The following is a 114,943-nucleotide window of genomic DNA, read 5'->3' as shown; positions in this document are numbered from 1 at the left end:
CCATGTTGGGTGGAAAGGGATATGTGGCTGTATTGGAAGAGTTGTTTTGCTAGCTGCACTCTTAATCTCAACCATCAAAAAATAGGAAGTTATTTTGGATAGTGTTTACACCATATTTGTGCAGGCTTATGGGTCGGGCTAAGGTCAGAATATGGGCTTGACAGACGTGTTGGAGGTTGGGTTATAGTCTGATTACACAGGCTAGACAGTGTGAGGTTATTTGGGCCGAGTTTAGTTGTAGTATGTGGGCCTTCAATTAAGTGGTTTATCTGGCCCAAATTAAGTGCAAAATCATGGAGATAAGATCAGTTATTAGTTTGTTCCTACAAACATGGGTTTGTTCCTATTTACAAGGTGATTGGTTGCTTAATTGCCTATTATCATGGAGAGCCACCTTCTGCACGAATTAAACTATATGAAGAGGTTTTCTGGAGACATGGAACTTCCAGAAGAGGCGGTTGAAGAAGATGGAGCATAATGTAATGAATTTTGGGTCACTGTAGTCATGACAGTTATTGCCATTTTTCTAGTTGATATAGGCGAAGTTCTAACTTACATGGAGGTATTGATGCAGTGTAAAAGCAAGAAGAGAAGAGGATAAACGACACACATCAACACAAACACAAATCTCAGCCCATCGACATAAACTCTCAAGTATTCAAACTTTCAAGCTCTCAAACGCTCAAACTCTCAAGCATTCTTGTTAATATTCCTGTTCTCAAGCTTTGTTCTTACCCACTCTTGTTTTCCAACCTCAATGTACATCTTTGTTCATCAATGAAGTGTTACATTTTGACATTTTCATTCATTTCTGATTTATCTAGTGAAGCGCGCTTCAGTGGATCTAGAGTTCCTTGGAGTTTTCATGTTGAAACCATGATTTAAACCCTTTCTCCTTATAATCGTTTGATTCAAAAGTTAGATCATCAGTGCAATCACAATAAAGTCTGTTTTTACACTTTGAGACTGACTGCAAGTCTCTGACACACCTACAACTGTCTGATGCCGTCTCCATAAAGGGCAGGGGCGATCTTTTTGGCATCTGCACCCAAATAGAGCCAACAAATAGATTATCAAATTTGTATATATTGGGGATAAAAGATTTTAGTTAGAATCATTAGTTTGTTTATCAAAGAAATACTTCGTTTAAGAATCAGGATTGTTTTCACTTTAGGATTTGAATTCCATGATCAATTACTGATTTACCATTGTTTCTATGTTTATGTACTTTTTTATGCATGATATCATAAATGAAGAATCATTATCAAAGTCTTTTTTGCAAATAATTTGGCATGGTAACATCAATCTATAAAGAGAACCAAAGGATGGTTGGTCACTCATTTACCTAACTATTTCTCTTAATTTGAAAGAGATATATTGTGAGTATTATATATATCGGGAGGTTATTCCACACGAAAAGCAAATAGTCGATTTCATTCTGTCTTTTGTTATATCTTTTTCATTACTCAGTAGAAAAGTTGATAAGCCAATTTTTTTTTAACCAACATATTAACTAGTCGATTATGATAAATTGGTTCCGACTTTTACATATTTTTTCTGATGCAATACCTTGATGTGACATGAACATCAAAAGGATTCAAGTTCTCATTTAAAAAGTTATGAACTTATAGGTTGTGCTTGGTAAAGCATTTTTACAAACATTTATTCTTATAACTAGCATAAACGGTTTTGTCCAACCAAACGAGTGTATCTGGACACATTAATCTGAGACAATTTTACCAGCATATTATGCTAGTTTTAAAATGCTACCAATTTGAACAATTTTACTAGCATTTTCATTTCTATTCCTTTTATGTCCTTAATATTTCATTGTCATTCCCCTTTTATCCCTCATCCCATTAATTAATTAATTATCTTTATTTAATAATCTTATTTTATAAATTAATTAATAATATTTATTTTATAAATTAATTAATTACCTATATTTTATAAATTAATTAATAATATTTATTTTTAATAAATTAATAATATTTATTTATAAATTATCTTGTATTTTAATTTTATTTTAATTAATTATCTTTATTTTATAAATTAATTTTTATTTATAAATACATTTATATGTCTCTGTTACAACTAAAATACATAATACCCCTGCACGTAATTTGTCACAATATGCTACACAGCATAAATGTTATCAGTCAAAGTCTAACCAAACACTATCAAGCATTTTCGCAACATATCCGCTTTTAAAATTGTCCAACATTTCTGCTACCAATATTTCTGTTACCACTATTTCTGTTAGCATATCTGCTAGTTTCCAAATGCTTTACCAAACTAAGTCATAGTTTTATGGGAAAATTGGAGTAAGGGACAAAAAGGAGGAGAAATGTTCCAATAAGAACACTGAATAAAAATATTAAAAATAAAAATAAACCCCTATTTGTTTAAAGCTCTCAATTCTCTAAAACATTTTGTGGATTTTTCGGATAGAGAATAACAGTTTCTTGTCCTCCTGCACAAATCGTCCGTATTCTTCTTCCATTGCCTCATTTTATATGTTGAGATTTTTTTTTTTGTTTTCTTTTATCTATTTGTATGTGTTTTTGATATATACATATATGTGAAAAAATTATACGTAGAAACATGTAAATTTATATGTGGAAACATGTTTGCAAATCATGCGAAAAATCCGATTTGCAAATTATTTTATGTTTCAAACCCTAAATCGCAAATTGAGGATAATTTAATCAATAAAAATCTTTTTAAATTTTTTGTTCTTTGGTGAAATATGATTTAAAACCTATGAACTTATGGTACGCAAACAAATTGGATAGACCTATTGTAAAAAAATTTAAAATTCGGAGAATTAATGCCAGTTTTCCTATTTTTTATTTTTTTTATAACGTTTTGTTTTACATCGATGGGATGAGAGATTAACAACAACGTTAATATAGGGACATGACCTTTTACATTAGATTGTGTTTATTGACATAGATTGTGTTCTTCCCGGAAAAAGTACTATATTAATTATATGGTATTTTGCATGAAACAAACTAAAAATAACCACATGGAGTACTCTGTTTATTTAAGCAATTATATTTGGATATCTTTTTGTTTCTTGTCCTGAAATTTATGTTAGGTGTTCAAGAAAACTATATACCCATAACTCAATCTTTATTTAGTAATATATTTCTGAATTAATATTTTATAGCAAACATAATTATGCATACACTTTTTTAGACTCACTTTGTATTGATTCTTTTATGAACAATTATTTGATTGAAATTGTAAATATTTTTTTTATTCGTGCATCGCACGGGTCCAAACACTAGTTGTAAAAAAATTTAAAATTCGGAGAATTAATGCCAATTTTCCTATTTTTTATTGTTTTAATGTCTTAAAATTACTTGACTCTCCATATACACAATGTCTCTTGTCTTGCGAGTTTGTCTTTGACGCGGTGTGAAAGTATACGGATCGATTGGATAGTTTACGACTATGCCAACATAACTTGAAATTTACTAAGGAAGCTTGGAATTCACCAAACAAATCGAGAGAAACTTGAAAAATATTAGTAATTCATCAGTTAGCCAGCTGTTGTTGAAATGACTACAACCCCATAAATATTAAAAATAAGGAAACTTAATAAAATTTTAAAAATACTAATTTGACTCAAATTCATATGGAAAATGATGTGTCCATAATATTGATATCAATAATGAGCCATAATCTAGGTGGCAGTCAACTCAACATGTCATTTAGATTAAAATGATTTAATGAAAAATGACCCACATACTTTCCCCCTCATTTTTCCGGCCTCTCTTTTAGGGTTTCTTTTTTTTTTTTTTTTTTTTACTTTTACTTTTTAATCTCTCTTTCTTCTATCACTTTTCCCTCTTTTCTCTCTCTCCTTTTTTCTCTCTCTCTCCTCTCTCTCTCTTTTCTCTCAGCTGCAACATCCATGAGTAAAAATGGAGTAGCAATTCGTTTTAAGTCACTCCTGATTGGAAATAGGTGAACTTTTATAACAATAAGCATGAAAACAACGTAAATCTTACATTTAAGATATGGAATCAGACGAAGGAAGCACTAGTGACTTATGACATTGACAGTGTAATAAGCAACTGGTGAGCTAAATAAGTAAGCAATGACAAGTTTAATCGCTAGTTGACTTATTATATTAACATGGTAACTAGTTACATTCAATGTGTAATGAGCTATTGCCAAGCTTAGTTAGTAAGCAATGTCAAGTTTAATCCCTAGTGACTTATTACACTGTCAATGTAATTAATTATAATGTCAATGTAATGAGCCGTTGGTGATTTTAATCAGGTCTTGCTAAAAGAAGTTTGTTGCAGAATCTACTCTGCCATACTAAAACATATGTGGAACAACAAAAGAAAAACAAAAGATATACATCATCAGTAGCTCCCCCCGACCAAAGATGACAATTTTGTCATCTGGCCACCTTTTCGGCCACGACCACCTCCAAAATAACCCCTAATTAACAAGGAGTGGAACCCAACCGATCTCAGCCTCCAATGACCACTCAATCAACCAGAATCATGTCATGAAGTTTTGGGTATAGTCGAAAAAATTAGCTTGATCCGTCCGTTTCTGAAGACGATTCGTCACACTGGTGGTACCAAACGAGTCACTGGACAAAGGGCTACCATTTCCAGCCAAGCTCCGACCAAAATGATCGTCGGAGGAAGAAACCCTATTTTGACGCGTGGTGGAGCATCTCATGGAGGAGAGAGAGAGAGGAGAGAGAGGACCTGTTGTGGATGAGTGAAGAGAGAGAGAGAATATTTGTGAGATAAAAGAGAGGGATAACAAATATTTTTGAAAATTTTGATTTTGAAATTTTTTTGAAATTGCCATGTTGGAGTTATCATGTCACCTAGTTATAGACATATTATGGATGCATAAATTATGGAATGTAGTGCTTCCACATTCCTATTAACTACTAAAACTCCGAATAATAAGGAAAACAAATAATAATGTCTCTGCTAATTACTAAAGAAACTACAAAAACTTGTCGTACGTACATCAGTCTTTGTCAAATGGTCTGTATAATTTGAATATCTTATTAATTAAAATTGGATTTTAATTTGAATGTAAAACAATATAATGATCTGTATATCAACATACATTTTTTTTAACCGAAAACGACATCATATAGGTGTGTCTTTTGAATATTTGATATGAGCCTAAATTTAGACTGTCAAGCTCGAGTGCACAAAAATTTCTACCTGACGATGAGGTAAGTTTGGCCAAAACCCAGCGCGTGGTCACAAAATTATTGCTTCTAGTGATAATCGAATTCAAAACCTCCTGAGTCCATGTGGTTCGACCATAGAAATATTAGTATATGCACATACCTATAATAGGCATATATAACAATTATTTTTATACCTATTTTGCCAGGATTTTCCATTGATTTTTTGGTATGTATAATAATATAAAAGGAATAAAATACATATATTAATTTTTTTAGCATATATATATACACACACACATAACCTCCAAATCTCCAATTCAGCTATATATATAATACACTAGCCACAATAGTAATCATCAGCAAAGATGAAGGCAAAGTCGTCTTGTTCGAGCAACCTTGTTTCTTTTGTCCTTGTTCTTGTTTTCTCAGGTACCTATATATCCAATAATTATCTATCTACACTTGAAAGTTCAAATTAATTAAGTTTTTTTTTGAATTAAATTAATTTTGGTGATGCATGCAATAAATAAATATGCAGTTTCGTTGGCGAAGGTTCCAGAAGATTCGACGGCAGATGTGTTGACATGTGTAGTACTGTACAGGAATTTGGAGCATTGTCATGATTGGTGGTGTCAAAATCAGTGCAGGATGGTGAGCGATGATGCTCCAGGTCTCATCTCCCAGTGTCGTTTTACTCATGTTGACGACCTTTGCCATTGTGAATGGAAATCTCAGACTTGTCCCAAGAAACAAATTTATCCCTAGCTAGATTATATATCCAGTTATGAATTCCTTGTGGCTCTTATAAATAAGTTGCAATATCTTTCTCAAAATAAATAAATAAATAAGTTGCAATATTAATAAAAAAGTTTGATGGGATTTCCGGGCTCTGCTGTATTATTTTTTTCAGCATATCCCACTATAATACTAACCAACGGTTAGATATAATTCTATTGTATATAATGGCTGATAATTTAAGAGTTAAAAAAAATAAGTTTCATTTTCTCCCTCCTATTCCCACATCCAAATCCAAACAAACAGATCACTTTCCTTTATTTTCTCTCTCCTATTTCTTTTCCCTTTCCTTCTCTCTCAAGTGACAGAGACGCTTTCCTCTATCACTTTCTTTCAAGTCTTTCTCCGACGAACAAATCCAGACGAAGAGATCTTCTTTTGGGCTTGGTAATAACTTCCTATACGGATTGCGAATGCAACTCTGCTTTTTGTATTGAGAATTATGTTTCTTGGGTGCTCAAAAATGGAGATTTTCAAACATGGAGCAATTGGAGTAATTGAGTAATTAGAGAATTCTGCTTTTGTTTTTTTGGTTTCTAGGTTTGATTTGGTTTCTGAGTTTGATTTGGTTTCTCCTAGTTTTACAAACATGGAGTAGGATTGATTTTATCTGGAATTCATTTTGTTGGGGACTCATCATCTAGATCGTAAACATGGTGTCATTTCAATGAGGGAGATCTCTTCATCTTCATCGGAGTGAGAGAGGAAAGCGTACGTGTGTGTGAATATGAGAGAAAGAAACTGATTATTTTTTAGTTGTTAAAATATCAACTATTAGATACATTAGGATTAGATCTGACCATTGATTGACATTACAGTGTGATGCTGTAAAAAATATTACAGCAGACCCCGGGAACCCAATTTGATGCCAGTCATGAATGAATATATTTCTATATCCAACACCAATTCAATTCTCCATTTGTTTTAGGAAAATCAAATTTTTGAAATTTTTTTTAGTTTTTCGATAGCATGAGAACGGCCAAAACAAACAACCTAGCATTCCCCCTTTTAAAAAGTATGGACAATTAACAATAAAGACACAATTTGAAAGAATTGTTGATCAGGACAACAAAAAAATTATTAATAAGAAAACAATTCATTAAATTACTTAGATAATCCTTTTCATTTAATAAATTTGTTGATGTCTTTTGTTTCTCACATTTTCTCCATACACACATGACATCATCATTTTAGAATTTTTATTTTGTTTTATTAAACTAATACAGATAAATTTAATATATACTAACCATAACAAAACCACAATTGATAATATAGATAAATTTAGTATAGAGTTGTGTCTATGCGATTTACAACTCCAATGCGTAAATTTTGAGTCTTGATTTGACCTAAAAAATATTTGATTCTCCAAAAATGTATTAGACAAAATTCTTTGAGTTTTAGAGTCTTCTTTATAATGTCTTAAAAAATCATCTCAATCGGAGCTTAAACGAGTGAGTTATGACTGTACGAACACTTTGACATCAGAAACAGAACTCCGAAGTACAAACTCGAAGAGTAAATCATTTGGTCAGTGCTATTGTTTGCTTAAACGTATGAAGGCTTATTCTTTTTCTTCAACTTGTAGGACGATTGTGACTCTAGTCTCTGATTGTTGTGCAATTGTTGAAAATATGTTTGAGACATTTTAGGTCTCTATTTGGAGGTCTGACCTTCTAACATATTTCAGAACCACCTTCTGTCTTAGAGTTGATATAGGCATTTGGCCTATGTTGACTGAAACCATGTACATTCTCATCTCTAAAGGAAATGGATTGACATCCACTCCCATTGTCGGTTCGGGAATGATGAAATCTCCTCTATCAATCATAGCGTGGATTTCATATATGAAAGCAACAAAATCATTGGTAAAATGATTCCTAGAGTTGTGGTACTTATAGTAGGCCTTTTTCTAAATTTCTTCTGGAGTAGAAATTCTACGCCCATGAGGTAACTTGATCATCTTGTCTGTCAAGAGGCAATAAAAAATCTTCTATGTTTTGGATATATTATAGGTGTAGAATTTGTCTTATTAGGAACCTGCAGCTTCTAACTACTTTGGAAGATCTAATTAACTTGACAATGTATTTACAGATGTAGGATTTCTTGCTCAAAATCTCATCAGCCAAAGCCACTTCCTTATTGAGTTCCTCTTCGACATTAGCCACAATGTAATTGGAGTCTCTATAGTAGGTTATTTTGGATGAGTTTTTGATAAGACTGAGAGAGGAGAAAAGAAATAATAGATAGGAATTCTGGACAATATTAATTGAGTCCTTATTGAATTCAAATTGGCTATATTAATAGCCTTACAAGCAACAGAAATTGAAACACGTCTCCACTAACTGCTAGAGACTAGGTATTTACATAAGACTAGGAAAGTATGCCAAAAGAATAGGAAACTGCAACAACTGAAACAAGACTTGTTCTACATGAACTTATTAGTGCTGATCCACTTATCCTTCATGGAGTGACACGTGCAGTGGAACACGTGCATGGGCATGGGATACGTAACAATCCCCCCACTCAAACAGTCCTTGTCCTCAAGGACGAAAGTTCGGGTAGGTCCTGGAAAATCGCCATTCATTCTCCCAGGTGGCATCCTCAGCGGTCGTCCCTACCCACTTAACCAAAATTTCAGACCGAGGATGATATTTGCCTTTATGAACTTCTCTTCGGGCCAGGATAGACTCTGGTTGTGGAAGGATTGTAGAGTCATTCGAAACAGGAGGTGGTTGGGATGAGATAGGCTTGTGTTATGCCACACTTCCTACTTTCTCAATCACCTTAAATGGACCAAAGAATCGTGGGGAAAGCTTCAAAGAACTCCTAAATGCTACCGAGTTTTGACGGTAAGGTTGCAGCTTCAAGTATACGTAATCCCCAACTTCAAAAGAGACATCCCTACGATGTTGATTTGCATGACACTTCATTCTTTCCTGTGCGAGTTGGAGGTTGTGGCGTAACTCTCGTAAGATGGCATCCCGGTCTTGTAGATATTCATCAACAGCTTGAACTCGAGCTGTGCCAGGAACGTAGGCCAGCAAAGTTGGAGGCGGCATTTCATAGACAGCTTCAGATAGAGTCATTTTGGTTGAGGAATGAGTAGAGGTGTTGTAACTGAACTCAGCCCATGGTATCCACTCTAACCATTTTCGAGGCCTCTGTCCCGCAAATCATCGCAGATATTGCTCTAGGGTGCGATTCACTACCTCTGACTGGCCGTCGGTTTGAGGGTGGTAGCTTGAGCTCATGCATAACTTAGTCCCTTCCATACGAACAGTGTCTGCCAGAAAGAACTGAGGAAGACCTTGTCTCAGTCACTAACGATTGAGGTGGGAACTCCATGCATGCAAACCACATTAGAGAAAATAGCCTTGGCAACTGTTATGGCAGTAAATGGATGCTTCAATGGAACAAAATGGTCATATTTTGTTAGTCGATCCACGACCACCATGATGACTGAGTAACCATTAGCAACGGGAAGCCCTTCGATAAAATCCATCGATATATCCGTCCACATCTGAGTTGGAATTGGAAGTGGTTGTAATAATCCGGCGGGTTTCATGTAGTCTGTCTTGTACTATTGACAAATCTCACAATTTTGCAAAAATTCTTTCACGTGTTGGCGCATATTGGGCCAAGTAAAGCTTTGGGTGATTCGATGAAGAGTCTTGTGGAATCCAAAGTGCCCTCCTACGGGGGATGAGTGACTATCTGCCAATATTAATGGAATCATGACAGATGTAGGACTCAAGAACACTCTCCCACTATGGAACCAGACCCCATCCTTTAGAGTCAGCTTGTGATAGATCGGTTTGCTCACCAAGTTGGCATAAAACGGATCTAGTTGTACTCCCTTTCGAAGATCTAACCACCAATTTACGTGAGGGACTGAAATAGAAAGGAATTGTAGCTCCCCTTGGCGGGACAGGGAATTTGCAGCTTGATTTTCAGACCCTTTTTTGTATTCGATTGTGTAGTCATACCCAAGGAGTTTGGGTATCCAACGAGTCTGAGCTGGTGTAGTAATGCGCTGTTCCAGCAAGTACTTCAAGCTTTTGTGATCTGTACGGACCGTGAAAGGTTTACCGAGTAGGTATGGTCGCCACTTCTTAACCGCCTTGACAACTGCCAACATCTCTTTTTCATACGTGGATAGAGCGAGTGCATACCCTTTGAAAGCTTCACTGAAATATGCCACGGGCTGGTTGTGCTGGGTGAGGATCGCGCCAATGCCGACTCCGCTTGCTTCACACTCGATTGTGAACCGCTGAGAAAAATCTGGTAAACAAAGGGTTGGTGGGGTAGTCAGAGGCTCTTTTAACTGGCTGAAAGCTGCCGCAGCTTCTCCACTCCAACAGAACTTTTCTTTGGTCAGTAGCTTGGTTAGTGGGGCTGCCATACTCCCGAAATTTCATATGAATTTTCGGTAATATCCTGCTAACTCGAGGAATCCACGTACTCCTTTGGCAGTGGTGGGTGTGGGCTATGCGACTACGACTACGACCTCCACCTTGTCCGGATAAACTGACACCCCTGCTGCGGTGATGATATGGCCCAAGTACTTGACCTGTTGAACTCCAAACTGACATTTTGAGTCTTTGGCAAATAGTTGGTTAGTGGCTAGGATGTCAAAAACAATCTGTAAGTGCGTGAGGTGGTCCTCCCATGATTTAGAGTATACCAGGATGTCATCGTAAAATACCAGGATACACTTCCTTAGGTAAGGTCGAAAGATGTCATTCATGAGACTTTGGAAGGTGGCGGGAGCGTTGGTGAGTCCGAAGGGCATGACGACAAACTCATAGTGTCCCCCGTGTGTCCGGAAAGCTGTCTTTGATATGTCCTCTTCCTGTACACGAATTTGATGATACCCCGATCGCAAATCCAGTTTGGAATAGAACTGTGCCCCATGAAGCTCATCCAATAATTCTTCAATCATTGGTATGGGATACTTATCTTTGACTGTGATATTGTTCAAGGCCCGATAGTCGACGCAAAATCACCAAGTCCCATCTGTCTTTTTCACAAGTAAGACAGGTGATGAGAATGGGCTGTTGCTGGGCCTTATCAATCCTGATTGTAGGAGCTCCTTCACCATTCGTTCTATTTCTGACTTTTGATAATAGGGATATTGATAGGGTCGTACACTCACAGGTCTTGTGTTGGCTTGCAATGGAATCCGATGGTCATGTGGATGCCTTGGTGGAAGACTGGTTGGGGATTCAAATACCCGAGTGTACCTGCCTAAAAGGCTTTTGATTTCCGCAGGCTGAGGATCTGGTGGGGGCTTGGGTTCAGTTGAAATAATCTGGAAAAAGATGAAAAACAATATACAGAAAACAAGGAATAATAGCTTCACTTAGTTATTTCATTCACTGTAACGATGGCCTTATAAGTAGTAGTATACAAAGCTATCAAGTCCTTATGTTTAGGACTTTAGTATATCTATACAAGGAAAGAAATAATTATATTGACTAATTACAGAGATTCTAATCACAGCTAATTTACCTCAATCAATCACCACTAATTGAGATAATCAAATCATACTCAAAATCCAACACCCCTCCTCAAGTTGGTGCATAGATGTCACTCATGCCCAACTTGTTGAGACAACTATTGAACGCTTGTTTAGATACTGCCTTGGTGAGAATATCCGCAAGTTGGTCTTGAGATCGAACATGACATACTTCAATGATCTTCGCCTCTAGCTTTTCTTTGATAAAGTGCCTATCAATCTCAACATGTTTAGTTCTATCATGTTGAACTGGATTATGAGTAATAGCACACGCAGCCTTGTTATCACAATATAACTTCATAGGTCTGTTATGTTCAATATGTAAATCTTGCATTAGATTTCGAATCCATAACAGTTCACAAACTCCTTTAGCCATTCCTCTGTATTCGGCTTCAGCACTAGACCGAGCTACCACTTCCTGTTTTTTACTTCGCCAAGTAACTAGATTTCCACCAACGAATGTGAAATAGACAGATGTAGATCGTCTATCATCAATTGACCCCGCCCAATCAGCATCAGTAAAGCCTTCAATATTCACATTAAAGGCTTCAATATTCAAATCAGCTCCTTTTGTAAACATAATTCCCTTACCAGGAGATGATTTCAAGTAACGCAAAATACGGATGACGGCATTCATATGTTCTTCGCTAGGAGAGTGCATAAATTGACTAACAACACTTAGCACATAGGCTAAGTCCGGCCTAGTATGTGCCAAATACATTAATCTCCCAACTAATCTTTGATAGCGAGCTTTGTTTGCAGGTATTTGCTTCGGATCCATCCCTAGCTTCAAATTTTCTTCCATAGGAGTACTAACTGGGCGACAAGCTGACATGCCAGTTTCATTCAGCAAATCTAGTGCATATTTTCGTTGGGATAGGAAAATACCTTTCTTTGATCTCGACACTTCAATTCCCAAGAAATACTTTAGTGAGCCAAGGTCTTTCATTTCAAATTCACGCGCCAAATGATCCTGCAATGCCTTCCTTTCTTTTGTATCATTTCCGGTTACTATTATATCATCAACATACACAATAAGAGCAGTGATCCTACCTTTATTATGCTTTAAGAACAAAGTATGATCTGAGTTGCTTTGTTTGTATCCGAATGCCTTCATAGAACTAGTGAATCTTCCAAACCAGGCTCGAGGAGACTGCCTCAACCCATACAACGACTTCTTCAATCTACAAACCCGTTTGTCACCTTCAATTTTCATGCTGCAACCCGGGGGTAAATCCATATACACTTCTTCCTGTAATTCCCCATGCAAAAATGCATTCTTCACATCAAACTGATGCAAAGGCCAATCAAGATTGGCAGCTAATGATAGTAGGACTCGGACAGTATTAATTTTGGCTACTGGCGCGAATGTCTCCATATAATCCACTCCGTAAGTTTGCGTATACCCTTTAGCAACTAGTCTGGCTTTGAATCGTTCAATGGTCCCGTCCGATTTATATTTAATAGTGAAGACCCATCTACATCCCACTGGTTTCTTCCCTTCAGGTAAATCTACGATTTCCCAAGTTGATATCTTTTACAGAGATTTCATCTCTTCATTCATTGCTGCCTTCCATCTGGAGTCTCCTAAAGCTTCCTGCACACTATTAGGAATAGATGTAGCAGATAATTGATTCACAAAAGATTCACTTTCCTTTGACAGATTATGGTAAGACACAAAATGACTCATGGGGTATTTGGTTTTGGAGTTAAGCGAGGGTTCATAGGTTGGTGCAGGTATACCTCGGGTGACTCGGTTGGGTAGCACTCTTAATTGAGATTGTGAATTTACCTGGGACTCAGATTGAGCCAATTGCTTTGCTTGAAGTTCAGTTTGTGGCAATTGTTCTATTGCTTGGTCTTCTTGTTGATGTAGTTGATCATTCTCATCCGGGGTACCTGTGTGCACGTCCTGATTGTCCATTTGTTCTTGTCTAGCTTCATTTGATTCACATTGACTTTCTACTTCATGACCAGTCACGCTTCTCTGGTTATCTCCATCATTAATATATGTCAATTCTCCTAAGGAATTAGTTCCAGATCTAGCTTCATTCTCCAGTTCATTTCGGTTCCCCTCCTGAAGTGGAGATTCGGATGCAGTATAATACATAGTATTTTCATGAAAGGTTACATCAAGAGTAGTGTATAGCCGTTGAGATAGGGGGTGATAGCAACGATAGCCCTTTTGATGAGAAGCATATCCCACAAAGACACACCGGAGAGCCCGTGGTTCCAACTTATTACGAACAGGTTTAGGAAGATGCACAAAAGCTACACAACTGAATACTCTTGGGGGCAAGTTGGATACACTAGGTGCACTTACAATTGAATGAAGAACATGAATTGGTGTCTGGAAGTGTAAGGAACTAGATGGTACCCGATTAATAAGATAAGCCGCCACATTAACCGCTTCGCCCCAGTAATTTGTAGGCATGCACCCTCCAAATAGAGAAGCCCGTACTATCTCAAGGAGATGACGGTTCTTACGCTCAGCAACCCCGTTTTGTTGAGGCGAGTAGGGGCAAGTAGTCTGATGCACAATACCATGCAAATTCAAATAATTTTTTAAGTCATGATTAACAAATTCCCCGCCATTATCCGTACGAAGAACCTGGATATGAGTTTGATATTGAGTAACTATCATCTTGTGAAATTTTTGAAATAAAGAACTAACCTCATTCTTTGATTTCATCAAACAAATCCAAGTCATACGAGTATGATCATCAATAAACGACACAAACCAACGAGCACCATTCAAAGATGAAGTTTTTGCTGGGCCCCATACATCCGAGTGAACAATCATAAACGGTGCTGCACTTTTATTCATACTAATAGGAAATGAAACTCGATGACTTTTAGCCAGTTCACAAATATCACACTTGAAACTAGTATCTGACACCTTTGAAAATAATTTTGGAAATAATTTCTTTAAATATCCAAAGGAAACATGACCTAACCGTCGATGCCACAACCAAATGTCAGAATTTTGATTGTGGTTAGAACTATCAGTCAACAAAACTTGAGCCAACTTATTAGTACTTCCTTGTGACAAATCAAGATAGTAAAGCTTCCCCCTTCTAGTACCACAGCCAATTGTCTTCTGAGTCCAGATGTCCTTGAAAACACAAAGGTTAGGCCAAAAAATCACAATACAATTAAGAGTGTGAGTTATTTGGGCAACGGACAGTAGGTTATAATTGAGAGAGGGTACGACCAAGACAGATTCCAGGTTGAGATTATTTGTGAGTTTGACATTGCCTTCTCCAATGACATTAGATGGAGTACCATCCGCAGTAGACACAATAGGTTGACAAGATGGGTTCAAAGACTGAATATTTTTACTGTCAAAGGTCATATGATCTGTAGCTCCTGAATCAATTATCCATACAGTATTACTAATAGGTGCAGAAATATTAAGAACCTTACCAAGATTATCTGAAGTAGCAATTAGAGATGTCGATTCCTCCTGAGGATTGATGACAGGTTCTGCCACAGCAACAGATGCGTGATGACCTGGTTTAGAACTTCGTTTGTTTGGTGCCTTAGCTGGATCCCACCATTCTGGATACCCGATAAGTTCATAGCATCGAGTTTTGGTATGTCCATTCTGACCACAATGTGTACAGAGACGTTCTGAGCGCGCAGCTCCTACGTCATAGCTTCGATTCTGTGATCCAGATGACTTACCATTATCAGTACTTCGATTTGGGGGCCCAGATTTCGAATTGTTCTTCCATTGGTGTGACTTGGATCGATAAGCAACCATAGCAGATGAATCAGTTTGGTCCAGTTCTCCATTGGACGTAATCCTACGAATAGCATCACGGCGTACATATGCATATGTAGCTTCAAAATCTAAGACTGGATCCTTTCTAAGTATTTCACCTCGAATTTGTTCAAATTCTGCATCAAGACCATGCAGAAAAATATGTACCCGCAATCGTTCAACAGATTTTCGATATGCAGTTACATCATCTAGATCTTTCATAACAATCTTATCACGGTGATCTAGCTCTTGGAAAATTTCAACAAGATCACCATAATAAGTTGAGAGAGGGCGACCCATCTGCTTAGCTGAGAAGGCTCGTTGATTCAATGAAAAAATTTGAGACTCATCCGATCCATCGTAGAAAGTCTTTGCAAGAGCAGTCCATATTTCACGTGCAGTGCGTAATCGAAGATAACGCTTCATGATTTCAGGGGACATTGATGTTAGTAACCATCCTTTGACTTTTTGATCTTCGGCATACCACTTTGTATAAGAAGCATCAATTTCTTTTGGCTGGGTTGTATCTCCTATAATGTATTCCAATCGTTCACGTGCTGCAATCTGCATCTCCAGAATTTGGGACCATACATCATAGTTAGTTTCAGTAAGGGTAATACCTACTTTAAAACCAGGATTTTCTGAGTGAACATGGAGGATTGGTGTAGATGGTTCGGGTGTGGAGGAAGAGAAGGTTTCAGGTTGAGCATTAGCCATGAGGATTTGGGTGATGTAAAGATACGGCCGGCTTCGATACCAAGATGAAAAACAATATACAGAAAACAAGGAATAATAGCTTCACTTAGTTATTTCATTCACTGTAATGATGGCCTTATAAGTAGTAGTATACAAAGCTATCAAGTCCTTATGTTTAGGACTTTAGTATATCTATACAAGGAAAGAAATAATTATATTGACTAATTACAGAGATTCTAATCACAGCTAATTTACCTCAATCAATCACCACTAATTGAGATAATCAAATCATACTCAAAATCCAACAGAAAACAAATCTCATTCCCAACATACTAGAACTTTCTTGGTCATTTAGAACCTCTATGTTGGAAGCTTCGGCAGCCCTTCTCAACCCATGGAGGGTGTGACTAGTTTCACCTATACGGAAGGTCATAGTGAGATGCTTGTAGTTCTTCTCGATTTGTCCAAGAGTCTCCAACCATTGTACTCTCAAGACCACTTGACACGCTGCCTCGGGCATAACATAATAATCAGCAATGATGGGAACTCCTTGGATAGTAATTGTGAGCCCCTGACATTGTCCTGCACACTCAATTCTTTCTCTATTAGCAACCACCACTTGAAGTGTCTTGTTCCGCATGACATACAACCCAAACTTGGAGACCGTGGCCTGGTCGATGAAGTTGTGGGTGCTACCTCCATCGATCAACACCATCAGATTCTTATTCTTCAGCTTACCCAGAACTTGGAGGGTTTGTGGATGCTCTACTCCGGCAATAGCGTGGAAAGAAATCTCTGGTAGCGCCTCTAAAAACTCCGCTTCTTGCTGGGGCTCTCTGGTTTTCTCCTCGTTCGCATTGAGCGCATCCTCGATCATGAACAACTGTGGTTGTTCCCAACAATGACCCAGAGAACATTTCTCATCACAGTAATAGCATAGTCCCTTCTCCCGGCGTTCGCGTGCCTCCTGGCTGGTGATTCGACGAACCGGTGTGGATGGTGGGCTAGAGCCAAAACTGGAGCGGTGGTTAGGAGGAGGACCCAAGTTCCAGCCGAGGGATTGGTGGTTCCTTTCAGCCCCGTTGTTGCTGGCAAAATACGATTTTGGAGAGCTGGTCTCCTTTGAAGTAGGTTGCGTTCTTCGATCAGTGTAGCCACCCCAAGTGCATCTGCCAAGGTACGGGGTTGTTTGATCTTGACATCCAAGCGAATGTCGTCTCTCAATCCAGCAATAAAACACCCAATAAAAAAGTTTCTGGTAGGCCATCAATTCGATGAGAGAGACGTTCGAAGGCCTCTTGATAGGCTGCAACAGTCGTCGTCTGCTTTAGGTGGGTCAAGGCTTCTGCGGGATCCTCGTAGTTAGTTGGGCCAAATCTATGCAAAATGGCTTTGGTTAATTCATCCCAGGTAAGAGGACCACGAAATTTCGTCAGCCATTGTTGCCATTGAAGAGCAATACCTTCCAAATGGAAGGAGGCTAACTTAACTTGTTGATCTATAGCGACATTCTAGATTTGGAAGTACTGTTCCGCCTTGTAGATCCAGCCATTTTGGTCATCTTCATTGAACTTCAGAAAATACAACTTGAGTTGCGATTTATGTGGTTGATCCGAGCCAGCGGAAGTCTGAGAAGTGTGTGGGTGATGGGACGATCCTTCCTGAGCAAAAGGGTTGACTTCAGGTTGAGCAGTGTTGGAACTTCGACTAGTGCGTAGTGCTTGTAACTCTGTCAGGACAGCTTGTAGGGCCGTGTGAACTTGATCAACACTTGTCTCGTGACGAGCTAATGCTTCACTAACCTCACTACGGAATTCTGCATTTGATTTCCCACGGGTGTCCATGATTTGGACCGGATCCGATACCAATTTGATAAGACTGAGAGAGGAGAAAAGAAATAAGAGATAGGAATTCTGGACAATAGTAATTCAGTCCTTATTGAATTCAAACTGGCTATATTAATAGCCTTACAAGCAACATAAATTGAAACACGTCTCCACTAACTGCTAGAGACTAGGTATTTACATAAGACTAGGAAAGTACGCCAAAAGAATAGGAAACTGCAACAACTGAAATAAGACTTGTTCTACATGAACTTATTAGTGCTGATCCACTTATCCTTCATGGAGTGACACGTGCATGGGCATGGGATACGTAATAGTTTTTCATGTATTGCTCCTCTTTAAGGACTCTTTCGGAGTAGACAATCCTGGTGATTAGATGGGAGAAATCAGGAAGTCTAAATCATCAAACTTCTTTCTGAATTGAATGAGTATGCCCTGTACTGCTAGTGCTACCACTTCTCTTGTTGGTATTTCAGTATTGCATCTAAGTATGACTTCTCCAAACCTGTTGAGGAAAGGCTCAATTGGCTCTCCTGAAAATTGAGGAGTAATCATGGACAAATCTACTACTATGACTTCTGGTTCAACCTTGTAGAATTGTTTGCGGAAAAACTTCCTCCATCTCTATCCATGTGTCAATAGAATTAGTAGGTAACTTAATGTACCTAGAGAAGTTATGGCCTAGTTTGGCAAACAATATTGACAGTAATAGATATGCTAGTATAAGAAATGTTGGATAATAAATGATAGTAGATATGATGTCTGAATGGTTGGTAGTGTTTGATGCAACTTTTGCTGATAATATATATGTTGTGTAATATTTTGTGACAAATTACATAAGTATTATACATTATAGTTATATCACATAAAAAAAAGTCAAATAAATAAAATACAATTAATAAAGTAAACATAAATAATTATAAATATTTTAGGATATCCTTCCACCACATATTTGACAAAATAACTTTTTAATGTCGTTATTTTGTATAAAAAATTAACATTTATTTGTTTATCTCTACATTGTCAGATCGAGCACCACCCCTTCCACAAATATTCACCAAAACTTTGGTTGCTTCCATCTGTGTTCTTGACTTCTCTAGTAAGATGCGCCTTCTCACACTTTCAAATACAACGTCGGATAAGGAAGAGTAATAATTCTTTGAGTTCATCTCCCTCTGATTAACTCCTTCGGCTCCACTGTCCTTGCTGAGGGCTGTGACCAAGACGGCAAGGCAAGATATCCTTGATCCATGTCGGGATAGTCGTTGATGAGAGAGTAGCTTGTCCGATCGGGTCGGGAAGACAGAGGTGAAAGAGGAAGACGAAAAAATGGGGGTATTACGGTCACTTCAATATTTAGGTAAGGACAATATGGGGCTATATTGAAAAATACTAGTAAAATGGTCCATCAAGGTAGCATTCCAAAATGACAATAAAATGTTAGGGAAATTGTCTTCGAATTGCAGCTGAAAAATTGTTGTTTGGTTGTCTGTTAGCATATATGCTACAACCAATCATGTATCGCTTGCCAAACTAACCCTATATATCAGTGAGAAAGTTCTCAAATAGCTTGAATTTGTAGTAATCTTCCGATGCTACTTTTCTGCACTGAATGGTGAAATGGGCTTTGTGATCCACAGTTGACTGAGCATCATTTCCTGAGAAAAGCTAAAAGTCTATAAGTCTGAACTCTCTCAAGAGTGCAATATGGTCTATTCTCTCTGTGAAAGGTCTGCGGTACATAGGTCTCCCCAAACCCCAAATCCTCATATGATCACCCAAAACTCATGTAGTAAGGAGTTCATTTTCCCCCTCCTTCAATACCTGTTTATGGAAATAAATCGATCAATCTTGATCGTAATATTGTTCATAAGTATCTAGTAAAGATTCCAATTACGTATTAGTGTTGATTTCTGAAATGTTGTATAAAAAGGATTAAAGGTTTATCATACAATTAATCAAGTCAGACACAAATTAGAGCTCTACATTTTTTTCGACTAAGTAAAAGAATAATATATGAAATAATTAGTTTTATTTGATTATTGTAAAAACTATCTTCAAATCTTTTTTTTATTATTATTATTTAAAGAAGCAATCAAATAAAGAAAAATAGAAGTCAGGAAAGGGAAGGTGTGGTATCTGCAACAATGAAAAGAATATTCCAAGGAAGACTCATATACTCGTACTACGTTTTTTTAATATTCGGCTAAACTTGAGCATCTCAAAAGCATATCTTATGATTCTTATCTCAAAAGTATCCTGAGTCGTCCCGGGTGTAAGTAAACTAGTCGACTAAGGGATGTACTCCAGTTGGCAGGTTATCTCGTTCAGGACGGATAAGAGTTTCGCAATTTGTTTAAAATTGTAAACTATACGATTTGAATCTAATAGTTTGAGAGGTGTGTCATATCACACTGTATTTTTATTTTTAAAACTTGTATGACTTTTTCTCCACTATTATATGTGAATTGTAAACTCTAGAGAATTGTAAAACCCTCAAATCCACTCAGGACCTTAAAGGCCTTGCGTTCTAGTCTCACAGGAGCTTGCGGTTGGGAATTTTTGTTTGGGGGTTGGGGTCATGAGTATAATTGCCCCTTGTGGGTATTATGTGCATAAAAGATACGATTGTTTGATTAGACAAAAAAAAAATCATAATAATTTATTTAGAATGTATTATGAATGCAGAGAATCTTGATTCAAATAATTAATAAAGATATGAACTTTTCGGTCATATCTTAATATATATACATAAATATTGTAAGCATATTTTAATATCTTATAAGAGCCAAAGTAGGTGCTAATGCTAGTTATATCATTTAACATTTCAGAAAACAATGGAGAAGTGACTCTGTAGCAACAGCATGTGACGTTGCTTGTGGATACATACAGCTTATGAACGTTAGCTGTCTAACAAGAGAGATGCAGAAACAGTAGAGGACAAATAATTAAGCATCATTTGTTTAATGTGAAGCTTTGGGTTTGACTATTATTAGTCTATTGATAAATATTTAAAAATGTCAAATTAGGGTTTTTTTTTGCTTAATTAATTAGTTCAAATCATTACATTATTTTAGTTGGCTGCAAGAAATCTTAGAAGCCCACGAGCACGCCTATATGGGATCAAATTCGGCCATTTCAGGCCCAACTTAGTATCGCCTGCTGATGTTCTTTTTTTTTTCTTTGTTTTTTTTTTAAAAAATTTCGTCTCTCACGGTGGGGTTTTGTCCGACAAAAATGTTAGGGATCTCAATCATCCTTGTAATCAATCATGTCCCTTGATTGATGATGCACATTAGGTTTTGTGGACTCTTATACTTATATTAATTAATGGTCAAAATTGATTACTGGAGATCCCTATCACCTCTGTTTGTCCGATCTGTTTGCGAAGACCGGAGAGTATAACCCAACTTGCCTTTGATTTCATTTCGTGCTTCGTCTTCTTCGTCCAAACTCCAGCCGTATCCATTATATACCTGCTCAGCAGCTGTTGTTTTTATGGTAACATAGTCCTACTTCTTTCATGTTTGGGTGTATATCTGTGTCTACGCTTCCATTTTATGCTTGATGTTCAATTTGGTGTTTATTCAAGGAAAGGAAAGGATAGAAACTCCCTCTAACGTATCTATTTCCGTTTAATTGAATCAATAAATCTATGGGCCATGCAGTAGTTGTACAGGGAGCAAAAAATGAAGAAAGTTTTCAGATTCTGCATCATGTCCTTAAAAAACAGTAAGGCAGAAAATCAGTTGTTTATGAGTTGTTTTGCACAAAGGATACATTGACAGTACAACAACATACTCTACCTCGTAACGGCATTTGTCTGTGAATTTCTATTACATTGGTATGATGTTCCTAATTTTATTGATTCTGGAACTTGCTTTGTGCTAGACATCAATCCAATACAAAGAAGGTAGCAGTCATACGGATTCTGTACTAGGCCTTACTCGGAACAAGGAGTAGAGGTCTGTTAAATGCTTGCTATTTAGTTTTTCCTTCCATACTTGACCATTTAAAGTGGATTTGATGTTTTGCTGGAACATTTTCTGAAGTCATATTTTAGGAATATCCGATCATTGGCGCGGGAGTCAACCCAGACTACTGCCCGACGACCCCGCGAGTCAGCGCCCCCAGACGCATGTTTGCCTGGCGTCGTTCTGTGCGGCCAATTGCGAGTTCGGACCTCTGCAACCCGAACCTCAAGTCTCTGCTGAAGGCAACGGTGGTGTCGTCACAAACACTAAATGCAAACTTTAAATCATAATTTCTTTCAAACCATAAATTCAAATTAAGCATGATATATATATATGTCGTTGGAAAGCTTATTCAAAGATCTTTCTACAAATATTAGGATTGGCACCTAATTTGATTGGTGGAAATATTTATACGTGTTCAAAGTTTCGGGTGGATGCAAATAAGGTTTGAAGTTTTTCTTTTCTAAACAACATGTTTAAGCACGAAATTAATTTGCAGGGTATACTCTATATTCATCAAAGTATTCACACCTCAAATTTTCTGATAACATTTGATATTTATTTTGCAATTTATAAACATGCAAAATATAAGTTCGAATTTCTTAACAAAAATAAGAAAATAAAACATATTCATGCTTTCTAATTATATCAAACGCAGGCTACTCCGGTACAAGTGAATAATAAATTAAACCTGACCCGGTGGGTTCATTTGGTAGAGCGGAAGAATTGATTTTCAATGCTAACGGAAAAGCTGCGAAAAAAAACTGAGGTTAAAGCAGTGTAATATTGTGAGGTTTTTGGTGAATTAAAAGTTGAGGCTAGCGGAAATGTTGTTGAATTAAAATATTAGATTTTATGATTTTTATATTAAATTTTGTTATTAAATTTAATATGATAAATATAATTTTTTATTAAAATTGATTTTAAGTATAAAAATCTCTTAAAAGTTAATAATCATATATTTTATTATAAAAATATTAATTAATAAAAGTGGGTCCCATATTTTAAAATATTAATAAATTTTGTAGAAATATTAACGATTTATTAATAAGATATTATACAAATAGGGCCAACAATATATTTATTTTACTTAACTTTAAAAAATAAAGATATTATTAACATCACGTATTATTAATTTATGTATAAATGTAAATATTTATTTTACTTTACTCAAAAAAATAAAGTATTGTTTTCTTACAAACAGGGGCCACGTTAACTTTAGAAAACAATATTTAAGTACAAACAATGGGGCCAGTGAGGGCTCCACTTTAATTTTTTTAAAAAAATTAAATGCAAGAGTTTCCTCTCCGGAGCTTCTGGAGACGAAGGGGAACCACTGTAATCTCAACAGCGGTTCTGCCTTTGACGCCATGCCGTTTGGACGCCAATGGACCGCACAACGGTTTCGCCTTGTCCAACGCTGCACCAAACATGCGACAATTGTAGAGAGGTGTGGATGACGAAGGCGGCAAGTGGACACACGTGCGCAACCATTCAATTATGTAGTATTGTCTAAGGTCGTGAATCTAGTACAAGACTAGATCCTACGGTTTCACAGCACAAGTACCACGAGTGATCAAGAGTAACTCTCAAAATCTCACTATGTGTTTTAAGTTGTATTGCAAAAGGCATGTATTTGTGGTTTTTTTTACACGCTAACAAATATGAAATGTTCGCCAACATATTCTTTATAACTAGGTAGTCATGACATGTACCTACGCGTCAACCATGGATTATAGGAACTTTGCATGGTAATAATGAACGGAAGAATTAGAAAGAGTTCTAATTCATTTGCATGGATTGGAAGAGTTTCAACTGAACATCGAAAGTTATTTCGATTAGCATATTATTCAATAATGTTCCATTGCTAGCTTTTATGGAGAACCTAATTAGGTTACACACAATAATAGTGCGTATGTGTCTTACGAAAGGAATGGTTTATTATAAGATAATAGAGATGATTCAATTATTTGATAATCCATCAACGTGAATAAATGATTGTTGAGATTATTGTTTTGTGTATTATAATTAAAAAGTTAATTATAAAATGAATTAATTATTTTGTACAAAATTATATAATACTAATAGTATTGTTTTCCTGATTAAAGTGTAGTTGCATAAAATAAGGAAATCTAAAACTAATATTATTTAGTTTGGAATTTCATCTGTTGTACGTAGTAGGATTTGAATTTGATTTGATTTGATTTGATCAATGGTTGTGATTAATTCTAGTCACATATAATCTTTAGGATTACATGTATATGGGATACTCAAAACTCAAAATCCTAGAAGTTTAGGAATCCAAATACAAAAGGAAGAAGAACACAAAAACAGAATTGACCTAAATGACGAATTAGTTGGTCAAACTACCTTCCTTGGATGACTGTTCAGTTGTCTACGGAACTTTGCTATTGAGTGGTGCCCGGTGTTCAGAGCTCTCTCAAAAAACTAACAATTGAAAGTGCAGAGTTCAAAATTAATTTACCTCATATTTAAGGTCTCTTTTTATATGAATTGGAGAGTTTTAATTATAATAAGAGTAGATCTCTCTTTTTCTCTGATTTAAAATGATTTTTCTAAAGGTAACTCCCCTCCAGATTCTTTTTCCAATAAGAGTCGAACTCCTTCAAAACTTTTATCCTTTTAGGATTCGAATACTTAGAATACCTAAGTTGACGGAGGTGCATTCTCAGGTCGGTACCGAAAGCCGATAGGGACACATACATATACAGTGGGTGTGAAAACCAAAGGTTAGGTACAAATAACATCTAGTACTATTTAGTGGAAACTACAGGAGATGGCCATATTATACGCCAGTTTTAATTCTTCAAGTAAGTTTTTGGACTCATTAGGCTATGCATAACAGAACTCATTGGCATTAGCGAGAGGAGTACGTATTCTAAATACAACTAAAGTTCAATTTTGATTACAACGCTCTACATCTTTCTTCCCTACCCCGCCAAACATTCCACTAGCTCTTGTGACATGTAGCTATCAATCAAAGCAAATTTGTAGACTAGTGTTGAGGTTTAATTGGACTTTGTCTTATTGCACCACGTCAGTTTGTTGATAAGACTTGATTCCGCAATCCACCTATCTATAAAAACACAAACACAAAGAACAAGCACTGTCCTCTCGTACCTTGCCACGTTCACTTGTCTCAAGATAAACCATGGGGAGAAGGGTTTGAATTTTGACAAAAAGAGAGTGATTTCTTCAAGTAGAGGAATTTCTATGACGCTTTACAACATGGTAATTTGTCTTAGAAGATTTTCAATGCAATATTTTTAGTATTTGTTACTACAACTACCTTTTTTTGGAAGAATTTTATTAACCACCTAAAGAACTACAACGTGCCCTCCTAACAAGGGGAATAACATCCGACGAACACCCATTTAGTCATATAGACCTCCTACTAACATGCGTAGCCATTCTTGTAAGAGAATGAGTCACAGTATTGCCAATCCGGAGGACATATGTTGACATTGAAAACCCCAAGCCTTCCCACAAGAGTTTTAGAGTCACTACAAACCACTTATTAAATGCTTCTATTCATTCCTTATTAACAGTCTTTGATTTTATTGTCTATATCTTACACTTGGAAATTTTAAGAAACTCATTATTATTTTGATAAATTTCTCTAAAATTAGTCTAAATAAACCGTACATGAAAAACAATTTGATTGATAATAAGTAAGAACTAGTGATATATATATATATAGTGATTCAAATGAGAATAATAACATAGAAACTTTGACAGGTATCTTAAAATTTATTTCCTAACTTGATGATCGTTCATTAAATCATGCCTTCTTTAAGATGCAATATGCAGTAACTCAAAATGCAACGATTTGTTCTAATCAACTTCAACTGCACTGCAAACTGATATGGTGATTAGGCATTTATTTTCTGATTTTGAATGGCGCTAACAAAATCATTCAAAGCCTTGACAGATGATCCCTTTGATTCTCCATCATCTCTCACTGCTGCTCTTATTTGTTCTCTAATCTCCCAAGCTTTCTTTTTCATATTCTGTCCTAATATCCCATTCTTATCCATTACCAAATCTATCACTCTCTTCACTTCACTCCCTTCAACAACACCTTCAACTCCTCTTGTTAACTCCACACTCACTCCCATCTCCTCCACCAACATTTTTGAATTATATGTTTGTTCTGCTGCCAAAGGCCACCCGATCATCGGCACGCCTTGGCTCAAGCTCTCCAGCACCGAATTCCACCCGCAATGGCTCAAAAATGCACCGGTAGAGTTATGAGACAGTATGTCCAATTGGGGTGCCCAGTTTTTAACTAACAATCCTTGTTTGCTCTTCTTCATTCGATCCTCGAACCCTTCCGGGAGCCATTCGGGCTTGATTTCGCCTTTTATGTTGAAACCAATTGGTGGTCTAATGACCCAAATGAATGGTTTCTTCGCCATCTCCAATCCATTTGCCAACCCCATCATTTGAGATGGACTAATTGTGTTTTGAGAACCAAAAGAAATGTAAACAACAGAAGAACTTGAATGTGAATTAAGCCATTCGATACATTCCTCTGCTGATATTCCCGGAATTTTTCCTGCTCGCTGACGGTTTATACTTGAATGTGTAGGGCTTGATTCCTTGAGAAGTACTGCAGGAGGCAGCAGAGGACCAATACTCCAAATAGGGACTTTGACATAGTCTCTAAGTCGTTGCAATCCAAGAGGCTCAATCTCTTCAATTGTATTACACAACCATCCACATGACTTCAAAGACAGAGATATCTGTGTCTGCATAAACTTGGACCAAGAATCAAACCCATCTGCATTTCTTAAAAAGCTATGCAACTGAGTGACATGAAATCGACAATGATCAGGGAATCCGGGCACGTTGAATTCACCAGAATCATCGATTTTGTGTCGATGAGGGAGGTTCAACCACATTGAAGAGTAAGCCAAAGTGCCATACGCGCCGCAAGTGGTGAAGGTAACATTGACAGTCCCAGTACTCTTGGCAACCTCACTAGCCCATCCGAAGAACACATCTGATATGATACAGAGTGGAGGCTGCCCTTCTTTGTCAATGATATCTTGTATAAGATTTTGGCACGGCGTTTTCAGGCTTATTGATGATTTGCAGAGGTTAATGATCAGATTGAGAGTCAAGTCTTCTGTGTTCTCTGTGTTGGGTGGGAGTCCATGGTCAGTATTAATGAATGGTAGCTCCACAAGGTGAATGTTGGGTTCAGGGGAGGTGATAGTGGATTGAAGGTATTGGATGTTGAGAGGGGTATTTGCAATGGTGATTGTGAAGCCACTTCTTTGTTCGATTTGTCTTGCCAGTGAAAGAAATGGTATTAAATGACCATGAGCCATCATTGGGAGCATCACTACGTGCCCTCTTGACCCCATTTCTGTCAAATTTGGCTCAAACACAAGAAAGAAAGACAAATGGAAATATGGGATTCTATCCCCATAAACTCTTATATTCAAAACTGGGTGGTCGTGGAGAATTTGGATCCGCAAGTTTAATGTGTGCTAAACTTGACCAGGAACCAAGAACGATGATATTTTATTTTATTGATGTTAGGCAGCTGTATGGCAGTGACTCTTTTGGATAAATGGGAATTTAAGTTGGTCCTAAAGCGAGAGTTACTTGCTTTAGGAGGAAAAAAGGTTTAAGAATTATTGGATTTTCTGATCCTTCAAGCCTATGTGCCCTTTCTCTTTTTGTATTTTTTGTTTGGTCAAGTTAGTGACGTTTTGTCACTTCCAATTTAATCACATATTGGTCCCTCCTAGCAAATTTTAGGGATCTTTTCCTTGGTCATTTGGGCCCAAATGTCTACTGGGTTCAGATTTGACACAAGTATGTGTTGATCAGTTTTCTCCTTAATATTACCAAAATATTCCTATCAATATACCTTTGTTCATGGGTACAATCAACAAAAGTTGAGAGCAGGCACAGGAGTCAGCAGTGGAAAAAAAGAGAGGAAAAAAACCAGACTTTTGTTCGCTGGCATAATAACCAGATTGGGAGAAACCAGACTACATGGCAGCACCCACTTCGGATGACACCAGATGCGCGAGAAATAAGACTACCAGAAATAGCAGCCCTCATGCCGGAGAACACGGATAGGGAAAAACCCAATTTCCAGAAAGAGAGCAGCAACACACGTGGCAAGTAGGGGAACTAGCACATGGACAACTCATATATGAAGAGCTCATACCAAGATCAATTGCCGGTGCAATCGGAGGTCGCCGGTGTTGTTAGAGGTAGCAGCGGAAAAGTACAAAAGGAACAAAGAAATAAAATAATTTTTGTCGATACCATGCTAAAAACACTAGTTCTTCTTATTCTTTCAATACGCAATACATCGGTTTTATACAAATGAATAACCCTAATACAATTATAGGGATACTATAATAAGTACAAAATAAACCTATTTAGTGGAGAGTTGACTCAATGGGTCCGTTTGGGAGTGTTTTGTATTTTTGTGATGTGATGTGAGATGAGGTAAAGTGTTGTGACATAAAAAGTTGTGGTACTATGAGGTGAGTTCTCCTGATAAAAAATGTTTGGCGTGCAACTAAAAAAATTGGGGTGTGATGAGGTGAGTTGATGTACAGTTTAACATTTGGATGAATAAAACTATGGTGAGGTGGGGTGAACAATTAAATCAATTTTGTCTAATTTTAATTGTAATATGTATCCTAATTAATTTTTAAATATTCTCTAATTAATATGTTATGTTTTATGATGAATTAAATTATTTTTAAAATAAATTATTCTTATCTTAATCTTATGAAAGCTGGAAACCTCATTCACTATTTTGTTGACCATATATTTTCTTACTATAATGGTATTAAATTATCAATGCTATATTATAAAAATTAACGATATTTTTAGTAGTTCCTATTCACTTTCTTCAACCTACGACTCGAGCACTCTCTGACCTTCTTTCCTTGCCTTTGCCTCACAATCACTTTGCAATTACTCGAGCACTCTCTACTATGCTTTTTATGCCGAAATCACACATCTATACTGCAACCCATAACTAAAATTAGTAAGATCTGGTGTCACGAGGGAGGCGAATTGAGTATGGGTGCTGGACTACCCGTGGACCTGGTGTCACACATAGAACTATCGATGGACCTGGTGTCGTAGATGATTTAGGTTAGATTTTGATTAGGACAAAATTGTCATTAAGTGAAATATTTGAAGGTAGGCGGGTAAAAATGCACGCGTTTTATTTTCGGAACAAAGTTCCGTCAAACTCATTCTCGCGTGAAAGCATCTCTCAGGAGCTTTAACATTTGTCGGGATTTGGTGGGGTGAAACCCCACCAGGTAGCACTCCCAAACACCTTAACCATGGACGTGTCCGTCATTTGTGAGACGCTGTGAAATTTTTTTGCTTCTACCGAGGACCCAAACGGACCCATATTACAACAATTTCACCCATCATGTGCATGACCAAGCTGTTTGCACAATATCCTACAATCCCTTAGCAGCTGATGTATATATCTAATTATCTCCAAAATCCTTGGCCGTACGTTTTTTGTTTTTAATTTCCTTCCGTCGATGTTTGTATATATTTAAAAGAATTTTTATGTGTGTTTTAAACATTAGTTGAAGGGTTGGACAGTGGTTAAGGTTTTTGGAATCCCACCCTATACCCAAGTTCCAATGTCACTATTATATCAAAAGACAAGCCTTGGCAATGATTACTTCCTCGTTAAATTTGCGTCCAAAGATGATTATGATTATGCCAAGTTTGAGGGTCCATGGATGATTATGGATCATTACCTAACTGTTCATGAATGGTTCCCTAACTTTGATCCGGATCAAGATAGTATGGAGAGGCTTTTGGTATGGGTTTGTATCCCATGTTTGCCGATTGAATACTATGACTATGATTTCCTTATGTGAGTAGGGGAAAAGATAGGGAAACCAGTTAAGATTGATGACGCTACTGATTCTATGTCTAGGGGTAAATTTGCACGATTGTGTGTGGCAGTGGACTTGACAAAACTACTGCTTGCTAAGTTCAAATTAAGACGCAGGGTTCAGTGTATTGAGTATGAGGCGATACATTTAGTATGTTTCAAATGTGGTTGTTATGGCCATAGACAAGATACTTGTTTGCTTGCTGTTGGTCCTGAAGTGGAGGCAAATGACCAGAGAACAGACAAGGAGGATGATAATGTTGGTCTACCCTCCGGTGTGAATATGGTGAGGAAGGCGGCTGTTACTATTAACCCCGAAAGTTACGGATGATTATGGTCCTTGGATGTTGGTGAAGAGTAGATCTCGACAAGTAGTTAGAAAGCAAGATGGTAATCAAATCAAAGGAAGGGATCGTGATGTTAGGGAAGGAAACAAATTAGGTACCCTTCAAATTTGAGCTGATGACAATCCTAGGCTATTTAGGTTTGCTGTTCTTGAATTAGAGGAGAATCAAGAGGATAGGATGGTGGCAGTTGAGGGGCTTAGAAATAATGGATAGGAAGTGTCAATAGTGGGCCGAGACGAGAAGAGAACTACGCAATGTCTGGGTAACTAAGGCTACGGTGAATGACCCAATTGGTCCAAAAATAGGAACATATCTCATTGTAACAGAGGGGTAAGGTTGGGGGCCCATGGACCCTCAGTTGTCGACCTCTGCTAATCGCCATAGAAGGGCTGCTACTGAGGACCCAGGATGCGTAAGCCAGGCTGCCTAAAACTTAAAATAAGAGGACTGCCTGACGTGACTATTCTGGTTAAAATGGATCAAAACCGGAGAGTGATCTGAGTGAAGCTTTGGGAGATGAACAATAGAGGCAGTCTCAAATCGGTCTCTCCAAATGCCATTGCAAAGTGTTCGATCATGTTGTGCCCCCTTGAAAGTAACGCTCTACACTCCCCTAGTCCACGTGTAAATCAGCCCAGAAAAGCCCATGTCAATTAACTCCTTATCAAAAATCCAATCTGCAAATCCAGAGCATCTGTTCATTGGAGTTCTACTGGTTGAACTAACCTCATCTCGAGAAATAACGGAATTAAAGTCTCCAACGACAATCCACGACCCCCTTATCTCCAAAACCTCTTTATTCAAGTCTCGCCAAATGATTTGCGCAAGCTAGAATCAAGACTTCCATACACCACAGAAAGCAGCCAAGGATGAGAATTTTCGTTCTTAACACTCAAATGAATAAACTACGAATCAGTCTTGATCACTTCAACTTGATAAAAATCCCTCCAAAAAACCCAAATGCCTCCACTAAAACCAGCTGCTTCCACTCTAACCCAGTTATCAAAACACTATTGCTTACACAACTGATTTGTAGGACAATCACTCACCCTTGTCTCCAACAAGCCTAAGATTCCAGGCATAAGCACATGCAGCAAATCCTTCAGAGCATGACTAAATTCCCTCGAAGCCGTACCTTGACAATTCCATATAATACAATCCATAAACATAATTAACAAAAATATAATAAACCCAAACTCCAGCAACTACTCCAACTAAAACATCCCAAAAAAAAGGCTAGTTACAGGCATTTCCATCAACACCTTTATGTTCCATGACAGAACCCAAACGCTTTTCTACATCCTGAACTGTCATAATAACAACATCCTCATCTAAGTTAGCTTCCTACCTTACTTCCATGAAGTCGCTTTCATGAATGGGGGAATTAATCAACATAACAAGTGGATCTTGATGATGCTCCATATTAGATAAAGAAGCTCTATAGGAATCAACTGCTTCACTCTTTGAATTGGCTTCGTTCATCACTACCGAACGAACAATCTCCTTACCACTTCGAAACCCCCAAAACAACACATGACTCTCTGGTTAAGGATAATTGGCATGATGGAGAGTCTTTCTTGGAGAATAGTGTGCGTATGGCGGCGGCATTGCAATGGTGGAATCAAACGACTTTCGGAAGTATTTTTAAAATAAAGAAATGATTGTGGGCTCGGATTGGTGGTGTCCAAAGTCAATTAGTTGTAAGTTTCTTTACTCGACTGTACCGTTTGGAGTTAAAGTGGAGGAAGGAGTTAGATATGGTTTTATATCAGGAAGAGCTTTTATGGTATCAAAAATCTCACGAGGATTGGATAAAATCTAGTGACAGAAATACTAAATTTTACCATGCCTAAACTATAATTAAGAGGAGCAGGAGCAAAGTTGAATCATTGAGAGATATGGGAGATAATAGCATTTGGGTCTCGAATCCCATGAAAATTCAGCAAATGGTTAATCGCTATTTTCAATCTTTATTTACAGTAGATGGTAGTTGTGATATTTCTTTGGCTGCTCGTAATTCCTTCCCTGAGCTGAATCTTGAACATAGAGAGATTATTGTTGCTTCTTTTAGGCATGAGGATATAAAGCAGACTTTTTTTGATATGGCTCCTTTCAATGGGCCTGTTCCAGATGGTTTTCATAGAGGATTTTATCAATGGATGTGGGCTATTATTGGTACGGATTTGTGTCATCTTGCTCTGTAATTTTTTAGACTAGTCACATGCCTCAAGATATTAATGATACTTTGTTAGTCCTTATCCCTAAAGTTCTTATGCCTAAACTGGTGAGTCAGTTTAGGCCAATTAACTTGTGCAATATGGGCTATAAAGTTATTACTAAAGCCATGACTAATCGGCTTAAGCTAATTCTTCCTCATGTTGTGGCTCCTAATCAAAGCATTTTTATCCCGGGGAGACAGATTACAGATAATATTATTATTTATCAGGAGGTTTTGAATTTTATGGGAAGGAAAAAGACTGGTCAGGGGTATATGGCTATTAATATTGATTTGGAGAAGGCGTATGACCGCCTTTCTTTGGATTTTATTCGGGATACTTTGCAGGAGATTGGCTTTACTAATGCTTGGGTTAGAAATATTGTGAGTTGTGTTTCTACTTCCCGTATGTCTATAGTTTGGAATGGCCAATAGTTGGATTGGTTTAAGCCAAGTCGAGGGGTTTGTCAAGGTGATGCTATTTCTCTTTATTTATTTGTGCTTTGTGTTGAAAGGTTGGGTCACCTGATAAATAATGCTTTATTGTCTGGGGCTTGGAAGGCTATTAAGCTGCCTCCTTATGGACCTGCTTTATCTCATCTGTTTTTTGCAGATGATATGGTGTTATTTGCTGAAGCTTCGGTGGATCAGATGAAGGTGGTAATGGATTGTTTAAATTTATTTTGTGCAAGCTCAAGGTAGCATGTTAGTTTCCAAAAATCTAGTATTTATGTTTCCAAAAATGTGGATTAGGGTCTTGCTTCTGAAATTTCTAGATTGTCAGAGATCCCTCTCACTGATAATTTGGGCAAATATTTGGGTACCCATTCAATCCATGGGCGGGTAAGCTCCAAGGAGTATCAATATATAGTGGATCGTATTTAATCTCGCTTGCTTGGAAAGTTGGAAAACTAGATACTTATCGTTTGCCGGTCGTATCACTTTGGCGAAATCCATCTTGACTACTATTCCAATGTATGTCATGCAAACGACTTTGCTTCCGAAGGAAATTTGTTTGCATATTGAGAGACTTGTGCGCCGCTTCTTGTGGGGAGGTAGTGAAGAAAAGAAACCCGTTGATCTTGTCAATTAGGAGCAAGTTACTAGACTAGTTGAAGTGAGAGGACTTGGGATTAGGAAATTGGAGCAAACTAATCATGCTTTTATGGCTAAAGTGGGCTGGAGGCTTCTCAATGAGAAACAAAATTTGTGGGCTAAGGTAGTTTCCAGTAAATATATGAGAGGGAATCCTAGTGTTGTGAATCTCAAAAGGAAGCAAGGTTCTTCAAACTTATGGCATGGTATTGTGAAAGCAGGCAATAATTTGCATATGGGCGTGAAGGCGTTGGTGAGGAATGGTCGGAGAACACGGTTTTGGCTTGATCATTGGATGGGGGATAGCCCTCTCATTGATTTATGCTTGCATGATATTTCTTTGGTGGAAAAGCACAAGATGATTTCTTATTATTAGCAGCGAGGAGTGGGTTGGATATGGGCGAAGCTTCAGCATTTACTACCAGAAAATATAGTGCGACAACTTGCGGCATTCATGGTCCGTGAGGATGATGATATGGAAGATGGTATTTGTTGGGGTTTGTCAAACAATGGCAAATTCTTAGTAAAATTTGCTTATATGGCCACGATTGGGTTAGATGGGTTGAATGTGTTTCAATTTGGTCGAAAATCTAGAGTCTTGACGTTTCTCAACGAGTTAGAGTGTTTCTTTGGTAGCTTACACATCAACGTATAATGTGTAACTCGGAGCATTTTAAGAGAAGCTTTACAGGTGATCCTAGCTGTAAGCTTTGTAGTGGTGTTGATAAGGATGTGAATCATATTTTCAGGAGATGCCCAAGAGCTAAACAATTCTGGCAAGCCATTGTTCCAGATCAAGAGTTGCGTCTTCAACCTGATTTGGGCTTTAATGATTGGCTTCAATATAATATGTCGGAGAGATGCTCGTAATTTATCTTCTAATTGGGCTGCGATGTTTGCTATGATTCTTTAGTGTCTTTGAAAGTGGTGAAATGAGTATGTGTTCAATGATAAAGTTTTGTCTTTGGCAGTGAAAGTGGAGTGGTTTCAACTTCATATGGCTGAAATTGAAAGGGCTTTGGCTAATCAACTGCAGCCGAATGGTATAGGCGTTAACAAAAGGGTGATGTTGGAGCCTATTGGGTGGTCTCCTCCTCTTGATGGGTGGGTCAAACTTAATACGGATGGTTGTTGTAAAGGAATGACTGGCTTAGTTGCAGAAGGGGGACTTGTGCAAGACTTTAGAAGGAGATGGCTTACTGGGTTCTCTTTTAATATCGGGATTTGTAGTGTTGTTGAGGCTGAGCTTTGGGCGGTATTAGGGGGTCTTACTTTGGCATGGCAAAATGGGTTTCGAAACATTTTTCTTGAGATAGCTTCGCTTGTTGTGGCCTCCTGGTTGCAGGATGATTCCGTTCCAAATATTCCTATTTCTAATTTGATTTATAAGTGTTGTGATCTCTTGAAGAAAGATTGGGAGGTCAATATTTGTCATGTGTTTCGGGAGGGAAACAGGTGTGCAGATCTGTTAACAAATAAGGCTCTTCAGCATGATCGTGGAGTTTTGATCCTTCATCAACCTCTTGTGGATATTATAGAGATGTTAAGAGAAGATGTTATTGGGGTCTCTTGGCCTAGGCGTGTAGTGAGGAATGTTGAGTAGTTAGCTTTGTTTGTTCTTATGGGTTATCCCTTACTTGGTATCTAAAAAAAAGACGGGCCTTGGGGCCTTTGATTTCTAAACTCCATATTTATTTTCGAAAAGTCTATATATCCAGCACTATTTTGTCCCAGCACCATCCCAATCTAGGTGGCAGGGTGAGTCATCATGCCTACTGGCATGAATAAAAAATATTTTTTTTACATTCATATTAATTCCGTCGAATCCAAACAACTCATCCCCACCTCCTACGTTGCCACCGTCTCTTACTCCGGTGGTGTCTCCATTTGAACTTCCGGCATCCAACACCTACTTCAGCCATGTCGGAGAGCATGGACGGTGGAAAAGCTCATCAACGATTGGCGCGTTTCCATGTGTCTCGCCGTTCTCTTCCTCCTCGACATGGAGGATCTTGATGTGCTCAACCGAACTCTCGGCGAGGGACTGTAGCCGTCTCTTCCACTCCCGCTGGTTCACATACGGCCTCTGAGCAGGCAAAATCATGGAAGCTAATGCTTACAATTTTTTTCTCTCATACTTCAGAAGACTTTAACTTGCATCAGAAAATCGAACTTCTATGCCACCAACTTCTACATTTACTTTCATCAATTTCTAGAAATCATGGTGAGAGCATCTTTGCTTAACAGTCAAAACGACCATCTTTGCTTCTCCCTCTCCTTGGTTTTGGTGCTTATATACAAAAGAGTCATAGTCTTATTCACTAAACTATAGCTATGCCATTATTTTATTGTATATATACATATGTAGTTTTTTATTATTTGACTCAAAATACCAGTTATTTGTTTTGGTGCTAATAATGTTTTAGAGATTGCTATTACATTATTTTCAAAAACAACGTAATAACAATCTATGTGAATAAAAACAATGTAATTATAGTCTGTGTAATTCAAAAAACAATGTAATTATAGTTTGCGTTACACAAAAACAATGTAATTAAGAATAATATGTTATAATAGAAAATAATGTAATAAGTATGTCTAACTCAAAAACAATGTTCTTCTCAAAAAAAAAAAAAACTCAAAAACAATATAATTAAAGTCTGATAATTAAAAACAGTCTAACTACATTATTGTAATTAAGAACGATTCAATAAAACATATCAATAATGGATCTTATTGGAAAGAGTTTTACAAGTTGATTCCGAATATGTAATTTTTTTCGAAATTTAACATGTATTTTGAGAAATAAAACATTTTAAATTTTCGTTTAAGAAAAGAAAAAGTAAAAAACAGTGATGTCATCAAATGATGTTAGCATAGGTAGGAAAAGAAATTAGACCAAAAAAGATGGGTATTTTTGTCTCAAAAAAAGCAAATGACATACTTTCCATGTCACATGATGATGTGTCAATGCTACATAGACTGGGATGTATTTGGAATATATTTTGCTGGGATATGTAGTGCTCCCATTTATTTTTCACTCTTTTAATTACAGTTTTTTATTTTATAAAACTGTAAAACGTATTTTTCTATGTTTATTAAAACCAAATGTTGCGTTTATATGAGGAATCATGACGTTATGAGTTTTAGGAAAAGAAACGTTGGTTTTCGAGTATTATAAAAAGAGGGACGAGTCTCTATGAGAAATAAAATTTTGAAAAAAACATAGAAAAAGTATTTGCAATTTTTGGTGTTCTTGTGTGTAGAGATCACTTACAAAGAGAAACTAAGCTATTTTATCCTGGGGATGACTTTGCTGTATATTCTAGCACAAATTCAGAGGCAGAGCCACGAAATCGTCTTGAAGAGAGCGACCTAGTTCGTGACTTGACCTTCAATGTCAAACTGCATTCGATTTTTCTTATTTACAGAAGAGGTAATATTAATCAGTTTTTGTGATAGTGCTTTAACATCTTCAAATGACATTGCCTTTGCGATTTTCTTACAGCTTCTTGCTATTGGATCCACAGATAAAATGATAATATATGTTTCTTTTGTAAAGAATTCATCTACTATGCGAGTTATGGGTTGAATGTCGGCATCAAAATGGGTCGGGGTACCCGTGATTTAGGCTCGCCCAGTAAGACAAAAGGGCCAAGCTTGGGCCAAATGTTAAGCTCGTTTAGGATTTAGGGTCGACCTTGAGCTGGGATAAGTCCGGCTCGTAGGCCCTCGGGCCTATATGATATATATAAAATTGTAAATATATTCATACATAAGCCATTTTAATTGAAATAAGTAGCCTAAAATTATGTATAATCAATTAAATTCAAAAGCCCAAATAAGCCTTTTAGTTACCATTAGGGATGAAAATGGGTCAGGCCGAGCCCGGCTTTGACAAGCCCTAGGCTCGGCCCTTTCCCTTTAAAGGAGGCCAGAGCCTTAAAGGGCTCCAAAAACTCGAGTTCGGACTTGGCCTATTTGAAAATAGCAAGCCCTAGGCTCGGCCCGTTTGTAGGCTTGATCATTAATGAAAAAAAAAAAGTCTAGAAGCATGCCTCAAATGAATCCAACATTAATACAAGTTAAATTACTACAACAGCAGCCAACATTAATCCCTAATTAAACTAAAAAATAATAGCAAACAACATTACATAAAATGCATAATGGAACTCCAAATACTAGACAAGTCAAATATTTCATAAACAATAACAAAATCCATACATAAAAACTCCAACAATCCTTTTTTATTGCAAGCAGGCATGAATCTCCAAGTCTTCAAGTCAATTCTGTAACCTCCACGACTCCAACCTAGCAAAGTGGCAATTAACCAAAGTGGCAAAAAGAGACTAATAAGCATATGGCAAGCAGTAGTATCATTACCACAAAACATGTAACTGGAGGTGGTAAAAGCATATTCATATTGCAGTCTCCAACATCAGGTGGTAGAATGAACTCATGACATATCTACTTAAAGTTAGAAAACATAAGAAATCTGAAACATATCTAAAAATTAATGGAAATGTAAGAAACCTCACTTATCAAGACTGCATTAGTATCAAATCCCAACTACCTCATAGGAAATTATTATGCTTTCTATTCCAATGGTTTCACACCAGTACCTCTTAGATGGTCAAGCATATCCTAAATTATATTTCTTCTCTCATACTTCACTTCTGTAGGTGCCAAAAATGGTATGGCCCCACCTGGTCACACATCGACAAGATAAGCTGGATTGTCTAAGCCCCCAGGTTAACTATCACAGTTAGGCCCGAACCTAAAAGCCAATCTTTGGGTCCATATACAATCTAAACATTATTTGCTACGTACATTATTTATAGCTTTATAGACTGGTTACTTTATTATGATCCTTCCTTAGCATGTTGGAACTAGGTGTCAAAGCATCCGCAGGTGTTGGCGACCCAGTACAATCGCCTGAACATAGCAATGGCGGCGCCACCTATAAGCGCCATTGCTCGGACTACCTCACTCATAAAACAGTTCTTGTCAGTCTAATCTACAGCCGATATTTACAGGTGTGACTAGCTCACATCCTTAGGTATGACTTTCTTTCATAAACGTATCTATTCATTAAATACCGCCTACAAAACTTCCATACTATTATCGACACCTGTCTTAATTATGACATATTGTTACTTTACCGCTTACCCTGACACAACCGGGATAGTAGACTTTTTATACACTTCCTCCATACAATTTGCTCCAATGATCTAACTGGAATGGATACACAATTCCCGGGGTGGATCCTGGTTCTCTATTAAGACCCCCCTCTTTTCATATGAAGAAGAGGAAAAAAGACACTTGCTACCAACTCCAGAAAAAAGACCTATTCAGACAAAACACCTAAGACTATAGCTGGTCTTCTATCTCCGACAAGTACTAACTTGATCGTCGGAGCCTCCACGACCGGCACCCCCCAAGCCGGTTAAGGAGCTTTCACGGTTTGCTTTGTTGTGAAACTTGCAGGATCCAAGGCTGCAAACGGACCCCACAGGAAGAAGGATAGACCTTTCAACTATTGTAGAAATCTGCTCCTACAATTTGGCGCGCCAGATAGGGGGCCCTTTTGCAAGTATTTGGCCGAAAAGATTTCACGGCAACTTCCCATTATGGTTGATACCAGTGAGGTCACTAACAACCAGCTGTTGGAACTCATGCAAGCCATGAGAGAAGACATGTCGAAGAACAAATAGCAAACGGATGCGCGGTTAGAATCAATGTCAGTCGATAACGCAGCGCTCCGCGAAGAGCTTTCACAGCTGAGAAGCCAAACCACTTCCCAAGGCCATGATCCCACTTCAGTCCGAATTCCACCTTTTCCTCGCCTTGAACAAACACCACCTCCTAGAGACCCTTTGCCTTATCCTTTGAGTGCCCAGTTTGTTCCCGAGAGTACCCCCGGGGATATGATACTTCTACTTCACGGGGTAAGGGACCTGCGACGGAAGAAATTCAGCAAAATGTTAACAGGGATGCCCCTGTAGATTTGACCGGTTCTCCAAGAAGTAGACTCCCGCAGCCACCACGTTTTCTTGCTGCACCTTTCGCGGGACCCACTATCGCTTCAGTCGCCCAAGCGGCGATGGCCAAGCAGATCATCGAACTGCGGGGAGATATAGATAAATTGACTAAAGCACCTCCTGCTTTGGCCAAAATTAATGCCAATTGCTATACGGGATCACCGTTTGTGGACAATATATACCAAACGGATCTACCGCACAGGTTCAGCGTCCCGAGCATGAAGTTATATAACGGGACTGATGACCCCGAGGATCACGTGGCTCACTACAAGTTAAAGATGGGCGCTATCGCCATACCGTACGGCATGCACGAGACGTGCATGTGTAAAGGTTTCGGATCGACTCTTACCGGTCCGGCTCTGCGTTGGTACATCAACTTACCCAACGGCAGTATTGCTTCTTTCGAGAAGCTAATCGAGACGTTCATGGTGCAATTCTCGAGTAGTCGAAAGATTCACAAGTGCTCTGATGATTTATACCGACTGCCCCAACGAGTGGGAGAGTCTCTCTGTGACTTCCTGTCAAGATTCAACACGGAGAAAGTATCTATACCCTATTGTGACCCAGGAACAACTATTCAGGCGCTCCGGAGTTGTTTACTCCCAGATGGGGAGTTTTATGAAGAACTCACAAAATGTGATGTTAGGAGTTACGAAGAAGCTCTGATGAAAGCTACTGTATTTGTTCGCTGGGAGGAGGATGCGAGGAGAAAGCCAGTTAATCCTCCTAAAGAAGAGAAACGAGAGGACAAACGTCCTAGGAAAGATCAATCCACCTTTGGCGAGCCTAGCAGTAACTGGCACTCCCGCAAGTCCGGAGCATCAGATTATGTGAAAAATTGTCCCGAGTACCCTCTTAAGATACACCAAGTCGAGGCTGTACAAGTCTTGAAAAAGATGGGCAGCGAGGTACAGTGGCCACCTAAGAAAGAGACCGAAGGATGGAAAGACCCCAAGAAGTGGTGTGACTTTCATCAGGACATTGGCCACACTACTCCTGATTGCAGAGGACTTAGATATGAAGTGGATTACCTGTTGAAAAGAGGTCACCTCAGAGAGTTGCTCTCTGAGCGCGGTAGAGCAATCTGGGAAAAGAGGAAAGTTGATGACCCAGAAGCATTGCCACCCCCGCCACCAGTTACTCAAACTTACTGTGTAATTTCTGGGGGATCAGAGATCAGTGGATTGTCCCACACCTCTGCCAAGAAGCACGAGAAGGAAGCATCAAACCCCGCTGCTAGAATGGCACGTTCCTTAGGAACTTTCACTAATCAGGTGATGGTCTTCACGGACGATGAAGCTACCCAACTGTTACACCCGCACCATGATGCTTTGGTGCTCACACTTCAGGTTGCAAACATTAACCTGAAGCGAATTTTAATTGACAATGGGGGTTCCGCCAATGTGTTGTTCTTGGCTGCCTACAAAGGAATGGGTCTAGATGAGACCTTGATATTACGAAAGTCAACGACTCTTATCGGGTTCAATGGTGAGGTGAGCCATTCAGTGGGAGAAGTTGTGTTACCCATCTACGCTCCCGAGTTGAACAAGCAGACTCGGTTTTCCATCGTAGATTCACCCTCTGCTTATAATGTTATTTTAGGACGACCTTGGTTGCACGCGATACGGGCAGTACCTTCCACATATCATCAAATCCTGCGCTATCCTACCAATAATGGCGTTAGGGAGATTTTGGGAGATCAACACTCTTCTAGGAGTTGTTATAAAACCACCATGAGGAGCAAGGGAGAATCTTCGTAGCAGTTACAGAACCAGGCACCCGGTCTGGAGCCAGATGTGCCAGGAATGGAGAGGCTTGACGAAGTACAGATCCATCCTGACTTTCCAGATCATAAAGCCCTGATTGGAGCGCAGCTGCCTACTCATCTACGACAGAGACTGATCCAGTTCTTGTCACAGCATTATGATTGTTTTGCTTGGAGCTACGCAGATATGACTGGGATAGACTCTAATGTTGTGATGCATCAGCTCCAGGTTAATCCTGAGTATCCTCCTGTCAAGCAGAAGCGGAGGAAGTTTGCTCCTGAACGGAATTTAGTGATTAATGAGGAAGTTCAGAAGCTGCTAGAAAATGGGTATGTAGTGGAGGTACAGTACCCTGACTGGTTAGCCAACGTTGTGGTTGTAAAGAAAAAGAATGGCAAGTGGAGAGTCTGTATTGATTTTACATATTTGAATAAAGCTTGCCCAAAAGATCCCTTTCCGCTGCCGCACATAGACATGATGGTTGATGCAACAGCTGGTCACGAGTTGTTGAGCTTTATGGATGCTTTTTCGGGGTATAATCAGATTTTAATGCATCCGGGAGATCAGGAGAAAACAGCTTTCATTACTGATAGACGAATTTATTGCTATAAGGTGATGCCCTTCGGGTTGAAGAATGCTGGAGCCACATACCAGCGATTGGTGAATAAGATGTTCTCAAAGTATTTAGGGGACACCATGGAAGTGTATATTGACGATATGCTGATAAAATCCTTAGTTGCCGATCAACATCTTGAGCACCTTCAGCAAGCTTTTGATTTGCTGATTAAGTATAATATGAAGTTGAATCCTGCCAAGTGTTCCTTTGGAGTGGCATCTGGGAAATTTCTTGGGTATATGGTCACGAAGCGAGGAATTGAGGCTAATCCTGATCAGATTCGATCCATACTTAACATTCCCTCTCCGACTTGTGTCAAGGATATTCAGAGGCTCAACGGAAGAGTGGCGGCCCTTAGTCGTTTTATTTCCAGATCATCTGACAAGTGTTGTCATTTTTTCGCAACCTTAAGAAAGTCTGTTAGCTACAAATGGACACCCGAGTGTGAAGACGCTTTAAACCAGTTGAAAGACTACCTTACCTCTCCTCCGCTATTGTCCAAACCCAGTACTGGGGAGCAGCTGTACATGTATTTGGCTGTCTCTGGGGTAGCAGTAAGCGCGGTTTTGGTCAGAGAAGAAAATAAGAAGCAGTTGCCAGTATACTATGTGAGTAAGAGTCTGCTGGATGCGGAAACCCGGTATAGTTTACTGGAAAAGCTAGCTTTAGCTTTGGTGGTTGCCGCCAGAAAACTGAGGTCGTACTTTCAATGCCACTCGGTTGCTGTGGTGACAAATTTCCCGTTGAGGAGCATACTTCATAGACCCGAGTTGTCAGGAAGGATAATCAAGTGGGCGGTGGAACTTAGTGAATACGATATTACATATCAACCAAGAACCGCAATCAAGTCACAAGTCCTGGCTGATTTCGTTGCTGACTTTGCTCCGTCAATACAGCTAGAGGCAGATAAAGAGTTGCTTTGCATGGTAGAACAGGCCCCAAAGGTATGGACTTTGTACGTTGATGGATCTAGTAACGTCAGAGGCAGTGGTCTGGGAATTGTGCTGATCTCTCCAGAAGGGAGTGTAATTCAACGGGTAGTCCGATGCGGTTTCCATGCAACCAATAACGAAACGGAGTATGAAGCTTTGATTATTGGTCTAATGATGGCCAAAGAACTGGGAGTCACAAGCTTGAAGGTTTACTCAGATTCGCAGTTGATAGTAAATCAGTTTATTGGTTCTTATCAGGCCAAAGATCCGAAGATGACTTGTTATCTGGAGCTAGTAAAGGAACTGCAACTGGCGTTCGTGGAGTTCTCCATAACTCAGATTCCACGAGCAGAGAATTCATATGCGGATGCACTGGCCCATCTCGGGTCGTCAATCCAATCTAACCAGGAGCAGACGATTCCTCTGGTACACCTGAAGTGGCCGTCAATCAGCAATCAGAAAGAAGTAGAGAAGCAGAATGACTGTGAGGTTCTTCCTGTTAGTTTAGACCAGACGTGGATGACACCGTTTGTTCAATACTTAGTTGATGGTGTTCTGCCAGCAGAAAAGAATGAGTCCAGACGTTTGGTCGCTAAAGCTGCTCGGTATACAGTACATGATAGGCAACTATATAGAAGATCTTATTCAGGTCCTTTGTTGCGATGTGTAAATTCAGAACAAGCCCAGTATGTGTTGGTAGAATTGCATGAAGGAGAGTGTGGTAATCATTCTGGCGGAAGGAGTTTAACTCATCCAGCACTGACTACGGGGTATTATTGGCCGACAATGAGATCAGACGCAATTGACTATGTAAGGAGGTGCGATAAATGCAAGAGATTTGCTCAGATTCCACGCTTGCCGCCAGAAAAACTTACTCCTATCGTGGCACCTTGGCCCTTCATGAAATGGGGGATGGATATAGTTGGTCCTTTGCCCAAGGCATCCGGTCAACGATAGTACTTTCTGGCCATGACTGATTATTTCACCAAATGGATTGAGGCTGAGTCCTACTCACTAATCAAAGACCTGGATGTGAAGAAGTTCGTCTGGAAGAACATTATATGCAGGTTTGGAGTGCCTAAAGAGATCGTGACGGATAACGGCCCACAGTTTGCAAGTCATAAGTTTCAAGAGTTCTGTGCGAATTGGGGAATCAAGGTAGATTTTGCGACGCCAAGGCATCCCCAATGTAATGGCCAAGCTGAAGCTTCCAATAAAACTTTGATCAGGACCCTGGAGAAGCGCCTGGAGAAGGCTAAAGGTGCTTGGGCTGATGAGTTACCTGGAGTGCTGTGGTCTTATAGGACAACTTCACGAACGCCTACGGGGGAAACTCCTTTCTCTCTTGCATTTGGGTCTGAGGCCGTCATACCAGTTGAAGCTGGACTCCCATCTGCTAGGTTTCAGTGGGCTAATGAACAAAGGAATTGGCAGGAGTTGAATGATCAGCTGGATACTATTGATGAACTCAGAGATCAGGCGCTCACAAGGACAGCTGCATACCATGATAAAGTCTCAAGGTACTTCAACCAAAATGTTCGAACTCGAGCATTTCAAGAGGGAGATTATGTGCTCAGGAGAGTCTTTGAGAATACCAGAGAGCTAAACGCTGGGAAGCTGGGTCCGAACTGGGAAGGCCCATATTTGATCGACAGTGTACTAGGAAACGGCGCCTATAGACTACGCAGGGAAAATGGAGAAGCAATCTTGCATCCTTGGAACGCCGTTCATCTAAAGTTGTACCATTTCTAAACACGTATGATTTTTTGTCTTTATATTGCTATAATTGTAGTTTAAATATTTCCTTTAGTATCTTTACATATTTAAATGTCTGTAGTTCATTATATGTGTCATTATATGAACTAATTTAAGCTTCGGAGTGTCGATGGGAGTCCCATCGACTACCTTTGATTATTCTTTTGAGCGCAGGAATTGTAAAGCCCGAAAAAACTATGGACAGTCGTTTGTTCGAATGCCAAAGCATGGGGACGCCATCGTACCAGATAAGTTTTCATGCTTTCTTAAATTTTACTGTCTTTACAAGTTTTACTGTTTTTACGAGTTTTATTACTTCAGTTTTGCAATGTACTATATTTGCAAAATATTTGAGGCATTAGAAAAAGAAATACTGATTTTATATAAAAAAAAAAAAAACATACATATAAAGCATATGGTCTTTACGACCAAATGTTTAAACTTTCGTTCATTTTATTTCTCGCTTCCTTAATCAAAACAGAAAGATTAAGGAGCGAGTCTTGGAGCTTGGCTATGTTCTGCTCCATAGCTTGCGATTCTGCAAGCTCTTCCAGTTGGAGCATGGCACAGCCAACGGTTTGCAGAGCTTTGGTAAGATCTGTGATCTGCTCCTCTTGGTCCTCCATGTCTTTTCTCATCTCTTTCATATCCTTCTCCATCTCTTTCATCGCCTCCTTTAGGTCGACGACGTACTGTGCAGGGTTTCAGTAATCAGGAGGAAGGAACGAACTTACGTCCCTATTGTCGTCAGAGTCAGATGGAGAGTTTACAGAGCTCTGAGAAGCAGCCATTTTTTGTAAAGACTGGGTGTAGGTATCTGGTCTGTAGGATAATTCCATTGCCAAAAGAGAATTAGCCTTTATATAGTTGTGAACCTTACCTTTTCATCTTCTCGAGAACACCCGAAATTAATTCTGCAATTAATTCTTCGTGGTAATCCAAGAGTCAAGATAAACTTTGCAACCGCAAAAATCTACACGAACATTTAAGATAGGAACAGAAGTCTAAACGTATTTAAAATTCTAAAATCTCTAAATTCAGTTAATCTTAAAAAATCATAAGAGGTTTTTAGAACCGTATTTGTTGTAGTCAAAAAGGAATTAAATATCGTCTAAATTATCCCATTCAGCGCATGTCATTAAACGCATTTATTACTGAGGGACAAAGGTTCATTTACCGACGCCAAGACGTGCCGTCGCCAAAGCAGCACCAAGACTTTCTGCGTTTCCTGACCAGAACAATGATATAAGGCACGGCTGATCAGACTCACCGTCAGTACTAGGCGACCCATATACGCTTAGCCGGAACTGACAGTGTAGCCTGATCATCGGTACCTATATCACCAGATTCTCTTACCAACTTATCTTCAACCTTTACTCATCGAGTTGTTCTACCCTCCTTATATAGAACGCGATATTCATATGGATTGAATTCTCTATTAAGTCCACCAATGGTGTTCTGAGACACGTGTTGATTTTTGTAAATTTTTGCCTGCCACTTAGCATACCTGTTCAGTTCTTGGAGTTTTCTCAGTCAAGATTTTGTTACTCTGCTCTGAGATTCACCCTGCCATATTCTTTCCAGATGGAAATAATTGAGGCAACGCGTCCCACCTTGTTAGTTCTAGTTTCTTTACACGTCATTATTCGTAGTTTCAATTGGACTTTTAGAGTTACGTTCTAACAGTCCAACTTAAACTGGGGGACAGAGTAAGGTTATTTATTGTAGATTGCTATGATAGGGTATTTAAACTAAGAGGAAATTGGGAATACTAAATTATTCGAACAATTATTACAAAATAACAAAAATTTAAAACCAAACAAGTTCAAATAGTTTTTGTTGTTACTTCAAACTCAATGGCCTCCGAGGAAATGGGAGGATCCGCACGTGGGATATCCTCAACTGCATTTTCAGGCTCAGAAGTTGAAGCTTCAATCCTAGGAGTCGGAAGTACTTCAGCTGGAGCATTTTCTATGACAGTACCAGGTATTGGCGATTCACGGGCCTCAATGGGCATTTGTTCGACAGTGGGGATGTCACTCTCTGGAGGCGCCAGGTCTTTTTCGATGTTAGGTTCTCCAATTGCTTCTTCATTCACAACCCATCTTTTATTAAGCTGGTAGTTTTCAAGTACTACCACAGCCTTCTTGAGCATCAAGTCCACATCCCATTTCTGATGCTCATTCTTTTTGTACTGGGTTAGCAATTTGAACCTCTCTGCAGCTTGACCAACACCTCCCATGGCCCCTATCTTGATAAGGTAGTTTTCCTCCATCTTCTTGGCCATTTCAACCTTTTCTGCTGTCTTTATTGTCTGCGACGCCAACGCTTTGTTTAACAAGTCCTTCTCTCTGGAAATATCCCCAAGTTGGTCCGCCAGATGGTGTACTTGGGATTCCAGTATGTTCACTTTGGCCTCTGCACTCTCCAGTTGTTTGGTGACTCCTTCCCAGCAATCCTTGAAGTACTGAGCATCTCTGATTGCTTGGTCGATCCTTGACTCGAATTGAGTGGCTTTGTATGCATCGTCATGGATTTTCTTTTCCAATGCACTCAATGATTCAGTTGATTGCAGGAGCTGCTCATCTGCTTCTTTCAATTTCTCTTCCAATCTTGAGATTTGAGCAGACATTTGAGTATTCTTGTTCTTCTCCCCAGTCAGTTGATTCTCTAAATCTTTTTGTGCAGACATGACATTGGCCAAGTTGTCTTCCAGCCCCTTTACCACGCTTTCTAGTCTCTCCTTTTCAATCCTCTCTTTGTTCAGACTGCCAGTGCCTGTTAAGAACACAACAAAGGTGGTATTAGTCGTGTAAACTAATGACGATATAATGATACGTTTCCGAAACACTTACAGTAAAGCAATGAGTCACCGAGTAGTTGAACTGGCTAGGAAGAGGCATAGCATCCAATTTTTTGGCGTCCTCAGGGAAGACCATTTTCCTAATCCCAACGGGTGGAAGTACGGGAGCAGAAGAGACGGTCAAAGATTTGGGAATCCATATTGATATTTCTTCCATTTCACTTCCCGTGACGTTCAACCTTAGCCTAGGTTGAATATTCTCCCCACCTTGGGCAGTGTCCTCCACTTCTTGGTTACCCGCTGTCGCCAACTCGGTCCTAGATTTGCTTGCCATAGCTTCACTCCTGGCAACTTCTGATACTGCGTTTGCATCAACATAGTTGTCAGTTGTCGGGTCAAATTCTCCACGATTTTCGGTAGCCCGTGTCTCCACTAGTTCAGAAGTTCTACCCTGGCTGTCCTAATGCTTGGTAACCTCCTAGTTAAAGGCATTGTGTCCCCTTCACTGTTGTCTGAATCATCATCCAGAACAATGGCAGCCGATGCACTCGCAGTGGTAACGATAAGACCACCACCCCTACCTCTGGGTCCCGAAGCAATGGCGTCGTGAAGGAGTTTTCTGGGCATTTCCATCTCTTCGCTGACATTAGCAGTCGCCTTTTCAGTTGCTTTCTTCCCGCTGCCGCCAGTGCTTTTCGATTTTCCTTTGCCAGTGTGATCTTCTCTTTGTTTCATCCTTCTTTCAGGTATGTCCTCAGTTGATTTTCGTTTTTCTCCCACTTTCTTGGCTTTGGACATTTCTGCAGCACGCATAGCTACCTTGAAACCTCCACCCACCGTTTCCTGGCCCTGCTGATTTCTTCCAGCATCCTGCATCAGAGCTTCATACAGGTCATCCGCGTCGGTTATATCAGCAAACACATTCTCAAACATTTCGTCACCTGCACGTATGATAAAATAAGACGAATACTTTGAGCATATTTGTTTGTTTGTTTGGACAGTTAAAATGTACTTACTTATGTATCTCCAAAGAGATGTCTTCTCCAATTTGCGGGCTGTTAGAATGTTTTTTCTGGATCTTTTACGTGCCCCAAGATTGTAAAACTCTTCTACTCTTTGAAGCACTTCAGGGCTGCTTTTCCACTTGCTTAGCAAATTCTTTGATGCTGCAAAGAAACGGTGCATAAGATTCAGTAACAAGCATAAACAGATAAAGAAGGAATGAAACTTACTATTTCCTTCAACCCAGTTTAAAGGCAGATCCCTATGAAGCCCATATACCAAGGCGCCCCTAGGAAAGATATATCTATCTTTCCAGTCAACAATATGGTTGTTGGAGACGGTGTCAAGAATTAGCTCCTCCCTGTTTCTCCGACGAACCAGACAATACCTTCCTGGACCACTTTGTTTGGCGTAATAAACGACCGCCAATTCGTTAATCCCGAATTCGAGGTTTTCTAGTTCCGCCAAGCACTGAATGCTCAACAAAATTCTGAGGCTGTTAGGCATCCATTGACTTGGGCATATTTGCCAAATCCTACAAGCATCGGCAAGCAACCTTGGTATGGGAAATCTCAATCCTATGCTGAAGGACAATAGATAAAACGGCGTCCATCCAGGGACTAGAAAATCGACTCCCTCTGTGTCAGCTCCAGGTCTTATCTCAATGGATGAATGGATTCTATATTTCTTTCGATAGAAGTCCATATCACTTGCTGCCAAGGTCGATTTAGGGTTTAACCCTTTCGGTATTAATGGCCCTTCAATGTGGCCATTCCTCTCTGATCTTTCTCCTTCATTAACTGGTGCGCTGGTTCCGGCTCTATCGCCACCAGGTTCCTGACTCCCCGACCCAGACCATGAGTAGTTTACACTGGGTTTTTGTTCATCTCTGTTTCGATCGGCGGGAGTTCTACCGCTGCCGGATACTCTTTCATCCTCCGATTCTTGATCATGAGGACGCATCATTCTATCAAATACAAACTCAGGGCAAGAGAAAGTGAGAATTACCTTCAATTGGTACGGTACGAGCGTCAATCGATGCTATCCTTTCTTCCGTCTTCAGCACATCTGAGGAATTTCTGTGAATTTCGGTTGAAAGTTTTTCTGAAAAACTATGAGCACGATCTTTGAGTTTTAGCATTGTACGATTGTCCGTAATACCCCTGTGTTCATCATGGTGCACGCTTACCGAAACGTGCTCTCCAAGGAACGATGGCGGTAGCAATTCAAAATTTCAATGTGCACGTCAAACGTATTAAATGCTTGTCGTGTCACGATTGACACGTGTCACGACCTCAATCTGCAACATTTTGATCTTAGCATAATGGCATTCATACAGTATTATTGTCACTATAACTACTGTTCATATATCTAATATTCTTTGGATTTATTGCAAATGGCAGTTTCAGAATGATAGTTGCAGTTCTTTCCGTTTACAATTTGGCTCTTGTACTACGTTGAGTAAAGCTCGTACTTACAAAGTCGCCATCAAGCGTTCTTTTTGCAGGTGTTAGTCATCGCCTCTGAATACAAATCGGTTACATCGAATGGCTAGCATGCTAGCGCCAATTCAGGCCACAGCAATAGCTTCACCTCAGTCATTATGCTAGCGCCAATACAGGCCACAGCTATGACTCCAAAATAGCTTCTACGCTAACGCCCATGCTGGCTATGTGCAACCTCAAACAAATGAGGTTGTATACCTTGTCACCCTCAAACAAACGAGGGTGTCCCCTGTACAGCTTCGAACAAAGAAGTTGTATCTCACCAGCATCAGTGAATAACATTATACTAGGTTACACACGCCTCTTCACAATATACTCCATCAGGATCTTCACAGAAACCCGGCATCTTGGATCGCCTCTGTTATACGTTTCATCTTCAGTTATACTCATCCCTCTGTTTCTTGTTCATTGCAGGAAATTCATTACGCAAACTCTCTAAGATGAATTTGTCTTCATGCTTAGAGAGTGGGGGACAATTGTAGGTGCCAAAAATGGTATGGCCCCACCTGGTCACACATCGACAAGATAAGCCGGATTGTCTAAGCCCCCAGGTTAACTATCATAGTTAGGCCCGAACCTAAAAGCCAATCTTTGGGTCCATATACAATCTAAACATTATTTGCTACGTAGTATAAACAGTATTCTGACACCAAAACTGTCATATTCTCTGACACTTATCTACAGGATCTTTATAGCTTTATAGACTGGTTACTTTATTATGATCCTTGCTTAGCATGTTGGAACTAGGTGTCAAAGCATCCGCAGGTGTTGGTGACCCAGTACAGTCGCCAGAACATAGCAATGGCGGCGCCACCTATAAGCGCCATTGCTCGGACTACCTCACTCATAAAGCAGTTCTTGTCAGTCTAATCTACAGCCGATATTTACAGGTGTGACTAGCTCACATCCTTAGGTGTGACTTTCTTTCATAAACGTATCTATTCATTAAATACCGCCTACAAAACTTCCATACTATCATCGACACCTGTCTTAATTATGACATATTGTTACTTTACCGCTTACGCTGACACAACCGGGATAGTAGACTTTTTATACACTTCCTCCATACAATTTGCTCCAATGATATAACTGGAATGGATACACAATTCCCGGGGTGGATCCTGGTTCTCTATTAAGACCCCCTCTTTTCATATGAAGAAGAGGAAAAAAGACACTTGCTACCAACTCCAGAAAAAAGACCTATTCAGACAAAACACCTAAGACTATAGCTGGTCTTCCATCTTCGACAAGTACTAACTTGATCGTCGGAGCCTCCACGACCGGCACCCCCCAAGCCGGTTAAGGAGCTTTCACGGTTTGCTTTGTTGTGAAACTTGCAGGATCCAAGGCTGCAAACGGACCCCACAGGAAGAAGGATAGACCTTTCAACTATTGTAGAAATCTGCTCCTACAACTTCAACTAATACCAGGGTTCCCCACTAGCATATCCTAAAACATACCTAAGGCACACAGTAGCAGGAGAAGTCGTTGGATGGTTCAGCTCTGACTCTGTTTTAATGGGTCTCACTAGCTTTCAATTCACTGATTCTATCCACTGATGTTGATGGAATAAAATAGCAACAATGGTAGGGAACAACCAAATTCGTGGAGCTGCAAAAGTTGAAGGAGAAAAATATCTATTGGTTTACACAATTAATTACAAGGAAAAAAAAACACCAATAGAAAAAAGAATTAAAAACATTTTTTTAAAAAAAGAAGAAAACATTGCAATGTACCACTAGAACGACAAACAGAGAATCACAAATGAAATTCCCATTTGGGTATTTTTTTCTTACAAGTTGTTTATGTATCACATAATCTAATAGTATTATATTCACCTAACTTCTATGGAACATTAGGAACATACTCTTCATCTTTTTCTTCTTTCTACAAATGAATAAAAAAAACAATCATCAATCTAAAGTGTAAGATTTTAGAACTAAATATTAGAGGTAGTTAAGTGACATGAAATGAAATATTCACCTTGCGTGATTTCTTCTTTAATCCATGAAGATTTCTTACCCAATCACCTCCACACATCAAAGCTTCAACGATATTTGGGGTTAAATTTGCCTGATATGTGTCAATAACTCTACTATATTTACTGAATATATGTAGCCTCTGAAGCTACTGTTGTGATGGAAATAGTTAGAACATCTGAAGCCATTTTTGACAAAAATACAATACTTTAAGCTATTTACCCTCCACCAATCTAAAGCATTGCCTTTCTCTGTTTCTTCTTGAGAACATCTATAAACAACTTCTCCTAGGTAAACATCCATATCAGACTTTGTAGTCGGAGTATTTTTCAATCATGTCTACAAACTCATTAAACTTGGACTATCCAGAATTAATATCAACTATAGAGCTAGAACCAACATCATCTCCTTGGGATTTAGAAGATCTCTGACTACTACCTTCCTCATTGGTTGAGACAAAATTAGCTGCATAGTGCATACTACTCATAAATTTCATATAAAGCTCCACAGACCTTCTCGATATTGTATGTCACATTGGATTTTTCATAAATCAATAAAAAGTAAAATTCAATCGACTTCATTTTGCATCGTGGTCTAAGATAGTAGCGATCGAAATCAATAAATGCTTCCTGGCAGGTAGTTGCAACTGCTTAACTATTTCACTAAATTTCAAAAACTGTGCTTCAAAATTTTTCAAAAATTTGACACTCACAAAGGCAATGTCATATGAAGGTGCTCAAGTACTATCACAAAAATATGTTTTCTAATATGTTCAAGTAAAACATACTCACACACATATTGCATACTATCATACACAATCATCAAAAACACAATGTTGACCTCAACACTAAGTCTTGGTCCAATAGTGTGATTTTGATTCTTTTGAAATTGGGCTTGGTCAAGGGCTATACCTGAGCCTAGCTAAGCCCAAGTCTTCGTTGTATGTTTTGGCATTAGCTTTGTACACAACATTTTCCCTATATTGCATGTGGAAGAATGATTTATTTGTCCCTTTTGACCTATTGTTTAATTTGTTATGGCAGTTATGTTAGTTGATGAGATGGCAGCTAAGAGTGGCAAACATAAGTGAAAGTTAAAGAGTATGTTGGGGATCAGAGAATGATGGGCCCTCTTTAGGAATCATAGAAAGGAAGCAGAATTCACATGCAAAAGAAAGTTGAGTGTAAGCAACAATGGTGACACTATGTGTGTGTGTTGCATGTATGGAAAGGTAAGGAAGTCCAGAGATATGATTCCATGCGTCTTGCTTCCCCCGGAAACTAGGAACTTTTTTTTTTTTTATGTCGGGGATTGCGTAAAGCTCAATAGATCCTGTGCGTAGAAACATAATTTTGTGTAAAGAGGAGGCATAATGGTCCCTTGGTCCAATCTAATGGCCCAGTGAAGCAAACATTCAAGAGCACGCAAGATTTTGGTGCTCTTGATTTTGCAGCTTAATTAGCTATTCAATGACCACTACCAATCTTGTATGGTCTCCAATTTTAAGGGAGACTGCAATCATAACGCATTTGATATTGCAGGGTTTAGGGTTTAGTGGTTATTCAATCATTTGGGTAATAACTTAGTCGTGAATTGCTCTTGAGTTGAATCATATGGGTTCAAAAGTTTTTGAGTTCGATTCACACTGGAGGCAATACACTTCGTGGCCAAGCCAAGGGTTTTGTTCAATTTATTCAGTCTAAATTTGTATTCCATCGTTTTCGGTTATTAAAAAATTAGTGGTTATTGTGTTTCATAAACTAGTGCATATCACAAGGTTCCTACTTAGCCTATTGTTCTCTTTAGGTGACAAGCTGTTATCTATATATATAGGATGTATATTTGGCTTTTGTTGAATTCATTTTGTGCATTGTAGAATCCCTTCAAATATTTATTCAGACCTGACCATGACAATTACAAAATAAGTACACCATTATCACTTAGAAAAATCTCTTTATGAAATATTCAACAGGAAGATATTGCTCTATTATTGCTTATTATGTGTTATATACTTATATGTATTGATTGATGGATTTCATTATTTGTTGTATTTATTTGTTCTGTTAATTATTCAACTACTTGCTTCAATTTCTTCCTGACATTTCCTTATTATTACCAGTATAGCTACACAAATTAATGCTGCATACCTATCTTGTATTTCACTTCAAATTAATTCCCTCACTAACTGCATATAAATTAGATATAGATACAGATCAACTGCAATTATTGTTTACTTATACACAACATGCAAATTAAAATGGATATATTCATTGATTTTTTTGAAAAAAAAAAACTAAGATCATAGATATGGATCTAAACTCAGGCCGTCAAGTCTCCGCGCACAAAAATTTGTCACCTAATGACAAGGTTAGTTGAGCCAAAACCTAACGCGTGCTCACATAAAGATTCATCAACTAGTCTATCACTTAGATATATTCATTGATTTAATTAGTTACTCACTGGATGGCAGCTGAGAAATCAATGAAGGGAGAAAAAAAAGAAAGAAAGAATTAAAGATGTGTTGGGTGAGAAATATATATATTGTTGGTAGGAAATTCACATGCACTGACAAAATCTGAAGTGGATATGGTGGAGTGTTGTTGAACAACAAAAGCTTCAATTACAAGATGACGTGGTGGATCTACTAGATTTGGTTGATGGTATATATTCCTTTCCCTTAATTAGATTAGTTGTGAAACCCAACGTCCTCTAACTGTTCAATCCTTCCACTGTTTTCCAATCTTTACTGCCCTGTTTCACTTATCATGATGCCATTAATTACTGCTCAAAACAATGTATCAGTTAAAACAAATTTATTAGTGTTTTGTCCAAAAGAACGAACATAGATAGTCAAATAACAAATTGGATCAATTGGAAGAGATTTGGCTACATTTTATCCAAAAGAAAATTACTGGCCACTTTACAGTTTTAGGTATGTGGTAAGATCCCACATCTAGGAAATTAAGGAATGAACGGTAATAAATAAAGAGAACCCACATCGTAACACACTAAGATAGACACCTAAGCGAGGACATTGAGCATGGAAGAACAAATCTGTAAGGGTTTTGGCTAAAAAGAGATAATATCTTAATGTGTTTAAGCTTGTAAGTGTTTCGAGTTTATTTATAGTCCAATCCAATTTATCCAAAAACTAAGGGTATTCATCACTATCCTACAACTCATCAAATATTGGATTAGATTTTGGGAAACTGAATTTGTCTGTAGAGCTTTTTGACTTTTAACAAAAAGTCAGCCAAACATATACATACACAAACATGACTCGGACTTGGAAGAGTCCAAAGACTAATGAGCTGTGATTAAAAACGAAGTCCACTAAAAATGTACGGCTAATGCACGGCGCAATACGTGGACCGATGAATGCGGATAATCCGGCCCCACTTTTACATATTTTTAAGTTTTATATTTTCTTTTGTAATAACAAAAAAATAATCATAAGAAAAAAATATCCTTCAAATTGGTTAAAGGAAGCGAGTATCGGACTCTACAATTTTCTAAAATCTAGAGTTCATATTCATCGACTTGAGAAGGCCACGTCACAATGTCATGATTTTTTCGAACCACATTATTCTTTTTTTTTCTATACCATTAGATATAAATTTCAGGACAAAATGAGGGAGATTTACTAACTTCCACTTTAAGAAAGTTTGAATTCCACTTTAAGAAAGTTGAACCTTCATTGTTATGCTTTTTTGTTATTTATTTATTTATTTTTGGTATTATAGTTGAACCTAGCTAACTTTAGGCTCTATACATTCTTATATTCACATGGATCTACTTTACTCCAATCTCCGGTATTGGACTTCCAACTTAATATTGCACATAGTTTTAGACTAAACCTAGCATGAATTTTCAATGCTTATGCTGAGAATTTCAAACAATTTCCATGTGGGGTCTATATACATATACAAGCTTATCCAAATTATATTAAGGGGTCTTATATATAAAAGATTTACTTATATGATTTGTTCCAATAATCGTCTTATCAGGAAGTGAAATTACTTCGCGCCAAAGCTATGTTTGGGTTAGTTGAAATTCTATGTTCATAACAAATGTAGGTACAAGTTTTAAGTCAAATTAAAAATGATAATGTCATGATAGGATTAACTATCCATTAATACAAAAATACTAATGTCAAATTTTATTCTAGACCTATTTTCCTCTTTTGTAATGATCAAACAACCTTATTTTTAGGATATCATACAATAGTGATAGATCTTATCAACATAAATGCCCCCCAAAAAATTGAAATCCAAATTTTCACTGAAGTCAACCATGTTTTTGTTTTAAACATCAAGTGTTTGGATTGCCCAATTTTTTCAAACCACCTTAGTAATTGTAGGGTATTATCGGGGAGAATTCAATTTAGATCTCGAGCTCGACAATAAAATGAACAATGTGTCAATGTTGAACATCTGGATTAGGGAGCTTTACATTTCCTTTTCAATTTTAGAATATGGAATTCTCATCTGATGGCTCATATGATGTCATGTCATTTTTTTTTTCAATAAAATCAAAAAACATGTGTGAGGATTGAGGAGAGAGAACGACGTATACCCATATTGTTTGTATAAAAGTAAAAAATAGATGATATAACATTTAGTTTGACCGTTAGACGTAAAATTTAGACTTCAGAATTATTGAGGAATTGTAGAGTTCCCAAATCCTAAATATCTATTCTATCCCTACCATTTTAGTGAGCTCCGCACTTCCCTCCATCTTTCAAGCCCAACACAGTTAGTTAGTTAAAGGATTCAAAAAAGGCAAGAGGAAATAGTTAGGCGGAGTGGCTGCATTTGATCCCATAGCTTGCAAGTGAAGCAAAGTAGTCTCATCATATGTCAGTAAACCAGTGAACCCCTTTCTGATGTTCTACCCCAACTATATGTATTTCCATCTATACCCGTCATCTGCCCCCGAATAGCCAAACCCACAGGGGCATATCTGTCCAGACACATACTTGAAAAAGATTACCGCCAAATTCGACTGCGAGAAAGAATTAAGCTTGAAAGGCATTTATTTGTTACTGTAATTAACGAATACCAAAACAGCCGTAATCAAGGGCAATAATTTTGTCCTTTCTTTTCCTCCTTTTTTGACGGAGGTGTTTCCCTCTTTCTCACACTGTCTTCTTTCTTTCGCTTCTCCATAAATAGCACTACCACTCTCGCTGCCTTCTCATCCAAATTCAGACCCCTTAAAAAACCCATATCAAATAAGAGTCAAAGCAATGGCTTTAGGGGTTTTTGCTTGTGTAGCTTCAATGGCTCTGTTTTTTGTGCTCGCAGAGGCCAGGATTCCTGGCGTTTACATTGGTGGCTCCTGGCAGAGTGCTCATGCTACTTTCTATGGTGGAAATGATGCCTCTGGAACCATGGGTATATATGCATCCTCTGCCCCCTGAAATGTCGCTGATTTCAAGCACTCTACTCTCATGATATTGCACCCTTCAATTTCTGCATTTCGACCACCCTTTATTTAACTGATTTGTGCAATACCCAAAAAAGAACCAAATTTGAGAGTAACCCATCTACGAATACTGAATTTCATCCAAAACCTATTTATCATTTTTGTTGAAATAGAATACACTTTTCTCTCTACTATGTCTACGACTATATGATTTATACATTTTGTGTGTTTTTGTTCTCAGGAGGTGCTTGTGGGTACGGTAACTTGTACAGCCAAGGCTACGGCGTGAATACTGCAGCACTAAGTACTGCTCTGTTCAACAGTGGCCAAAGCTGCGGCAGCTGCTTTGAAATCAAGTGTGCGAACGACCCTCAATGGTGCCACTCTGGTAGTCCCTCCATCTTCATCACTGCTACTAACTTCTGTCCTCCCAATTACGCCCTCCCCAGCGACAATGGTGGCTGGTGCAACCCTCCTCGCCCCCACTTCGACCTCGCCATGCCCATGTTCCTCAAGATCGCCGAGTACCGCGCCGGCATTGTCCCCGTCTCCTTCCGCCGGTAACTCACCCCCCTCTCTCTGTTTCAGTGTTTCTTGCTCTGTTTTTTCTCTAACTGGTCAATTAGCCTTCAAATTGAAATTGCTTACCAATAACGTGATTGGTTGTTGTGATTGGATAAAATCTGGTAGATCAGAGTGAGTACCTTTTGTGAGAAATCAGAACCGCCCAAGCCTTTAGCCTCGTAATCAATGGAATCTAGAACAGTGCAAGACTACTTTTTTACAGGAAATCAGGACCATCCGTGCTTTTTACAGAGAGAATCTGAATCATATCTACTTCGTCCTTCCTTTGTTGTACGTTAAAGTCCACACCTTTCTTTATTTATCCATAAGACTTTCTTTCCGTCAAATCTGAAAAAGAGGTTCCTTTCTACCGTATACACAATCCGCGGCAGGAATATCAGTAGCGCTTATAATTACCGTAATACCCTAAATATTTAGTTTTATTTACATTTATGCAGGGTGCCTTGCCGGAAACGTGGAGGGATCAGATTCACGATCAACGGTTTCCGTTACTTCAACTTGGTCTTGATCACGAACGTAGCGGGTGCAGGGGATATTGTGAAGGTGAGCGTGAAGGGCTCGAAGACTGGTTGGATAAGTCTGAGCCGTAACTGGGGTCAGAATTGGCAGTCTAATGCCGTTCTGGTTGGTCAGTCGCTCTCGTTCAGGGTCACAGGCAGTGACCGACGCACCTCCACCTCCTGGAACATCGTCCCGGCTGGCTGGCAATTTGGTCAAACTTTTACCGGCAAGAATTTCAGAGTCTGAAATTAAGAATTATCAGTTTAATGTTTTTTCTTTTCTTTTCTTTTTTGTTTTTAATTTTGAAAGTCGAAAGGGATAGAAGGTATGATATTGACAAAAAGTTGGGGTGTTGATGGTAAAATGGAGAAAATGAAGTGGAGCTTGTAAGCAGCTGAAGTGGCTGCTGCAATTTGCAAAGTATGTGTAGCCCGCAGCATTGAGTGCCATTAATATATAATATGATTATACATTTATCTATTTATGCTATTTTAAAGTTAAGCTTTGGTTTATTTATGCTTTTTTTAGTGACTACATAGCTAGGTTTTAATTAATGTAAATAATTTGGGAAATGGAAGCACTACATGTCCATAATTGTTCATAATCTAGGTGGCATGAGAAGAAATGTGGGGCCCATTTTGTATTAAATGATCCCCACACTTCTCCTCATGCCACTTAAATTATGGACACATATCATTTTGGTTTGGGAAAGTATCAAGGCATATTTTTGGGGCGAATATGGATAGTCGACATGTACGGCCAACATAAGGTATTGTATATTTTATTTCAGGAATTTAGGTACTCACTTTAATATCTCCAAGAGGTCATGAGTTCAAGTGGGGAGATTGTTCTTAAGTGATTTGCTGCACCGGCTCAAGGTTTTCTCTTTTATTCAATAGAAGAGAAAATACACGGCATTGAATAAAAAGAAACACCTCATTGGGACATATAAAAGCGACAAATACAAACAAACCATGTTCATATCTTATAAATTGCATTTTACATTCATTTTGATGATGATTGAAAAAAAAAAGTTAGACGATTTTGTTATGCTGCATATATTTCTGACTCCAGTCAACCAACAAGCGATATCGAATACAACATTCAATTGGGTAAGGAATGCACTTCATCCAAGTAAATATTACTTTTAGTCACTGACAGATAGATCATGTTATAACTCAATCCCTTACGTTCTTAAGTAATAATTTTGATATGTTGTCTTCTGAATTTTTTTTTTTACCGTCCTCTATGAATGCATTATGTTTTCATTTTAAGGTCATAATATATTCATTTACTTGTAAAATTTTAATATTTTTTTTTGTATTTTTCATAATTTTTTAAGCTAATAAATATAATCATTTTGTTATTATATAATCATTTTTTATACATATTAAATTAAATTTTATAATATTAATTATAATTACAAAATATAAGTTAAACTAATAATAATATATTAAATATTTATTATTAAACTAATGTGTATATATTAAATATATTGTAAAGTATACTAACAGTGTGCCCACATTAATTTCTAAAAGACAAAAATCATTATGATATGTGGGCCTCATGATTAAAAAAATGTAAAAAGAAATTATAAATGCCATCCCAGAAGCTCCTATATTCTGGGATGCTAGCGGATCCGTTGGCATTGTGTCAATGGATCCGCTTCTACCGCTATGTTATTTGGCACAACGGTTTCACAAAGCGGGACAGCTAGCGGATCCGTTTTGCGGGCGCTGTGCCAAACAGACAGTACATCTTCAAAGTCTAAGATAATTCATTTACGGAGTAAAAACGTGAAATTCGTCTTATGGCAATGGTTTGCTCTCCCTGCTGCATGTCATGCACTTTTTAGAATCAATAGTGGAGGGATTGTGTTTCGTCATTTCTTGCAAAAATTAGGATACGAGTATGTTAGGATACGGCTTATATAAATTTATTTTACATATATTTATATAAAAATTAGGTTTGAATCTGATTATTTCCATAGCCATAAATTGCCCAAATACACAAATTTTAGAATACCAAATGCATATTAAATACATGTTTCAATAAAAGTTGGACCTGTTAACTGAACTCAGCCAACTAACTTGAGGTAGACCCAGATGAAATAAAAAATGATCCAAGCCAAGACCAAATAAGAGGCCCAAATAGAACCCAACCAAAACACAATAGCAATCAACTTTTGATATGGACCCAGATGAAATAAAAAAGGGTAGCTTTAGTCACACCCCGATGTTTTCTAAAGACACCCCCGTCAATTGATTTTTACAAGGGATGGTCAACTTAGATTGGGGTGTCTTTAGAAAAAACCGGGGTGTGACTAAAGTTACCCAATAAAATATGGTCCAAGCCCAAGACCAAGGAAGAGGCCCAATTAGAACCCAAAATCAAACCAAATAATAATCGAACAATGCTAGAGACCTCCAAAATCTGACCTCCAAAAATCCCTCAAATCTGTGACATTAAAATAACAATTGATTAAAAACACACATGTAGGAACACTTCACATCCAACATTCCACATTAAATGGGGGTCTTTTGGGGATCACTTTTTGGAGGTCTTAAGCATTATCCATAATAATCAATGATTGAATATAGACAAAAGGGAATAAAAAAAGACACTGAAGGGCGGAGAACACGAAGAACTGAGAAAAACCTTTGAGACTCCAATGGAGGCAAAGCTTCAACAGCAGGAAGCGACGAGAAGGCCGATTCACATACGTTCTATCATACACAATAATAGTATTATCCGCTTTTAGTTATTCAGTTTTTGATGATACACCAAGCTCACATTACTTTATTCTTCCTGAACCCAACTATTAAAGGCTGAAGTGTAACTCACTAGGCAAGCCCAATTATTAGGGTCAAAACCCAACTCATTAGGCTCATGAAAAAGCCTTGTTGTAAGTAAGGCAGTGGACTTGGTATAACAAACCTTATGGTTAGATCACTCAATCAATGTGAGATTCTTTTTTTTATAACACTTCGTCGTATTTATGAAGTGGGTTATATCAGAGCCAACAAATAAAGTAGATGCAACTGTGAAATCAAGGCTGGGCTACATTGCACTTTCCTACAGCCCAGACTTTTGAAAATTTTTAAAAAAAGAAACACTTAAACTGGTTTGAAGAGAAATGACAGGTTCAAAGAAAAAGTCAAAAACTACCTTACCTGGAAGAGCTTGTGTCGACCTCGACCTTAGTGCCTAGTGGTTGATGTTGATCTTCGGCCATGTTGCCATGCGTTAATATAGGATTAATAAATATTTGGGCCTCAATCAGTTCATAAACCAGTTGTTAGTGCCTAAAATTCATATGGTCATACAAAGTCAGTACACTCGATTGGTAAGGCCAATAATTGTTAGAGAAAGCTCATTTAGATTCAGGCAATAAATAATTTTTATTTCTTGAAATCTCGTGAAGCACAACTTCAACAGATATTAATTTCATCTTGTCTTGTGTATAACTTTTAGTTTTCATCAACTTTATTATGTCTTCAAGTTAATCTTTTGGGTTATTTATGAGATAAAATGAATATTGATGATAATATAATTTCAAGAAATTGTATTTTATAAATAATCCTAAAAAAAATATATTTGGGGCATTGAATCCCCCACCAAAATTTTTCAGTCAAGTCAAAGTAATATTGTTTTTAGTAATAACCCACTCCAACACCAATTCCTGACTCCGCCCCTGAGTAGAGGTTATATCCAACAAGATCGAATTGTCCGATATCATGTCATAATTTGAAGAAATATGTGAGAATTAAGTAGAAGAATGAGGTGAGAAAGTTTGACTTTGGGTATTTAATTATAAATTTTTCATAATGGTGTTCAAGTTGAACCATCATCGGGCTGATAATAAATTTTACTTATACCATGCTTTTAGCATGAAAATCATTATTGATCTACTTGCTATGAAGGCCAATTTATACGGTAGCAAGGGTAATTTCACTACCACTCCAACTTTTGCTACTTTCACTCCCACTCCAACTTGTTTAGATTGCGTGTTTTGTGGGATGATAGAGGAATGGTTTCTGGATGACCATAAGTTTAGGCTGTACACTTATCGAGCTGGTGATGCAGAGTGGATAAAGTTCAACTTAGAGATTCCAAGAGGTGAGGAGTTATTTCGTAATGATGTGATCTACAAAAAGGGAATGATCTACTATGTTTTTCGGGAGGGATTGTTGTGGGCGTCCAACATTGCTTGCAATGATTATCTGCAAGTTCCGATTGATACATCGGAGATTACAAATATAATGATGGATTGTATGAAGTTCAGATGGTATATTATGCATACTGTAAAAGGTTTTCAGAATTGATAAATCTATCAACTACCAGTCTATCGTTTACCGATCGATCGATATACCGACTCTACTGATAACGGTAGTGGTATCGTTTTTTGAATTACCGAAGGAATCGGTATGGTAACGATATTCTGTGATCGGTAACGATTACCGTTAATATAACAGCCCTGGTGCAACCACCACTTTTAAAATAAGTTCTAGAGTAATACCTGTGTATATAAGTATTCAATCAAAAGGCACTTTTTTAATCCAATTTTTTAAATAAAATGTAGAGTAATGGCTTGTTCCCTGCATGAGAGAGGTGTGTGTGAGAGAGAGGTCAGTTCATTATAGACTGCGATTTGCGATGTCCAAATCAAACAAAAGAACCCTTTCATTTTCATGACCAGCTTGTTGCCATTTGTGTACGCCTTGCTTGTAAAGAAAACACGAACCTATACTTTTCTCTATTTTCTCTTCTTTGGCCGACTTTCATCACTTGAGAAGCAATGTGGATGTCCAATTAGGTTGTAGATTTGGTAGATGATGGATCCTTGGAAGAATAATACAGCTTCCCGAAGCTGTCTCTTTCCATTAATTAATTGAAATGCATTTGGAATCTTTGCAAGTAAGCAACCCTTTGTTGAATTAACGACAATTAAGTACTGTGGTGTGTGTGTATATTTGAATACCATATAACCTCTTTAGATAAGTTGATAGAGTCGTACCAATATATGACTCCTGGTAATAGGCTCAACCGACACTTGACAATCCTTATCTAATAACAAAAAAAATAACTTGAATGCAAATAACAATTGTGGGGTCACACATGCCACACGTTAACATAAAATAATCAAAATAGTAGGGATGACAAAACTCTGTTCGGTTTGGATGATCGAATTTATCCGACTGAGATTAAATCAAGTTTGGACATAAGTTATATATTCGAAATTTGATTTCCAAACACTACATTTTTGTCCTATTTAAAACAAGATCCAGATCCAAACACATAAATCTTGCACGATTTATTTGTTTAGACCTTAACCCGGATTAGGTTATTATCCGATTTACTTTTTCGAATTTAAACCGATATGAGTTTCGTCAATTAAGTACATCCGAAATCCAATCTGGATTAAGGTTCGCCACCCCTACAAAATAGCACGATTGCAATTGAAATTTGGAATCTAAAGATGTCCTCGATTTCTGTAAAATATATGAAGCATCAATTCCTTATAAACTTATGCTATTCATATATTTCACTGATGTTTCTTTGATTGCCATGGATTTGATGAACAAGGAATTGATGAAGTGAGATATACAATACTAAGTATGAAGTGAGATTTTGATTCCTTTTTGAATCTTTGCAAGTGAAGAACCCATTGTTCCATACAAATACAAAATGACAGCTAAGCACACTACCTAATGACAATTAATTATTAATGTATATATGTCGCACGAAAAAGATAAAGATCGCAGCAATTAGGATCGCTGGGATCCCAGTTATCCCAGTTACTGAGATGTATGCATAGGATTTAACGTGCATGTGGAGCCCATCACAAATACATTAAATCTTGTGCATACATCTCAGCAACTGGGATAATTGTGATCCCAGTTGCTGGGATCCATAGCACTTTTGTATGTCGTATGCATACTTGGATTAATTTCCGAAGTTATCTCTTTCTATTAATTTAATTTAAAGGCACTCTTAATTCTTCCCATTGACCGCCCCCCAAACGCACCGTAAGGCCGTCTCCAGAATTGGTTACGTGCATGTTTCCAGAAGTGCCTGTGAATGTGGGGTTTGAATTAGGTATGAACTGCATATTATTCCAACTTCCAAAGCAATTAATGTATAGGATTAGATTTAAAAGTATGATAATGATCTCACAAATGTAGATGCATGCATGCTTATTCTAAGTCAAACAAAAGAAGTTATCATTTTCTTTGCCCTTGATGCCGTTTGTATAACTTATAAAGAAAAAAACGATCCTACAAATCATTTTCTCTATTTTGATTCTTTGGCCCTCCAAGGCCCACTTCCGAAGCAGTCAAGTCAAGCACTTTCTTAGGTTGTAGAGAGATTTTGATTCCTTTTTGAATCTTTGCAAGTGAAGAACCCATTGTTCCATACAAATACAAAATGACAGCTAAGCACACTATCTAATGACAATTAATTATTAATGTATATATGTCGCACGAAAAAGATAAAGATCGTAGTAATTGGGATCGCTGGGATCCCAGTTATCCCAGTTACTGAGATATATGCATAGGATTTAATGTGCATGTGGAGCCCATCACAAACACATTAAATCTTGTGCATACATCTCAACAACTGGGATAATTGTGATCCCAGTTGCTGGGATCCATAGCATTTTTGTATGTCGTATGCATACTTGGATTAATTTCCGAAGTTATCTCTTTCTATTAATTTAATTTAAAGGCACTATTAATTCTTGCAAACTAAAATGCATTTCTAGAAAGCAAAGCAAAGGCTTTTTCGAAAAGCGATCCATTATGACAATCCACGGTGCCGGTGCAAACGAAACACTATCTAAAACGGCATGAGGCATATGTGATAGAGACACCCGAACACAAGTCAAAGATTTCTCCAAAAAGAAAAAGAGAAAGTCACACTAGCATCCAAATCACCAGATCACCAAACAATATTACCAGACCTGCGACATGGAGCTCTCTCTCTATAAAGAGAGGATTTGGCCATTCCTATTTCTTATCAATTGAATCTTTTCCCTTCATTTTTAACAACTTCTCATTTCTTCTCCCAATCAAAACCAAATGAAGGCTACAGTACTCGGCAAGCTGAGAGCCAAGATTTCGAAAAAGAGAGAAAAAACAGACCGGATGAAGAAGCGGCTACAAGGGATGAAAGTCAAGCTGGAAGAGATGGAATCGGAACAAGCCCGAATGCTCAAGGACAACAAGCTGGCCATCGAGGACAACGTCTACATCCAACTCTATTTGGACTACGTGGTGCTTACCTTAATCGGCGGTAATTAATGGTGGAGCCTGACTACTGTCCGTAAATCGTACCCTATGTGTTCTTGTCTTTTTCGCTTGCAATTTCCTATTTCTTTGTTTGTGGTGGAATGAATTAACTGACTACTTCTGGTTTCCCAAACCCTAGCTTGTATGCAATTTCCTATTTCTTTGATATGTGGTGGAAGGAAGCTGACTACTGTTGGTTTCCCCAAACCCTAGCATGTTTTGCTTGTGTCCTTTTGTCTTGCAATTTCATGTGTTCTTTGATTGTGATGGAAGAAGCTGATCACTGTTATTTTCCTAAACCCTGGCCTATGCATTTGTGTCTTTTATGGCGTGCAGTTATTTCCTTGATTGTGAATTGGTTGATCCTTTCTTGTTGTTGAGAGGATGAAAAAAAAGATGGAAGATTATAACTGTTGTGCTGCAAGTGGTGGAATATAATTTCCAATCTATCAAATCTATGGACAAAACCACTAAACCAGGGTCATAAATTACTTAATAAATTTAATAATAAATACAAATTATATATTTTAGCACATAAATAAATTCAAACTAAATTAAGCAATCATATGAAATTCCAAAGTAAATACAATAATAATATAGTAAAGAAACGAGTTCACAAGTCACGACTAGGGCTGTTATTGGTACGGTTACCGTTACCAATCACGGAATACCGTTACCATACCAATTCTTTCGGTAATTCAAAAAATGTTACCGTTACCGTTACCGGAAGAGTCGGTATACCGATGGTCGGTATACCGATCGATCGGTAATGGTAAGTCGGTAATTGGTAAATTTACCAATTCTTAAAACCTATTTAAAAAAGAAAAGAAAAAAAATGCATCAAGTAGCATTGTGCTTAATAGTCATTGTATGAAATAAAAATGATAGATTAATGAGAAGGATCATTGTGCCATATGTGAATAAGAGAAAATACCTATCAATCAGTGAAAAAAAGAAAGGATAATTCACATAACATTATTCCAACAATCTATAACAGAAAATCTATTTTTAGTATCAGAAGTGTTTTAAACTCCATGGCAGGAAAGCTAGAAGAAACAAGATAAATAAAGATAAAAGACCATAATGGAAAGGGAGAAAAACATGTAATCAATACCAACAAAGCATTTTGTTATGTAACAAACACTGCTTTAAAGTTAATGAAATTGCTACAAGTGATATATAAATGATAACCCTAAAAATAATCAATGGTCTAGATTAAATTAGATCAATCTAATGGTCATAATTAAATAAAACTAAAACTAAAACTAAAAATAATATTAATATATATTTAATATATATGTCGGTAATCGGGAAATTTACCGGTTTTGAACTTTGTTTACCGTTACCGTTACCGAAATCATCGGTAAATTTACCGTACCGAACAATTGGTAACGGTATACCAATCTTCTGCTATTTTCGGTAACCAATTCGTCGGTAATGGTATACCAATGGATAATTTACCATACCAGTAACAGCCCTAGTCACGACTCACATAAAAAAGTTAACAAACACACATATCTATATACTAGCCAACAAACTGAAAAAAAAAAATATCGAGCTCAAATCACACCTCCCAACAACAACCAAAAAAATAACTCCCAAACAAAAATAACACACGCAGTCGCATAGTCGACAACAATGCTTCTTTTCTTTTCTTTTTTTTTAAATGGCCCAATTATGTTAGCCTTGCATTTTTTTAGTGGGAAATCAATTATGAAAAGACACGTGCCTTACAAATCTAGAAATATTTTTTTTAATCGGAAAATAATATGAATTATCAAATATTTCTCTGACCCGGACTGGGCGGACAATCCTGATAATAGCACCTCTACTTCAACTTATTTGGTGTTTTTGGGTTCAACATTGATCTCGTGGAAATCTCAAAAACAACGTGCTGTTGAACGATCCTCCACTGAAGCTGAATATCGTTCGCTTGCTTCTGCCACATCTGAAGTAATTTGGCTTCAAAATCTGTTACGAGAACTCCGTTGTGCTACCCAATTGATGAGTATCCCACATCGAAAAAATAGGGCTACCAACTCTAGTTTATAAGGATCCAAGGCACCCTCACTTGGTAAACCGGTTTTCTGGGTTGTAGTTCTACCTTGGGCCTTATGGGCCGGTGTGAGTATTCATCATTGGTGCTTTCATTGAGAGAGTCGCGTTTGCGGAGAGGGTTGCCGTCCGGGAAAGGGCCGCCGTCTGAAGGGCTAGCGTAGCCTCCGTGGACGTCGGTTGTCCAAGAGGGGTGGTTTGATGAGTATCCCACATCGAAAAAATAGGGCTACCAACTCTAATTTATAAGGATCCAAGGCACCCTCACCTGGTAAGCCGGTTTTCTGGATTGTAGTTCTACCTTGAGCCATATGGGCCAGTGTGGGTATTCATCACCAATCCCCAACTCTGGTGTACTATGACAATCACGGGGCAACTACTTTAAGTCTTCATCCTATGAAACACTCCTGCATGAAACATATTGTAATTGACCTTCACGTTATTCGTGATCTGGTGTCCAAAGGATACATTCGCGTTCAACATATCTCCACTCATGCTCAACTTGCCGATCTTCTCACCAAGTCTTTGCTTCGTGCTCGCTTTGAGGATCTTCGTTCCAAGCTTGGACTGGTGTATCCCCCGTCCAGCTTGCAGGGGTGTAATAGAAGTAATCTAGGCCCACAAACAAATCACTCAACAATTAGGCCCAAGTATCATTCAATTACTCAGCCCAAGTAACTTAGGCCCTAATATTAGTCTGAATAGATGTATTTATCACAATGGTAAGTTGTCCTACTTATACAGTCTGTATACTAACTCTGTCATCCATTACAACAACCTACTAGTGTGTCTACAGTCTACTGTTGTGTCTTGTCTTGTCTTATGACCGTTGTATCTTCTCCTTTATATAGGTTGTAACATTTGTTTTATTAATTAATGAAAATCATCTCTTTCAAACCTTATTTTCCTTGACAGGTTAAGGTTGTAAACGAGGATGGAAGCCTTACGTGGCATGATGTGCATACAATTACAATGACAGCCCTAAACCTTTTTTTTATTTAAAAGAATACTAGTTGTGCATCCACGTAAAGCGCGGGTTTTTTTTCATAGTTGGTTGAAACAACTCTAAAATTCGAAATTCGAAATATTGTTCCTTCTTTTAATTTATAAATGTCTATCTGATTTTGACAAACAGAAACATGCATCAATGTGCCCCGTAGAATAACAAAATTAAGAATATATAAATAATTTTATATGATAGGGAAGATATGATAACAGAAATTGCAGTGTTCTTACCTCTGCATATGATCAATCTACATAAATTCAGAAACTTCCAACTAACCATTATATAAAGAGCAAAGTGAACATGGCAGTGAAAACTTACAGAAAGGATCCTTAAATCAGCATAAATAGAGCACATACATGCTGTAGTTCAAAATATCCCAAAATTGGGTGATGAAAAATGGTGGCATTCCTAGAAGGATTAAACCTTAAAACTCCTATTACGTTCCACAACCTCAGAAACTCATGGCTGCCAAAGTGAGCAAATTATATAATTTTCTTCAAATTCAATAACTAAGAATTACAAATTTAGTAAGGTGGGGGACACCAACGAACCTGGTAGCAACCTTGATTGATGGGTTGCCAACACATGGGGCATTGGGAGATTCGTTGACACCTACAAAATGAAAATTACACCCTGGTCAAATCTTGTCTTCTCCCAGTGACGTGTCCAAACTCAAAAGCCATCAAGGTTGGCTACATTATATTGTGAAAGTCCTCTTTTAAAATTAAAATGACAGAACATTGGTATTGTTTTCGGGAAAAACATTGAATAATTGAATGGTAGTCACATTTCAAATATGAAAGGCATCACAAAAAGAGTAAGAAAACAATAGAATAGATTCAATGTATATTATATAATGCTCATTCCTTGAAGAATATTTTGATCCCACCATATTCAAAAAGAAAATAGTCATACATATTTTTAAAATACAACATCTACATTCGTCGAAATTTAAACCAAATTTTTTCTGCTGTAAAGTAAGTGAGCCAACAATATGTATATCCTTTTAATATTCTACACAACGTGCTTGGAAAGTTTTTTAAATTTTGGTACTTACTAATGGTTGGAAAGTCCTGGCAGTTTCAAGAAACTTGAACCTCCCATATATATTGCTTGTACTCACCTGCACAGACAGAGACATTGAAAGAAATATCCATACTTTAGGTCCAAAAAAAATTAATCTGAATATTGACATCTGTGGGAGGTGAAAGTTGTTATGATCACAGTAATGGTATCCTTAGCTTGATTAATGCATCATAAAAGAAAAGTAAAGCAAAGCATATGTAGTCATGCTCTTTATTTCCCTGGAATATGACCATTCTGAGGCTCATAAGTTCAACAGTTATGAAATATTCTTCTAGATGTGCATGTAAATAAGTTCCCAAACACTCTTGAATTAGTGATATCATCAAACTTCAATTACCTCCACGATGGCGAGCTGGAGCTTTCTTTTTTGCTTAAAATTGCATACTAAGCTTCATTGTCATTGTAGAAAGAAAAACTGTAACATATTTAGTGCATATATTCATGTAATATTACACCATGTAGGCAAATATAAATACTAATAAAATGCTATTTAAATAATAGAATATTCAAGTATCAAACCATGTCGTTTACCAGATGTGAAAGAGTTTACTAGGGCTGTTACTGGTATGGTAAATTATCCATTGGTATACCATTACCGACGAATTGGTTACCGAAAATAGCAAAAGATTGGTATACCGTTACCAATTGTTCGGTACGGTAAATTTACCGATGATTTCGGTAATGGTAACGGTAAGCAAAGTTCAAAATCGGTAAATTTCCCGATTACCGACATATATATTAAATATATATTAAAATTATTTTTAGTTTTAGTTTTATTTAATTATGACCATTAGATTGATCTAATTTAATCTAGACCATTGATTATTTTTAGGGTTATCATTTATATATCACTAGTAGCAATTTCATTAACTTTAAAGCAGTGTTTGTTACATAATAAAATGCTTTGTTGGTATTGATTACATGCTTTTCTTCTCCATTTCCATTATGGTCTTTTATCTTTATTTATCTTGTTTCTTTTAGCTTTCCTGCTATGGAGTTTAAAACACTTCGGATGCTAAAAATATTGGAAATTAATGAAATGAAAGATTTTCCGTTATAGATTGTTGGAATAATGTTATGTGAATTCTCCTTTCTTTTTTTCTCCGATTGATAGGTATTTTCTCTTATTCACATGTAGCACTATGATCCTTCTCATTAATCTAGCATTTTTGTTATTGGTATTGTAGGCAAGATGAAAGTGTTGTAGTCTCATACAATGACTATTAAGCACAATGCTACTTGATGCATTTTTTTCTTCTCTTTTTTAAATAGGTTTTAAGAATTGGTAAATTTACCAATTACCGATTTACCATTACCGATCGATCGGTATACCGACCATCGGTATACCGACTCTTCCGGTAACGGTAACGGTAACATTTTTTGAGTTACCGAAAGAATTGGTATGGTAACGGTATTCCGTGTTTGGTAACGGTAACCGTACCAATAACAGCCCTAGAGTTTACTACTTACCAAAACCAAGATCACAATATAAAATATTGAGGAAAAGTTTCCATTAGGTGTTAATATGTCACCAAGCAAAAGATGCAAAGAAGATGTGAAATTCCCGTAACATATGGATTTGAACATAATTGAGTTCCTCTCATACCAGAGGATGTAATCGAAGTAGCAAAAATCATTCAGAATCATCACTTCACAGTCATGATATTTATAGCATCCCCACTCTTGCATAGTCCTTTTTCTTTGGCATGCTGAGAGGCAAAATCCAATGCTTTTTCTATTGTCTCTGTATACGCAGCCTTGGCAGATCTGTATATAAAACAGGAACCAAACCACGGAATATAAGGTTGTGTCTTGCTGGAGCCTCATTATTGCATGACCAATCAAAGGAACCGATTTTTATCTCATGAACAACTACAAATAATGTAGACATGCCAGACCTATAGTTAGCCACCAGTTTTGCCCTACTTCCTCCTCATGTAAGGACCAATATAAATGCCACCTTAATGGAGTTGGCTGTTCTAACAGCTGAAGCAGCCAGAGTCTCCAATGGGCTCATGGGTACATGTGAGTTTTTTTTGAATACATCTCCATAATCGAGCGTGCTTTCTGCTTCCACGAAGACCTTGGCCATGGTCCTAACAGCAAGTTCTGGATATGGTCCAGCAGCCATTTCACCACTTAGCATGACACAGTCCGTACCATCAAGAACTGCATTGCAACATCAATAGCTTCTGCTCTAGTTGGCCTGTGAGATTTGGGATCATGGATTCCAACGTGGATTGCTGTCACAACAGGTTTGCTTTGAATATTGCACTTGTAGATCATCACTTTTGTGCTAGAAATATTTTTTCAATTGGAATTTTCATTTCGGGATCTCCTCATGCCACCATAAATGCATCCGAATTCGCGAGGATGTCATCAAAATTTGCAACCCCTTTTTGATTTTCAACCTATTTAATCAAATGGGAATGTCAATCCAAACAGGGAAGACGATAAATTAATATAATTTGTTGCGTATTACAATTTGCATTCATCTCTAACATACCTCAAGTACATGACATCTTTCTCAAAATTATTAAGGAAATAAAATTCTACTGTACTCCTATTCGATCATTGATAAGAACCTCAAATAGTGGATTCCTTCCTGATCAACCTAGCAACATAACGATTTATCACGCAAATTCCTTATGTTTCCTACTTGAAGTAAAATCATCAAGAAAACTAAAATCAACTTGCTCAAAATTCCAAACAACATACCCTTGACATCAGTAGGATGTTCTTAGCATGCGATCCAAGCACCTTCCAGAGAACAAAAGACAGTGCGATCATGTCAATTTGATTGGAGACTTCCCAGCCCAATATATCTTTCTTGTCTTTATCTGTTTTTTGTTGGCATATCCCCCACGACCCCATGGAGATTAACATTCTTCCTCTCGCCAAAAACAGCAGAGTTCTCTCAGCAATATCGAACCAAACTTGCTTCTTTGTCACATACTCACATGACAAAACTTTGAATGAATTAGTGCCATCTGCGCATAGAATTACCATGCCATTGGCTTGGAAGCTTTCTTTTCTTTGAGAAAGAAAAGCTAACTATCTATATTATTAACCTTTTATAGCTCATACAGATTCATCTTTTGATCACACTTTATGTTGTAGTGGGTTGATACGATAATTTCTTGACCTGTTTCAGCTGGTCGGGTTTTCCATCCTTTTAAAAACCCAGTTCGAATATGTGGTCCCTTTAGCAATGGACACATGATTAACAATTGAAGAGTTTTGAAGATCTAATATATTGAGGATTAAAAGTTTGACCCTAGTTCTCAAAACTTTCTAGATGATTGGCTAAATCAAGAGGAAGTTTGCATTGTACTCCAATCAAGTTAGGAACTCATTGCTCATGAAACATATACAAAACAATTAGAGAAGACGGTGTTTGAATTATGCGAACCAAACATGAGGTCAAAGGAAGTGAATTCATATTTATATTAAAAAGAAGAAGTTTACCAGTGAAGATCGAATGTCCAATCGCTGTTTAAATACTTAAAGTTTTCTCGTATTGATCTCCCTCAATAGCAGTGCAGACCTCCGAGGTGCACATCTGGTGGTGCTCATTCTTGCAGTAAATATCTACACCAAATTCAAGTCTAGAAAATTCATTTCTTAATTTCAATCACAATCATATCTTACCCAATCCAAGCAAATGCAATCATGTATAGTAGTTTAAATTATTATTTCCTTATTCAAATCACTAAAGCTCGGCTGAATCAGAACATATAAAATCATGATAGGCTGAATCAGAACAGGATACATTATCATCACAATATTAACAACCTTACCCCTCCTACCGCGTTCATGGTTACCTTCAACCAAAAAAAGGTATCAAATGCTTTTGAGGAAATGCTACATCAAAAACTTGGCTCAACAATACCGAGATAGATGACATCAGCATCGTAATTAGAGACAACAACGGAGAGGCGAGGATTTTCGGCAACTCAAGTTCGTGGAGGATGTAGAAACCCATCTGTCTCAGACTGGACTTGATGCTAATAAGAGACAACAACGGAGAGGTGAGGAATTCCGGCAGCTCAATTCGTGGAGGATGTAGAAACCCATCTGCCTCAGACTGTCCTCGATACCAACTCCGCCCTCTCCTTCCTCCAAGAAAGGTACTTTCTCTCGAATGGTGTAGGATTTTCTCAAAAACAAAGCTCCACCTTCTCTCACTCTCCGTTATTTAGAAATAAATCATCGAACCGACGAAATGTAGACGACGATTCGTAACGTTCGAATTTTATTTTATTTTTTCCTTGCCTTTTTTTTTTTTTGGGCAATTTACTTAGAAAATACCGTAGTGCTTGAATCAAAGATAAAGAAGTACTCAAGAGTCCACATTGTCATCAACTAAAAAGAAGAGCATCCTAGTGTCAAAATAAGATAAACGTCTGTTAGAGCCTCTATTTTATATATATAGGTATAAATTCAACTCATTTTCATGCAACTAATTAAGTAAACGACCATTAGAACCAATAATAAATTGGAATGACCATAAGCACCAATAATAAATTGGAAATAAATAAATAATTAATTAATTGTAAGAAAATAAGGGTAAGGTTTATGCATTTTCCTGAATGTGTGGAATATTTTATTTGTTTTTATTTGGTCAGTCAATGTTGACTGACGAAGGGGTTGGTTATGTGTTTGATGAAGAACTTTTGCCTTCAGAGAAGTTTGGTTGGATTTTGGATAGACTTATAGTGCCCGCAAACTCAAACATATTAAGATATTATTCGCTCTAGATCAAGGCTAGTATAGATTATGGATTTTCTTTATTTATTATCGTTCCTCCCTCATTCTCTTAATACGGGATCTTATTAGTGTCACAACTCTTATCTTTCTTTCTTTTTTACTCTCCAAAGAGCAAAACTTGTAATGCCCACCACATATATTGATATTGACAAATAAAGAAAAGTTATTACAAAAAAAAAAAGACTTGGTCTTTGTTTCAATTTCGCAGAAGCATGTGGGAAGCTTCATCGAGGCTTCAATGTGAATACGTGGAAGTGAATGGTTTGGGCCCTAATGGGCTCCATCTTGGAGTCTTTTATTCATCACACAACCATGTTGTGCATGGTTTTCAACGACTTTATGCCGAAGGAGCAAGGAGTCTATTTTTCTTTTTAACTAATCCAACGTTAATTTCCTCATCTTTTTCTACATTTGGACTTGGTTTCACTTAACGCACATAATACTATGTTTGGAGGAAATGTTTACTATAAATAGACCTTAACTTTAGGTTCCCAATACACATATGCCTGGATAAATATTCCAGGAGGAGATATTGAGATATATATGTTATGCTAGCAGTAGCTGTTTAAGTTTTACTTTGACAAGAAGAACAAGAGACGGCAGGGGTTAGAGATAAAGAGTTTTGAAGAAATAGTTTTCACCATTAACATTCAACGAAATGATACATCCTAATATACTGAACAGAGCAACGGCTATAATCAGCTTTTCCAAAGACTGTACAACGTGCAGTCTGTACATGACTACTTAAAGCTATACTCTCACATTATCTGATAAGATGACAGATAGACATGACTTATATGGGCTTGAGCCTATGGACTATTAGTTAGTTGAAGTGGGCTGAGCCTTCTGGGCCTCCATATCCTTATTACTCTCCCTCAAGATTGGAGGGGTTGAAGTTACGTCAATCTTGTCCCGTAATACCAGAAATCGAGGCCTAAGAAGGGATTTGGTCAACAGATCTGCGAGTTGATGAACTGTCGAAATTTTCTGGACCTTGACAATATTGGAGCTAACAAGAGAGCGGACAAATTTTAAATCAACAGCAATGTGTTTCATACGAGAGTGCAGAACTGGGTTGAGACTCAGATTAGTGGCGCCCTGATTGTCACAATAAATCACTGGGGTCAAATTGGTGAAGATGTGTAGGTCTTTGAGAAGGTGTTGTATCTAGGCAACCTCTGAAGTGGTGCTTGCAAGAGATCGGTATTCGGCTTCGGTCGAGGAACGGGCAATCGCCCTCTATTTCTGAGAACACCACGATATTAGATTATTGCCAAGGAAGACCAAATACGTAGAAGTAGAAGACCTGTCATCTAGGTGTCCTGCCCAATCGAAGTTCGTATAAGCATGTAGATGAAAGTGAGGAGATCTGGATATCGTGAGACCAAAGTTGTATGTGCCTTTAAGATAACGCATTAGTCTCTTGAGAAGCGACCAGTGAGTGTAGGTGGGAGAGTTCATAAATTGAGCCAAACGATTGATGGCGAAGCAGACATCAGGACGGGTGATTCTTAAGTATTGAAGACTGCCAATAAGTTTACGAGATGGCTTAGGATCATCCAAGAGAACACCATCAGTGATTTTGGTGTTGAAGTGAAATGGTAGGGGTGTATGAACTGCCTTAGCACCATGCATATCCGTGGCATCCAGTATATCTCGTATGTATTTCTGTTGAGACAGAAAAAGACTTGTGTTAGTAGTTATAACCTCAACACCCAAAAAATAAGACAAATCATCCAAGTTTTGAGGGAGAATTTATTAGCCAGTGCAGTTGTGACCCGTTATAAAAGAGTGGAGCTTGAGGACGTGAGGATAAGGTTGTCGACATACATGAGTAAGTACATAATGTGATGAGATAGACGTAAGATGAATAGGGAAGGATCGGCATGGGATGGAATAAAACCCAGATGGAGAAGAAAAGAGCTAAGGGCTTGGTACCAAGCTCTTGGTGCCTGTTTGAGGTCATATATGGATTTATTAAGTTTGCATAGGTGAGTTGGATATGTAGGATCCTCAAATCCTTTGGGTTGCTTCATATAAACTATTTCTTGAAGACTACCATTAAGGAATGCATTGTTAATGTAAAGGTGATGAAGAGGCCAGTTAGAAGAGATAGCAATGGATAAGACTGTACGTATAGTGATCGGCTTGATCACCGGATTGAACGTATGGTAATAGTCTAGGCCTGCACGTTGCGCATACCCTTGAGCTACAAGACATGCTTTATAGCGACGCACGGAACCGTCAGGGTTGTATTTAATTTTGAATAACCATTTGGACCCAATAGGATGTAGTCCAGGGGAGGAGGGAATCAATTGCCAGGTACAATGTTGAGTGAGGGCATTAAACTTTTGCTGCATTGCAGCTTTCCAGTGAGGATAGGCTAGAGCCAATTTTACGGAGCGTGGTTCTGGGGATGGAGGGGGTGGATGAAGAGAAGCATGGTGAAGACTTTTTGGTTTAAAAATTTGATTCATGGCTCGGGTTGTCATGTAGTGAGGTAGTGTGGTAGTGGGGTTAGATAGAGTGGGGCTAGTGGAAGTTGACGTAGGTAATTGAGTGGAAGGTGGCAATTGCATGATAGTAGGATGATGTGGGTTAGAGACTGAATGTGGGGGTTCTTCCGGACTGAGGTGGAGATGGTTGAAGGATTGCGAGATTAGTAGGTGATTCATTTGAGGTGGTGGGAGACACGTCAGAGTGGGTATCTTGAAAAGAAAGGAATTCATGTTCATGGAAAAGTACATGACGAGAAATAAATATTTTGTGAGTGTTAGGGTCAAAACATTTGTATGCATTTTGAGAAGTGGAGTAACCCAAAAATATACACGGCTGAGATCTAGGCTGTAATTTGTGATTTGTGTACAGACGCAACCAAGGAAAACATGTGCTACCACATGTTCTTAGTTTGAGATAGTTTGGTACTTGAGAAAAGAGGAGCTCATACGGAGCTTTCGGGGCAGTAGCGGAGAGGGGCAGACGATTTATGAGTTATGTCGTACTTTAAAAAGCGAAGGTCCAAAAGGAGAAGGGTAGTTTGGCTTAACTGAGTAGAGTATGTGCTGTTTCTGATAGGTGCTGATGTTTACGCTCTGCGAGTGCACTATGTTCGGGGGGTATGAGGTGGAGTATGAAGCCAAGTGATGCCTTTTTGGAGAAGATAGGGCTTTAACTTTAGAAACTCCCCTCCATTGTCTGAGTACAAGGTGCGAATAGGGCATTGAAATTGTTTTTCCACCAATTTTTTGAATTGAATAAAAACGGATAACACTTTAGACTTTTAAGTAAGGGGAAACAACCATGTATATCAAGTGTGGTGATCAACATATATTACATAGTATTTAAAATCATCTATGGAAAGTAAGGGAGCTGGGCCCCATACATTCGTGTAAATAACATGAAGGGGTACAGAACTGGAAACTGTAGAAGTTGCAAAGGGAAGTTTGTGACTTTTATTCATTGAACAAGCAGTACAAGATAGATTAGAGGTAGTGCTAGATGAAGAACAAGGAAGACTAGCTGAGTGGACAATAGAAGACAAAAGTTTGAGTGATGGATGACCCAAACGGTTATGCCAACCAGCCAGAGTGGTTTTTGATCCCAAAGTAGAAGTGGAGACAGCATTGCATGAGACAAGGGACTGATCCAGATGGTATACTCCATTAGTGCAGCTTCCCTTGGCCAAGATTTGATCCGTAGAGCGATCCTCAAGAACACAATGAAACGGAAAAAATTCAATAGAGATATTATTAAGTTTAGTTAATTCATGTACTGATAGCAAATTTTTGTGCAACATAGGAACACAGAGTATATTGGCGACATTAAGTGGTCGTGTGTGTGTGTGTGTGTATTTTTGTGGTGTCGGTGTGAGTAATTCCCATACCTGAACCGTCTCCAAGTCGGACTTCATCAGTCCCGTCATATTTTGCACCTGAATCCAGCAACCAGGTTGGGCTAGGCTGAGTGTAGGTACTGGAAGGGCAGTGGATGAAGCTAGGTTTGTAGAAGGACCAGATTGACCTACAAAGTATTTCAGTTTGCTACATTTGTTCGTAGTATGATCTGGTTTTTCACAGAGCTGACAGGTTACCCTAGATCGTCCACGGCCTCATCCTCCGTGATAGGATTGATTGTCACTGTGAGAGTTATTCTAGTTATGAGAGTTACGCTGCCCTTGCTGATGGTTCCAAGAGTTGGAGGAGTTAAAGTGTCGATTATGCTGTGACTGGTGGCTTGAGTTAGGCTGCTTTTGATGAAAGTTAGTTGTGGCCATGGACATGGCTTGAGCAGAGGTAATACGAGATAGATAACCTTCATGGGCAACTAGTACATCTTTCAGCTCTTCAAAGCTGAATGGTCTGTATGGAACCAACTATACCAAAATATTCTTCACCCAAGCCATCCAAGATGTAAAGTGTCAGATCATCTTAAGAAACCGGGTTGTTGGTTAACGCAAGTTCATCTGTAAGGATTTTGACCTCCTACAGGTTGTCACTCATTGGCTTGCTAGCTTTCTATCCTCTAGACAATTGAGACTTTAGTTGATGTACTCTGGATCTGGATGTATTAGCAAATAAGATGTGAATCTTGCTCTAGGTAGTTGCACTAGCCTTGACTTCCCCAATAAGAGAGAGAACCGTAGCATCTATTGAAGCAACTATGGCAAGGAGAGTAAACTAATCCTGAGCAGCCCACACTGCTTCTGAGGTGTCTTTAGAAGATTCATTTGTTGGTTTGGGTGGTTGTGGATGAGTACCATCAACATAGCCTACAAGGCCATAAGCACGTAGAAGTGACAAGAACTGTAATCTACATGAGCAGAAGTTTGAGGTAGTTAGTTTAATGGGAATGGGTGATACGACGTAGACTGATACAGAGGTGGAGGAGCCAGGAACTGGGACAGAAATGGTGGTAGTCATGCTTTTGAGAGGTAGCACCTCGGTGGAGTCAGTGGGCTCCAATACCATAAAGAGTTTTGAAGAAATAGTTTTCACCATTCAATGAAATGATACATCCTAATATACTAAACAGAGCAACGGCTATACAATAAAGCAACGACTATAATCAGCTTTTCCAGAGATTGTACAAGGTGCAATCTGTACATGACTACCTAAAGCTATACTCAATAATTTTGTCTAAGTTGTTGAACACATAATCTAGTTTCTTGTTTTGTGCTTTTTTCTTTCTAAACATAGAAACATGTAGCCTTTATTCTTCGGGTGTGAAGCAGAATTCATGACTCTTGAGGTGAAATCAGATTCTTCAATCCTTATTTATGTTATGGCATCTTTTGTCACCATTTGAATACATAATTGATGCCATTAGATTGGTTGCAGCTAATATGACAATTGTGTGCTGTCAATATGCTCCTTAGATGTGTAATCGAATAGCACATACTCTAACTGGGCGTTTAAAAGAATTTAATATCTTTTGCATGCCCAAAAGAATTTAGTATTTTTTGCGTTTGGTTGGAGAATATTCATTCATGTATTTCATCCTTAATTATGGAAGAAATTGTCTCTTTCTCATTTCGTCTAATGAAATATTTAGATTATAAAAAAAAAAAATGGGTGAACCTATAAATTCATATTTTAAGAGAGAAGATAGTTCTACTAAGTCTTCTCTAATTTGAAACTCGATGTTGTTCTTAAATAAAAATAATTAAAAATCAAAGTATTTGGTATAATAATTTCGTGGTTGACGCCTAGTCAATCCTAAATTCACAATTAAAGAGATTTATTTTATCCAACCATTTCTTGGGGATTTGGAGGCTCTACAATTCTCTAGAGTTTACAATTCATATTCAATGGTGAAGAAAAAGTCATATAAATTTTAAAAATAAAAGATAAAAATGTGGTGTGATGTGACACATCTCTCAAGTCATTGGATTTCAATTATAGACTCTACAATTTGAAACTAGGGACTTTTGGAGGCCTGTACACTAGATTATACTTAATTGTAAAAAAGTGCAATCACTAAAACATTCTTTTAAAAAAGTACACTGGGGATCATCTTTTACCAAAATAACCTCAAATTTGATTTTCTCTCTCCCCGAATTGTGATACAATAGTGATACTTTTAAATAGAAGATCCAATTTAGTGTTCAATTTATATCTTTTGCTCATAAATTGATGATATAAATGTTAGAATGTAAATTTGATTGCATTACATGTCTTTCTGGTTCAATTATGTCATTTTAGTGGATTTTTGGTGTTGGTGATACTATAGTGATGCATCTCTGCAGCTGTAAATGTTTTTCCAAAACAAGCAAGAGATGTACAAACCAAGAAAAGAAAACCAAGAAAGGAAAAGTAATTAGGAAGAAGAAGTATGCATACTGATTCAATTTTATCATTTTAATGAATTTTTGGTGTTCGTGATACTATAGTAATACATCTCTGCACTTGTAAATGTTTTTCCAAAATGAACAAAAGAGGTAACCAAGAAAATAAAATAAAAAAAGGAAAAGTAATTAGGAAGATGAAGTATGCATACTGGTTTAATTGTATCATTTTAGTGGTTTTTTGGTGTTGGTGATACTATATTGATACTATAGTGATACATTTATACAAAAAACGAATCAGAGTCCAGATCTGCAAAAAAACGAAGCACAACCCAGATTGAACAAGGAAGCATAGTCCAGATCTGTCAAAAACGAAGCAGAGCAACTCGACGCAGTCCAGATTGAGCAACGACAAAGAAGGCGAAGAAGAGAGGAGAAACTTGGCCAAAAACGGAGAAGAAGGCAACAAAGAACAAATTCAGATTGAGAACCAGAAGAAGAAGAAGAAGAAGAATGAGTGGAAGAAGGAGATAACTTTTAGTAGAGAAGAAGGAGAGATAGTGATGCAGCACGACGTGGTGGAAAGAACGTGTACTTGGACCTGTTGATTCGATACACGAATACCAAGAACAAGTCTACTTAAATCGGTTGATTCGACACACGAATACCAGATTTAAGGCTTCAAAACTTTGTTTATTCTAACGAATACCAAAGAATTGGAAAAGACTAGCTGTCTCTTAATTTTATTCAATAAAAAACTCAAAACTGAAATTTCTCAATAAAGGTTACAACCTTAAATAGTAAATTAAACGAAACCCTAGACACTTCTAATAGGAAACAAATACTTAAAAAGATACTAGACTCCTAGAAAAATAATACTAATTGTTTTACAACCAATTGATTTTCTAAAATACCAAAATAAAATATTTAACAGAAATATCGCAATCTCAATATGTATCAGAAAGAGAGGACACACTAGAGTTGGATAGTTGGAGGGAGAAGAAGAAGAAGAAGAAGAAGGGAATTGTAGGTATAAACTAAAAAATATCTTAAGTCAGATGACCACATTACCCTTAAATAGCACTTTTTTATAATTTTAAAAATGTTCATGACCTTTTTACAATTAAGTTGTCTAAAGTACTCTTACTTCCAATTATCTGTTGAAACTAATTACGGAGCCCTTAATCCATTTCTTGGTGGGCCTAATTTCACATTTTCACCCCCAAAGCGTAGGAGTGTGTTTTCGTGGCTTTTCCATTTGGTCAAGATCTACGCTCTCTATAGAAAATAAAATAAAAGGGTGTGCTGTTTCCGGGGTATCGCTAGTTGATTATGACTAGAGTTTGATGCTAGTTGTCGTCACCTTGACAGATGCGGTCGACTATCAAATCTTCCTTCACATGCAATAAAATAATGATAAAGACGACTGTCAGACCAAGAAATTGGTTATTTGCTAGGGTATGAGTTCGAAAAAATTATATTCTATTATATCATTAAAAATTCATATGCTCCAACAATGTCAATATGTTGGAATATGTAAATTTATATCGTTGTGTCAAAAAGTGATATTCCCACAACACGCACATACATTTTACATTAAAATAAATATTGAGTCTCATCTCAATCACACAAAAATCAAACCAGTAAATTTATATCATTGTGTCAATATATTTTGTTAATCAATCACATTAACAAAACACATACCTTAATACAATTTGCTGGACCAGCAAAAAATACAATTGAAAGTAAGTGCTCTTAGCGCATCGCACATAATTGCGCGATTCACTTTCGACTTCGCGCGACAAAGCTCCTAAGTCCACTCGTCTTTCGTCAATTACGCTGCACCACATCATTACCAGCAATGTCCCTTCCTTTACGCGTCATTCTTTATAAGTTATAACCTCACTGCACCACCCAGCTAAAGTTCTTCGTCTGTATGTGGAAATGTGCATACATACATATATATATATATATATATATATATGCAAGGTATCAGTGAAATGATAGCAAGAGAAATAGCTCGAGAGTGCTTTATTTGAGTATTCTCCCCCTCACAAACCCAACAAATCAAAGTTCAAACGCTTTTGATAGTTCATTCACAGAGCGAAAACATGAAGCTCTCCTTATACCGTCGGTGTCCACTCTCTTCTTCAAGAATTAATAGTGGACAAAATTGGGTCTGCAAAAGAAGTCCAAGAAATATGGTCCATCAAAGGCGCAAACGATTTCTCAACAGAAGACAATTGGTAATGTTCCTACTTGGTCTCTTTATTTGATGTGCAAATTAATTTCTAACATTGATCCTGTTAACATATATATATATATATATATATATATATATACATACATAATTTGAGTTCCTAATCATCATCAATGCGTTTTCCTAGAGAAAAACATCTCGTAGTAACTCTGTAGTTAAGTGTGCTTCTGCTAGAGCACTATTGGGATGGATGACCTCTTAGAAAGGCAAAGCTATGTGGGCCCGATGTATCATTCGGGAACCGAAACCCAAAACAGACAATATTGTTGATGTGTATGGGCTGAAAAATTATAATTTGATATCGGAGCCAACTCCACCGGTTTGGGTCACCTATTGGGCTTTCGGATGTCCTTATAGACAGACCATCCACAAGTGATGGATACTTGTAGGGCCTTTTCGGATGTGCAATAAATGGACCACCAGCAAGTAACCCTAACCCGTACAGTCCACTTATTGGGTCATGTATAACCTAGTCCACAAGTGCGGGGGAGTGTCAACAACGCATTTTCTTGGAGGTTAACATCTCGTAGTAACTCCGCAATTAAGCATGCTTATGCAAGAGCACTATTGAGATGGGTGACCTCCTGGGAAGGCAAAGTCATACGGGCCCGATGTATCCTTCGAGAACCGGACAATATTGTTGATATGTATGGGCTGAAAAATTATAATATGGATTGAAAATTTTTTTGTGGGGATCCGGCCCCAGGAAAATGTGTTTCAGGGCTATTTACACAACTACTTGAAATGATATTATTAATGAACAACTCCTAAGTAAACATAAAAAATTTAATTAGCAATCTTATAGGCCGCATCATTAATCAAACGACTTCTTAACCACGTAATTGAATTGATCCATCTTTTAAAATATATGACTAGGAAATGTTTTGACCCATCTTACTAGATCAAAACTTATTGCTTACTGCTAAATAAGATTTGAGGGTTAGTCCAAGAATAAAAGTCCATATGTTAGACCCATCATATACTAGGGGCTTAATGAGTAGAAACGGACCTTAGTTTATATTTATGGATTTAGACGTAACTATATAAGCTCTTATCATCGAAAGAGGCAGACTTGAGCCCAAATTTCAGTCTATAACTAGAGTGTTGGGCATGATATTAAGATAACCTTATAACATAATATTATTTAGGGGTGTTCACGGTCGGTTTGGGTATGTTTTTTGGGATTTTTTTGATATGAAAATAACCGACCAAACGGTCTATTTTTTCGGTTTTTCATCGGTTCGGTTCGGTTTTAAGTGGATAAATGTGTAACTTTGTATTATAAAAAACCGACCAATTATTTCGGTTTAGGTTTGGGCGGTTTTTTTGAACTGCCCTAATATTATTAAGTGTGCCAAAAATATTTATATTTAGTATATATATTTTTTTAAAAACGTGAGTGCAGTCCCCTTCCTACACCCTTGAACATGACGATTGATTGTTTTTCTTGGCGAAAGCATAATACAAGAGTAGGGAGTAGGAAAATAAAGAAAGGCATAGCACGGCTGATGTCGGAAATGGCGGAGATCAGTAAGGAGCAAAAGAGCATCGCGGAGGGACAGAAACAAGTGCGAAAGAAGTACGAGGAGATTAAGAGGGAACGCGAGCAACTGTGGAAGGAAACAGAGCTCATTGCGCAGCAGAGTCATGGTATCCGAGTTCGTTTAAATTTAATGTTCCAAATTATGAAAGCGAGAGTTGAGAGAGATTCTGCCAAAGTAGCTCAACTCACTTTACATCTCAGGTTAGTAACCTTCCAAACCCAGAACATGAATATGATGATATTTAAGTAGATTTCTCAATTTGAGGCTAATACAATTCTAGCTTTGATTGCCAGGGACTTGATAGCGAAGCCAAAAGAAGAAAAAGAAGTGTTGATGGATCCAGATGAAAGTAATAATCAGGCCTATGTGAATTCACTGATAAAGAGACCAAGTTGACTGAGGGATATATAAGGAAAATGGGATAGTATCAATAATGTGTGTGTAATTTTGGCATGCCTTTGCCTATTTTCTGGCTCTGTTTGGTATTACTCTTGTTTAACGTTTATTATTTTGGTTTTCTCTCATTTCCCTTGTTCAAAGGCTCATATTTAGGCATCCGCATCAGACTGTGCTAGAAATTTAGAGCCCAGGTGAAAATAATAATTAGGCCTATGTGAAGGTTTCTATACATTGTTGTTTCCACTTGTAATAATATGTTCCAATGCTAGGCTTATCTGTAATGTCCCAGAATGTAATAAAACGAAATACAAAATATATATATATATATGTATGCTAATTATGTTTGTATCGAAGATTGTCTAGCTCGTAATGGAAGCAAATGACATAAGTCTTTTACAAGCAACAAAAAATGAGTGAATCACTTCAAATACAGAGTTGTACATCTTCATGGCAATACATATTGCATAAAAAATAAAAAAAAACACTCCACAGCAACTTTAATCGCACATCTTTACAAAACCAAGAACACTGAGAGTTCCAAAACTTCATATACACATATTTAAAAGGAATATGATCAGAAAAAGCTCTGTACTTTGAAAAAAATTTCAAACAATCCCTTCTATTATATTTCGGACTAAACAAGCCCCCGCCATGGACTACGTGCTGTTTGCCTTCTTAATAAACAAAGCAAATTAATACACACAAAAACAGAACGCACAAAAACCTTTATATAGGACACATCAAGAGACTTGAAAGTCCGACACTTCTTGCTCAAAAGATAAAGACCCAAGTGAGTTACCTCCATGCACCATTTCAAAGTCCAACACTTAAACTTTCGGTGCGAAGCTGATCTGATCTGATCAGATGGTTAACCCACATTTCTTCAACCAGTAGCCATGTCTTCAGCTACCCAAGAAAGAGCCAAAGTACCGATTTCTAATTTTTTAAATTATTTCTACCAAAAATCTTTGCTTTCATTTTCATTTGGAAATCTACACCGAGATTAATGACTCTCAAGTCCCAATCAAAGTGGCGATACAACTTCCTAATAGTTGTAGTAATTTTAAATTTTATTCGAGTTTAGAAAGGAAGAGTGAATTAAGGAAATATTACATTTTATATATTTATTTACAATTTTTCTCTTTAAAACAAGTATTAGATATCAGAAGTGATAGAGACCCCAATAAATGAAATCTCAATTATCTCTGTGATTGATATGTTACTCTCTGATTCAATCACAAGGTTCTGTGGACTTCTATATTTACATTAATCAAGGGATAAGATAAATTACTAAGATGATTGGGATCTCATTTACTAAGATCCCAAACCCTTAAACCCTAAACTTAGATCTTAAGACCCTAACTCTAAATCTTTAATTCTAACAATAATATCACTTATAAGGTGGTATAAGTCTATATTATAGTATCTTATATTCCTATACAATGTACATCTATCCTATACAATCTACTTAACTGGTGAACTAATATGAATATATTAGGAAAAAAATGTATTTTTCGTCCCTTAACTATACACGATTTTTCATTTTTGTCCTTTTCCTTTTTTTTTTGTCCCATTTTCGTGTCCCAACTATTGCAAGGTACCTCTTTAGTTTTTCAAGTGAGAGTGATGCTTGAAAAATCCGAAGTGGTGTAGTATCCCGTCTCTAGAAAAGAAAAGAAAATAATAACAAAAAAATAAAAGTAAAAATAAAAATAAATTGATGGGATTTACAAAGAATAAAAGTTGTGGGATGAAATTGGAATGTCAGAAGGACATACAAGAAATCTTGAAATAATCTTGGGTCAAGTAAGAAAAGGGAAAAAAATAATTTAAAATAAAAATAGAAGAGAAAAGGGTGCGGTAGCACCCGATTCTCACTTTTAAAAAAAAGACAAAGGGATTGTCTCTCCCTTTTCTCTCCAAACACATACCATAATCGGCAATTAGTATTCCAGCAACATTCCGGGGAAGCTCCGACCTACAAGAATCATGCTTAGATGGAGTCATACACGTACTCTAATTTTTTATAAGAAAAAGAGAAGGATTAAGGTAATTTTTGAACTTAGGGTTTGTGGGTTTAATGGGTTTTGGGGATTTAGATTCAATGATAGTTTTCTTTGTCCAATAACTCAAAATTAGGTTATAATCTTCTATTATTACTTGGTTCAAGTGTGGTTCTTGAACCAATTCAAGAGGAGACTTTGTTTTCTTGATTGGTGGAACTAACAAGTTTCAAGGTAAGGTTTATTGACTCAAATTGTTCTAATTCAGGTTGGGGATGAAAATAATATTGTGATAGAATTTTAATTGTTTAACCTTGAAAAATTAAGGGAGAATTGAATATCTAAGAAATGGGTTAGATTGTCGAGTATGAAATGTGGGACTTGAATGGGATGGTGAATATGAAAACTTAATGGAGTTTATTTCATTGAATAGGTTAGTGAATTGACATAGAGTGTATGTTGCTTTCTTTGTGAGAATTTCGAGTTCACTTCGAGGTAGTGATTTCTGACCCTTTTTATTTCAAAACAGTTTCAAGCCATCGAATTGCTAGAATTGTAAACTTTAGTTTCCGCCTTGATTTATTCCAAGAGGGAACAAGCCTTGATAGTTTACCATTATTCCTTCTAATATTATTGTTCATGTTGTGATTCTATTCACCATTTGGCTCGCGGGCCTATGCCCGACCAGAAATTATACCGGGACTGGGCTCCATTTCTAGGGCCGGGTCCGGCCAGAAGCCCGACACCTTAGGTCAATTTTGACCCAACCTGAGCCCGACCCAAGCCTAACTAGGCAACATACATTATATATATATATATATATATATATATATATATATATATATATATATATATATATATATGTATATATATATATCTACATATTATATATATATATATATATACATATATATAATACATATATATCACACATGCATATATATAATACATTTCCCTCAAAAAAATACATATATAAATATTATATAGTCAAAAGTCGAGCCTGGCCCGACCCAAAGCCCAGTCCAAGGGCCCAAGCCTTAGGGGCCCGGGCTTGGGCCTCATTTTGAGAGCCAAGCCCGGCCCGATGCCAACCCCTATGTAGAAATGAATGACCCTTGGAAAGCTTGGTCAAAACTGAGTTTTGTATGACTCCTCATGCATCTTGATGAGTGAGTTTGTATATATATATTGCACTTATGACATGTTTCTTTTAAAGATTGCATAATAGATAGGTTAATACCACTTTTGCACCCTGAAAGATAGTGCTTGTTCCAATTTACACACCCTTGTTTAAATTGTTTCAAATTAGTCATCTAATGATATATTTGTTTCAAATTAGTCTCTCGGGTAGTTTTTCCCCCTTTTGGGCAGTCAAACTACCTACGTGTCACGTTGACTGCCCATGGCCATAGAGGTGGCATTGCTGCTGGTAGAGGGAGTAAGAATGTTGGTGGAAGTAATAGTCCTGGTGAGGGTAATGGTGATGGTTCCGGTGACAATAATGTTGATGGTGGGGGTGATCATGATAGTAGGGGTGATCATGCTGGTGGGGAGGATGATAATGAGGATTCAAATATTAGAGAGGTATATAAATATGATGATGATGATGACATTTTATTGTTTGATAATGATAGTGATGGGGAAATAAAAATGCGTTTTAAAGGGAATCCTAAATTCATGCATGATGATAATAGTAAGGAGTATGTATTTGAGCTTAGAATGGATTTCTCGACCCTTAAGGAGTTCAAGGAAGCTGTTAGGAGTTATGCCATTGAAGGGGGGTATCCTATAATATTTCAAAGGAATGAGAAGTTTAGAGTACAAGCTAAGTGTGATTGAGGTTGCCCGTGGGTGATATGGTGTTCTAAAATAACTGGAGAGGCTACTTATCAGATTAAGACTTATGTGAGCAAGCATATGTGCAATAGAACATTAGACAACAAGCAAGCAAACAGTTCATGGCTTGGTAGAAAGTTGGTGGCTAAGCTGAGAGGGGAGCCAAATATTAGTGCTACAAATCTGGTAACCCATGTGAAAGAAAATCTTTCACTTCATATTTCAAGAACTCATACATATAGAGCTAAGAAGAAGGCACTGGAGATAATAGATGGGACTCATTCAGAACAGTATGGTCAGTTAAGAAGTTACTTGGCAGAGCTACTAAGGGCCAACCCAGGCAGCACATGCAATATAATTGTGGACAGGGATAGACCTGAAGATCCTACAGTATTCAAGAGGCTTTATGTGTGCTTGGCAAGTTTGAGAGATGGGTTTCTCATAGGATACAGGCCTTTGATTGGATTGGATGGGTGTTTCTTGAAAACAGGTTATGGTGGCCAGTTACTAATTGCAGTGTCACAGGATGGGGCTAATGGAATTTTTCCTATTGCTTGGGCAATGGTTGAAAGGGAGAATGGAGATTCTTGGGATTAGTTCATAAGGAAATTGTTGATGGATATTGGAGGCTTTGAATCAAGGAGATGGTGTTTTATTTCTGATAGACAGAAGGGTTTAGTGCAGGCAATTGAAGGACTATCTACTGGTAACCAGCAATCAATTGAGCATCGTTTATGTGTAAGGCATATTTATGCCAATTTCAGCAAAAGATGGCCAGGAGTCAAATTCAGGAAACTAGTCTTCGATTGTGCAAAGGCAACTACACGGTTGCGTAGACGATATCCCAAGGTCAAATGCACTCGTTGTCGAGTTGAAGGGCATAATAGAAGAAGTTGCCAAAATGAACCATTGTCACAGGTAAAATAAGTTGATTGCTAAAATAATAATAAGATGTTATTAAATGACCTTAAACCTGAATATTATGTTACTGAATGACAGCAAACCACTGAGCATATAGGAACTAGTGCTTCTGCTAGTGCTGCTGGAAGAGGTGGTGGAATAGCTGGTGGCAGAGTTGGTGGAAGAGCTGGTGGGAGTGGTGGTGGCAGAGGTGGGCGTACTTCTGATGTAGGCAAACTTCCTGTTAGAAGGCCCATTATGAACAATGCTTCATCCAGTGGTAGTGCCATTGAGAACAGACCAGATGTTTACAGCCCAACTAGAAGCCCTGGAAAGGGTAAGAAATGTTGTGCAATAAGGAGGTCGCCACTAACAATTTCAACCATTCAGGGAGCAACATCCAGTGCAAGGTATACTGCTATGTGGAATTCAACTCAAGAATCAATGACTGCTGCGAGGAAGACTGCATAGCACGTATGGATAATATATTTTGGATTACTGTATTTTGGATATTATGCTGCTAGTTCTAACAAGTATTTTGGACAATTAGTATATGGTGTTAATGATATGCAGCTCTTACGGATTTTTGGTATTATCAAGCCCAGATCTCCTGTTAGGAATGTGTATTTTGGAACTAATGTGAACTTTCAGTGTTCGATTTGAAACATTTAGGCATTTAAAGTTTGAATGTTTACAAATAACGGCTACTACAGGTGTATGATATGGATTGATCCACATGTTATTTTGTCTTTTAAAAAATTGGTGATATCCACGTGTAATTCATTATCCACATGGACTATGACCATTGACAGTCAACGTGACACGTAGGCAGTTTGACTGCCCAAAAGGGGGAAAAACTGACCGAGAGACTAATTTGAAACAAATATATCATTGGATGACTAATTTGAAACAATTTAAACAAGGGTGTGCAAATTGGAACATGCATTATCTTTCAGGGTGCAAAAGTGGTATTAACCCTATAATAGATGCATAGTAGGTTCCAAGTATGGACTTGGGACTTATGTTAGATGTTGGATGTTATTTGGGCACGTGCATGAACTAGGAAGCACGGACACGGACACAGACACGGGACACGACACGACACGGACACTCCGACCACGGGAATTTCAAAATTTTTAGGACACGGACACGGCAAGGACACGCTACATGAATAATATAATTTATAAATTAGTTATATAGAAAATTAATATAGAAAAATATTTTTGAATATGGTAATGTTTGATTTTAATAAATACACTTTTGAATACAATTTTACTATATTTAAAACAAAGTAACATAAACAAATATTTTTGAATAGGGTAATGTTTGATTTTGATAAATATACTTTTGAATCCTACTTGACTATATAGTTACTAGTTTTATTTGTTTTTTCAAATTATAAAGAATAAACAAATAAAAAAATAAATGTGGGGACACATGGGCCCCTCAATTATATAAACAGGAGCTTTCTTCCTTTTTTGAAATGTATAAACAGAAGCTTCTTTATAGGGAGGCGCATACAGTTATCAGAAAAGGTGTTTATGTGTGTCTCAAAAGGTGTTTATGTTTGTCTCATTGTGGGGACACATGGGCCATCCATCTCTGACAGGAGGATAAAGCAAGATGTAAGGAAAAAAGGGACACGGCGTGTCCATGCCGTGTCCTTTAATTAAAAGTAAGATAGAAATTGGACACGGTCTGGACACGTGTCCGGGCCGTGTCCAAGCCGTGTCCGTGTCCGACAAGTGTCCGACACTGGTACGCCTTCATTTGGGAAGTGTCCGTGCTTCCTAGTGCTTGGATGATGGATAGAAGCTTTGTGATGGTCCTAGTCCATAGAATTCCCTTAACGGTATTTATTACTGCACGCTGGCTTGTTATCCCACGCTAAGCCAGGCGTTACAAATTGAGATATCACTGTTGGGCTAGCAGTGAGTGGTTGCGATCACATAGGTGCCGACCTTCTCTCTAGCGGTTTAAGATTGATGTTGATGGATGACTGGTGTTCGTTTCTTGGTATTGGTTGGATGCTGGAGAGAGAGGGGTAGCGCAGGTGGATCACGTAGGGTCTTTTTTGGATTATGGGCTAGAAGTCATGCATGCAAACAAGCGGGAGTTTGGTGTGACACGTCAGATAAGGAACGAATCATGCATAATTCGTGGGGACCTAGTAACGGAGAAGTTGCATAATATGTAGGAGTCCAGTAGTAATTTCCTTACATATTTAAGTTCACAGTTATAGTAGAATTAGGATATTGTTATGCTATATAAGTCGACATAGAAGTATTTTTTTCATCAATCAAATTAATCAAGAACCTGAGATTTCATCTCAACTATCTCTTGTTATTTGCCTGTGTTTAGTACAAGATTTTTCATATGTTATGGACATTGAAATAGTTTAGATATACTAATTCTAAATAGAGGACATTAATATTTGAACTATAAATTATATATTTAAATATTAAATTCCTTTAAACTTATGTATTGTACGTAAAACGTAATTTATATTTTTAGCAAGTGACATCTCTACATTTAAAATCTATAAATATTTTTTAACATACTATTAAATTATTATATAGGTGTGGTATGAATTTTTTATTCATACTAACATCTTTGAAAATTTTTAATACCAAAATAACATTCTATATTTTTAGGTGAAATGTAGTATCGCATTTCATTGTTATTCCTTTCGATTGCTATGAAGTGATGGAGATGTCTGGCAATTGAAGGTTGTTAGGGCATTAGGATGAGGAGACTGTTGGTGGTACTGTTGCAGTGTTACTAAAATGTAGTGGGAAGCTACAATCATAGAGTTCAAATGGAGGTGAAAAGATGGAGGTGAAAATAGCCGCCTTTCACCTCCATTTGAACTCTATGATTGTAGGTTCTCACTACATTTTAGTAACATTCCTTCAGAAAATAGGAAGAGTAAATGCAATAAAAGTTGATATAACTATGGCTTACATGATCTTGTTTGATTGGAGGAACTTATTACTATTAATTATGTATAACCCTAAATTTTCAGGTGTCTATTTGAAGTGATGTTGAAATTTGGGGGTAACTGTGAATCTTGAATTAGGGGCCACATTAAAACGTAATAAAAGTTTAGGGGTCGAATGATGATTAATTTGAACTTTAGTTATAAAATTTGAAATAACTCAAATCTGAAATATATATATATATATATATAACACGAAGGATTCTCTTATGCGGACACCCGCAAATTAACATAACTTGCGTACTTTTATCTCAGCCATTAGATCTATTGTACGGCTGAGATTAAAATTTTTTATTAAACAATGGTTCAACCCGTTTTTAGGACAAACCCGAGAGATCGTCTTCTACCTCTCGCATATCACAGCCGCTTCAAACTACAAATATCAGTCGATTTTTTGTTTTTTACATATAGAACAATTCTTGTTTAGGGTCTTTTTTGGATTATGGGTAACAATTCTTGTTTAGTATTTTGTTTCGATTCTGAGTAACAATTATTGTTTAGGATCTTGTTTCAGTTTGATGGTGCCAAATTCTTGTTTTGGCCATTCCATACAGTCTTTTCCTTGTATTGAACAACTCTGAATACAAAATCAGTTCGATTTGCTGGTGCAAAATAGCTGTGTAAACCAAATCAAGTTGTTGGTGCTACTTCTTTGATGCAGATGTGAAAGCTGTTGCTTCTTCTTTGATGCATATGTGAAAGCTGGAGGAAGAAGTATGTGAGTCGGGTTCGGACACCAAAACTGGTTGAAGTGTTGCAACCCAATTTTTTTTTTTAATCTAAGCCGTTCAATAGATTCAATGGCTGAGATAGAAGTGCACAAATTATGTTAATTTGCCGGTGTCCGCATAAGAGAATCAAATAACACTCTCTTTGTTTCTACAAACCCTTAAAACAAACGAAACAAAACCGCAGTCCCTCTTCTCTTACCGTCCTTGACTCTCTCTCAACCATCAAGACCCTCGAGCCTCACAAACCAACGTCCACCAATTCTTCCGCGCGTTAGCTTCTTCGCATTATCTAGTCTTTTCCCTCATCTCGCCCTGCGTTGGGAATTCTAGCACAATCTTGGCCGTTGTCGCCATTCGTAGACCTAGAACCAGATGGGTTTTTTATGGTTGGAGCATGCTACTGGTTTGGCTTTTAGTTTTGTAATCGGGCAAACACAAGATGTGAAGAAGATGGCTCCGCTTGAGAAGAGAGACTAGAGGAGTTGTCAATGGGGTTGATCCAACGAAGTTGCATGAGCCACATGTTGAACATGATTATCCAAGCAGTGCAAAAGGGGTCACTCCCGAGGGACAAGGCATCATGAGGGAGTTTCCTGTTCAAAGATTAATGCCACCAATGGCATAGAAGAAGGCATGCTCCATGAGATATACATCAGACCACCCTTGAAGAACAATCACAGGCATTGGATGGTGATCAATTGGGTTTGACCCGTGTAAGTATTTTAGGCCCATTTTACTTGTTGACGCAATTACATGAGTTGGTGCATTTTAACCAATTTAATTAATTTGGCCAAGTTAATATTCGATCAGATTTGTAATAGGGTTTGAGCAGAATTTAGGTTTGACCAGTGTGTCTTACCAAATAAATAAGTGGAATTATGGGGATGGGGGAGTTGGAATTGGAATTGTGAAATTATGTGAAATCTTTTAAATCATGACCATTCATCAGATCTAATGGCTGAGCTTTAACCAATATTTATTAAATTATTTATTTTATCAAATATCATACCTAAGGCGTCAGTTTCTCCCAAAACTCTTCTACTCCCTCCTAAATTGATTATGAAGCATCGGGGCAATTGTGGATGACGAGCGACGACCCACGAACGGTGACCACGAACGACGACGACGACCCACGAACGACAATGACCCAAGTGAATCCTTACATGGAAGACCACTCTCAGGTCATTTTCAAATTGCCTTTTGAACTTTGTGAAACTTAGTTGCAATACTCCCCTGTTTTGTATGCTCTGAAGCAAAATAGTATATAATGGCTCATTTATGTGTACTTTATTGTAATATAATGTGCAAGATCCCCCTTTGCTTTCGTTCCCCTTTCCATATTTCATATTATTATTGAAAATCCAATTTTTTAGTGGTTTGTGGTTTTCTTAATGACATTACAGGTTGTGAACATGATGGTCGATAGTGAGAAAGATTGGACACCTTACATGGAAATGGAATTTGATACACTTGATGAGGCTTGGGAGCATTGGTGCCATTATGGAAAACAAGTTGGATTCTCAACAAGAAAGAGTTTTTTAAATAGAAGCAAGTTAGATGAAAAAGTTACAACAAGGGGATCTGTATGTTCTAAACATGGTGTCCGTTTAGAAGACAAACGTAGGGTTCATAGCAGCCATAGAGATGAGACAAGAACGAATTGTCATGCAAGGCTACTTGTTCGCTTGAAACGAGAAAGTGGTAAGTATGTAGTATAGGATTTTGTCGCTGAACACAATCATCAACTTCACCTTCCACAAACCACATATATGATGAGATCGCAGAGAAAAATTTCTAAAGTTCAAGCCCGTGGCATTGATTTAGTACGTAGTGCTGGAATCAAGCCTAAGGACGCACATGAGTTGATGAGTAGAGAGGCTGGCGGCAGGGATAGCCTTGGATACATTGCCAATGATCATAAAACTTATCTCAAAACAAGAAGAGAGAAAGCTATGAAGTATGGGGAAGCTGGCTGCATTTTAAGGTACTTTCAAGATGAACAAATTAATAATCCTTCATTTCATTATGTGGTTCAATTAGATAATGAAGAGCAAATTACTAATTTTTTTTGGGCTGATGCAAGAATGATTATTGATTATGGTTATTTTGGGGATGTAGTCACTTTTGGTACTACATATGGTACTAACAAAAATCTAAGACCTCTAGGTGTATTTATTGGATTTAATCACCATAAAGGTGTAGCCATTTTTGGTGCTGCTCTGCTTTATAATAAGATAGTAGATTCTTTCAAGTGGCTGTTTAGAAGCTTCTTAGATGCACAGAATGGGAAACGGCCTCAAACAATATTTACGGATCAAGATGCTACAATGGCTAGAGCATTGAAAGACGAGATGCCTAATACTTTTCATGGGCTATGTAATTGGCATATAATGCAAAATGCTATAAAGCACTTAGGTAATCGTATGAAGGATGATGATTCTTCTCTGCTTAAGGACTTTAAGAAGTGTATGTTTGAATATGAAAGTGAGACTGAATTTGAAGAAGCTTGGAAAATATTGCGTGAGACTTATAGTGTTCAAGATTCAAGTTGGCTAGATGGTATATACCAATTGAAAGAGAAGTGGGCTAAATGTCATTTGAAGAAAGCATTTACTCTTGGAATGCGGAGTACTCAACTAAGTGAAAGTTTGAATGCGGATGTGAAAGATTATCTGAAGTCAGATCTAAATATTGTTGATTTTTTTGAACAATTTGAGAGGGTGGTAAGGCAGAAGAGAGAAAAAGAGTTGTTGGCAGAATTTAACTCAAGGGAAAAAATACCTACATTATCTTTGAAGAGGTCTGCCATATTGCAACAAGCTGCCCGGGTGTATACACCCATGATATTTCAGTTTTTTCAAAAAAGATTGATTGTTTATCAGCGACAAAAATAAAAAAAGCGCGATGACAATAATCCAATGCAAGAATACTTGATTGAGCTTCTTGATGAGGTTGGAGAGTATGTTGTGTTATACACTCCCTCAAGCGAAACACTCACATGTAGTTGTCGGCTGTTTGAAACTTTTGGCATTTTGTGTTGTCATACATTGAAAGTACTTGATAATCTTGATATCAAGTCAATTCCTAAATCGTACATTTTGAAGAGATGGACTAGGGAGGCAAAGCTTGGATACACTGTGCACAATGAGGAGATTGTGGAAGGTAATCACAGCATGGAACTTATATAGAGATACAAGAGAATTTGTCCAAGAATGGTAAGACTAGCTTCTCGGGCTAGTGAAGACAAAGAAGCATTTGCATTGGTAGAAAGGTTGATGGAAGACTTGGAAAAACAAGTCGACAATATTTTAGTGAAGACAAAATCAGCTCCTCATCATTCTGATAAACCAGTTGAGAATAATAATTTATCTCAAGAAGGTGGTTTAATGGAAAAGGTTAAAGGACTTAAAAGGCGTATAGTTCGTAAAGGTGGTAAACGACCAAGAGGTTTTATGGAGTTGAACGCAAGGCGAAAAGCTACGAAGAAAAAGTCTTCTACACGTCAAGCTGCTCAAGTGATCTAATTAAATTTTATACTTGATAATATTTTTTGAAGCTCTCTTGTCTATGTGCAGTAAACTAATATTGGTTTTTGTTGTGCTAGGATCCTCGTAGCTCAACTCAAGTGGCTAGTTCTAGTTGTACTCCTCAGGATGTTGGAGGATTGGTACAACTTATTTGATTTGTTCATTTTTGTTTCCTGAATTTGTATCCTATTATTGATAAGGTGAACTTGGTTTTTAATTGTAGGAAAATCTAAACCCCAATATGCCATCTCTTTATGCTTAGAATCCTCAACAAAATGCACAAGGAGTGACATTTGATCAGCATGTTCAAAGAGTGGTATGAAAACAAGTTGACTAGTTATTCTGCTTGATGGCTTATGTAAAAAGTTATACTAATATAACATTGCTTTCTGATATCAAGATGAAATATCATCATGTCATACAGTTTCTATCGTATTTTGTCACAGGATACTCCAAGCTCAAATGGTGTAGCATTTTATGGTTATAATCCCCAAAGAAATGTGCAAGGATTGGTATTATTAATTTGTATATTTTTTGTTCTTTCATTATCATATCATGATCTAACATCCAGCTATTTTTCTTTCATTATTGTCAATATTAGGGGCAATTACATATAATGGAGCAACCTCATCTAGGTTATACTATCAATCAACAAAGCATGCAAAGGATGAATTTTGTAACTTTTCAGTACAGATAAAAAGAATGAACTAATTTAGGAGGCTTGGGCACTTGGATTCTAAAGATGCAAGGATTTTGAAAATGCAATCATGGATGCAGTACTGATTGCCTATTGAAATAGATTTTCTTTTGTTCTCAAGACTTGTTACTGTAAAGATTAAGTGTTTGCTTATTCCATTGAACCATTTAAACATATGAAATGGATGTGCCTGAACATAGACTTCTCAGTTTTGTATGTGCCTGACATGGATGTGCCTGAACATATGAAATAGATTGCCTGTGCTAATCTGTAGATTTTTGAAGGAGCAAAACGGTTGTGTTCTTGAGAGTGGGTCGCGCTGTGCTACTTGTGACAGTGATCGGCGTAGCCTTCGCCGGTGAGAATGGTCTCCGATTGTGTTGCATCCGTCGCCGTGACCTTCGTTGTATGTTTCACCGGTGAGAATGGTCGCCGATTGTCATGTGTCCCTATACCGGTTGATAAGAGGAGTTCTCTCGTTGAAATGGAGAACAAGGAATTTGGGAAAAAATGATAGTTTATCTGAGTTTTGAGATAAAAGGCTTGTGATTTTAATTTAATAAATATTGGTTAAAACTTAGCCATTAGATCTGATGAATGGTCATGATTTAAAAGATTCCACATAATTTCACAATTCCAATTCCAGCCCCCCCATCCCGGAATTATGGCCCAATGGGTCAAGTAAATGATTAGATGATCGGTATTTAGACAGTCTAGTTATTTTTAGATAAATTAATAACATGCTATACATTTGGTACATTTTTTTAGGAGATCGAGGAGACATGATAGACGTTGTAGACGCGTAGTTGATTGCGAAATGCTATCGAGGTAGGGATTCTGATCCCTTTGGCTTCTGATAGCCGACCTTTCGTTTTCAACATAAATTCTGGAATGTTATTTTCATATTGTTTGTTGTTCGCTAGAATTCCTTAATGACGCATCGTAGAAGAAGAAAAACACAATAAACAGCAGAAACCAGCACGATTATAAGGTATAATTGAAGCTGGAACTATAACAGTACCAATTTTAGGCACCAAAAGACCAAGAACTTAGTTCTGGAATTTTAATATAACGTAGAAGCAAAAAATCACTGCTACAACCCTAAAAAGGAACCTTTTATAAGCCCTTTTAGTACCCTAGGATCCTAACCATCTATCCTAATGTAAATATAACAAATCCTAATCATCCAATAATACTAAAAGTCACATAAACCATTTAAAACGTAAATAATAAGCCTCATATAAAATATAACTTAGATGATTAAATAAACACAAAAATAAATAATTCAGAAAATTAGTTATTGTTCACGCTACAGTGACGTGAACAATACACTATGCTCCTGCATCAATCCCTCCAAGTAGGAAAAAGACTCGACTCTGACGAGAAAGCCTTGATGAATTCAGCATAAATTAATGTTAGGATCAACCCATTTTAGCTCCTCCTCAGCAAACCAAGTACTCTCACCAGCAGGTTTGCCCAACCATTTCACCAAGAATTGCTTGTATGGGTTACCTCGCCTTGACATAACTTCCCTAACATCCAATATGTCCTGAATAACTTCTTTTTGTGCCCTTGGTAAGTGTTGGATTTGATCTGCAACTTCACCCACTTCTCCATTAAACCCCTCAAATGGGTATAAATCAAAAACATTAAAGATTGGGTTGATTTGTAATTCAGATGGTAGCTCAAGTATATAAGCATTGGAGCTTATTTTCTTCAACATCTTACAAGGACCAAACTTTCTCGACTTAAGTTTGTGATAAGTTCCTTTAGGGAACCTCTCACGCTTCAAATGCACTAACACCAAGTCGCCTTCTTCAAATTCTCTCACTCTTCGATGATGATTTGCAGCTATAGCATAGGATTCATTACTAGCCTTAATTACTGCTTTTACTTCCTCGTGAACTCTACGAATATGATCAGCAAAGATCTCAGCCTCATCAGTCACTCGAGCTTCTTGCGATAAAGGCACCAAGTCGAGAACATGTTTAGGTTTAAGTCCATAAGCCGCTTCAAATGGTGTCTTCTCTTCTTTATGGATCTGTTCACAGAATTATTATATGCAAATTCAGTTTGAGGAATAATTGAATCCCATGCCTTTACATACCTTCCAACTAGACATCTCAACATGTTACCCAAACTCCTATTAACAACTTCAGTCTGGCCGTCAGTTTGTGGATGACAAGTGCTGGAATATGTCAATTCAGTCCCTAATTTCCACCACAATGTCCTCCAAAAATGCCTATAAACTTAACATCCCTATTGGAGACAATAGAGAGTGGTAGCCTATAAAGTCTAACCACTTCTTTGAAAAATAAATCAGCAACACGAGAGGCATCCACAACCTTGGAACATGGAATAAAATGTGCCATTTTGGAGAATCTATCCACCACAACAAAGATCGAATCATAACCCTTTGTTGTCTTAGGAAGTCCCAACACAAAATCCATACTAATATGAGTCCATGGAGCTTTTGGGATAGGTAAAGGAGTGTACAAACCAATGTTCTGCGAACTACCCTTACCAAGTTCACATTTTCGACATCTCTTAACAAGCCTTTCAACATCTTTCTGTATTTTAGGCCAATAGTAGCGATCTACCACCATCGCCATGGTTTTATCCCGACCAAAATGCCACCTAAACCATTTCCATGAAGCTCTCTAATAATCTGGTTGCGTAGGGAACTTTCAGGGATGCACAATTGATTACCATTGAACAAGTATCCATTATGCACTCTATATGGTAGCCTTTCCTGTGCTTTTATTCCCTATAAATCAGTCATGATACAGCTAAAAAAAGGATCATCAGAATACTGGTTTTCAACTCTTCAAAGCCTATAACTTGGGTACTCAACACTGACAACAATAGGGAATGTCTGCTCAATGCATAAACAACTTTGCTATACTCACCAGCCTTGTAATAGAGAGCAAACGTAAATTCTTGCAAATATGAACTCCATTTTACATGACGTGGATTTAACTTACTTTGAGAATTTAAGTACCTTAAATCTTGTGATCAGAATAAACCACAAACTCCCTATATGCAAGCTAATGCTCCCAATGATGGATTGCTCATACCAAAGCATAAAACTCCAAGTCATAAGTAGAATATTTCAGTTTTGTATTTGTCAACTTCTCACTGAAAAGCTCCACCGATCTACCATCTTGGCTAAGGACTGCTCCAATCCCTACATGCGAAGCATCACACTCAACAATAAAAAGCTTCTCAAAATCTGATAAAACAAGAACTGGAGCTTCAATTAAACGTTGTTTGATCAACTCAAAGGCCTTTTGTGCTACCTTTGTCCACTCAAAGTTGGTTTCTTTCAAGCACTAGGTGATGGGACTCATAATAGAGCTAAAATTCCGAACAAACATCCTATAGAAGGAGGCCAATCCATGGAAACTACAAACATCACCAACAGATTGTGGTATGGGTCATTCTTTAATTGCTCGAACTTTCTCCGAATCAACTTGCAACCCATCAGCTGAAACAACATAACCACGAAACACAACTTTGTCGCACAAGAAATAGCACTTTTTCAAGTTGACGTAGAGTTTATCCTTCCAAAGAACCTCCATGACTTGTCTCAAATGAATCAGATGTTCTTCTCTAGTTTGACTATATTAAAATATCATCAAAATAAACAACCACAAATAAACCTAAAAATGGTTTAAATACCTTCGTCATAACTCGCATGAAAGTGCTTGGTGCATTTGAGAGCCTAAATGACATCACTAACCATTCATACAATCCATCAGGTGTCTTAAAAGCAGTCTTCTAGTCATCACTACTTCGCATCCAAATTTGATGGTAACCACTTCTTAAGTCAATTTTGCTAAATATTTTAGACCCCACAACCATATCACGCATCTCCTCCAAGCGTGGAATTGGGAACCGATATTTCACTGTAATTTTGTTGATGGCACGACTATCCACACACATTCACCATGAACCATCCTTCTTGGGTGTTAGTAAAGCTGGGACAACACATGGACTTTTGCTCTCACGCACTAGGCCCTTTGAAATCAAGTCTTCAACTTACCTTTGCATCTCTTTTCGATGAGCATGAGGCATTCTATAAGCTGGTAAATTTGGCAAAGGCGCATCTGGCACTAGATCAATAGCATGTTGAATGCTTCTCATTGGCGGTAAACCTTGAGGCAACTCATCACTGACCATATCTTCAAAATCCTTTAATAGCTGATGAATTTCAAGTGGATAGTCATGAAATTCCAGCGAAGAATCTCCTAAAATCTTCCTTCCCACTAGCACATAGAAAAATCCCGATTCTCAACTCTCTTTCTCAAATTGTTGGGCAGTAAAAAACCCACTAACCTTACTACTACCAAAAGCATTCCCGAACTGTTCCTTAAGAGGTTGTAAGGTTAGGTTTCTATTATCTTTCTTGAAGAAGTAAGTGTTGGCTCTTGTATGCTCCGATACCAATTTGATACAGCGAAAAATGGATGACAACAATAAGGAATAGCAAAATAATGATTTGAAGGCATAGATTAAAAGAATAGATGATAGAATAGACTCAATGGAGTCTCAAGGGTTAAAACCCACAGAAAATTATGTATTTTGATTGAATAAAAGTCTCCCCAATAAGATATGACATGCATCAATTGGTACAACATCACACCATGCTTCACTTTCAATATTATTCCCAAATGCGAATTTGACAAAGCAACAAGACTATCCAAACAACCTTGTAAGGATTAGAGCATCCACAATGGTGCTACTTGTGCACACACTCCAAATTTCACTAAATTATATTCTCTCTTCTCATTTCTCTTAGGTGGCACAATTTAATTGGGTGATTGGGTCCCACAATCTATACTATTCATCAACACTCCATACATTCCAACACTCTATATTCATTTGCTTTATTTTCTCTCTCTTCTTTTTCATCATCTCTCTCTTATTTTTCATCACCTCTCTCTTCCTTTTTATCTTCTCTCTCTCTTTCCATCATCTCTCTCTTACTTTTCATCACATCTCTCTTCCTTTTTCATCACCTCTCTCTTCACTATTCATCAATTATCATACACTTCAAAGATCAAGTATGAACTAATTTTTCAAGTGTCATTTTTTATCACAAGTGTGCATGTAGTGCTTAACTTATCAAGAAAGTATCATCTCAAGTACCCATTGTGAACATCTAGCGCTTAATTTATCAAGAAAGTATCATCTCAAGCACTTCAAAATCATCCCATTGTGGATGCTCTTAGGATGTTTCTCGGTTGGTACCTTCAACTTGGTTACCGCTTCCTTTGATATTATGTTTCCACAACTACTGCCATCAAGAATAACATTGCAAACCTTCCCATTGCAAAACACTCGTGTTTTAAATATATTGTGCCTCCGCCAATCCTCCTTTTCTTCAAGTTTTGGTGTTGTCATCACCCTCCTCACAACTAAGGACTCTCCTTCCACAGGTAGCACGTCCTCTTCCTCTTCTTCATCCACATAATCATCAAAAACAGGTGGGGACAACTCCTCCTCTTCAACCTCATTCTCTATCAAGTTTACTCTCTTTTGTGGACATGCATAAGAAGTATGGCCCATTTCTCCACATGTGAAACATCAAATTTGAGAGTTGTTGCCAGATTTTGAACTCCCTGAATCAGCACTGTTTCTTCCTTCAAGTCTAACTTCTTTCCCCTTTGCATTGCCAAATAACTCCCCAATATTTCTACCACCCTTTTGACTAATTGCAGCAACCCCTAGATCAGATTTACAGGTTGTTTTCTCACCTCGATTACCATGGGCAGCAACTACGCTTCTCTGTAAAGAACTCTCAACCCGTCCCAAGAGTGGCTCCCTTGCTCCATAACGCTATACCCTTTTTTGTGCCATCAATGCATATTGCCTAGCATCTTCAAGATTGAATAGACGAACCACTCCTATCTAGTCTCTAATAGATTGGTTCAAACCAGTGAGATAGCAAGAAATTAATTGTTCGTTACTATCATTTAAACCAACTCTTATTGTGAGATTATTGAACTCCACCGTGTACTTCTCTATTGTTATACTCTTTTGCTTCAGCAAGTTATACCTCTCATATAAATCCATTGCATAATCAGGAGGTAAAAGTTGTTTTTGTAATTTTGCTTTCATGTGCTCCCACGTACTAATTTTCAGCTTGCCCCGCCGAACACGTTGCTTTTCAACTCACTTCCACCATTGAAGTGCAATACCTTTCAATTTAAGCTTAACAAACAACACTTTTCTATCTTCGGTCACAGTCTTCCACTCAGAATATGTCTCCAAATTAGCTTCCCAATCCAAGTAATCCTCAGCATGTAAGTTCCCAAAAAAAATTCAACGACTTCTATTTTGATTCCTCCACCATTCAAGTCATGTGCTCGAACCAACCTATCCTCCAATCCACCTTGCAGCGCATGATTTACTCCTCTAGCTTCATGAAAAGGATTCTCATCATCTGTACCATTAGTTTCATCCTCAAGACTACCTTTCGGTATGTCCAAGGGTTCGTGGTCACCTTTTGGTATCCCTATACTAGCTCCCATCAGTCCCTGTCACTGAATAGCGTGCACCACCCGCGAAAAATCTTCAATCATATGTCTTAATTCAGCCATCTCTGCTTGTTAGTTTTGATTTCCTCTTCCCCCACTGTCTCTAGCTCGACCTCGACCAGCCATGATTCAAAGTTCGTGGCTTTAAGCTCCGATACCAATTTGATGCAGTGTAGAAGAAGAAAAACACAATAAATAGCATAAACCAACAAGATTATAAGGTATAATTGAAGCTATAACTATAACAGTACCAATTTTAGGCACCAAAAGACCAAGAACTTAGTTCTGAAATTTTAATATAATGTAGAAGCAAAAACTGACTGCTACAGCCCTAAAAAATAACCTTTTATAAGCCCTTTTAGTACCCCTATAATCCTAACCATCCATCCTAATGTAAATATAACAAATCCTAACCATCCAATAATACTAAAAGTCACATGCTAGTCACATGACCCACTTAAAACGTAAATAATAAGCCTCATATAAAATATAGCTTAGACGATTTAATAAACACCAAAATAAATAATTCAGAAAATTAGTTTTTGTTCACGCTACAGTGACATGAACAATGCACTATGCTTCTGCATCACTTAATCCCATCTGCATTAGGAATTATTTGTATTCTGTCAGATCTGATTTGGACTTGTGTAGAGCTCATTCCATGTATTGTTGGTTTGATTTTTGTCATGACATATTTGGGTTCTTCATTATTGACCTCTTGTACTCTATACATGTTTGAATTAGTAATTGATTCCTATTCATTGAATCATCTTATCAGGTATCGTGATATATGGTGAATTGTGTGTTTTTGATAGACTGGATTGAGTGTTTTGGATTTGTATAGGTGGATGTTATGGCTTTGTTGTGGTTGGTTGGTTTGTGCGATAGTTGTGCTTACAACATACCATCATGAGACATATCCCTTATTAGTTACCTATTTGATAATACGGGGTATTTGATCATTGTCTAGGATTTATCCCCTATCTGTTACCATTTGATAGTACGGGGTATTTGAACGCCACGACCTCTGATGAGGAATTCGGAATGTCTTGTGCTGCTTTGATAATTGTGGATGGATTTGAGCGTCATGGCCTCCGATGAGGAACCCGAATTGCTATGTGCTGCAGATCGGTTGTGGACGTTTTGTGGCGCTACGCGCACAAGTCGGATGTGTATTTTGCATATATATTTACATGCTTATATGTGCATATTGGTTTGTGATTGTGGCATGATATTATTCATATTGTTCCTACCTATTCTTGCATTACTATTGAGTTGAATGTTGTGTCTGTAGATTAGTTCTACTCTTTGTCATATTGTATGTGATTATCGTTGTGATTTGTTTTCTCTCTCAGTATTCATATCATGGATATCCGGATCCTTATTGGGTATTATACCCCTACTGGGCTATTTAGCTCAACCTTTATTTTTTCTTCCCTTTCAAGTGAGTACGCAGATGGCGACAAGTTTCCCGAGACGTGAACGGTTCCCTCGTGAATACAGTTGTGGTTTATGGATAGTGTAGGTTTTGCTTATTTTGAACTTCCATATACTTTTGTATATTTATTATATTTAAGGATATGTTGGGATATATTTGAATTAAAATAAATACTTTGGACAATTTTGAAATAGAATTTATGTGTTTGGGGATAATTTGATAATTTCGCAGACCCCTCCAGGACGGGTCGTTACAAATTAAGTGCATATAGAAATTGTGGAAAATTTTGGAGGAGTTAAGTCATTTAAGTAGAGAGAAAGGTTTCTAATTAATTATCTCTATTAGCATTAATATTCCAGTCATTCAATTATATCAATACTATTGAGCGCTTATTTTATGGATGCATTGTGCCTTGCAAACATCTTCATAGGGAACGAGAATAGGAGGTAACCTGGTTGGTCAGGTTGTCTGTCCAGGACTTTGAGGTCCAGGGTTCTATTCTCACCAGAGGGTTGGGCTCAATAAGAGCAAGAAATGGCCACAGGAGAAGAGACCACGTTTATGATACTCATAAGATTATTCTGCTTTAGAAAGATGGTGTCTCATTTAAGATCATTTCATGGGTATGATTTTGTTTCATATGCAGGATTTGTTGTGCTCTTCCTCAAAGCATGCACGAGATGAGTTAACGCGAGAAACTTCACCATTGTCATTGGAAGGAGATAACTTTTTTTGTGCTGGCTACTGAACTCTGTTTCCTAAGTGGAGATCATTTGGCTTCCTTATGTAGGTGGATTGGTTAATTTATTCAGAATGTTGGAATGTAAGAAATCATGAAAATTTTTTAAGTCGAACCTATAACCTCTTTAGTTTTAAAAAAACTAATTTCGGGGGAGTAATGAGACTAATAAGACTAGTTAGCTTCTTGTTACAGTCAAGTCACTTCGGGTTAATGCCATAAAAGAGCTTGTACTCAGTATTTTCATTAAAGAAGATGATACAACCTATTCCTAATATATAGAAACGTGTACAACAGAGGATGGCACGTCAAGGTGATAAAGGACAGCACAGAGTAACAAATGAAAGCCATACACATGTATAATAGTACAAAATATAGTCGTTGAAAGAGACAAGGTAATATAGCCGTTTGTAACCAGAAGTTAACTAGTTTTATTAGTCTCATTAATTTTGACACCCAAGAAAACAGAAAACCAACTGATGTATGGTTGATTATTATTTAATCAGACAAAGCCACTGCGACAAATCAAAAAAAGCTTGAAGCCTCGTTAATTGACCAAAATAGATGCATCCATCTACAAGGCAGCACTTATTGCAATCTTAGTTTCCAGTTAGCCTCATGAATGTTCATCTGTCTGGCTGATGTACTAAAATTCATCACATGGCACAATGTCTGTTCAAACCACCTCAGTGATGTTCTTTTCTCCTCCCTCCCAGCCCTCATAGCTCCTCCTACTCCTAGTCTCTCACATAGTAAACTAATAGCTGACTGTCTGTCAGAGCTGTGCAAATTATATGCAGAATATTATGCCTCCAAATTTACATAGGCAGCAAAGATAACATCTTTGAACGAAAAGAAACATAAACCCAGAGTTCGCCACATTTTTGCTCACTAACCACCTATTCATTGTAAGGCGGTAACAGTTTGTTTATGCTATTCCCAGCAGGTAATAAAGGGAATGCAGAGAAAAAGCAAAAGTTCAGAATGATAATAAAGGGAATGCAGAGAGATGTACCATGCTGGACATTTTGGTGCCAATGCGAGAGCTCAGCTTCTTTTCCGCTTGCGAGTCCTAAACTTGTTGATCAGGAAATGTATGATTTCTTTCAAAGCAGCTCTCTTGTCCTCCTTTACATTCCAAAGTTCACGGACAGGATAACTTCCACTTGGGTTGTAGTCATTCAATTCCAAAAGTGCATTGGTAACAGCTCTGTACATGACCTCTCCATATTCTTTTTTCAACTCTTTCAATTTCTCGTCGTTGTCGTCGATAATTTCCTTTATTTCCCAGAAATTATGATCCAACATAAAGTCAATGAATAAACTATAAAAGGATAGTAAAATGCCACATGCAAAATGTGCCAAGTTGTTACTCATAGCATTTTGGCTCCTAGTTTATAAGCATGATTGAATATCGAGGAGAAACTAATTTGCTCAATCGAAAATGAAAGTTAGCCCAACACCACATTTTCAAATGATTGTCCAACACCAATCATGGCAATTGAATCATTCGACAAGCAACTAATTTGCTCAATTGACAACAAAAATGAGTTGAACACCATATTTTCAAAATGGTTGTCCAACACCAATCATGGCAATTGAATCATTCAAAACCTTTTACACGTTCTATTTAACAGTTGAAGGTTCTATGGAGCTACTCAAATTGCCATTAAGACTTCTCCTACATGACTACATGATTGAATATTTTCATTTTTTTGTCAAGCTTTGTTCACAATTCACATTTTAACTTGAGATCATTTAACACAAAAAAAGCCAAAAAAAAAGTTTGCCTTGTTCCAGGGTATTACACACTTCATATAGTTGCCTATGTTTAAAGAGTGCAATGAAAATGTAGCAAGCAGTGCAAAAAATTAAGAATAATGCAAGTATGGAGAGAGGACATACATGCAGTCTGCCATTAATGATATCTTTCTTGAAAGGATGCCAATGTGGATCTCTCACATGTTCTTGCCAGGTTGAACATAGTTTGGCTGATATCTCCTCGCAGTCTTCACTGGGGTATTTAACAGAGCACGTCAAGTGAAAAGCTTTATGGTCAACCTCGCCCATTCTTTTGATTTGAATGGTTGTTTGGTCAGACAATAAATTTTTCTTTTCCATTCCCTGCATATAAAACTCTAATATTATTCCACTGAACTTAGAAATTTTTATTGAATATATCCCAGAATAAATGAATGACTGAACAGGGGAGACATCGTACAAGAATTGACTCTCTGCGCGCCTCTTGAAGCTCTTGATTACTTCTGGACTCCTTGATTATCAGTGTCTGATAAAGCATCTCCAGATCCTGCATTGCCTCTGCTTGTTCCATTAACTCTTCCCTCAGAGCATTTATTTGAGCCCTAGAGTTATTTTCGCTTCCTGTAGAATCTTCGTTTTGCAGCTTGCCTTTCAACTGCGTTATTTAGATATTGTATTGAAATTTGCAAAGGTAGCTTTAGAAAACTATTGGCATAATAATTGAAGAAAGATTGAAGCAGATACTACTATACTAATATTCATATCATTAATACGTTCATCTTAAGAATAAGGTAGTTAAAAAGAAATTAATATGATATGTGCACAGACATATCATTGTTCCAACAGCAATTTAGGCTTTTTTTTCCCCGAAGAAACAGCAAGATTGACGTTCAAAAGCTAATATTGAGCATGTCATATCATCCATGTAACACGATAAAGAAGTACATTAAATCCAGCTGTTTTGAGATATGTAAGCAGCTGGTATAAATTATTATCACATTCACATTGCTATATTAGGCAATTGGAATCCACAAAAGACTCAAAATAGAAGTCAAAAGTAAAAGGAAAGAAAACGAAGCATATGTCAAAAGACGGATCTAGAGGTTGTTTCATGTTATATAAAGCTCTCCCTTCTAAGAAACTTCACTGGTGATTCTTATCAACCTTTTCCAGAGACTAATCTCTAGTAAAATTAACAAATTTCAGCAGCCACTTCAATAGAACTTGCTCCAAAGATGTCATTAGATAACATTTTTAAAAGAAGGCGCCACAAAATATGTGTGGATCTAGCCCAGGAACTGGTATTATATGAATATCCATTCCCATTAAAGGATAAAAGAAGTATAAAATTGAAAGTTCTTCCAAGGCTAAAGTAATGCTTTGTGATGTTTAACTTGAATTTTTCTGTTACCACTGTTTAATTTGATATCTGCAAAAATTGAACTTACTCAAGTTGATATATTTTATACCCAATCTAAGCATCAGCTCACAGCTTAACTAAGTGATTGAGGCATTTTAGACACAAGAAGTTACCTTTTTAATCTCATCTGTTAACCTGCTACACTCCAAGGCATATTGAGCCTTGCACTCCTCCAGTTCTTGAGCTTGCTGCTGCAATTCTGTCTTTCGCAGCTCCATGTCACGCGTCAGATTCAAATTGATTAAATCCCTCTCTCTAATTTCTAGGAAATTGACAAGTTTGAGCAATTTATATGAAAAACACAAGCACAACTATGAAATTTTCTAATTAACATATGATGGCTAGGACTACTCTCTCCAGTGTTAAAACAGAATGAATAAGAAAATGAGTGTCAATAACATGGCAGGGTTGATATGCAACGAGTTTCCAATGAATTAACATCTAATATGAAACACGAATATGGAAGGCATCATGTAATATCCAGAGGCAGCTTGCTTGTAAGAAGAGAACATACCATCTTTATGCTCTTCTTCCAGCTTGGTTTTCTTATGCTTCAACCATCTCATGGTAGTAGAAGTCTCATCGTATTTCTGCTCCAATTCGAATAAACTTCTGTCCTTTGAATTGATCTTCTTTATAAGACCAAAAACAAGTTTTTTGGTGGTAGCAACATTCTCTTTATATCTGTACTCCATCTCCAAAATCTTTTTATTTTTCACATCGATCTCCTGGGAAAGTTCTGCAACAAGTTTACGCTCTTTCTTCAGCTCCGTTTCCCAATGATGGCTGCCCATTTTAAGACTACTAGGGTCCTGTAGAGAAATTAATATGTACTAAGCTCAAACCCACAGAAAGAAAACATCAAATTTGGTGCATGTTAATTAAAATGCACATATGGATATCAAACGCAACCAAAAAGTAATGCTTCTAGTGTTGCCAGATTCCAACACCCATATCAACAGTTCATGGCATGACTCTAATGGACATGAAAACAAGTATCAGGTAGCATTCAACAATTTCTAACCTTTCCTTGCCATTGACGGGGTTTTCACAATAAATTTACTAGCAACTCTTCTAATTACAAATCAATTGAGACCAACTTTCATTTTGGATCAAGCCGATTGAAAATTTAGCCCCAATGAGAAAGAGAGCAGATTTCTATCTCGCTAATGAACATTTTAGAAAGCCAATTCCTAATAGCAAGTAAGAGATTAAGTTTGTAGAACCATTTTTCAAAGCCTAAAACAGCAGTTTCGAGTAATTTAGGGCTTGTTCCAGTGACATGAAGACTGAACAGCTACATTTTTATTTTTATAATTGAAGGCAACAATATATCGTACAATGAGATTAGGCACTATAACGCATCCCAAAAGCAATTACGAAAAATTACCAAGATAGCAACAATTTTTCATACTTGCAAATACGTCACTGCAACTACCTCTCCTGTTGTCCTCTCAGTGCCACGTTCTTTCACATAATCGAATGCAAGTAAAACATGACCTGCGCAAGTCAGTGCAGTTGTTTAACCCCAAAAAACAAGGGAAATATAAACACCCATGAAAGGACAAAGTGCAATATACCCAAAAAATGAAGAGGAAGAAGAAGGAAGAGAACCTGTGTTGAGAAATCAATTTGACCGTTGAAGAAGAAGCAACCCAACAACCCCTTGGGTGTTAGGCTAGGCTACGGCTGAATTTCTCAAATCCTGAATTCGGAAGATCTGATTTTGATTCTCACAAGAGTAAAATTTTGTGAGTAAAATTCTTCTAGACACGCGATGAGATTTGACATAACTTATCTCTATTAGATGAGAACTTTGTGTATTATGTATGCACGAATTTGACGGCATGAATTTAAACTCATATCGGATGTTCAAAACAAACTTGTATGATGATGAATTTTTTTATGGGTAAACCGTATGCACTCAAGATATAATGAGTTCGAGCCAAACCGTATGGACTCGAGATAATGAGTTCGAGCCAAACCATGTTTTTGCTCAGGAAGCCTGAAGACTTGCGAAGTAGAGACTACCACAACATCCAAGAGAGTCCATTTCCTCTATAAAGAAGTAACACGACTAGAAGGACACTGTCATCATTTTCATATTCAGGAGGAGGCTGCAGTTACAAGGTCCACTAACCCAGTCACTCCAGCAAGCAGGAAGAGAGCGGTTTCACCATGATTCCCATGATGTCCCACGACATATCCTTGAAGAAGAACAAAAGAAGTGCTCATCTCTTAGCACTATAAAAGAAGAAGAGGTAGAAACGGCAAACCATCCCGCGTCAAACACAAACCTAGTGTCTTCAATCCTTTATTTGTTTTTTTAGGCATGGCTCCGGTCACTTATCTTTTTATTGAGCATGGCTTTGTGCCAACTAGTACTTAAATTTACTTTTCCAAAAGCCTTCATGGCTATGTTTTAGTTTAAGCTTGTAAAGGACGCCTACATCCCATGATGTATCCCTTTTCAATGAAGATCCTGATGCATTCCCGCAATATGTTGTTTTTCATTTCATTCCAATAGAAGTTTTTCATTTCGGTGGTTAGTCTTTTTGTTTTCATGCTTTTTTTCATATTTACACTCCAGGCATTTTAACTCCTTTTCCCAGAAGACAAGCCTTGAGCCAACAGCTTGTGTGTTCTCTAACTGCGTACATCCCGTTTAGTGCAAAGGTCATATTCGGTGTAGAATCCTATAAACAATTATATCAAATCCTTTGGCCTGACAGCGAGCCCTAGCACACCTACAAATCCAACAAAACTATTGTTCCCAACAGCCAAAATTGTGAGATATCCTGTCCAGAGTATAAGACGATAAACAGATGGCAATGCCACCTAGATTATAGAAGACTTGGGTTGAAAATGCTTAGGATATTTGGTATTTCCGGTTAGTTAATCTTTTGTTTTATACTCGCTATTCATTACTCCTTTATTTCAAAGTTTCTAAAAATATTTATCCCCCAAATGGATTAAACACTTCAGCAACAACCATGCAGGCATGAAAACACCTATTTTTAAAAGATTTATATGTCGTTTGGTTTGTGGAATCTAGTTTTCCACTTGAGAGTATTCCTTTTCTTATGATTCTTATGTTGGATTGGTGGAATCCTTGAAACTTAAGATTCTTAGGAAATTTGAATTTCTTCCAAAGGAGGAATTCTCCTTTCCTCACAAAAAAAGGAGGAATTCTTGGAATCATAATTTATTTTTAATTAAATACCAATAATATCATTTTGAAAAACACATAATTTCAATAATATCCCACAGTTATGTATTTTAAATATGTCATTTGTTATATTATTTCATTTCTCATTGATTAAATATGATCACATGAAAAAAATTAATTTTTTATTTTTACAGTTTTTAATTTTAGATATTCAAATTAAAGTGTTATTTTTTAATGGCCAAGGAAATTAATGTGCCAGGAATGTAGTATAAGAATGTGATCCAAACATATTGACAAAGAATGAAGATGCTAGGAAAATAGTTTGAATGCCATCTTCTTTTCATTCTCATCTCCAAATCCATGAACCATTACAGAAAGAATTCCCCTTTTTTTCACGTGGGAACCGGGCCAAAATTCCTCGATTTTAATACTTTTGTATTAACCACCTAAATACCAATTTTATTTTATTTATTTATTTATTTCTGACATGTTGTGATTGTGAGTACAGTATATCATTATAATTTCTTATTAGCTTATTAATTATTATTAGTAAGTAAATATTTTGTACGATGAAAGAAAGACCATTATCCGTCTCCATTCATAGTTTATGATTAGCAAATAATACAAATGCAAAATAAGTCAAATTGTGCAACAAAACCATATATTCTACATGACTCATTGTCATACACCTTCTCAATGTTAGCTAACCAATTCATGATTAAGTTATGATGCCCATCAAACATAAATATATGTTTGTATGTCTTCTTGTTTTTTTTATGACTAGAAATTACATAAGGTTGTTCTGTTAAAATTACTAGTTAATGTAGATACTTTATATCTACATTGTAAGTATAATTTTTTTTGATATTGTTCATCTATATGAGGTATTGGTGAAAACTAAATACTTAGACCTCATTTGCTTTGCATGGGGAATGAAATCGAAACTATAACTAAAATAGGAATTCAATTTTTTGGTGTAAGAAGAATTTGAAGAAGAATCGGGAACAAATGAGTTTCCGAGGTTTTTGTTTGTTGTTGGAGATTTTGTAGGAATCCGGAGTATTTACATTCTGTTACCGATCATGCTCAAGCCATTACAATGAAATTGAGTCGGCACTACATGTAACCAAAGAAGAAAAAGACGATCTGACTTGGCGAGTCCAATATATATTTTTAATTTTTTTATAAATAACTTATTTTATTAGATATTTATTTATGATTTTTTATTTATTATCAGATTAAAAGAGAATAACCTGCTTAACAAACGAAACCTTGCTTAATTCTCTCACTCGATGTTGATTTATTTTTAAAATTATATATTTTTAAATATTAGTTAATATTTATGTTTATAATATATAATCCCTCACATGATTCTACTACTATAATATCTAGAAAGTGATAAATACACACAAATATGAAAATTAATTTACTTTGTTTTTGGTCGTATCTTGAATTGCTGGTAATTATTGGGGGAAGGAAAGTCATAACTAGATGACTTGACCCAACCCAAACCAGTCAACTTGGCGAAAGTTGTGTAAGGGCTACATTGTGCGTCAAGATATTAATTAGTAGAAATAAATTTTAAACAATAACCATATGTATTACAAATCCACACCCCATATATGTTAACAATATTTTGCGCTTTGGGTTATCAAGTTACCGTTGATACATTAGGTCTCCACGGTTTTGATCCTCCTTAGCTCAATTACTAAAGACCGAAACTCAATTAATTAGGTCAAAACTCAGCTACTATAGATCAAAGTCCAACTCACTTGGATTAAGAAAATATTTGCTATGTAGGGATGGACTTTATCCATCCATATATGCCACATAATCGGGCTTTACCGAAGAGGAATATGGACAGACAAATCCAATTAGCAGGGAATCCACAGCTCAATTGACATGCTAAAGCCTAGAGTTATAACTCAAAAACCCACAATGGCAGTCAAAATAATAGAATAGCACATCTCTACTAGAAAATAAAATCAAAACTAGACACCAATATGTAGTAAAATTAAAATAAATTTCAGCAGTTGGTGCAAAGATATCATGTCCACTGCGTTCCTTGCATTTAGCATCTGAAAGCTGATTTTTTAACATCAATGGAAAATCAATTGGAAATTTGGAATGACATGTATTTGATAATATTACCTATACTTTTTTTTAACATCAAAATACCAAAGTTACTCTTTTTTTCCAGACTCAATCTT

General features: G+C 37.4%; 7 protein-coding genes, 1 long non-coding RNA gene and 1 pseudogene across 11 annotated transcripts; 5 read left to right on the top strand and 4 right to left on the bottom strand.

Moving 5' to 3' along the window:
* Positions 1 to 25,471: 25,471 nt before the first annotated feature.
* LOC120004913 (UDP-glycosyltransferase 92A1-like) lies at positions 25,472 to 27,563 on the bottom strand. Its single transcript, XM_038854258.1, has one exon. The coding sequence runs from the start codon at positions 27,169 to 27,171 to the stop codon at positions 25,672 to 25,674; it is 1,500 nt and encodes a 499-aa protein (XP_038710186.1). The 5' UTR covers positions 27,172 to 27,563; the 3' UTR covers positions 25,472 to 25,671.
* An 11,905-nt stretch (positions 27,564 to 39,468) lies between these two features.
* LOC120005943 lies at positions 39,469 to 41,166 on the top strand. The gene has a single exon (XM_038855823.1). It carries the CDS (start codon positions 39,469 to 39,471, stop codon positions 41,164 to 41,166), a length of 1,698 nt encoding a protein of 565 aa, XP_038711751.1.
* A 15,772-nt stretch (positions 41,167 to 56,938) lies between these two features.
* On the top strand, positions 56,939 to 58,766 carry LOC120004830 (expansin-A4-like). Its single transcript, XM_038854146.1, has 3 exons — positions 56,939 to 57,160; positions 57,433 to 57,751; positions 58,214 to 58,766. Exons 1-3 carry the CDS (start codon positions 57,013 to 57,015, stop codon positions 58,521 to 58,523), a joined length of 777 nt encoding a protein of 258 aa, XP_038710074.1. The 5' UTR covers positions 56,939 to 57,012; the 3' UTR covers positions 58,524 to 58,766.
* A 10,124-nt stretch (positions 58,767 to 68,890) lies between these two features.
* Positions 68,891 to 70,253, bottom strand: LOC120006671. The gene is made up of 3 exons (XR_005470063.1): positions 70,054 to 70,253; positions 69,688 to 69,753; positions 68,891 to 69,242 (listed from the first exon to the last, which is right to left on the bottom strand). It is a non-coding gene; the product is annotated as an uncharacterized LOC120006671 (long non-coding RNA).
* Positions 70,254 to 71,176: 923 nt separating this feature from the next.
* Positions 71,177 to 73,701, bottom strand: LOC120005942 (annotated as a pseudogene).
* Positions 73,702 to 84,468: 10,767 nt separating this feature from the next.
* LOC120006443 lies at positions 84,469 to 85,092 on the top strand. Its single transcript, XM_038856482.1, has 2 exons — positions 84,469 to 84,773; positions 84,867 to 85,092. Exons 1-2 carry the CDS (start codon positions 84,538 to 84,540, stop codon positions 84,967 to 84,969), a joined length of 339 nt encoding a protein of 112 aa, XP_038712410.1. The 5' UTR covers positions 84,469 to 84,537; the 3' UTR covers positions 84,970 to 85,092.
* A 9,430-nt stretch (positions 85,093 to 94,522) lies between these two features.
* Positions 94,523 to 96,628, top strand: LOC120005941 (protein FAR1-RELATED SEQUENCE 5-like). Its single transcript, XM_038855821.1, has 4 exons — positions 94,523 to 94,621; positions 94,844 to 95,141; positions 95,265 to 96,268; positions 96,545 to 96,628. Exons 1-4 carry the CDS (start codon positions 94,523 to 94,525, stop codon positions 96,626 to 96,628), a joined length of 1,485 nt encoding a protein of 494 aa, XP_038711749.1.
* Positions 96,559 to 98,178, top strand: LOC120005940. Its single transcript, XM_038855820.1, has 4 exons — positions 96,559 to 96,955; positions 97,045 to 97,107; positions 97,414 to 97,479; positions 98,014 to 98,178. Exons 1-4 carry the CDS (start codon positions 96,653 to 96,655, stop codon positions 98,176 to 98,178), a joined length of 597 nt encoding a protein of 198 aa, XP_038711748.1. The 5' UTR covers positions 96,559 to 96,652.
* Positions 98,179 to 106,381: 8,203 nt separating this feature from the next.
* Positions 106,382 to 111,274, bottom strand: LOC120005236 (factor of DNA methylation 2-like). Of its 4 annotated transcripts, XM_038854752.1 has the most exons (8): positions 111,179 to 111,272; positions 110,979 to 111,064; positions 110,079 to 110,376; positions 109,678 to 109,826; positions 108,605 to 108,799; positions 108,289 to 108,507; positions 107,399 to 107,661; positions 106,382 to 107,164 (listed from the first exon to the last, which is right to left on the bottom strand). In XM_038854752.1, exons 3-7 carry the CDS (start codon positions 110,356 to 110,358, stop codon positions 107,431 to 107,433), a joined length of 1,074 nt encoding a protein of 357 aa, XP_038710680.1. In that variant the 5' UTR covers positions 110,359 to 110,376; positions 110,979 to 111,064; positions 111,179 to 111,272; the 3' UTR covers positions 106,382 to 107,164; positions 107,399 to 107,430. The 4 variants fall into 4 exon arrangements, with proteins under 4 accessions (XP_038710680.1, XP_038710684.1, XP_038710683.1 ...); XM_038854756.1 differs by lacking the exon at positions 106,382 to 107,164 and having other exon boundaries at positions 107,179 to 107,661; positions 109,678 to 109,763; positions 111,179 to 111,274; XM_038854755.1 differs by lacking the exon at positions 106,382 to 107,164 and having other exon boundaries at positions 107,179 to 107,661; positions 111,003 to 111,064.
* Positions 111,275 to 114,943: the final 3,669 nt, after the last annotated feature.

This window comes from Tripterygium wilfordii, chromosome 9 (assembly GCF_013401445.1).
Source record: "Tripterygium wilfordii isolate XIE 37 chromosome 9, ASM1340144v1, whole genome shotgun sequence".
Lineage (NCBI taxonomy): Eukaryota > Viridiplantae > Streptophyta > Magnoliopsida > Celastrales > Celastraceae > Tripterygium > Tripterygium wilfordii.
The sequence above is the reverse complement of the archived record's forward strand: the minus strand, read 5'-3'. Positions and strand labels throughout refer to the sequence as shown.

Bases quoted from the DNA above. Each gene is read 5' to 3' on its own strand.
- LOC120005943 (XM_038855823.1), top strand. From the start codon at position 39,469: ATGGCCAAGCAGATCATCGAACTGCGGGGAGATATAGATAAATTGACT.
- LOC120004830 (XM_038854146.1), top strand. From the start codon at position 57,013: ATGGCTTTAGGGGTTTTTGCTTGTGTAGCTTCAATGGCTCTGTTTTTT. The intron at 57,161-57,432 runs GTATATATGCAT...TTTTGTTCTCAG, and splicing joins TGATGCCTCTGGAACCATGG to GAGGTGCTTGTGGGTACGGT. The intron at 57,752-58,213 runs GTAACTCACCCC...ACATTTATGCAG, and splicing joins GTCCCCGTCTCCTTCCGCCG to GGTGCCTTGCCGGAAACGTG.
- LOC120005236 (XM_038854752.1), bottom strand. From the start codon at position 110,358: ATGGGCAGCCATCATTGGGAAACGGAGCTGAAGAAAGAGCGTAAACTT. The intron at 108,800-109,677 runs GTAACTTCTTGT...TAAATAACGCAG, and splicing joins TAACAGATGAGATTAAAAAG to TTGAAAGGCAAGCTGCAAAA. The intron at 108,508-108,604 runs GTACGATGTCTC...TTTTATATGCAG, and splicing joins CGCGCAGAGAGTCAATTCTT to GGAATGGAAAAGAAAAATTT.
- LOC120005940 (XM_038855820.1), top strand. From the start codon at position 96,653: ATGGTAAGACTAGCTTCTCGGGCTAGTGAAGACAAAGAAGCATTTGCA. The intron at 96,956-97,044 runs GTGATCTAATTA...TTGTTGTGCTAG, and splicing joins CTACACGTCAAGCTGCTCAA to GATCCTCGTAGCTCAACTCA. The intron at 97,108-97,413 runs GTACAACTTATT...ATTTTGTCACAG, and splicing joins CTCAGGATGTTGGAGGATTG to GATACTCCAAGCTCAAATGG.
- LOC120004913 (XM_038854258.1), bottom strand. From the start codon at position 27,171: ATGGGGTCAAGAGGGCACGTAGTGATGCTCCCAATGATGGCTCATGGT.
- LOC120005941 (XM_038855821.1), top strand. From the start codon at position 94,523: ATGACGAGCGACGACCCACGAACGGTGACCACGAACGACGACGACGAC. The intron at 95,142-95,264 runs GTAAGTATGTAG...GCATTGATTTAG, and splicing joins TCGCTTGAAACGAGAAAGTG to TACGTAGTGCTGGAATCAAG. The intron at 96,269-96,544 runs GTGTATACACCC...TACATTTTGAAG, and splicing joins TATTGCAACAAGCTGCCCGG to AGATGGACTAGGGAGGCAAA.
- LOC120006443 (XM_038856482.1), top strand. From the start codon at position 84,538: ATGTCGGAAATGGCGGAGATCAGTAAGGAGCAAAAGAGCATCGCGGAG. The intron at 84,774-84,866 runs GTTAGTAACCTT...TTTGATTGCCAG, and splicing joins CAACTCACTTTACATCTCAG to GGACTTGATAGCGAAGCCAA.